Source organism: Oncorhynchus nerka, linkage group LG10 (genome assembly GCF_034236695.1).
Source record: "Oncorhynchus nerka isolate Pitt River linkage group LG10, Oner_Uvic_2.0, whole genome shotgun sequence".
Lineage (NCBI taxonomy): Eukaryota > Metazoa > Chordata > Actinopteri > Salmoniformes > Salmonidae > Oncorhynchus > Oncorhynchus nerka.
Genome location: NC_088405.1, coordinates 76,208,453 through 76,352,631, shown reverse-complemented (window position 1 = coordinate 76,352,631; position 144,179 = coordinate 76,208,453). Strand labels below are relative to the sequence as shown.

At 42.3% G+C, this 144,179-nt stretch overlaps 4 protein-coding genes across 6 annotated transcripts in view; 1 reads left to right on the top strand and 3 right to left on the bottom strand.

Moving 5' to 3' along the window:
• LOC115136010 (fasciculation and elongation protein zeta-1-like) overlaps positions 1–8,432 on the bottom strand; it is a 26,390-nt gene extending 17,958 nt beyond the window's left edge. The window contains exons 1-4 of one of the 2 annotated variants that reach the window (XM_029671329.2): positions 8,076–8,432; positions 3,332–3,682; positions 981–1,080; positions 1–33 (exon numbers count right to left, since the gene is read on the bottom strand). The exon at positions 1–33 is cut by the window's left edge and continues 54 nt beyond it. In XM_029671329.2, coding sequence (XP_029527189.2) covers positions 1–33; positions 981–1,080; positions 3,332–3,639 — 441 coding nt within the window. In that variant the 5' untranslated portion in view covers positions 3,640–3,682; positions 8,076–8,432. The remainder of the gene's footprint in view (positions 34–980; positions 1,081–3,331; positions 3,683–8,075) is intronic. The other variant, XM_029671330.2, reaches the window with a different exon arrangement.
• An 18,501-nt stretch (positions 8,433–26,933) lies between these two features.
• LOC115136009 (vacuolar protein sorting-associated protein 26B-like) lies at positions 26,934–35,352 on the bottom strand. The gene is made up of 6 exons (XM_029671328.2): positions 34,883–35,352; positions 33,177–33,333; positions 32,343–32,507; positions 30,850–31,025; positions 30,438–30,580; positions 26,934–29,404 (listed from the first exon to the last, which is right to left on the bottom strand). The coding sequence occupies exons 1-6, from the start codon at positions 35,103–35,105 to the stop codon at positions 29,264–29,266; spliced, it is 1,005 nt and encodes a 334-aa protein (XP_029527188.1). The 5' UTR covers positions 35,106–35,352; the 3' UTR covers positions 26,934–29,263.
• A 624-nt stretch (positions 35,353–35,976) lies between these two features.
• Positions 35,977–71,566, top strand: ncapd3 (non-SMC condensin II complex, subunit D3). Of its 2 annotated transcripts, XM_029671326.2 has the most exons (35): positions 35,978–36,082; positions 40,494–40,660; positions 41,031–41,193; positions 41,355–41,521; positions 41,717–41,881; positions 41,990–42,051; positions 42,148–42,235; positions 42,353–42,486; positions 49,251–49,323; positions 49,914–50,039; positions 50,116–50,368; positions 50,464–50,502; positions 50,586–50,678; positions 50,788–50,861; positions 53,088–53,222; positions 53,517–53,737; positions 53,990–54,181; positions 54,483–54,580; positions 55,377–55,486; positions 55,596–55,703; positions 55,862–55,976; positions 56,188–56,283; positions 56,546–56,784; positions 57,068–57,147; positions 57,263–57,400; positions 62,871–63,004; positions 63,169–63,374; positions 63,713–63,823; positions 67,121–67,282; positions 67,641–67,744; positions 68,275–68,363; positions 68,489–68,536; positions 70,107–70,169; positions 70,262–70,316; positions 70,403–71,566. In XM_029671326.2, the coding sequence occupies exons 1-35, from the start codon at positions 36,031–36,033 to the stop codon at positions 70,473–70,475; spliced, it is 4,233 nt and encodes a 1,410-aa protein (XP_029527186.2). In that variant the 5' UTR covers positions 35,978–36,030; the 3' UTR covers positions 70,476–71,566. The 2 variants fall into 2 exon arrangements, with proteins under 2 accessions (XP_064879824.1, XP_029527186.2); XM_065023752.1 differs by lacking the exons at positions 68,275–68,363; positions 68,489–68,536; positions 70,107–70,169; positions 70,262–70,316; positions 70,403–71,566 and adding an exon at positions 68,037–68,268 and having other exon boundaries at positions 35,977–36,082.
• Positions 71,456–115,193, bottom strand: LOC115136008 (junctional adhesion molecule 3B-like). Its single transcript, XM_029671327.2, has 9 exons — positions 115,070–115,193; positions 76,398–76,466; positions 76,135–76,248; positions 75,765–75,917; positions 74,832–75,034; positions 73,757–73,856; positions 73,099–73,228; positions 72,825–72,879; positions 71,456–72,746 (listed from the first exon to the last, which is right to left on the bottom strand). Exons 1-9 carry the CDS (start codon positions 115,152–115,154, stop codon positions 72,711–72,713), a joined length of 945 nt encoding a protein of 314 aa, XP_029527187.1. The 5' UTR covers positions 115,155–115,193; the 3' UTR covers positions 71,456–72,710.
• Positions 115,194–144,179: the final 28,986 nt, after the last annotated feature.

The window sequence follows — 144,179 nt, the reverse complement described above, 5'->3', positions numbered from 1 at the left end:
CTCGTTCATCTCCTCCTCCTCTTTTTCATGAATCTGTAGAATACAAGAGAGAACGAATGAAACCATGGAAACCCATTCAGCCACATTAGTGCTAAAGTAGCTTAACTTCTTAGTATTGGAAACAGAAACCATGGAAACAAGGTTTATAAATAAGAGTACAGAAAAGCCATTCACCTATATTGGATTTATCTTTAGATTATTAGCATTGGCATTTAGGGAGCTAGTGAACATGGCCCAAATATGACCCCATTATCCCCCTCTCTGCTCTTCATCTCAAAATACAATTTACTACCCTCGACTTTAGAAGCCAATTTGAAAGTGTTTGGGTTGTGCTTAGTCAGACTCAAATTGCCCCAAATATATCTATTGTCCATTGACTGTCTGTTTTCTACTTGATTGCTTTTGATGCGCATTGTTTTTATGCCATTTGCCTCAATCAGTAATAAACTAAACCGGGGGCATGGAAGGGTAAATGCTGATGGAATGCTTTCTACTGTTTGGAGAGTCGCTTATACAGTAGCTTCCTGCTGGGGACTGTCTGTCTGCGTATTGGCCCTGACCCAGTGCCTGCAGTTGCATGTGAGAGCAGACTAGAGGAGGAGAGGGAGAGAAGGTGTAGGAGGAGGGGGGTTGATTGACAGATACTAAGTAGCATGCAATCAAGGCAGCTCAGCCTTGATTTTTGGTGTCAGGTCAGGTAACGTTAGCACCACAAGCACGACACACTCTAGCTTGCACGTTTGCTAAAACGTTGATCTCTTACAGCATGTTCTCCCACATTGCCTCACTAAAGAACACACTGCAGTCAGTCAAACATATCCATTCAAATAAAAGTCTAAAGATCTAATGAAAAAATGTACTTCCAAGATGTTGGCTCAGAATGTTGTCTTTCCAGTTGAGAAGAAAGGAGGTTGGAAAATGGAGAAACATGATTCTTCCGATGACCTTAAAGTATTTTGGAGTATATTGGAGGGCGTTACCTCCTGATCGGAGAGGTTGCCGTTGAATCCCTCTGAGTTGGGGTTCTCCCAGCTGGAGACAGAGGAAGGGACGTAGTTATCCATCAGCGCATCCCACACACTGAAACATGGACATAAACAAACACACATTCAGTCACCAACACTGCAACACAACAAAAATACACTGTAAAAATGCACACACAAAAAAGGAGATGCAAACACACTTAGCCACCAACATTGCAACAGGGCATCTCATATAATCCGGCACAAGACAAACACTCAGTCACCAATGCTGAAACAGTCAGGACATCCCACACACAACACAGCACAAAACACTATCAGTCCTCAAGGCTGTAATTATCAGGAAACAGACCATTTTTGGGGGGGCATAATAATCCCAAATTCAGTGGTGGTTTGTGATTAAAACAAATTGAGGAGGAGGATGGATTACATCGAAGAGGACCTAGATGACCCTCTACCCAAATCAAATTTGCTAGAAATTGTCAATTGTATATCTGCAGCCATTTTCTTCTATCAGTGTTCCGTTGAACATTTGCAGACAGTGAATGCAGAGGAAGAGATGTTCACATCACATTATTGTGCTCTATTCTCTTTTGTTGCTCTTTTATTTCCCTCTGTTTTGGGCGGTCTCTCAAAAATGATGTCCCTGAACTTGTCAACATAATTAATCAAATCGAAATGCACATCAAAATCCTCCCCATTGCAGTCCAGGCTGCAATGCACACAGTCAACTAACAATAAAATCTAAACTCACAGTTTACACATTTTTTACAGGTGTACAATTTGAATAAGTATAGATAAAAACAGCCCCTTACAGCATTGTGCAAGTTCTCTTCGAACTATAAGATCCTCGGTCCAATCAAGGCTTTAGCCTTGTGAAAATGACCAGAGTAGAACTCTCCCTTTCCGTGTTTTTCACCCAGCTTGGCATGGCATCCATACCCCACACACACACACAAACACCCACACACCAGACATCTCTCCATCTGCCAAACAGGAACTAGCTGGTACAGCACTGTCCCATATGTTTGCAAACCTTTAGCTAATCTGGCCTTTAGATTGAACCGGTCATTCCATCAACTGTGTTGCATAACATAAATAATCTATAAACTATCACATTTGGCTAGATAAAATATTGCTTGGATAAATGTGTGTATATATTCATTGCATCACTACAAGGATAAGGATAGGGGAACCAATTTCAAAACATTCAAATCAGAAACATCGTATGATGCAGTTTCTAACGCTGCAGTGTAATGTAGAATACAGTAGATCATCAAATGCAAAACAAGGTCATTATTCATTCATTACAGTTTAGATAGCTGTGATGACTTGTGGAATTCTATTGAACCATATTCAGAGTACATAGGACCGAAGGACAAAGTATTGATGATATACAATGATATACAAGTTTGTATGTTGGGGATGCTGTTGTTAGCATGTAGGGGTGCTAACAACAGCATCCCCAACATACAAATTTGTATATCATTGTATATCATCAATACTTTGTCCTTCGGTCCTATGTACTCTGAATATGGTTCAATAGGCATACCCAAGGGCACCTACAACCAAGCTATTTTTAGCAAGAGGGTTTATTTCCACCCAATGCGAGAATGTCTGTGTTTCTGCTTCAGAGGCTGTTGGCGAATGGGAGTGCTAGCTGCCTGCTGGTAGAGGCAGCGACAGACCAAAAGAGCGTTCAAAAATACATTTAATAATTCAAGGCCTATACCGGCTGTGGACTGCTGGAGTGGGCAGGGTCACACGGGTGGTTTGTGTTTTTCTGCTGGTGGGTGATTTGGTCGCTGTGAGGTGGGCTGAGTATCAGGATCTGAGTGCTGGGTCATGAGCTATCCAGTGGTATTTTTATAACAGTAGTGGTATATCAGCCAATGCTCTGTTTAGCTGATAGAATACCACAAGTCATCACAGCTATCTAAACTGTAATGAATGAATACGTGTAGTGTTCATAGCTGCTCCTTTCACACCATACCCAGACTTTACATGCTCTGTTTGCAGGAAATAGTGTGCCTTATGAATAGGATTGTACAGTCACAAAAGTATGCAGTATGAAGATAGAAGAGGAAGACATCATCAGACATGATGGACTCCCTAAACAAGTAAGCATTGACCAATGCTTTGTTCAAAAGATTGCTGCAAAGAATGTGCCATATTATCAAAAAGATTACTGGGGTGCATTGTACAACTCAAAAGGTAAGCAGATGAAGTGAAAAATCACTTCCCCTGTGATACACCATTTGTATCTTAAACTCTTATCACAAAAGCACAGACCCTTTATGCTGAGGTCAGACTTAAGCTTAAAAAACACAAAGGTGGTGGCCGACACTTACTCTTCATCCTGCAGCCGCTCCTCGTCCTCCTCGGTGTGAGACTGGTTGCGAACGGGGGCCAGGCCCTCCGTCTTGGTGTTGTAGTTATGGAAACAGACATTCAGCTTCTCGTCAAACTCGTTGACCAGGTCCTCCATGGACTTGAAACTCATCATCTCAGAGAAGTTCTCCAGTTCAGAGAAGTCCTCACGGGTGATGGGGGTCAGGGAGACTGTGCTGTAAGGGGGTCGGCTGAGGGGCATGTCCTCTACCCGGCAGGGCCTGAGGTCCTCGAACTCCTCATCCAGGCACACAAGCGGGGCCTCCATGGTGGGTGTCCCCAATCACAAGTCAATGACAGAGAAAGAAGCCCTAGCATAGGGAAGGAAGAGACCAACATTTGAAAATAACATGGACTTTACAGGGGATTGCTTTTTTCAATTTGAGTCATTAGATCATACTCCAGAAACACTGTCAATACCACTGACCCAGAAAAGACAAAGAATTTCTGGGTCCCAGCACCAGCACCAGTACTTCAGGTCTCAGGAAGACAGTAGTGATAATTCGGACATCTGCTACATCAGCAGTAGCACATCTGATTCAACAAACAAAGGCTTGGTGGTTAGTTGAATCAGGTGTGTTAGTGCTGGGCTGGAGTAAAAATACCTGATTATATGATAAATTCACACATCAGTTATCTAGAGTAATTTCAATTGGATATTTACCAATAAAATACACATAGACATTTTGTAGCACGTCTGAAATGGCAAAGTCACTCCCAGACAAAGAGGAAGGGACTCAGCTGGACCAGGAAAGACCCAGTCCCCCAGGGAACCAAAATGGTTAATTAAGCAATACTGGTGGGATTTCATTGATGAGGAAAGGGATTCAGGGACTGACAGTCATTATAAAGACACTACAGTGTCCACCAGTTATGTTGTCTTAAGAGCGATACTCAACAAAAGAAAGGGCATAGCTAGCCCTAAATTTAGACAATGTGCTAATTATAGATTTTATCGCTGTGGTAAATTAGTTTCACTGCAAGATTGTACTAAGCACCATGACATTTGGGAAACATTGTTCAAGATGGACACTAACCAACTTAAGTGAAAATCCTAAACACTTAAATCATGAGGTCATATAGCTATAATTATCAGACATCCTCAATGATGAATTACTCTGTATGTAATTCTTGTTATTACTATCCTGGTAAGTATGGAGTGATCTGTACAAAATTAACAACAACAGTTGATTCTTGTGGAAGACTGTTTGATGAAAGTTGTGTGTCAGTCCAAGTTCTGATGCAGTACAATTACAGGAGTGAGAGCTAAATGTACTAACGTTTTTCCTGGATCTTTGCATATAGCCAGGGAGTGTCGTGGAAAGGAATCCATTTAAAACAAGATTGTGTAAGCCTCTTCCTTTCTCTCATCACATTATTTAGCAAAGTGCCACTTCATCAAAAGACAGACATTAATCTTTAGTCCTTCCTCTTTCTCTTTGTCTCTTTGTCTCCCATCATACCCACCCTTATTTTCTGCAGGGAAGCCTCTGAGTATAGTGGGGCAAAAAAGTATTTAGTCAGCCACCAATTGTGCAAGTTCTCCCACTTAAAAAGATGAGAGAGGCCTGTAATTTTCATCATAGGTACACTTCAACTATGACAGACAAAATGAGAAAAAAAATCCAGAAGATCACATTGTAGGATTTTTAATGAATTTATTTGCAAATTATGGTGGAAAATAAGTATTTGGTCACCTTCAAACAAGCAAGATTTCTGGCTCTCACAGACCTGTAACTTCTTTTTTAAGGGGCTCCTCTGTCCTCCACTCGTTACCTGTATTAATGGCACCTGTTTGAACTTGTTATCAGTATAAAAGACTCCTGTCCACAACCTCAAACAGTCACACTCCAAACTCCACTATGGCCAAGACCAAAGAGCTGTCAAAGGACACCAGAAACAAAATTGTAGACTTGCACCAGGCTGGGAAGACTGAATCTGCAATAGGTAAGCAGCTTGGTTTGAAGAAATCAACTGTGGGAGCAATTATTAGGAAATGGAAGACATACAAGACCACTGATAATCTCCCTCGATCTGGGGTTCCACGCAAGATCTCACCACGTGGGGTCAAAATGATCACAAGAACGGTTAGCAAAAATCCCAGAACCACACGGGGGGACCTAGTGGATGACCTGCAGAGAGCTGGGACCAAAGCGACAAAGCCTACCATCAGTAACACACTACGCCGCCAGGGACTCAAATCCTGCAGTGCCAGACGTGTCCCCCTGCTTAAGCCAGTACATGTCCAGGCCCGTCTGAAGTTTACTAGAGAGCATTTGGATGATCCAGAAGAAGATTGGGAGAATGTCATATGGTCAGATGAAACCAAAATAGAACTTTTTGGTAAAAACTCAACTCGTCGTGTTTGGAGGACAAAGAATGCTGAGTTGCATCCAAAGAACACCATACCTACTGTGAAGCATGGGGGTGGAAACATCATGCTTTGGGGCTGTTTTTCTGCAAAGGGACCAGGACGACTGATCCGTGTAAAGGAAAGAATGAATGGGGCCATGTATCGTGAGATTTTGAGTGAAAACCTCCTTCCATCAGCAAGGGCATTGAAGATGAAATGTGGCTGGGTCTTTCAGCATGACAATGATCCCAAACACACCGCCCGGGCAACGAAGGAGTGGCTTCGTAAGAAGCATTTCAAGGTCCTGGAGTGGCCTAGCCAGTCTCCAGATCTCAACCCCATAGAAAATCTTTGGAGGGAGTTGAAAGTCCGTGTTGCCCAGCAACAGCCCCAAAACATCACTGCTCTAGAGGAGATCTGCATGGAGGAATGGGCCAAAATACCAGCAACAGTGTGTGAAAACCTTGTGAAGACTTACAGAAAACGTTTGACCTCTGTCATTGCCAACAAAGGGTATATAACAAAGTATTGAGATAAACTTTTGTTATTGACCAAATACTTATTTTCCACCATAATTTGCAAATAAATTCATTAAAAATCCTACAATGTGATTTTCTGGATTTTTTTTCTCATTTTGTCTGTCATAGTTGAAGTGTACCTATGATGATAATTACAGGCCTCTCATCTTTTTAAGTGGGAGAACTTGCACAATTGGTGGCTGACTAAATACTTTTTTGCCCCATTATATGTATTCATATAGCATCTCGAAGTTGGAATGTTTGGCCTTTAGGATAAGTTTGGCCTTTTCATACACGTCGACCTAGATCATTCCAAACATGCTCAGTGGATGACGTCTGGTACGTATGCAGGCTGGAAGAACTGGGACATGTTCAGCTTCCAGGAATTTTGAACATATCCTTGCGACATGGGGCTGTGCATTAACAATGAGCCTAAGGATCTCGTCATGGTATTTATGTGCATTCAAATTGCCATCGATAAAATACAATTGTGTTCGTTGTGCATGCACATACCATAATCCCACTGGTTGAAACCGGGATTCATCCGTCAAGAGCACACTTCTCCAGTGTGCCAGTGGCCATCGAAGGTGAGTGTTTGCCCACTGAAGTCGGTTACATCTCTGACGATGAGCATGCAGATCAGCTTCCCTGAGACGGTTTCTGACAGTTTGTGCAGAAATTCTTTAGTTGTGCAAACCCACAATTGAATTAGCTGTCCGGGTGTCTGGACTCAGACCATCCCGCAGATAAAGAAGCCGGATGTGGGGGTCCAGGCTTGGTGTGGTTACACGTGGTCTGCGGTTGTGTAGGCCAGTTTGGATGTACTACCAAATTCTCTAAAATGACATTGGAGGCGGCTTATGGGAGATATATTAAATATAGTAAGAGATATTTGCAGCTTTTCATGGCTACATGAGAAGCTTTGAACTTTTGTTAGTTCTTAGTCCATGTGCTAATGAACATCTTGCAGGAAGATACAAAGAAAAGACTGAAAATAGCAGAACATTATTTTGTTCTGGTAGACTGCCGTGAAATCATGGCTGAGTGTGACAATATGAGTTTGTTTGCGTGTTTGTTTATGTTTGTATGTGTATGCCCATGTGAATGTATATGCAGTGAGTGTAATGGTGTGCACGCATGTGTGTGTGAATGGGACATTTGACCTTCACCAATGGACCCAGGTTATGGTGGTGTTAACCTACCACTGTTTTGCTCCTTGCCTAGGGCCAAAACACCCACAAACCACCAAGACCAAAAAAAAACAATCGCAGAATCTCATCAGATGTCCTTTAATACAATGTAACCAAATAGCTGTCCCCATTTTACACTGGCAAAAACAAACGCTAGCACACTGACTGGAGAATAAATCAATATTTGTTGTTATGCCAAATCCATTGCCATAATTTCATTCCATAAGATCTTATGGCTATAAAATAACAAATATATAATCATTTTTTGACATATTTGGGACAATTCAATCGATATAGCGATGGGTGGATCATATTTATCTCAGAACAATACAAACACGTCTCCTGCTATTCATATTCATATGGCTGTGTGGCTGCCTGCCGTAGCCTCTCTCTGTGGTAAACATGAATATTAATATGAATATGTTTACATCTATTACTTTCATTGGCTACATGAGAACATGCTTGTCAGTTCCCATAGCCATTATGGAAGAAAATGGAGTTGGGGTAGGAAGAGAAGAGAGAGGATGAGGGGACGAAGAGATGGAAGACAAGACCATGGTTACATAAGAGGGAGGGAGATGATGGAAAACAATGATGGAGGGAGAGGTGGAGGTAGAGAAGGATAGATAGAATGATAGATTACCTGCAGTAACTGTGCCTCCTGTAATATGGCTTAGAAACAGAGAGACGGTCCCTCCTTGTCCTAGGCAAGGCAGATCTGCACTACGGCACCTTCCTCTGCAAATCCCAACACTGACCAACCAACAGCAATTACAGTCATTCCAGAGACTGGAGAGAAAGAGAAAGAAAGAATCATGACAATGTCCGGTGCTGTTCTGTCCGTCCGTTCTACTCCACTAACACACAGCCCCCTCGCTTATCTCTTTCTGCTGCTAGCAGCGTGTTGTTTTCAAATTAGTAAGCAGCCTCAGAGAGAGAAAGAGAGAGCGCCTGTGCATTGCTCGCTAGCTACATCACCTGCCTGCCTAACGGAATCATCATCCCCCTCTCCCCTCCTCCTTCTCTCCCTTTGTCCATAACTCCCTCCTCCCCCTCCCTTCCTCCCTCCTTCCAAGGCTCAAAGCCCTCAATATTAATGAGGAAAAGGGCAGGGGGAAGGTGAGGAGGTGAAGGGAGAAGCAGCTGCACCATGTGTGTACTGTAGAGACCAAGCTAACTGTGTCCGCAATGGCTACATTATTAGGTTGTCCTGGAACCTGCTACTTATCATTCTATGTGTAGAATGGCAGGAAAACTAGCTGTATTGACCAGGGCCTGTGAATACGTTAGCTTGGTTGATTAACATTTTGACAGGGTCAGAATGATGCTGGAACGGAACAGAGCAGAAAGGAGGGACACTGAGATTGGTGGTGGTTAGCTTGCTTGCTAGCCTGTGAAGGAAGAAGGTTATTTTTAACCTTATTGATGTCACTTGTTAAATACACTTTTTAATCAGTGTAGATGAAGGGGAGGAGACAGGTTAAAGAAGGCTTTTTGAGACCATTTTTTAAAAACCTTTATTTAACTAGGCAAGTCAGTTAAGAACAAATTCTTATTTTCAATGACGGCCTAGGAACAGTGGGTTAACTGCCTGTTCGGGTGCAGAACAACAGATTTGTACCTTGTCAGCTGGGGATTTGAACTTGCAACCTTTTGGTTACTAGTCCAATGCTCTAACCACTAGGTTAACCTGCCACCCCAATTGAGACATGGATTGTATGTGTGCCATTCAGAGGGTGAATGGGCAAGACAAAAGATGTGTGTCTTTGAACAGGGTATTTCATTTTTATTTTATTTAACTAGGCAAGTCAGTTAAGAACAAATTCTTATTTTCAATGATGGCCTAGGAACAGTGGGTTAACTGCCTTGTTCAGGGGGAGATCGACAGATTTTTACCTTGTCACCTCGGGGATTCGATCTTGCAACCTTTCGGTTACTAGTCCAACGCTCTAACCACCAGGCTACCTGCCACCCTAATGGTTAAGGTGCTATGGTGGTAGGTGCCAGGCGCACCGGTTTGTGTCAAGAACTGCAACGTTGCTGAGTTTTTCACGCTCAACAGTTTCCCGTGTGTATCAAGAATGGTCTATCACCCAAAGGATATCCAGCCAAATTGACACAACTATGGGAAGCAATTGAATCAACATGGGCCAGCATCCCTGTGTTACGCTTTTGATACCTTGTAGAGTCCATGCCCCGGGGGGAGTGCAACTCAATATTAGGACGGTGTTCTTAATATTTTGTACACTTAGTGTATATCTGTATTTATCATAGGTCCCGTGATAGAAATATTGAGAGAGACAGAGGGAGATAGAGACTGAAAGGCAGTGACAGATTGAGAGAATGCCAAACAGGCAGCAATACACCTCTATTCCACCATGTCAGAAGACGGTTGTAGAGGGATTGCTGCTAACTTGGTTTTTGTCACCCTGTGAGCTACATATGGCTTTACACACACCCACACAACGTAAACCCACTCAGCTCCTCGTCAGTCCCTGGCCTGTTCCCTTTCCCTAATCCCTGACTGGGTTTAATCTGATTCTGTAGTGGAGGTGAAATCCCCTTTGGAAGGCTCATAGCCGACATAGGAATAGAAACACGTGCTCATGTAACGGCTTCACGCACTATTATAACACCATGGCAGCACAGATAGTGATACAGACACAAGTCTATAATTTCAACGTGTTTCAAGCTGATCATCATTGTCTCTGTTCCCATGAACTCTGTGGTAACCTGCCTAAATGACTATCGTCCCAGAGCGTTCATCCACCTCTGGCCTGCTCGCCTCCCTACCACTGAGGAAGTACAGTTCCCGCTCAGCCCAGTCAAAACTGTTCGCTGCTCTGGCCCCCCAATGGTGGAACAAACTCCCTCACGACGCCAGGACAGCGGAGTCAATCACCACCTTCCGGAGACACCTGAAACCCCACCTCTTTAAGGAATACCTAGGATAGGATAAAGTAATCCTTCTCACCCCCCCCCCCCCCCTTAAAAGATTTAGATGCACTATTGTGAAGTGGCTGCTCCACTGGATGTCATAAGGTGAATGCACCAATTTGTAAGTCGCTCTGGATAAGAGCGTCTGCTAAATGACTTAAATATAAATGTAAATGTAGCACTCACATATGTGAACATGAAATGCTTTGAAAGGCTGGTCATGACACACATTTACACCATTATCCCAGAGACCCTGGACCCACTCCAATTTGCATACCGCCCCAACAATTCACAGATGAGACAATCTCACTTGCACTTCACACTGCTCTCTCCCACCTGGACAAGAGGAATACCTATGTGAGAATGATGTTCATTGACTACAGCTAAGCATTCAACACCATAGTCCTGTTGGAAACCCATCTCCCTCTGCAACTGGATGCTGGACTTCCTGACTGGCTTCCCCCAGGTGGTTAGGGCAGGCAACAACACCTCCACCACGCTGACCCTGAATATGGGGGCCCCCTCAGGGGTGTGTACTTAGTCCTCTCCTGTACTCCCCGTTTACCCACGACTGCATGGCCACGGACAACCCCAACACCATCATTAAGTTTGCTGACGACATGAAAGTGATAGGCCTGATCACTGACGGTGATGACACGGCATACAGAGAGGAGGTCAGAGACCTCCCAGCTAGCACATTTGGTTCCTTGGAAGTTGTGGGGAACGTAAGTTTTTGGTTTCCCATTGGTGCTGGGAACAAAGCCAAAGTATCCTGACCGGTAAATCCAAATGTTTTTTAAATGTTTTGAGAAAGGAAGTGAAAATTTGGCCTGTTCTAGAGGTCTCAAGAAGGTTCTGGGAACGTTGTACTATGGTTCCCTGAACGTTTTCCTGGGAAGTTTTATAAAAACAAACCTAGAGTCGATGTCCGTGGCCCCACAAAAAAATTCCCATCAAAAATCCCCATCAAAATCTGTCTGTTTAAGCTAGAGATATGTTCTTTTGCATGGGCAACCAACTGCATCCGCCGATGTCGCCCTTCCGCATCTGCGGTGAAAAGTGGCAGAGCTAGAGCGGTGTTTGTCAGACCATGAGACATCCTGAAAATCGGTCTTCTCACAAAAAGTGTATTGCATCCGAACACTTTATATACTATTATGACCACTCTATGGAAAGATAAGACTCTGAAGTCGTTAGATCCGATCTGCCAACTTCTGTATGCAGCGTCTGAACCGTTTGGGCTACACACTAATACCCGTCTGTGTAAAGATGAGTTTCTCACGAACACGTACATGTTGGTTGTTTTGCACTAGGATGAACACAAGTCCAACAAGACTAGTCTGATGGTAACCGGGTACCATTTTTAAAAATGAATGGAAGTATATATATGGAGTTAGTTTAGTGCCTAAAATAAGGGGTTAAATACATAAAATATATATATAGTTTCCTGATCTTTCTTATATCTCTCAGATATAGGACAGGCACTACAGAACAAACTTCCTTTAGATTTTTGGGGGGGACTATCTATTTATCAATGTATGAAGATGTTATTCAATGCATTTCAATGGGCTAATAGCAATAAGGCCCAATTCAATGTTTCATCAAATAATTTAGTATATATTTTTTGATACCATAAGGGGTCCTAAACTCAAAATCGAATATCTAAATCATTACTGGTATGGCCATCTTAAAATAATACCATAAGGGGTCCTAAACTCAAAATCGAATATCTAAATCATTACTGGTATGGCCATCTTAAAATAATTCCATGTTAGTAGTTTTCTTGTGTTTAAAAAAAAAGTTATCTTAATGTCCTGAGAACATGACATTAAATAGAACCACGAGGAAACGTTATGCTGAAGTACTGAAATTTCCACAGAACAACATTGTTTCATAATGTTCTCTGAACTATTGAGAACATTCCCTATTTCAAATCAGTTGGAGAACGTTACTAGGACATTACCAAAAATGTATTAAGTGTAACCATGTTTGACCTGTTCGGAAACATTCTGTCTAAGTAATGAAATACCAAGAAAATATGTTTTTTTTGTCAAATTCTTTAAATGTGCTGAGAATGTTTCAAACCCATGCAACTATCCTGCACCATTCCCAGAACGTTGTGGGAAGGTTGTATGCAAAATAACCATAGGACAACCACTCTCTCACCAAGCATTAGGAAACATATACAGCAGTTCTCAGATGCAGTGCAATTGACTTTTTCCACATGTTCCTGTGTTAAAGCCTGAATTCAAAATAAATTAAATATTTTTTTCTCACACATCTACACACAATACCCCATAATGACAAAAACAAAAAATATATTTAGATTTTTTTAATACATTTATTGAAAATGAAATACAGAAATATCTCATTTACACCCCTGAGTCAAACCTTTGTAATCAAATAACATTTTATTGGTCACATACACACGGTTAGCAGACATCACCGGATTCCTGCCGTAAGCTCTGGACCTTTGCATCGGATCATTGCAGCTAGCTAGCTGCTACCGAGTGGCTATAGTGGCTAACACCCTTGTCTCGACGCTAGCACCAGTTAGCCTCGAGCCAGGCCCATCTCCCGGCTGGCAAACTAAATTACTCCAGCTATAATATCTCTTTTGCCAATTGGCCTGGACACTTTGTCGACACGGAGCCCCGCCGAACCATCACGACTGGTCTGCCGATGTAATTCCATCCGTTGTGCCCTCAACCGGCCTTTGTCGGACGTAGGTAAAGATGACACCATTCTATATACTTCTGGCCCTTTGGACACTGTTAACAAACCTCCAAACGAGCTTCAATGCCATACAACACTCCTTCCGTGGCCTCCAACTGCTCTTAAATGCAAGTAAAACTAAATGCATGCTCTTCAACCGATCGCTGCCCGCACCTGCCCGCCCGACTAGCATCACTACTCTGGACGGTTCTTAGAATATGTGGACAACTGCAAATATCTAGGTGTCTGGCTAGACTGTAAACTCTCCTTCCAGGCTGATATTAAGCATCTCCAATCCAAAATTAAATCTATTTCGCAACAAAGCCTCCTTCACTCACGCTGCCAACCATACCCTCGTAAAACTGACTATCCTACCGATCCTCGACTTTGGCGATGTCATTTACAATATAGTCTCCAACACTCTACTCAGCAAACTGGATGCAGTCTATCACAGTGCCTTCCATTTTGTCACCAAAGCCCCATATACCACCCACCACTGCGACCTGTATGCTCTCGTCGGCTGGCCCTCGTTACATATTTGTCGCCAGACCCACTGGCTCCAGGTCATCTATAAGTCTTTGCTAGGTAAAGCTCCGTCTTATCTCAGCTCACTGGTCACCATAACAACACCCACCCGTATCAAGCGCTCCAGCAGGTATATCTCACTGGTCAATCCCAAAGCCAACACCTCATTTGGCCACCTTTCCTTCCAGTTCTCTGCTGCCAATGACTGGAACGCATTGCAAAAATTGCTGAAGTTGGAGACTTATATCTCCCTCACTAACTTTAAGCATCAGCTATCTGAGCAGCTAACCGATTGCTGTAGCTGTACACAGCCCATCTGTAAATAGCCCATCCATATACCTGCCTCATCCCCATACTGTTTTTATGAACTCTTTTTGCTTTTTTGCACACCAGTATTTCTACTTGCACATCATCATCTGCACATCTATCACTCCAGTGTTAATTTGATCAATTATAATTACATCGCTACTATTGGCCTATTTATTGCCTTACCTCCTTACTCCATTTGCACACACTGGATATAGATTTTTCTATTGTGTTATTGACTGTACTTTTGTTTATCCAATGTGTAACTCTGTGTTGTTGTTTTTTGTCTTACTGCTTTGCTTTATCTTGGCCAGGTCGCAGTTGTAAATGAGAACTTGTTCTTAACTGGCCTGCCTGGTTAAATAAAGGTGAAATATATATATTTTTTTAAAGGATGACAGAAGTGAGTGCTACGGGGTGATATTCATTTAGTTCAGTTACCTGTCAAATTGGTTGTTGATCATTGCTAGACAACCATTTTCGGGTCTTGCCATTAATTTCCAAGTAGATTTAAGTCAAATCTGTAACTCTGCCAATCAGGAACATTCACTGCTTTCTTGGTAAGCACAGTGTAGATTTGGCCTTGTGGTTTAGGTAATTGTCCTGCTTAAAGATCAATTCATCTCTCAGTGTCTGGTGGAAATCAGACTGAACCAGGTTTTTCTCTTGGATTTTGCCTGTGCTCGATTCTGTTTCTTTTTATCCTAAAAAACTCCCTAGTCCTTGCCGATGACAAGCATATCCAGGATGCAGTCACCATCATGCTTAAAAATATGAGGAGTGGAACTCAGTGATGTGTTGAATTTTCCCCAAACATAACACTTTGTATTCAAGACATAAAGTTAATGTCTTTGCCACATTTTAGTGCAGTTTTACTTTAGTGCCTTATTGCAAACGGGAAGCATGTTTTGGAATATTTTATTCTGTACAGGCTTCCTTCTTTTCACTTTGTAATTTAGGCTAGTATTGTGGAGTAGCTACAATGTTGTTGATCCATCTTCAGTTTTCTCCTATTACAGCCATTGAACTCTGTACCTGTTTTAAAGTCACCATTGGCCTCATGGTGAAATCCCTGAGGTTTCCTTCCTCTCCGGCAACTGAGTTAGGGAAGATGCCTGTATCTTTGTAGTGACTGGGTGTGTTGATACACATCCAAAGTGTAATTAATATCTTCACCATGCTCAAAGGGATATTCAATGTCTGCTTTTATTTATTGTTTACCGATCTACCAACAGATAACTGTAGAGATGAGGTAGTCACTCAAAAATCATGTTAAACAATATTATTGCTGATAGAGAGTCCATGCAATTTATTATGTGACTTGTTAGCCCTTTCCTGCAGTCGAATGACCTAATGGCCTCATGGGTGGAACATTTATTAATATTTTTCATAATTTCATACTAAAAAAACATTACTTATTTCTAAACACCGAAACTTGCGTCAAACAGTTTTGATATTTTTCAGTCTTCTGTGATACAGTTGAAGTCGGAAGTTTACATACACCTTAGCCAAATATATTTCAACTCAGTTTTTCACAATTCCTGACATTTAATCCTAGTAAAACTTCCCTATCTTAGGTCAGTTAGGATCACCAGTTTATTTTAAGAATGTGAAATGTCAGAATAATAGTAGAGAGAATTATTTATTTCAGATTTTATTTCTTGAATCACATTCCCCAGTGGGTCAGAAGATTACATCCACTCAATTAGTGTTTGGTAGCATTGCCTTTAAATAGTTTAACTTGAGTCAAACGTTTCGGGTAGCCATCCACAAGCTTCCCTCAATAAGTTGGGTGAATTTTGGCCCATTCCTCTTGACAGAGCTGGTGTAACTGAGTCAGGTTTGTAGGCCTCCTTGCTTGCACACGCTTTTTCAGTTCTGCCCACACATTTTCTATAAGATTGAGGTCAGGGCTTTGTGATGTCCACTCCAATACCTTGACTTTGTTGTCCTGAAGCCATTTTGTATGCTTGGGGTCATTGTCCATTTGGAAGACCCATTTGCGACCAAGCTTTAACTTCCTGACTGATGTCTTGAGATGTTGGGATGGGTAGTCTGTTATTTTTTCTATGTTGTATTTCTGCGTTTGGCCTGGTATGGTTCTCAATCAGAGGCAGCTGTCGATCATTGTCTCTGATTGAGAATCATACTTAGGTAGCCTGTTTTCCACATTTTGGTTGTGGGTGATTGTTTTCTGTTTAGTGTATGTCACCTTACAGAACTGTTTCGTTTCTTCCATTTCACTTTGTTATTTTGTTTTTGTGCGTTCAGTCAATACATTATGATGAACACTTACCACGCTACATATTGGTCCGATCCTTCTTACTATTCCTCAGATGAAGAAGAGATTCGTTACACCTTCAGGAGTCTGGAAATTGTTCCCAAGGGTGAACCAGACTTGTAGAGGTCTACAATTGTTTGTCTGAGGTCTTGGCTGATTTATTTAGATTTTACCATGATGTCAAGCAAAGAGGCACTGAGTTTGAAGGTAGACCTTGAAATACATCCACAGGTACACCTGCAATTGACTCAAATTATGTAAATTAGCCTATCAGAAGCTTCTAAAGCCATGACCTAATTTTCTGACATTTTCCAAGCTGTTTAAAGGCACAGTCAACTTAAGTTTTTGTAAACTTCTGACCCACTGGATTTGTGATACAGTGAATTATAATTGAAAATATCTGTCTGTCAACAATTGTTGGAAAAATGACTTGTGTCATGCACAACGTAGATGTCCTAACTGACTTGCCAAAACTATAGTTTGTTAACACGAAATTTGTGGATTGGTTGAAAAACAAGTGTATGTAAACTTCCGACTTCAACTGTATTTCTAGAGGTCTCTATTTTCGACTGGTGTTAAGCTGGCGCTAGTGTCAAACACAGGTTAGTTTGCAATTTCATTATGTAAAACTGCCGCACTGGTGTTTTTACCTGTCTTATATCAGCTAATTTCAGGCAGTGCTGATGGGGATTTACAGTAAGATGGTTTTAGTGGTAATGTAGTTGGTTACGGAAACACCCCTATCCAACCGTGACGCACACTGTCCATATGCACATGAAACAAGAGTAGCCCAATGTGCTTTTGGGGCCTGAATACTTCATATTTAGAAACATAAAAAACGTGTTTTTTCCCATTTTATTTTATTAAAGACCAAGCATAGCCTCCCCTCCTCTCAATTAAGGCTTTTTGTGTCTGCCCAATGCTACCGCAAAGTAGTCAGGACTATCGATGAAGGGTTTTGCAAAGCTTTATTCAAATATTACATTTGTAGGCAGGTCCACATTATTTTAGCCATGCAGGTCCTGTTTTGGATTTGCGTAAAACTCCCTCCATGCTCATCATGAAACGAGAGATGCGTACCTCTGTGAATACCGGTGAACCTCGTATTTAAAAGTTATCTGTAACCTGTAAAAATAGCTTGTTTTCTGTTTCATATATTATTCAAAACCCAAGCCCTCCCTTAGGCCTATTATTTTGTATTTCACCTTTATTTAACCAGGTAGGCTAGTTGAAAACAAGTTCTCATTTACAACTGCGACCTGGCCAAGATAAAGCATAGCTGTGTGAACAGACAACACAGAGTTACACATGGAGTAAACAATAAACAAGTCAATAACACAGTAGAAAAAAGAAAAAAAGAGTCGATATACATTATGTGCAAAAGGCATGAGGAGGTAGGTGAATAATTACAATTTTGCAGATTAACACTGGAGTGATAAATGATCAGATGGTCATGTGCAGGTAGAGATGCTGGTGTGCAAAAGAGCAGAAAAGTAAATAAATAAAAACAGTATGGGGATGAGGTAGGTAAATTGGGTGGGTTATTTACCGATGGACTATGTACAGCTGCAGCGATCAGTTAGCTGCTCAGATAGCAGATGTTTAAAGTTGGTGAGGGAGATAAGTCTCCAACTTCAGCGATTTTTGCAATTCGTTTCAGTCACAGGCAGCAGAGAACTGGAAGGAAAGGCGGCCAAATGAGGTGTTGGTTTTAGGGATGATCAGTGAGATACATCTGCTGGAGTGCATGCTACAGGTGGGTGTTGCCATCGTGACCAGTGAACTGAGATAAGGCGGAGCTTTACCTAGCATGGACTTGTAGATGACCTGGAGCCAGTGGGTCTGGCGACAAATATGTAGAGAGGACCAGTCGACTAGAGCATACAGGTCGCAGTGGTGGGTGGTATAAGGTGCTTTAGTAACTAAACGGATGGCACTGTGATAACTGCATCCAGTTTGCTGAGTAGAGTATTGGAAGCGGTTTTGTAGATGACATCACCGAAGTCGAGGATCAGTAGCATAGTCAGTTTTACTAGGGTAAGTTTGACGGCGTGAGTGAAGGAGGCTTTGTCGCGGAATAGAAAGCCTACTCTAGATTTGATTTTAGATTGGAGATGTTTGATATGAGTCTGGAAGGAGAGTTTACAGTCTAGCCAGACACCTAGGTACTTATATATCGAAGGTTTGTTCAAAAGCAAAGTGTGTCTTTTTATCCTGGCGATTGTAAGATATCATTGCATTTTACATGTATTTTTATTTATTTTAAACTGCTTGTTTTTCATTACATTTTATTACAACCAAACTTATTAGAATGTTTCATCCTCCTGGTTTTATGGAGACATCGTCCGCTTGCAATGCAACTTCTGGAAATGCGTGAATACGATCTGATCTGTAAAATTGTTCTGATTATGGTAATAAAACATAGGCCTATTTAGGAGCAGTACATGAGTGGACATTCTCCCATTCTCTTTATATTGGATCTTTGTCTAGCTACTGTGAAAAGTGTGGATGTGCGTAAAACTCCATATTCTGCATTATTTTAATATTATATGCCCACGGGAAGAAATAATGGTGCCTGTAAGTGTGACATATCCTATTTTGTTTAGAATTTGATTAGAATTATTCATTATCTTTTTAGGCCTTATCAATATTGAACTTAATCTTGCTTATTGACAATGTTTGGTGTGTCCATGCACAGCCATAATGCAATTTACAGTAGGCCTAGCGCCTATATCAGTGTGAATACTAGCCATGCAATTACTTACAATGTGGACTGCAAATGGGTTCAAGTTTATGCATTTTGTGAAGATAGCTCTACATTTTGTTATTTCATTTCTGTAAGCCATTTAATAAACTATAACTGACTAACATTGGAATTGGAGTTGATTCCAAGGCAATACATAAAAGACCAAAAATACACAGCATGAAGCAACCACATATTTCGCCATGGAGCACAGCGCCAGCAGGTGTGGCAATAATTGTGATAGTGAAATTAGCAAAAATATTTCTGACAGAACCCCGAACATATTTCCTCATCAATCTACACACAACACCCCATAATGACAAAGCGAAAACAGGTTTTTCGAATTTTTTGCAAATGTATTACAAATACAAAACAGAATTACCTTATTTATATAACTATTCAGACCCTTTGCTATGAGAATCGAAATTGAGCTCAGATGCATCCTGTTTCCATCGATCATCCTTGTGATGTTTCTACAACTTTATTGGAGTCCACCTGTGGTAAATTCAATTTATTGGAAGGCACACACCTGTCTATATAATGTCCCACAGTTGACAGTGCATGTCAGAGCAAAAACCAAGCCAGGAGGTCGAAGGAATTGTCCGTAGAGCGCCGAGACAGGATTGTGTCAAGGCACAGATCTGGGGAAGGGTACCAAAACAATTCTGCAGCATTGAAGGTCCCCAATAACTCAGTGGCCTCCATCTTTCTTAACTGGAAGAAGTTTGGAACCACCAAGACTCTTCCTGGAGCTGGCCGCCCAGCCAAACTGAGCAATTGGGGGAGAAGGGCCTTGATCAGGGAGGTTACCAGGAACCTGATGGTCACTCTGACATGGCTGCAGAGTTCCTCTATGAAGATGGGAGAATCTCCCAGAAGGACAACCATCTCTGCAGCACTCCACCAATTATGCCTTTATGGTAGCGTGGCCAGACGGAAGCCACTCCTCAGTAAAAGGCATGACAGCCCGCTTGGAGTTTGCCAAAAGGCACCTAAAGAATCTCAGACCATGAGAAACTAGATTATCTGGTCTTATGAAACCAAGATTGAACTCTTTGGCCTGAATACCAAGCGTCATGTCTGGCGGAAACATGGCACCATCCCTACGGTGAAGCATGGTGGTAGCAGCATCATGCTATGGGGATGTTTTTCAGCGGCAGGGACTGGGAGACTAGTCAGGATAGAGGGAAAGATGAACGGCGCAAAGTACAGAGAGACCCTTGATGAAAACCTGCTCCAGCGCGCTCATGACCTCAGACTGGGGCGAAGGTTCACCTTCTAACGGGACAACAACCCTAAGCACAGCCAAGACAACGCAGGAGTGGCTTCGGAACAAGTCTCTGAATGTCCTTGAGTGGCCCAATTTGAACCTGATCGAACATCTCTGGAGAGACCTGAAAATAGCTTTGCGGCAACACTCCCCATCCAAACTGACCGAGCTTGAGAGGATCTGCAGAGAAGAATGAGAGAAACTCCACAAATACAGGTGTGCTAAGCTTGTAGCGTCATACCCAAGACTCAAGGTTGTAATCACTTCCAAAGGTGCGTAAAGGGTCTGAATACTTAAGGAAATGTGATATTTTAGTCGTTTTTAAAAAATAAATGTGCAAACATTTATATATATATATAAAAAAAAGTTTTGCTTTGTAATTATGAGTTATTGTGTGTAGATTGATTATTTTAGAATAAGGCTGTAATGTAACAAAATGTGGAAAAGTCAAGGGGTCTGAATACTTTCCGAATGCACTGTAACCCAAACTAAGCTATCAGTGTTATTAAAAGTCTTATTGAAACATTCAGTGAATGTTTTAAGGAAGTTATTAAAAAACTTAACTTATCATTTCTGTCCTCAGAACAATTATAACACCTTCCAGGCAAACTTTCAGAAAGTTCTCAGAACTTCCCTGCAGCCTAAAAAAAATGTACGTTCACAGAACAGACATTTTCACTTCCGTTCTCAGAACGTTTAAAAAGCTCTGTTTACCGGTCAGGATACTTATGGCTTCGTTCCCAGAATCAATGGGAAACCAAACATGTACATTCCCACAACTTCCAAGGAACCAAATGTGTTAGCTGGGTTGCACTAGAGGTGGTTAGAATTGTGAGAGGACAAGCCAATCCCTCAACCCCCCAACCGCCTCACAGTTCCTCTCAAATGTGACAGCTGCACAGTGGCGACCCGTCATTCAGGGCAGGTTTTGAGCCCCACCTGTTTAGCTTAAATGTTGTTTTTTTACATTGTTGTTGCCTGTTTTGCATGTTATTTTGGAATTAATACATGTCACATATCAGTTTGCAAATAATGTTTTAAAAAAAGCTGCATACAAACATGGTCTCTTTTTTGGAAATGTTCTCTAGTTGCGCCGTGATTGGCGTGATCAGTGTTCTGTCACTCATGGGGACACCAAAAATTCAAGCCCTCTGTGGGTGCTGCCATAGATTTACATTAGAAGTGCCCATCCAAGAAGATTAAAGGTCATTGGCCACAGATAAAATTACGTCAAATCACGTTGTATCTACCGTAGCTTTGATTGGACTGATCATGTCAACATCATACTTTCGAAATCTTAGCTAGCAAGCTAGACAAGCAGTCATCATCATGAATCAAGTGGACTATCTACTGGCAAATCCTTTTCAAACCTTGTCATATGAAGAGAAATTATAGATAAAACATATCGGTGCTCACCGGCCATTGGACATAATACACAACCAGTTGGAAATCGCAAATTCAACAATGAGTGGCTTGAAAGGAATCCGTGCCTAACTGCAAGCGTTGCAAAGCAATCACTAGCCTGCTATTCACTGGAGAGGGTGTGTGGTCCAAGTCTGGGTTTAAGGGTATCTTTTCTAAGCTTAAAAGGATAAACATTCACATGTAACACAATAGGCCGGAAAAGGTTGAATACATTTGCCATGCTTTCAATCCAGTATGACTTCTGCCGCATTCAAAACAACTGGAAACTCGGAACTGGGAAAACTCAGACTTCAGTGAGTTCAAGACAACTGGGAACTCTGAAAAAAACTAGCTCCGACTGGGAAAATACGTTTGAACTATTCCAAGTCGGGAACTCTGGCCTCTTTCTAGAGCTCCGACCTGAAGATCACTGTCGTCATGATTCAACCTATTTTTTTTTTAACGAGTTCCCAGTTGTCTTGAAAGCACCATAAAAATGTGCCCACAAGAAGGATCGCCGTGCCACCTTCTGTTCAAGTGAGCACACAAGGCTCTGCTGATAGCCAGGTGTAGCGGTGGTAAGGATTCACTCCCTGGTGCTGAAAAGAAAGCTGTTGTTGGGACAGCTTCATTTTTGTGCTCACTGTTTGTCACCATTATAGTGCAATTCATGTATTGTTTAGTGCTGTGTTGTGTAGTGGCTTTTGTTTGCCACACCAAGAATTTACATGCTAAAATCGCCACTGCTTCTGCATAACATCTAATCAAACAAACCATAAAACTCAAGGATACATTACCCTTAATGTGACCACAATAGGTGATGCAAGGTCACATATGTAAAGGAAATCATGTTTAAACAAATAGGAATAGCTTTGGGCCTTTAAACGGTTCTCTTTTCTAGTAGAGCAAATTATTTTTTTCTACATTATCAGCAACACCTGGATACCAGTTTTGAATGAATAAGGAGAACCCCAACGTGCAATCGGATCCGGGGAAGACCATACACCTCCACTGTTGGTTTTCACGGTTAACAATTTGTTAATATGTCTGCAATTCAAGTTTCTGGGCTGGAGCCTAATACTGTGTGAAAAGGCTTTAGCTCTTCAGGCCCATAAGTGGAATTTGCCTGAAAATAATCAACACTGAAGAACACAGCACACATTTTCCTGATGGCTTCATTCCTCAACTGAAAAAAATACATTGGTCAGCAGCTTCTGCTCAATCAATACCAATAACCTTAGCATGGATGAGTTACTGTAGAAGGTTGCCTCTGACTGACTGCTCTTCCATCAGCAACCTTTTAGACCACATCTACTAAACTGTTCATCTCATCTGGCAACCAGCCTCTGCCAGGACTAAAGACACTCACTTACATTACAATGTAACAATGTGCATGCACTTTAGGGTGCATCTTAATAGTCTACAGTGAAATCCTTTCCTTGTCTCCTTTTCTTACTTTACACTCATTTGGAGTCACAGGATAGGTAGAAATATTTCAGGAATTTCATTTCACTTGATTTTCATTTTACCATTACAGATGATGGAAATGAAAGGGAGCCACTTGCACCCTCAGTGTTTGAATGGTTGAAAATATATTATCCCAGACCCTCACAGAGAGATGGGAATAAGGTCTTCAAAGACATTGAAGGTCTAACCAGGAGTACATGCAAGCCTGCCCCCTAGTGATCATGTTTGTGTGTCACATCATGAGAGGTTCAAGCCAGGCATGGAATAAAAACATATAATTTCAGGCTCTCTTTTAATCAGAGAAATATGATTAAAAACCATTTTCAAAAACACAAAATACAACAATTAAAATGTAAAAGTTAACCGTGTGTACTTGTATCCTGTATGAGCATTTAGCCTACAGTGTCACACCCTGATCTGTTTCACCTGCATTTGTGCTTGTCTCCACCCCCCTCCAGGTGTCGCCCATTTCTCCATTATTAACCAAATCAAATCAAAGTTGATTTGTCACGTGCGTACAGTGAATCGCTTACTTACAGGCTCTTACCAAAAGTGCAAAAAAGGTATTAGGTGAACAATAGGTAAGTAAAGAAATAAAACAACAGTAAAAAGACAGGCTATATACAGTAGAGAGGCTATAAAAGTAGCGAGGCTACATACAGACACCGGTTAATTAAGCAGAATTTACATGTAGATATGGTTAAAGTGACTATGCATATATGATGACAAGAGAGTAGCAGTAGCGTAAAAGAGGGGTTGGTGGGTGGTGGGACACAATGCAGATAGCCCGGTTAGCCAATGTGCGGGAGCACTGGTTGCTCGGTCCAATTGAGGTAGTATGTACATGAATGTATAGTTAAAGTGACTATGCATATATGGTAGAAAGAGAGTAGCAGCAGCGTAAAAAGAGGGGTTGGGGGACACACACAATGCAAATAGTCAGGGTAGCCATTTGATTACCTGTTCAGGAGTCTTATAGCTTGGGGGTAAAAATGTTGAGAAGCCTTTTTGTCCTAGACTTGGCACTCTGTTACCGCTTCCCATGCGGTAGTATAGAGAACAGTCTATGACTGGGGTGGCTGGGGTCTTTGACAATTTTTACTGTCTTCCTCTAACACCGCCTGGTGTAGAGGTCCTGGATGGCAGGCAGCTTAGCCACAGTGATGTACTGGGCCGTACGCACTACCCTCTGTAGTGCCTTGTGGTCAGAGGCCGAGCAATGATGCAACCAGTCAGGATGCTCTCGATGGTGCAGCTGTAGAACCTTTTGAGGAGCTCAGGATCCATGCCAAATCTTTTTAGTTTCCTGAGGGGGAATAGGCTTTGTCGTGCCCTCTTCACGACTGTCTTGGTGTGTTTGGACCATTCTAGTTTGTTGTTGATGTGGACGCTAAGGAACTTGAAGCTCTCAACCTGCTCCACTACAGCCCCGTCGATGAGAATGGGGGCGTGCTCAGTCCTCCTTTTCCTGTACTCCACAATCATCTCCTTAGTCTTGGTTACGTTGAGGGATAGGTTGTTATTCTGGCACCAACTGGCCAGGTCTATGACCTCCCTATAGGCTGTCCCGTCGTTGTCGGTGATCAGGCCTACAACTGTTGTGTCGTCTTCAAATGTATTGATGGTGTTGGAGTCGTGCATGGCCATGCAGTCGTGGGTGAACAGGGAGTACAGGAGGGGGCTGAGCACGCACCCCTGGGGAGCTCCAGTGTTGAGGATCAGCGTGGCAGATGTGTTGCTACCTACCCTCACCACCTGGGGGCGGCCCGTCAGGAAATCCAGGATCCAGTTGCAGAGGGAGGTGTTTAGTCCCAGAATCCTTAGCTTAGTGATGAGCTTTGAGGGTACTATATGGTGTTGAACGCTGAGCTGTAGTCAATGAATAGCATTCTCACATAAGTGTTCCTTTTGTCCAGGTGAGAAAGGGCAGTGTGGAGTGCAATAGAGATTGCATCATCTGTGGATCTGTTTGGGCGGTATGCAAATTGGAGTGGGTCTAGGGTTTCTGGGATAATGGTGTTGATGTGAGCCATTACCAACATTTCAAAGGACTTCATGGCTACGGACGTGAGTGCTACGGGTCTGTAGTGTACTTGTACCTGTGTTCTCTGTTGCCAGTTCATCTTGTTTCGTCAAGCTTACAAGTGGTTTTCCCGTGCTTCTGTCTTGCTCTAGATCCTGTTTTCTAGCTTTCCTGGTTTTTGACCATTCTGCCTGCCCGCCGTTCTGAACCTTTTGGACTCTGCTCTGGACAACTGCCTCTGCCTGCCCTTGACCTTTCATTTGCCTGCTCCCCTGTTTCTGTAATAAACTTTTGCTACTTCGAAACTGTCTGCATCTGGGTCTTCTCCTGAGCCTTGATATACAGCTTTGTCTGAATACTAACATTCCCTTTCACAACTGGGATAGTACCTTATAGCTTGCTATGAAAGATTAATTACATTTATGTTAGGTCAAAATACACATACATTTCTGTGAATACACTTAAGGCTACAGTGTAGGATTGGGACATCCATTTGTCTCTCATAAATATATAGTCATACATTTAAAAAAAAAAAATACAAATCATGAGCTTGTTTTACTCAATTGATTGTAAACAATACCATTGCAAACAATATACAGTCGTGGCCAAAAGTTTTGAGAATGACAAATATACATTTTCACAAAGTCTGCTGCCTCAGTTTGCATGATGGCAATTTGCATATACTCCAGAATGTTATGAAGAGTGATCAGATGAATTGCAATTAATTGCAAAGTCCCTCTTTGCCATACAAATGAACTGAATCGCCAAAAAAACATTTCCACTGCATTTCAGCCCTGTGGGATCGGGGCACCACCAGTACAGAGTTTGCTCAGGAATGGCAGCAGGCAGGTGAGTGCATCTGCACGCACAGTGAGGCAAACACTTTTGGAGGATGGCCTGGTGTCAATAAGGGCAGCAAAGAAGCCACTTCTCTCCAGGAAAAACATCAGGGACAGACTGATATTCTGCAAAAAGGTACAGGGATTGGACTGCTGATGACTGGGGTAAAGTAATTTTCTCTGATGAATCCCCTTTCCGATTGTTTGGGGCATCCGGAAAAAAGTTTGTCCGGGGAAGACAAGGTGAGCGCTACCATCCGTCCTGTGTCATGTCAACAGTAAAGCATCCTGAGACCATTCATGTGTGGGGTTGCTTCTCAGCCAAGGGAGTGGGCTCACTCACAATTTTGCCTAAGAACACAGCCATGAATAAAGAATGGTACATACACATCCTCCGAGAGCAACTTCTCCCAACCATCCAGGAACAGTTTGGCGACGAACAATGCCTTTTCCAGCATGATGGAGCACCTTGCCATAAGGCAAAAGTGATAACTAAGTGGCTTGGGGAACAAAACATTGATATTTTGGGTCCATGGCCAGGAAACTCCCCAGACCTTAATCCCATTGAGAACTTGTGGTCAATCCTCAAGAGGTGGGTAGACAAACAAAAACCCACAAATTCTGACAAACTCCAAGCATTGATTATGCAAGAAAGGGCTGCCATCAGTCAGCATGTGGCCCAGAAGTTAATTGATTGCATGCCAGGGCGGAGTGCAGAGGTCTTGAAAAAGAAAGTTCAACACTGCAAATATTGACTCTTTGCATCAAAAGCTTTTGACACTTATGAAATGCTTGTAATTATACTTCAGTATTCCATAGTAACATCTGACAAAGCAGCAAACTTTGTGGAAATTAATATTTGTGTTATTCTCAAAACTTTTGGCCATGACTGTATAGCTTCAAACCGGTCAGTCCTTGCATCTGGAGCGCTGTCTATGTGGTGTAATATTTTCCCATCCCTCAGCTGTATGTTCAAATAAGTGGCAGAATGGACATTTTTTGCATTTATTTTTATTTGCAGACTGTAGTTTTAAAGGTTTGTATGATATCTTTATGTTGATATATTTATGTTTGATTTATGTACCTTTCTTTTGAGTCATTTTGAATTAAATCAATCATTTTCTAATACGTTTAAGAACCTTTGTTTAGCATTAATAAAGCATAACATGGCTATATGGGCTTTATACTAATGCGACTCTATGCAGCCAATAACAATATACGCGACAGGTATAATGCCAGGAACCTTTTGTGGATTTGACAGCTCTAACCCAGTTCCACCCCCAACACCGTCAAAACAACAGCTATGTGGGAGTCGGCTAGTTCAATCTGAATTAATCTAGCCCAAAGTCTAGTTAAAGGCCATAATACAGTGTCTTCGGCAAGTATTCAGATCCCTTCACTTTTCCAGATTTTGTTACGTTAAAGCCTTATTCTAAAATTGAATAGATAGTTTTTTCCCCTCATCAATCTATACACAATAGTGCATAATGACAAAGCAAAAACTGTTTTTTAGAAATGTTTGCAAAATTTATTTGCTCTGACACAAATGTATTTACTTTTGACACATTCTCTGTTTCTTCATATTATTTCCAATCAAAATTACACTGAGCCCTACAGTGAAGGCACAATTTACGAGGACTTCAGTGCATTCACACCGGAAGTCATGTGCCTGGTGTAAAATGGTTGGAGATGACAGGAAAAACAAGCTGTGAGGTTGTTTCTAGAATTTAACTAGAGCCATTAAGCAATTAACCCTTAGGCAGAAAGTTATCCAATGCTGGCAATGTCTTCTAGGTACTTTTCAAACCAATTACTGACAGAAAACAGACTGATTTCACATAATTTGGATCTAGTGCAAATAAAAATGAATGGTTTAAATTTCTTATTTCTGGTTCATAGGTTGGAAAGTTTACACCAAAATCTTTCACATTAATTAGCAGCAGTGGCAGTGGGTAAGTTAGTTTTGAGTGGGTGGAGACTTCAGTAGGAGCATTGGAATGGTCTAAAATGAGAAGAACCGACATGATATACTGATGGTTTCTCGGAACTGATGGCTTCTACGGTAAGATGGAGTACATTTTATCTCAGCCTAACCCTTTTCCTAACCTTAACCTAATTATCCTAACATGCTACATGAATTATCCTAACCTGCTACTTTAATTCTCCTAACCTGCTACTTTAATTCTCCTAACCTGCTACGTTAATTCTTCTTACCTGCCATGTTAATTATCCTAACCTGCTACATTAATTCTCCATCAAGCCACAACCGTGAAAGCCATTAGTTCCAAAAAACTATCAGTGTCACCACACTTGGGCCATGCAAAACGAACTTGGCCAATGTTAATGGACATAAGCCACCTAGCTTACATTTCTAACAGATAGATGAACCCAGAACATATATAATGCTACTAAAAGATCAAATACATAAAAAAAGATTATGTTAAAAATAAAACATTGCTGTTTACATCTACTGATAATGACACAATGATGGAATGGAATGCAATGCTGATTGTTGATGTCTGACAATTGAAACTTAATTTTCCCAAAATGTTCCCTATTTGCATGACATTTCGTATGATAAAAAAACATTTAGCATATTCTCTGATTCTAAAGTCACATTTATACCTGGCACTAACATGTGTCCAGTGTCCACATACAGTGGACGGATGAGACACACATTTTTGTGTCGACGGAACAGACCTTGATCAGATAGTGATTTGATAATCTTGATCGGATTACAACCACATGTTAATGCAAGGTGTAAACAGGACTTAAGAGGTATTGCATGTCCATTGAGTCCAACTGCCAAAGAAGTATTCATTAAGAGATGCCTAAAGGAAGCTATGTCAACAGCAGCTGTTTTCACCATTGTTTCGAGTTAAGAAATCACTATTTCAAAGAAAATAAAAAAGCATATTATGCTAATCAATATGGCAGAAAAACCTGGCTAAAAGTTAATTAAATATACCATGAGGATGCCTTATTTCTTAAAACATTAAATTTGTCATCCCTTTTCAACTGCAGTTGTTGTAGAAAGTGCCATCAGTGTTTGTGGTGAGATGGCGATGTTGAAATGGGTGAGGGTAGAAATATATGCCTAAGATGGCTGATGTTCACATATTGAACATCAACACACACATGCTCTCATTCAAAGATGCTCTGACAAACACACACACATTCATAGATGCAGTGAAAAAACACATACATTCTTTTTCACATTCATAGATTCACAGACATGTACACTACATCGCACACACAATGTACATGCACACAGACACACACACCTGTACAAAGCGATGGAGTGTAGGCTATTCTGGAGTTTTACTGTTCCTGTTCCTTAGCCTGGGCCTGAGCAAGGGCTTTCTCTGCACTGGATGAGCCCTCGAAGCGTTGTGAGGCGATGGCTGCTTGGTGGGACATGCTCTTTTTCACTATGTCCCCCTTCCTCCACAGAGTGATCTCCTAGAACAAGGCAATAAAACAGAATGAAACAGGGAGAGACTACGGCCTTGTCTCAGGATGGTAAGTTGGTGGTTGAAGATATCCCTCTAGTGGTGTGGGGGCTGTGCTTTGGCAAAGTGGGTGGGGTTATATCCTGCCTGTTTGGCCCTGTCCGGGGGTATCATCGGATGGGGCCACAGTGTCTCCTGACCCCTCCTGTCTCAGCCTCCAGTATTTATGCTGCAGTAGTTTGTGTCGGGGGGCTAGGGTCAGTGTGTTATATCTGGAGAATTTCTCCTGTCTTATCCGGTGTCCTGTGTGAATTTTAGGATGCTCTCTCTAATTCTTTCTTTCTCTCTCTCTCTTGGAGGACCTGAGCCCTAGGACCATGCCTCAGGACTACCTGGCATGATGACTCCTAGTTGTCCCCAGTCCACCTGGCCGTGCTGCTGCTCCAGTTTCAACTGTTCTGCCTGTGGCTATGGAACCCTGACCTGTTCACTGTGATTACTATTATTTGACCATGCTGGTCATTTATGAACATTTGAACATCTTGGCCATGTTGTTATAATCTCCACCCGGCACAGCCAGAAGAGGACTGGCCACCCCTCATAGCCTGGTTCCTCTCTAGGTTCTAGCCTTTCTAGGGAGTTTTTCCTAGCCACCGTGCCACCTTCTACACCTGCATTGCTTGTTGTTTGGGGATTTAGGCTGGGTTTCTGTACAGCACTTTGATATATCAGCTGATGTAAGGGCTATATAAATACATTTGATTTGATGTACACCTCATGTTACAATTTGCTATTGTGTGATACAGGTATGATAGGATCTCTATTTGATGTCCTTTACATCCCAATACAAATAAATGTTTTGTTACAGCCTACTGTTACACAGCACCCATACACAGAGTTGAAATGAACAATGTGCTGACCTTGACCCTTGACATGAACCACCAATTAGTCACCAATCAGATCAAATAGAACAACAGCAGCTACCTGCCTGCCATTCTATCTCTATTGTGTGTTTACTGTTTCTACTGTGTATCTGCATGTACCTGCTGTTTGAAGTAACGCCTCTCCTCCTCGTCTATGAGCACCAGGTTGAGGTAGTACCGCACAGAGTACTTCTTGTTGATGTCCCTCATTGTAGGAGTCATCTCATAGCCAGCCAGAAATAGTCGGATAGGGATGGACTCCCCTGAAAGACAAAGCCATACTATTAAAGTGATAGTTCACTGTAAAATATCTGTTTTTTGTCAGACGTTTTCAATCCAAGTCCCATGCCCAACGTTTGTGTAAATCCAGCATGGAGGCTGGTAAAAGGAGAATCCGCAGGATGTGCTCATTGTAATGGATCTAAAGTTAACGGAAAACTATCAAACATACAGTTCCATTCCAGCCATTAGAATGAGCCCTTCCTCTGGTTTCTCCTTCCACCAGCCTCCACTGGTTGTCGGTGCCACTTACCTCTCACTGGTGCTCCGTCCATAATCTCATACTTGGCTATGGTATCATTCTCATGGTACACATTTGGGCCCGTGCCTGTCGTTTCTCGCTTGATGATGTCAATCTCCATGTGTCTGATCTTGAGCCGTACCAAGAGGAAGTAAATCTTTCCCACGATTACATCTTTTAGGTGGTATCTGCATTAAAGGGACAGTTCACAGTTAAAGGGACTGTTTTAATGGCATATTTAGGTTATGGTTTCCTTACCTTGAAAGCAGTCTATGGACAAGGAGAGACCGAAATCCACACTTTGGTTTTGATTAACTATCCACTTCCATCCAATGCTAATAAATAGTAATGACAGAAGTTGTCATAACAAGTAATTGACAATGTTTCACTCGCCTCAAACTGATCCGTGTTTAATTTGCGACATAAGCTACGTCAAATGGCCTATTACATTCAGATGTTTTTTCCTCAAAAATCATACGATACAGCACTATAGCACTATCAACAAGGCCATAATTTTGTGCCACAAAGAGGGATTCAGTAAAATTGAAATTGGTTCAGAACAGGGAAGCACGGCTGGCCCTTGGATGTACACAGAGAGCTAACATAAATATATATATATTTATATATATTTTATTTAACCTTTATTTAACTAGGCAAGTCAGTTAAGAACAAATTCTTATTTACAATGACAGCCTACCCGGCCAAACCAGGATGACGCTGGGCCAATTGTGCGCCGCCCTATGGGACTCCCAATCACGGCCGGATGTGATACAGCCTGGATTCGAACCAGGGACTGTAGTGACGCTTCTTGCACTGAGATGCAGTGCCTTAGACCACTTGCGAGCCCCCAAAAAATATTTATGTTGAATGCACCGAGCTGTCTGTTTGAACTACTTGCGCACAGCTCGAACACCCATGCATACCCCACAAGACATGCCACAAGAGGTCTCTTCACAGTCCCCAAGTCCAGAACAGACTATGGGAGGCACACAGTACTACATAGAGCCATGACTACATGGAACTCTATTCCACATCAAGTAACTGATGCAAGCAGTAAAATTAGATATAAAAAACATAAAAATACTCCTTATGGAACAGCCGGGACTGTGAAGCAACACAAACATAGGCACAGACACATGCATACACACACACACGTTAACATACGCACACACGTACACTGGGATTTTGTATTGTAGATATGTGGTAGTGGTGGAGTAGGGGCCTGAGGGCACACAGTGTGTTGTGAAATCTGTGAATGTATAGTAATGTTTGTAAAATTGTATAACTGCCTTCATTTTGCTGGACCCCAGGAAGAGTAGCTGCTGCCTTGGTAGCAGCTAATGGGGATCCATAATAAATACAAATATAAACATGCTATTAGCGTAGGAGTTTAGGGAAGTTGAACCAGGGAGACTTAAGTTTGACTTCACTAATGCTCTGCTATCTCATCATTCAAAAACATGATTTTCCCCCAAATATGATAAACCATGGTAACAGAGTCATACTTGGACTTGTTGTACTCAAACTCGATGTGTAGACAGTCTTCGATTCCCACTTCCATCTTGATCGACGAGTTGAGTTCTGGGTATGTGCTGAGCGTGTGCACGACAATGTCCATCTCTTTACTGATGTCGTTCAGTCTCCGGCTTACCGTTGCCCTCAGAAAGTAGCTGAAATATAAAAGAGAAGAGGCAGAAAATCAACTCATCTACTTAATGGGTATAAATGCATGATGCACAAAGAACAATTCAGAAAGTCTCCAATAGGAGTCACATTCTACCCATAAAAACCACAAATAGTTGGTGAGACACAGTAGAAATCAGGTGAAGTCTGTGCTTTGATATAACTGTATTTGCATTTCACTCTACAGACAAATGATACTCTCATGTTAACATATTTGACATATGTACAGAAGTTAAGCTACTGTAGATATACATTGTACTGGAGACATCGGAAATGGCAATTCTCTATTTTCAGATTCTATTATTTCTGTTTCTATTTCCTTGTTTTGCCAAGGCAACAATTCTGTTTTGTTGACTGCAGAACTCTTTAAATGGCACTCTAGAGGTCCATTCTTTTGGACAAAGGCATTTTTATCACAGACAATCAGCTTTACAATGCTTATTACATTTAACTAAATGGCCTAGAATCACATGCAATCCATTGACAATTCCCCATTACCAAAGAGAACAACTAGAATGCACTATTATTAGGTGAATGAAATAACAGTGAAATCGCATTTAGTGATGGAACTCAAATTGTGTGTGAGGGTAATTGATTTTGACCTATAATGTTGTACAAATGGTTCATGCATGGATTGTTGCCAGATACTTGCTTACCGTAATTTGACATTCTGGCCTGTGTAGGACTCGTATGGTTTCTCCACATGTGTAAACTCAAAGTCAAAGGTCTGGGACTGCGTTAGCTCTCCCGGTCTGGCCAAGTCTTTAACCAGAGACACAAACTCATGGTGGTTCCCCCTGTCGTAGTACAGCTCTGACAAGAGAGAAATAGTTGTTAGACTCACCAGTTTTCAATGGTGACAAATAATCTAGAAGAGTTTACAGATTACTTTCTATCCCTTTAAAAGGCATTACATGTAGTGTAAATAGATTAAAGGATAATGCAACAAATGACAACTGGTTACTGCATCTTACAACTGTGTAATAATGTTTATTACAATGTAACTATAAAGGACCTATGCTATAGGCCACATTTATGTTCAAGTGTAACTGACAGGTGAAACAGAGCGCTAAGAACCTTGGCGTGATCCTGGACAACACCCTGTCGTTCTCAACTAACATCAAGGCGGTGGCCCGTTCTTGTAGGTTCATGCTCTACAACATCCGCAGAGTACGACCCTGCCTCACACAGGAAGCAGCGCAGGTCCTAATCCAGGCACTTGTCATCTCCCGTCTGGATTACTGCAACTCGCTGTTGGCTGGGCTCCCTGCCTGTGCCATTAAACCCCTACAACTCATCCAGAACGCCGCAGCCCGTCTGGTGTTCAACCTTCCCAAGTTCTCTCACGTCACCCCGCTCCTCCGCTCTCTCCACTGGCTTCCAGTTGAAGCTCGCATCCGCTACAAGACCATGGTGCTTGCCTACGGAGCTGTGAGGGGAACGGCACCTCAGTACCTCCAGGCTCTGATCAGGCCCTACACCCAAACAAGGGCACTGCGTTCATCCACCTCTGGCCTGCTCGCCTCCCTACCACTGAGGAAGTACAGTTCCTGCGCAGCCCAGTCAAAACTGTTCGCTGCTCTGGCCCCCCAATGGTGGAACAAACTCCCTCACGACGCCAGGACAGCGGAGTCAATCACCACCTTCCGGAGACACCTGAAACCCCACCTCTTTCAGGAATACCTAGGATAGGATAAAGTAATCCTTCTCACCCCCCTTAAAATATTTAGATGCACTATTGTAAAGTGGCTGTTCCACTGGATGTCTTAAGGTGAACGCACCAATTTGTAAGTCGCTCTGGATAAGAGCGTCTGCTAAATGACTTAAATGTAAATGTAAATTAAATTAGTATCATGATTCTCACACATCTCTGAACTTCTGACAGGGCAGATAACTAATCTACTGTAGGAGAGTCTATGTGGCACAATAGTGCTTCTGTTTATCACTTATATCACAGCCAACCACAGGGCACTACGTTTTAACCCGTGCCCATGCAGCGAATAGACTAATGAGCATGGCATGGCTTAATACGTTCACTCATCGACTAAAACGTTGCATATCAATTGTAACATACTCAAAGCAAACTAAAGGCCAGCTGGTGATAACATATTTATCTCTCAACGGGTAACACACGTGGCACATACATGCATGTCATATGACTTGGGTCATCGAGCTACAGTTGCAACATTGATCAATCAATCAACACAGATAGTTAATTTAATCAGCTTGACAATTCATTAGGATGACAACATCACGAATAGAGACTTCTTAATTGAAGAAAATTCATGTTTTGCGCCATGGATAACTGTGTAGCTTATTAAGTTATTTTGGCAGTGACAACCTTGCTGTGTCACAGACTTACCAATCTGCCCAATAAACTCCATTTTGATGCCTTGATGCTCGAGTCTTTTCCCTGGATTCTTAAGTGTTACGTTGACGTTTCCAGATACTGTCTCACCATCATATAACAGAAAATATTTGTCCTTTTTCCCATCCTCAGTCTTATGTTCAACTTTCTTTCTTGTCTCAGCGTCTTTCAAAACTATATCGATTTCTGCACTTTGACCAAAACTAAAGAAACTCATCACTGGACCTTGTTTCGGAGCCTATGCCTTTTTCAACAAGCCTTTGTAGATGTTGCATGTACAACAAAACTCTTACGTTACTGTATTCCAAATGCTTCTTACGCGTGATTTCCTCCGGAATTTAGATTGTGCTGTCTGTCCTATGATACGAAACTAATTGGAGCGATTGTTGAATGTTTCCAATTACAGCAGTATTGCAATGCCCACTGTAGCGTTTCCTTGTTAAATGCGCATGCGTGTAACTGCAGGCTTGGGATCAGTGTAATGTGCATTGAATGCAGATATTCTACAGATAGAAATGGCCAAATCATTTTGGATAGCTATAGCCAACTTCACACTGACACCATATCAGATCACAGAGAAATATTGCAATTTTGAAGTGTTAATTTTTCATTTAAATTATTGTGATTTTCCTGACCCCCTTGCTCAATGAATGCATTTCTTATCCAGTATAGCTAGAAGAAAGGAACCACCTACGTCAAGAAAAATAATTATATTCTAGATGTGGCAAAATAAAACAATATATAAGCAACAAGGCCCTAGGGGCTGTGGTATATGGCCAAAATACCACGGCTAAGGGCTGTTCTTAAGCACGACACAATGCAGAGTGCATGTATACAGCCCTTAGCTGTGGTATATTGCCCATATACCACTAACCCCAGAGGTGCCTTATTGCTATTATGAACTGGTTACCAACATAATTAGAGAAGAAAAAAATATTGTTTTGTTATATCCGTACCACGGCTGTCAGCCAATCAGTATTCAGGGCTCCCAACCACCCGGTTTATAAAAACATATTTGTCAACCAAAGCTGTCGGCGTCAGATTCTGCGCAATTTCGACGCAACATTTCTGGCGTAAATATAACCGACGATTACGTAAATCAAGGGCGCGGCTGTAGAGTTGGCGGGTTTATTCAAAGAAAGATGGAGTTAATACATGCGCTAGATTTTCTAAATTTGAAAGACGTCTCCGGAGGTAAGTCCTAATTTGAAAGGATATGTGTATTTAAGTAGTACGGAAATAACAATTGGCCTGCTTATGTTATTGATATTTTAACGAATTTGTCGTGCCAAGTTGCAAAAGAACCGATGCTATATCTAGCTAGCGTGAACGCCTGACGTGGCGTGTTATGCCTGTTTTGATTTGCTAGTTTTTTGCTAGCCAGCTAGCTACTGTTAGGTACTAATATGTTGTCACCAACTTCAGTGATGTGAACTTATCTAAAACTTTACCAATACTATTGTGGCAGGTTTTTATCGACTTAGCTAGCTAACGTCACATTTTATTGTTATAAAATGTAACTGTGGTCATGCAGTTAAGTTGCCAACTTCACCTGAACATTCTAGAACGTAGGAACAAATGGCAAATTTCGCTGTACTTAACAAAGAAATAGTCAGGGTTTAGCTAATAATTATCTCACATTTACCTACAACAATGACTTGACAAAGTATCATCATGACGTAGGCGTAAGAATCGATGTTTGGAATACAGTAACGTTACAGGCTGACTACACCGCTCGCGTGCGTTGCAAAATAAATGTGGAAATCTATGTTATTCGATTATTGCAAGCGTCGAGTTGCTAAGGGCTAAAATAGAAATCAGTTCTATTTCTGACGCAGATCGTGCTGCAAGTCCTGCCTCCCACCTCCTCGTTGGTTTATAGAAGCAGGTACTCCCGTGCCATCTCCTCATTGGTTATACCCACGTGGGTGACAAAGACAAACAAGGTCAGGTAATGCACCTAATTTTGAGAGTTGCCAATTGTAATATAATGTCGAGAAGAAAAAGCCTGGAAGGAAGAGAGATGACTAGAAACGATTCGGTTGACCGTTTTATGTGTGGATTAATTGGTGGCGTAGAGGACCTTGTGCATTTCATGTAAAATAACAACTCAATATTTTTATCACAGGACAAATTAGTTAGCAACCGCAAGCTAGCTAAATATGACAAATTAGCTAGCAAGTAGAGGTCGACAGATTTCATTGGAATGGCCCATTTTTAATTGGGGACGATTTCAGGTTTTCATAACAATTGGTAACCAGCATTTCTGGACACCAATTATGGCCGATTACATGGCACTCCACGAGGAGACTGCGTGGCAGGCTGACTACCTGTTACGTGAGTGCAGGAAGGAGCCATGGAAAGTTGCTAGTTATGATTAAACGTATCTTATAAAACACAATCAGTCTTCACATAATCACTAGTTAACTACACATGGTTGATGATATTACTAGTTTATCTAGCTTGTCCTGCGTTGCATATAATCGATGCGGTGCCTGTTAATTTATCATTGAATCACAGCCTACTTCGCCAAACAGGTAATGATTTAACAAGCGCATTCGTGAAAAAACCACTGTTGCACCAATGTGTACCTAACCATAAACATCAATGCCTTTCTTAAAATAAATACACAAGTATATATTTTTAAACCTGCATATTTAGTTCATAATGCCTGGTAACATTAATTTATTTTAACTAGGGAAGTTTTTTTAACCTTTATTTTACTAGGCATGTCAGTTAAGAACAAATTCTTATTTTCAATGACTGCCTAGGAACAGTGGGTTAACTGCCTGTTCATTCTGTGCAAGCAGAGTTGGGTATATGCAGCAGTTTGGGCTGCCTGGCTCGTTGCGAACTGAAGACAATTTCTTCCTAACAAAGACCAAAATTAATTTACCAGGATTTTACATAATTATGACATAACATTGAAGGTTGTGCAATGTAACTGCGATATTTAGACTTAGGGATGCCACCCGAACTGTTCCGTATTTCACTGAGAATAAATGTTTTGTTTTCGAAATGATAGTGTCCAGATATGACCATATTAATGACCTAAGGCTTGTCTTTGTGTGTTATTATATTATAATTAAGTCTGATTTGATATAGCAGTCTGACTGAGCGGTGGAAGGCAGCAGCAGGCTCGTAAGCATTCATTCAAACAGCACTTTCCTGCATTTGCCAGCAGCTCTTTGCTGTGCTTCAAGCATTGCGCTGTTTATTTACTTCAAGCCTATCAACTCCCGAAATTAGGCTGGCAATACTATAGTGCCTTTAATTAAGAACATCCAATAGTCAAAGGTATGTGAAATACAAATGGTATAGAGAAATATTCCTATAATAACTAAAACCTAAAACTTCTTACCTGGGAATATTGAAGACTCATGTTGAATGGAACCACCAACTTTCATATGTTCTGAGCAAGGAACTTAAACATTAGCTTTTTAACATGGCAAATATTGCACTTCTACTTTCTTCTCCACCACTTTGTTTTTGCATTATTTAAACCAAATTGAACATGTTTATTTATTTGATACTAAATAGATTGTATTGATGTATTATATTAAGTTAAAATAAGTTAATTCAGTATTGTTGTAATTGTCATTATTACATATATATATATATATTACACACTAAAAAATAAATGGAACACTTAAACAACACAATGTAACTCTAAGTCAATCACACTTCTGTGAAATCAAACTGTCCACTTAGGAAATAACACTGAATGACAATACATTTCACATGCTGTTGTGCAAATGGAATAGACAACAGGTGGAAATGATTAGCAAGACACCCCCAATAAAGGAGTGGTTCTGCAGGTGGTGACTACAGACCACTTCTCAGTTCCTATGCTTCCTGACTGATGAATTAAATATTCTTATTAAATTTTTCTTTACATAGTTGAATGTGCTCACCACAAAATCACACAAAAATGATCGATGGAAATCAAATTTCATGCGGTCATGCTGAAGGATGTTGCAGGCAGCAGAACGTTCTCCACGGCGTCTCCAGACTCTGTCACACGTGCTCAGTGTGAACCTGCTTTCATCTGTGAAGAGCACAGGGCGCCAGTGGCGAATTTGCCAATCTTGGTGTTCTATGCCAAACGTCCTGCACGGTGTTGGGCTGTAAGCACAACCCCCACATGTGGACGTCGGGCCCTCATTCCACCCTCATGGAGTCTGTTTCTGACCGTTTGAGCAGACACATGCACATTTGTGGCCTGCAGGAGGTCATTTTGCAGGGCTCTGGCAGTGCTCCTCCTTGCAGATAGGCGGAGGTAGCGGTCCTGCTGCTGGGTTGTTGCCCTCCTACAGCCTCCTCCACGTCTCCTGATGTACTGGCCTGTCTCCTGGTAGCGCCTCCATGCTCTGGACACTACGCTGACAGACACAGCAAACCTTCTTGCCACAGCTCGCATTGATGTGCCATCCTGGATGAGCTGCACTACCTGAGCCACTTGTGTGGGTTGTAGACTCCGTCTCATGCTACCACTAGAGTGAAAGCACCGCCAGCATTCAAAAGTGACCAAAACATCAGCCAGGAAGCATAGGAACTGAGAAGTGGTCACCACCTGTAGAACCACTCCTTTATTGGGGGTGTCTTGCTAATTGCCTATTTCCACCTGTTGTCTATGCCATTTGCACAACAGCATGTGAAATTTGTCACTCAGTGTTGCTTCCTAAGTGGACAGTTGATTTCACTGAAGTGTGATTGACTTGGAGTTACATTGTGTTGTTTAAGTGTTCCCTTTATTTTTTTGGGCAGTGTATATAAATATTTTTTTAGGGTTTGGGTAATATAATGAATTTGAAATTATTTACACTTTTTATACTTAAGTATATTTAAAACCAAATATTTTATGACTTGCTCAAGTAGTATTTTTACTGTCTGACTTTTACATTTTCTATTAAGGTATCTTTACTTTTACTCAAGTATGACAATTTAGGTACTTTTTCCGCCACTGCATCCTATGATCTATGGACTGTACATGATACAGACCTCTTGGTGTCATCATTACTCATTATTAGAGGTCGACCGATTATGATTTTTCGATACCGATTATTGGAGGACCAAAAAGGCCAATAACGATTAATTGGCCAATTTTTATTTTATTTTTTATACATGTATTTGTAATAATGACAATTACAACAATACTGAAGTTCCTATGTGAGTATTCCTACAATACTGAATACCATTGTTCTGGCAATTCTCACATAGGAACTTCAATCTTCAATCGGGGCGGCAGCGTAGCCTAGTGGTTAGAGCGTTGGACTAGTAACCGGAAGGTTGCGAGTTCAAACCCCCGAGCTGACAAGGTACAAATCTGTCGTTCTGCCCCTGAACAGGCAGTTAACCCACTGTTCCCAGGCCGTCATTGAAAATAAGAATGTGTTCTTAACTGACTTGCCTGGTTAAATAAAGGTAAAATTAAATTAAATTAAAATCTGAGATGCCAAAAATATTTTCTGCTCCAGCTGGCAAGGAATTGACCTATGATAGCTAGCTGATTTATTATCATGTCAAGTCAGTCTTTCATTCATTGTTCAGAGTTTGGGATCAAGTAAGGAGTTGAAACTAATATTCATTGGTGTTTTTTGTGCAGGTTGGGTTGATGCTGTGTGGGATTTTGAATTCACTGAAACTGAACCACTGGATGCTGCCATTGTCATAAAAAATGGATCCAAGGAATTCAAAACGTTGTACAGTCACCTGCTACCCTATATGACTGACACTGAGGTGTCCCCTTTAGATACTGATGGCGCATCACAGGTAAGAACTGTTTTAGTAAAGAGTTTAGCTTGAAAATTGCATGATCTTTTCTGTTTGGCTGTCCTTAACCTCAAGTATTTGTAGCATACCCTTTTTAAAGCTGGAATTGTAATGTTGAAACTGCCAGGTCCGTTTAGGATATTACAATAACAAAGAAGTTAATGCAACCAACACTGACACATCATTGCACATGTGAAAGAACATCAGAATATGTACCACATTTGCGCTACTGCCACATGCATATAGGGGAAACACTGAATAATTTACAGATGGGTTTGACTAGAAAGTTGGGAACCTTTCTGTTACAGAGAAGCAATCCATAGAATGTACTCTGATTTATCATTCCCTTGATTCGTGATTGTATTTTTAGAGTGTCTGGACAGTGTTCGGTGACAATGGGGTCTCTGTCAAGGCACTTGTGGCGGTGCTGTCGTACTTTGTCTTGGGAGGGAAGTCCAAAACAGCCAGCGTTCAGCAAAGGATAAGCGCTCTACAGGCATCCTCCCTCTACTTACTGCTACTGGGAATCCCAGGTATTTTCTGTACTGTACTAAGTAAAATTCTGAAGCATGTTTGATTAGGACTTCTAATGTGGACGGGTGAAAATAATTTCCTTTGGGCTGGAGGTTACCCTGTGAATGTGTGTTTACTCTGGTCTGTCTCTTGGTCTTGCCTTTCTGTCTGTCTTCCACAGGTAGTGTGGTCAACAAAATGTTCCACCAAATCCTCTTCGACACTTGCTTGAACACCGTGAGCAACTGTTGGCCCCAGAGCTTGGTCAAGAAGCGCAAGAAAGACACTTTGAAGAGCTCTCAGGCTGACTGCAAACGGTCCAAACCACACAGGAAAGACAATGACGAGGTTTGTCACAGATATACTGGAAATACTACATTGCCTTTATGTCCAGGCATGTTCCTGTTTTCATACTTGGGGCCGTCTTACTTTACACAATATTGTATAATGACACTGATCAAATCTCAATGATCTTTTAATTTTGCCACGGTTACTCACCTTGTTCATTCTAATAGTGTTTTTGTCTTGTCTCTCACTCAACAGATGGACGTAGATGAGGATGAGGAACAGGACGAGGAGGTCCATTTGTCTCCACAGGACCTCCTAAAAATCAGAGAGGGAGTCGTCCTGCTGGTGAAAAGCCTCCTCCGGCTCCTCCTCAAATTTCCGTTGAAGGATGAGCCACATAGTGCAGACAGCTGTGTACAGGTAATTCTGGATAGTGCCAGTATCTATAGGCTAGGTGGTTTTGACCTCGTCCATTAAAATGTTGAGCAGTTACACCATTAAAAGCTGGATCTTCTTTGTCAACTTTAGATGTTTGCCAAGCTGACTAACTTTGAGCCTGTTATTGGAGAATTGAGCTTTGGTGCTGGACAGTAAGTACACAGACATGCATACACTTCATTATCCTTTGAACTTCAATATTTTCAACAATTATTTATTTTGTAAAAATTGAATTGATCTGTGCCCAGGGATATCGATGACATGAGGACAATGCCTGAGTTGGCCTATTACGGATTGTGGTTGCTCTGCTCTTCAAATCATGGGGATGAGAAAGTGGTATTGAGGAAAATACATATACAACACATCTTCCTTGGTCAAAACATTACTACAGACTTACTACCGCAATGAGTTTAAGCTCTGGTTCTTTTTTGTTGATTTGACTTGTCTCTCCAGTCTCTGCGCCGGGTTTTCCACAGAGTCCTGTATGTGATCCTCATGATGAGCAAAGGGGAAAGTGGCAAGCCCTCCCTCATGATGGCCACCCAAGCTGTCCTCGCTGCCCGGGGTCAGGCCATTGGCTTTGTCAGGTAAGGAATGGCAGTTCACAACGTGAATCAATAAACATGCTTCCTCTCCTTCACTCCATGTCCATCTGCAATGATCAGGAAACAGGAGGATATGTCCAAAAAACAATTTGTCACATGCTTTTTTATTTATTATTTATTTATCTGTTATTTTACCAGGTAAGTTGACTGAGAACACGTTCTCATTTGCAGCAACGACCTGGGGAATAGTTACAGGGGAGAGGAGGTGGATTAATGACCATGATGGTTTGAGGGCCAGATTGGGAATTTAGCCAGGACACCGGGGTTAACACCCCTACTCTTACGATAAGTGCCATGGGATCTTTAATGACCTCAGAGAGTCAGGACACCCGTTTAACGTCCCATCTGAAAGACGGCACCCTACACAGGGCAGTGTCCCTTCATAAACAACAAGTGTAGACTAGTGTTTTGATTTAGTATCACAAAATTCGGAACCATCACAATACCAAAATGATATCTGGGGTCATATTAGCCGTAGTCACAGAATGGCACTTGATCCAGACAGATCTTTTGAGTTCAATATCATTACATTTGATCTTTTTTAATGTATGCATTATAAAATCATACAATCCATTTGACTTTGGGGAAGAAAAAAAAAGAGAAAAAATGTACTACATAACAACATAATAACAATCTAATGGTAATCATCAGGACAGGCTAGAGCTAGCAATGAGTAAGTGGAGCAGGCTGTGAGGAGGCTCAGTTTTCTCGCGCTATAATTATTGGGACATCGGCTGCACTGAGACTTTATCCTCTCTCAAGCGGTAGACGATGACGTAAGACACATTTGACAGAAGTACAGAGTTTGAAAAAAAAAAAATGTAGTACAGACCCATTTTCCCATTTGGCCTTGCAAATGTTAACCTGTTTAAAGGCCTTATTCACATCGGTTAATAAGGCTGATGGAACAGATTGTTCGGAACAGCTGGTGCTATCATGCATGTTTTTTTTTTTTTTTTACGACTTTTTTATATAATAGAACATTCAATTTATTTTGTCTTTCAAAGCATTTCATGGCTATCGATGTGAGTGCTATCATGGAATAGTCATTTATATGTATATATACACGTGTGTCTGTGTATATACATACTAGAGGTTCGACCGATTAATCGGAATGACCGATTTTAATTAGGGCCGATTTCAAGTGTTCATAACAATCGGAAATCTATTTTTGGACACCGATTTTGGACAATTAAAAAAAATATATATATATTTTTTTAAATTACACACCTTTATATTTAATCTTTATTTAACTTGGCAAGTCAGTTAAGAACACATTCTTATTTTCAATGAAAGCCTAGGAACGGTGGGTTAACTGCCTCGTTCAGGGGCAGAACAACAGATTTTCACCGTGTCAGCTCGGGGGATGCAATTTTGCAACCTTACAGTTAACTAGTCCAACGCTCTAACCACCTGATTACATTGCACTGCACGAGGAGCCTGCCTGTTACACGAATGCAGTAAGAAGCCACGGTAAGTTGCTAGCTAGCATTAAACTTATCTTGTAAAAAAAAAACAATCAATCAATCATAAGCACTAGTTAACTACACATGGTTGATGATATTACTAGTTTATCTAGCGTGTCCTGCGTTGCATAGTCGTTGCTCCAATGTGTACCTAACCATGAACACCAATGCCTTTCTTAAAATCAATACACGGAAGTATACAGTGGGGCAAAAAATAAATTATTTAGTCAGCCACCAATTGTGCAAGTTCTCCCACTTAAAAAGTTGAGAAGCCTGTAATTTATCATAAGTACACTTCAACTATGAGAGAAAAAATCCAGAAAATCACATTGTAGAATTTATGAATTTATTTGCAAATTATGGTGGAAAATAAGTATTTGGTCAATAACAAAAGTTATCTCAATACTTTGTTATATACCCTTTGTTGGCAATGACAGAGGTCAAATGTTTTCTGTAAGTCTTCACAAGGTTTTCACACACTGTTGCTGGTGTTTTGGCCCATTCCTCCATGCAGATCTCCTCTAGAGCAGTGATGTTTTGGGGCTGTTGCTGGGCAACATGGACTTTCAACTACCTCTAAAGATTTTCTATGGGGTTGAGATCTGGAGACTGGCTAGGCCACTCCATGACCTTGAAATGATTCTTACGAAGCCACTCCTTCGTTGCCCGGGCGGTGTGTTTGGGATCATTGTCATGCTGAAAGACCCAGCCACATTTCATCTTCAATGCCCTTGCTGATGGAAGGAGGTTTTCACTCAAAATCTCACGATACATGGCCCCATTCATTCTTTCCTTTACATGGATAAGTCGTCCTGGTCCCTTTGCAGAAAAACAGCCCCAATGCATGATGTTTCCACCCCCATGCTTCACAGTAGGTATGGTGTTCTTTGGATGCAACTCAGCATCCTTTGTCCTTCAAACACGACGAGTTGAGTTTTTACCAACAAGTTCTATTTTGGTTTCATCTGACCATATGACATTCTCCCAATCTTCTTCTGGATCATCCAAATGCTCTCTAGCAAACTTCAGACGGGCCTGGACATGTACTGGCTTAAGCAGGGGGACACGTCTGGCACTGCAGGATTTGCGTCCCTGGCGGCGTAGTGTGTTACTGATGGTAGGCTTTGTTACTTTGGTCCCAGCTCTCTGCAGGTCGTTCACTAGGTCCCCCCGTGTGGTTTTGGGATTTTTGCTCACCGTTCTTGTGATCATTTTGACCCCACGGGGTGAGATCTGGCGTGGAGCCCCAGATCGAGGGAGATTATCAGTGGTCTTGTATGTCTTCCATTTCCTAATAATTGCTCCCACAGTTGATTTCTTCAAACCAAGCTGCTTACCTATTGCAGATTCAGTCTTCCCAGCCTGGTGCAGGTCTACAATTTTGTTTCTGGTGTCCTTTGACAGCTCTTTGGTCTTTGCCATAGTGGAGGGAGTTTGGAGTGTAACTGTTTGAGGTTGTGGACAGGTGTCTTTTATACTGATAACAAGTTCAACCAGGTGCCATTAATACAGGTAACGAGTGGAGGACAGAGGAGCCTCTTAAAGAAGTTACAGGTCTGTGAGAGCCAGAAATCTTGCTTGTTTGTAGGTGGCCAAATACTTATTTTCCACCATAATTTGCAAATAAATTCATTAAAAATCCTACAATGTGATTTTTTTGTTCTCTTTTGTCTGTCATAGTTGAAGAGTAAATAAATGAAAATAAAAATGGATAAAGTAATCCTTCTCACCCCCCCCCCCTTAAAAGATTTAGATGCACTATTGTAAAGTGGCTGTTCCACTGGATGTCTTAAGGTGAACGCACCAATTTGTAAGTCGCTCTGGATAAGAGCGTCTGCTAAATGACTTAAATGTAAGAGTACCTATGATGAAAATTACAGGCCTCTTCTTTTTAAGTGGGAGAACTTGCACAATTGGTGGCTGACTAAATACTTTTTTGCCCCACTGTACATGTGTGTGTGTATATATGTTTACATATACGTGTGTGTACATACACACACACAGAGAGAGTTGAAGTTTGAATACACTTTGGTTCGAGCAATTAACTCGTTTTTCAACCACTCCACAAATGTATTACTAAAAAAGTATAGTTTTGGCAAGTCAGTGAGGACATCTACTTCGTGCATGACACAAGTAATTTTTCCAACAATTGTTTAGACCGATTATTTCACTTATAACTCACTGTATCAACAATTCCAGTTGCTCAGAAGTTTACATACACTAAGTTCACTGTGCCTTAAACAGCTTGGAAAATTCCAGACAATTTGAGTTAATTGGAGGTGTACCTGTGGATGTATTTCAAGGCCTACCTTCAAACTCAGTTCCTCTTTGCTTGACATCATAGGAAAATCAAAAGTAATCAGTTAAAACCTCAGAAGAAAAAATTGTAGACCTCCATGTCTGGTTCATCCTTGGGCGCAGGTACCACGTTCATCTGTACAAACAATGGTATGCAAGTATAAACACCATGGGACCACGCAGCCGTCATACCGCTCAGGAAGTAGACGTGTTCTGTCTCCTAGAGATGAACGTACTATGGTGCGAAAAGTTCAAATCAATCCCAGAACAACAACAAAGGACCGTGTGAAGTTGCTGGAGGAAACCGGTACAAAAGTATCTACCGTAATTGCTGGACTATTAATCGCACCTGAATATAAACCGCACCCACTGAATTATTAAAAAATATGTATTTTGTACATAAATACGCCGCACATGTCTATAAGCCGCAGGTGCCTACCGGTACATTGAAACAAATTAACTTGGTCACTATCTTCCTCCTGTGCACTGAAACCACTGAAGTCATCTCCTTCGGTGTCGGAGTTGAATAGCCTCAGAATTGCTTCATCCGATGTTGGATCGTTTTCATTGTCGCTCTCGTCACTTTCATCCGGAGGCAAATACCCCGCTGAGCTCATGCTGCCCCTTCAACACGCAGCAGTCCAGCCTTTCGAAACCCGTTGATGATAGTGGATTTTTTTGACAATGCTCCACGCTGTCAGGACCCACTGGGAGACTTGACCATAAGTTGCTCTTCGCATGCGGCCCGTTTTAGTGAAGGATTTCTCCCCACTTGTCCTCCAAGACTCCCACTGAACAAGGAGCGCCACCTTAAATGCACGATTTACACTGATGTCGAGTGGCTGCAAATACTTTGGGCCATCTGCTTTTCTTCCCTCTGAAAGCCTTTGTCTTTTTGCACTGAGTCAGTTCCTCACACTGCTGTTTCCAACGTCTTATCATCGACTCATTAAGGCCTAGCTCCCGTGCAGCAGCTCTCTCCTTTTCCAACAGCCAGATCGATCACCTTCAACTTGGAGAAATGCATATGATGCAGCTTTCATGTCTTTGCCATGATGAGGGTGACAAAATTACTACCGTAATCAGAATGATGGGAAGTTTGAGCGCGCTCGATTTTACATCACATTATGTGACGGTGCTCAGTTTTTTGGCGGCATGAATCTTGTGAAAGCGGGAAAAATCCATAAATTAGCCGTGTCATTGTATAAACTGCGAGGTTCAAAGCGTGGGAATAAAGTAGCGGCTTATAGTCCAGCCATTACGGTATATCCACAGTATTACAAGTCTTATATTGACATATCCTGAAAGGCCGCTCAGCAAGGAAGAAGCCAATGCTCCAAACTGCCATAAAAAAGCCAGACTACGGGTTTGCAACTGCACATGGGGACAAAGATCTTACTTTTTGGAGAAATGTTCTCTGGCCTGATGAAACAAAAATAGAACTGTTTGGCAATAATGACCATTATGTTTGGAGGAAGAAGGGGAAGAACACCATCCCAAACGTGAAGCACGGGGGTGGCAGTATCATGTTGTGGGGGTGCTTTGCTGCAGGAGAGACTGGTGCATTTCACAAAATAGATGGCATCATGAGGGAAGAAAATTATGTGGATATATTGAAGCAACATCTCAAGACATCAGTCAGGAAGTTAAAGCTTAGTCGCAAATGGGTCTTTCAAATGGACAATGACCCCAAGCATACTTCCCAAGTTGTGGAGAAACGGCTTAACGACAACAAAGTCAAGGTATTGAGTGGCCATCACAAATCCCTGACCTCAATCCTATGGAAAATTTGTGGGCAGAACTGAAAAAGCATGTGTGAGCAAGGAGGCCTACAAACCTGACTCGGTTACACCAGCTCTGTCAGGAGGAATGGGCCAAAATTCACTCAACTTGTGGAAGGCTACCCAAAACATTTGACCCAAGTTAAACAATTTAAAGGCAATGCTACGAAATACTAATTGAGTGCATGTCAACTTTTGACCCACTAGGAATGTGATGAAATAAATAAATGCTGAAATAATTCTCTCCACTATTATTCTGATATTTCACATTCTTAAAATAATGTGGTGATCCTAACTGACTTATTAAGACAGGGAATTATTACTAGGATTAAATGTCAGGAATTGTTAAACAGTTTTTAAATGTATTTGGATAAGGTGTATGTAAACTTCTGACTTCAACTGTGTATGTTATATATAATTTCATCTGATGCAGTAAGGCAGGGGTTCTTAAACTTTTTCACTCGTGGCCCCCCTTCCAGCATAAAACCTATTTCCTGTAATTCTACACTTCATTATTTACATTTTTTATGCAAGTCAATTAATAACAAATTCTTATTTACAATGATGGCCTACTGGGGAACCGTGGGTTAACTGCCTTGTTCAGGGGCAGAAAGAGATTTTTACCTTGTTGCTTGATCGAATCCCCGAGCTGACCTTTCGGTTACTGGCCCAACGCTCTGACCGCTAGCAGTTTTAAAATCTAGCCGTTTTAAAGTTCAAATTCTTGGAATTATATACATTTTGTATTCATGTGATATTTGAGTCACTCAAACATTACAACAATATAGGCTAAAAAACTTCAGCTGACATGGGCTAGTTGATCTAGACATGGCCCTCCTAAGGTATGCAATGACTGACATGCCAAGGAAAACTTATGATGCACTTGTGCATTCTACTTTTACAACTTTCAAGAATTAGTTGAAAGCCGGAAAGAGCCCCTCCCAAAAAATGTATAGAATATTTTACTTTTATTTTTTTGAGGGGGGATGATCCCATAACCCGCTGTTTGGGAACACCTGCGGTAGGGGATAGTTTGTTTTACCCTTTACCTGTTTGTATGTCAAATCTTTAAAAAGCCCCCTCAGTGTTTTAAAAAACTAACTGTATGGACTTGTAAGAACCCTTGAATTATTTTGTTTGCAGTTTGAAATGCATGTCACTAGTTGCTGTAATGGATCTCACCCTGTGTGTCTCATCATAGTCACGTTGTTGATGAACTGAAAGAGCCAGCACTGCCCTTTCTACGGATCCTCCTGCAGCACATATCCTTCCGGGTAAAACTACATTTACTTTAAAATGCAATCCATACATTGTTTTGTCAATTCGGAACTAATCCAACTCTGTCTAAAAGAGAATGTACTCCTAGAAAAGATGTTGGGTGCCTCCTGAGTGGCGCAGTAGTCTAAGGCACTGCATTGCAGTTTTGCGTCGTCACTACAGCCTGGGGTTTAATCCCAGACTGCCGTGACCAAGAGTCCTGTAGGGCGTCGCACAATTGGCCCAGCGTCATCCGGGTTGGGGAGAGTTTGTCCGGGGGGCTTTACTTTGCTCATCGCTCTCTAGTGACTCCTTGTGGTGGGCTGGGCGCCTGCAGGTTGACTTCAGTTGTCAGTTGAACAGTGTTTCCTCCGACACATTGGTGCAGCTGGCTTCCGGGTTAAGCGAGCAGGTGTTAAGAAGCGCGGATTGGCGGTTCATGTTTCACAGGATGCATGACTCGACCTTCGCCTCTCCCTAGCCCATTGGGGAGTTGCAGCGATGAGACAAGATCGTAATCCCAAAAAGGGAGATAAATGTTAGAACAGAAAATAAAGACATTGGATCACATTAGATAATAGCTTTGTCCTGGCATGATTTTTTTCAGATGGTGGACAAGACAGACTACCGTACGCGTGGAGCCCAGGCCGTTGCCAAGCTGCTGGCCAAAATGCCCTGTGGAGACTATGCGTCATTCATAAAGTGGCTGTTTGATTACTCCAGACAATCAAAGGTAAGCGCTGTCACGTATGAATTAGTTTGGATTTGAGCTGTTGGCTTGGAACTGAATCTGAACTTTCTGCCCCTAGGTGGCATACCGGATGTTTGCACTGGACGTGACCATGGCTCTGCTGGAACAGCCAGAGAGGGAAGCAAATGAAAATTTGGACGCAGAACTAGTCTCCTTCCTCTCTCACAGGTTCCTGGTCCACAACATGGTGTTTGGCCGTCGCTCAGACGCTTCGCCTACAGTCCGAGGCCACGCCCTTACCTGCCTGGCCCAGTGCCTGGAGCTGCCCTCCATGAATGCCACACGCAGCATCAAAGAGCTCTTCTCCACCAGTGCGTCTCTCACACACACACATTTACATATGCATGTACACATGCACAAAGCACCAAATACTAGTTGCATACTAAACTAATTTTATCAATTATAGCATCTGCGCAGACTGTCTTGGATGGTGACGGTTCTGATGGTAAGCTCTACAACAGCTTTAAATCCAGTAATATAGTTGTATATTTTTGTTTGTTTAGCCAATGTGCCCTGCTCCTTTTTTAGGCACTTTAAATTCACAGACAACCCAAAAAACTTTCAAGACTTTACCTTTCAAGACTATTGAGATCACAAACAATGACCATGCAAGTTTTGAGTGTAAGTATATATATTTTTTTGCTGGCTTTTTAGGTGTTTATTTAAAACTTTGTTTGGTGGGACATGATTTCAGTATTTGATGGTAATGTGATGCTCGTGTTTTCTTTAGCAAAGGACACAATGGCTTTACTGAAGCGCCGTGTGAGTGACCCAAAGACCAACGTGAGGAAGTGTGCACTGCAGGTACGTACTTCTGTCTTTGTTTAATGTGTGTACTGTACAGTGTGTCAGTAGTTGACATGACTTAAAGAGTTGTAGGCTTCTCTTGCATGGTTGTATGCCATTAACCATCTTGAGTCAATTAGCATAATGTAAAAATCAGCCAGTTTGGCCTGCCCACTTTTTCAGACCCTTTTATGGAAAGGTGAGACTCTCACGAACACACTCTAGGACGCTCACAAGACTCATCTGTAGGGACCCTGGTACCAGGTTTTTAAATATTTTTTGGCTGAAAGGAAGTATACAGTACTGTGCAAAAGTTTTAGGCAGGTGTGAAAAAATGCTGTAAAATAAGAGACTCTATTTATCAATTAACAAAATGCAAAGTGAGTGAGCTGAAAAAGAATCTACATCAAATCAATATTTTGTGTGACCACCCTTTGCCTTCAAAAGAGCATCAATTCTTATAGGTACACTTGCACACGTTTTTTGAAGGAACTCTGCTTGTAGGTTGGCCCAAACGTCTTGGGGAACTAACTACAGTTCTTCTGTGGATTTAGGCAGCCTCGGGTGCTCTCTCTTCATGCAAACCCAGACAGACTCGATGATGTTGATCAGGGCTCTGGGGGCCATACCATCACTTCCAGGACTCCTTGTTCTTCTTTACGCTGAAGATAGTTCTTAATGACTTTAGCTGTATGTTTGGGGTTGTTGTCAAGCTGGAGAATACATTTTGGGCAAATCAGATGCCTCCCTGATGGTATTGTGTGATAAGTATCTACCTGTATTTCTCAGCATTGAGGAGCCCATTAATTCTGACAAAATCCCCAACTCCATTTGCAGAAATGCAGCCCCAAACTTGCATGAAGCCTCCAACATGCTTCAATGTTGCCTTCAGACACTCATTTGTGTACCACTCTCCAGCCCTTCGGTGAAGAAACAGCCTCTGCTACAGCCAAATATTTCACAAGTCCAGAGCACCTGCTGCCCTTTTTCTGCGCCCCAGTTCCTGTGTTTTTGTGCATAGTTGAGTCGCTTGGACTTGTTTCCATGTTGGAGGTATGGCTTTTTGGCCGCAAGTCTTCCATGAAGGCCACATCTGACCAGACTTCTCCGGACAGTAGATGGGTGTACCAGAGTCCCACTGCTGTTTTCTGTCAATTCTGAGCTGATGGCACTGCTGGACATCTTCCGGTTGCGAAAGGAAGTAAGCATGATGTGTCTAATCTGCTGCAGTAAGCTCCTTGGCCGACCACTGCGTCTACGATCCTCAACGTTGTCCGTTTCTTTGTGCTGCTTCAAAAGAGTTTGGACAGCACATCTGGAAGAGACCTTGCTGATGCAGTATAACTACCTTGTGTCTTGTTGCTGTGCTCAGTCTTGCCATGGTGTATGACTTTTGACAGTAAACTGCCTTCAGCAACCTCACCTTGTTAGCTGAGTTTGGCTGTTCCTCACCCAGTTTTATTCCTCCTACACAGCTGTTTCAGTTAATGATTGTTTCAACCTACATATTGAATTTGAATTTGAATTTATACCTGTTTGGTGTAATAGTGTAATCATACACCTGACTATATGCCTACAAAATCCCTGACTTTGCAAGTGTACCTACAATAATTGATGCTGTTTTGAAGGCAAAGGGTGGTCAAACCGAATATGGATATGGATTTGAATTAGATTTTTCTTAGATGTTATGTTCACTCACTTAGCATTTAGTTAATTGATAAATATAATCATTCTTACTTTACAGCATTTTTTTCACACCTGCCTAAAACTTTTGCACAGTACTGTCTGTATATGGAAGTAGTTTAGAACCTAAAAAGAAGTGGTTAAATATGTCAAAAATAAATGCATTTCCTGACCTTTCTTATCTCAGATATAGGACAGGCACCTCAACAAACTTCCTTCTAGATTTTTGGGGGGACAGTTTTTCCATGTGTGACCTTGTTATTCAATGTGTTTCTATGGGCAACTGGCAGTAAGACTAAATTCAATGTTTAATCAAATAATAAATACCTAAAGGGGTCCTAGCATTCAAAATGAAGTATCTAATTGATTCTTTGTATGACCATCCTTACATAATTCCATATGTTAGCTTATTAGGAACCCTGCCCCCCAAAAATGGTTCAAACACTGATTGTGGAATGCACATTTCTGGCTTGTTACTCATTCTACCTGCTGGGGCAATATAAGGTGTGCGAATACGACCAACCCGCTCTTTAAAATCTCACTAACCCTCATTGTGTCCAGGCGATGATGGGCCTGCTGAAGCACAACGTGATCATGCTCAGTGAGGGGAATTTGACTGTGCTGTCGGAACGCACCCGTGACCCCGCCCTGTCTGTCAAGAAGAAGGCCCTGCAGTGCCTCATGGATCTCCTCACTGTGAGTAGCTAGCTCTGTCTGTCTGGGTGGCACTGCTCACTGCCTCTCCTTCTACTACCCTCTAGTCCAGGGTACTGTTGGGGGTACTTGAGGACTGGAGTTGGGAAACACTGCCCTAGTCTAGTTGAGCTTCTGCCATATTGTTCATGAGCAGATCAACACTTCCATCCTATTCACCTATGGAGTTTCCATGGTCCAGGAAACCGGCTCATAAGGTCTAGGAGCCTTGTAGATCTCTTTCTTTCCTCCATATGTTTCTCATATCTCTGTGCCTGGGGCTAACCCTCTATTCAGGCCCACCCAGAGAACAGCCTGGTACAGAAGGCGTGGCTGCGGGGCGTGGTGCCGGCCGTGGTGGACACAGAGAGCTCGGTCCAGGAGAAAGCCCTGGAGTGCCTAGAGCAGACCATCCTCAGCCAGGTGAAGAGCCACGGCTCCTACAGCTACAGGGATGCCCAGCAGACACTGACCTGGGACCTGCTGGGCCTGCTGTGTGACCACTGCCAAGACCTTGGGTAGGTGCACATTCATGCTGCTTTCAGAGACTTCATGTTAATTAAGGGGGGTGCTATTCAGCCAAAAGTGGTCCGCTAAATGTCCAGAAATAATTTAATTGGACAGAAGTGAGGAACACCTCCCAACAGCCAATATTATACTAAATATGTATGAATCGTATTCAAACAAAAATTTGACCGAAACAATTAACTTCCATAGTGTAAGTGGGGACCAAAAATAAATAAATAAACCTTTGCGTTCCTCCTCTACAGCCGGTACTTCAGCAGGGCCTTCACAGTGTGGTCCAAGCAGAACAAGTTCACTGCAGCCTTCATCAACAACCTCATCTCTCACACGGAGGCAGAGCACGCGGCCGGGGCGTGGCTGCTGCTCTCCAAAGTGGCCAGCTCCTGCCCCCGACTCGACTACGGAAAGATCTTGGACGCCTGGGATGACCTGGTCAGGTCAGTGTAGATCAGACTATTGATAAATATCTTACAGTATTTATTTTTTGTAAATAACTGTATCCGGCCCGCTCTCTGGCCTTGTCTTAATACTAAGACAATGCATCCTTTCTTCCTCTGTTCCTTTAAGTGTTTCCTGACCTTAGACAACGTGATTGGTGAAAGCAGAGGTTTCACGTGGCTTTCACCAGTCCAGTCACTATACAGACTGGTCATTACGTCAAGAAAGGGACGCTGCGTATTTTCAAACAGCCCATCTCCTGTGCTTGTCAAATATTTTACTGAATGTTTTATTTTCTAGGTCAAAGAGCGTCACAGTGACAACATCCTGCCATATCCTGTGCGTGATCGGGGACATTGGCGAGCATCTGAACGGAGACACCAAGAGCAGGATTGTCGGTGGGTGTCCAAGTTGCTTTGAAATGGATGACACAGGATGAGCTGTCAAGATGGCTCCTTCCAGGCATAAAATTAACACCTACCAAATGTTTCTAGAGTTAGCTATAGCTAAGAATGTGTATTTCACCAGCCACGTGGTTTCGTATCTGCTAATTGTACAAAGAAATATGCATCCTATATCTTGCCTCAAGCAGCAGAGGAGAGGAGCCGTGCATACTGAGTGAAGTGCTGAATGATTTAGTTTTGGAGGTGCTGCGCACAAGCATAAAAGTTTGTCTAATTTACTCAAGTTTACAAATTGTCCTCGTGTTTCTTGGCTATTTACATTGTTTTGTTCACAAGCTCGGTTGTTTTTCAATGTTAGTTTGAGTCTGCTGCTTCAGTGAAGAGATGCCCTAGTCAGAACCCAAATCTCTCATGACTGGAGTGGCCCTGTTACTATGGTAACAACCTGTTCTTAAAGGGGCAGCTGAATATTTTGTCTCTTGTTATTTTGGTTAAACTGGAATGAAATTTAGCAATATACCACATTAATTCTTACTATTAAATTTTGGCTGGTAAAGAAATCTGAGTGGCTGGTAGATTTATTTTATATAAAATAAAAAAATGTAGGCCCTGCTTCCCTCCCCCTCTATTGTAGGAGTTTTTCTTGATTGGCAGAAATTCTGTGCCATTGAATATAACTCGGGTCCAGATTTATTCCTGGTCGCATCATGTGGTCTGGAAATAGCCCTGACCCTAGCTATCCTTACTTCTTGTTTGTGAATCTAACTTATTTTATATGTTTTAATGGCAGAGGACATTATTACCTGGCTGAAGAGCTTTGAAATGCCTCTGGAGGTGATCAGTGCCAGTGTGGAGACTCTGTGTCGACTGGGCAAGGCAGAGGCAGTCAGTGACACACAGGTAGTTTTTGTGTGCGAGCCTCAAATATTAGAATAAATCCCAGTAACTCACTTCCCAACTTTTAATGTGGACTGTGTTCGCTAACCAGAAGTTAAATTATGCTTTGCAGACATTCCTTAACCAACACTGTGGAGAACTAGTCTCGGTCTGTGAGGCGTATCTTTCCGGTGTCATCCTGAATGAAAACGGAGCACAGAATTTGAATGAGGATTTGGTGGTGAGAGAAATGAACATATTAACAGAATCACTCATGGACAGGTCCTTTGAATACTATTGCAAAGCAAGTGTAAACTGGATCTTTTGTGTATTAATTGGGCTTCATTGAGGTCATCTTGCCCATCCATCTACCTACTCAATTTTTTCCCCCCCGGCCAGGTAAAGCACCTGTACACACTAGGTGTGGCGTCGCTGCATTGTCCCTCCAAAGTGGGCAAGCGCATTGTGCTCCTGGTCCAGTCTGTCCTCACCTCCAGTGTGGAACAACAGTCAGGTATTTTAATACATTATTCAGAAAATATTAGAATGTTATGGAGCTCTTAATTGCTACTGGGGGGGGGGGACCTTTTTATAAAATCAGCTGTTCAGTATCTTTGGTCACGTCAAATTTATCAGTCTTATGCATTGTTCTTCTGGTCCATTCACAGCTATGTAGAATGTTTTTTTTCTACTATACATGTTTTGTGTGTTTCGTGTTCTAACAGAGGGGTCAGAGGAACTGGCCTGCTCCCAGCCTCTGTCTCAGTTTAAGGCTTCCTCCATGCCCAGCAGCGTCCGGGCTCATGCTGTCATCACTCTAGGTATGACCTCACCTCAGACCACCTTCCTGGAAATGAATGTATTTTTGGCTGAGACACTGTCCAGAAACAACCCCTAGCCCCTACACCATTGTGCTATAGATATATGGTAGTGGAGTTGGGGCATGAGTGCACACACACAATGTTGTTAGAATTGTATAACTGCCTTAATTTTGCTGGACCCCAGGAAGAGTAGCATACCATAAGCACTCTGCTCCAAAAATGACTGGATCGCAAACTCTCCACCCCTCCCGTCTCCCTCCAGGTAAGCTGTGCCTGCAGCACGAGGAGCTGACCCGCAAATACCTGCCGGCGTTCGCCCGCGAACTGGAACTGTGCAGTGAGTTGGCGGTGCGCAGCAACGTGGTTGTGGTCATGTGTGACCTGTGCGTGCGCTACACCAACATGGTTGACCGCTACGTTCCCAACGTGTCGGCCTGTCTCCGCGATAAGGAGCCGCTCATCCGCAAGCAGACCCTCACCATGCTCACTAACCTGCTGCAGGTAGGACTCAGAAACGATAGACAGCGCCCTCTGCTGTACCGGTTGTGGCCAGAGGACAATAAACTGACAGAAAATTAAGTGTTACTATGGCTTGATTGATTTAAAATGTATCAATCTTCTTAAATGACTATGCCCTCTTAAGTGTTATTCTCAGTCGCTGTAATCCTGGAATTATATATACTTGTTATTCCTGAATTCAGCTTGCTAAAGCCACAATGTAAATGTTTTTTCCAATAAACCTGTCACTGTCAGGAAGAGGGTAAAGAATTGTTGCTGTTTGTAGGAAGAGTTTGTCAAATGGAAGGGCTCGCTGTTCTTCCGTTTCATTGCAGTGCTGGTGGATTCTGACCCTACCATTGCTAGGTAAGTGGTGATCATTATGTACGCTGTCACCAGTTCCAATGCACTCAGTACAAAAGGCAAAAAATGAACATAACTGAGGGAACTAGTAAATTAATCACAGTTATTTCCATTCCAGTCTGTGTGAGTACTGCCTGGTTCACCTCTTGCTCAAGAAGAACCCAGTGATGTTCTCACAGCACTTCATTGAGTGCATCTTCCACTTCAACTCCTATGAGAAACACAAGACCTACAACAAATTCCCTCAAGCGGCCAGGTACAATTATGCTCCTATTTTTGGCTAAAAGTAGTTTTATATTAGCTACCAATTGCTTTCTGAAACATCCTCTCAATTAACTGTTTATTTTCAGCAAACTTAACGTGTAAATATTTTTAGGAACATAACAGGATTCAACAACTGGGACATAAACTGAACAAGTTCCACAGAAGTGACTAACAGAAATGGAATAATGTGTCCCTCAACAAAGTTGGTCAAAATCAAAAGTAACAGTCAGTATCTGGTGTAGCCACCAGCTGCTTTAAGTACTGCAGTGCATTTCCTCCTCATGGACTGCACCAGATTTGCCAGTTATTGCTGTGAGATGTTACCCAACTCTTCCACCAAGGCACCTGCAAGTTCCCAGACATTTCTGGGGGGAATGGCCCTAGTCCTCACCCTCTGATCCAACAGGTCCCAGGCGTGTTAATGGGATTGAGATCCGTGCTCTTCGCTGGCCATGGCAGAACACTGACATTCCTGTCTTGCAGGAAATCACACATAGAACGAGCAGTATGGTTGGTGGCATTGTCACGCTGGAGGGTCATGTAAGGATGAGCCGGCAGGAAGGATACCACATGAGGGAGGAGGATGTCTTCCCTGTAAAGCACAGCGTTGAGATTGCCTGCAATGACATCAAGCTCAGTCCGATGATTCTGTGACATACCGCCCCAGATCATGACGGACCCTCCACCTCCAAACTGATCCTGTTCCAGAGAACAGGCCTCGGTGTAAACGCTCATTCTTTCGGCGATAAACGCGAATCCGACCATCTCCCCTGGTGAGACAAAACCACGACTCGCCAGTGAAGAGCACTTTTTGCCAGTCCTGTCTGGTCTAGCGGAGGTGGGTTTGTGCCTATAGGCGACGTTGTTGCCAGTGATGTCTGCTGAGGACCTGCCTTACAACAGGCCTACAGGCCCTTAGTCCAGCCTCTGTCCACAATAGGCTGAGAATCTGAGCACTGATGGAGGGTGTAACTCGGGCAGTTGTTGCCATCCTTTTCCTGTCCCGCAGGTGTGATGTACCGATCCTGTGCCAGTGTTACACGTGGTCTGCCACGGCGAGGACGATCAGTTGTCCGTCCTGTCTCCCTGTAGCGCTGTCTTAGGCATCTTTGTACAGACATTGCAATAAAGGCCTCTTTAGTGTCCTTGCCTAATGTCTGTAAGCTGTTAGTGTCTTAATGACCGTTCCACAGGTGCATGTTCATTTAATTGTTTATGGTTCACTGAACAGGCATGGGAAACTGTTTAAACCCTTTACAATGAAGATCTTTTTTTTGCTGAGTTTACAAGGATGATGAGGACTGTTCTAATTTGGTGATTCTGAACTTGCACTCTTGAGATATTGCTGATCACCCACTCCGATGGTGAGATGGTCACAACAAGATATTTTCAAAGTAAAAAATAATTTCTAATCAGTAGATGAGTAGTATGGGATTTGTTATTTGCTGTTGTAGTGTAATTGTGAACTAGCTAGACTTTTGAACTGGCAATTCTATTTGAGCAATTGTGCGAAATGGAAATGTGTGCCATGTGTTACAATGGACTTAACGGTGTCATTCTATTCGATAGCATTTACATTTAAGTCATTTAGCAGACGCTCTTATCCAGAGCGACTTACAAATTGGTGCATTCACCTGACATCCAGTGGAACAGTAGTGCATCTAAATCTTTTAAGGGGGGGTGAGAGGGATTACTTTATCCTATCCTAGGTATTCCTTAAAGAGGTGGGGTTTCAGGTGTCTCCGGAAGGTGGTGATTGACTCCGCTGTCCTGGCGTCGTGAGGGAGTTTGTTCCACCATTGGGGGGCCAGAGCAGCGAACAGTTTTGACTGGGCTGAGCGGGAACTGTACCTCCTCAGTGGTAGGGAGGCGAGCAGGCCAGAGGTGGATGAACGCAGTGCCCTTGTTTGGGTGTAGGGCCTGATCAGAGCCTGGAGGTACTGAGGTGCCGTTCCCCTCACAGCTCCGTAGACAAGCACCATGGTCTTGTAGCGGATGCGAGCTTCAACTGGAAGCCAGTGGAGAGAGCGGAGGAGCGGGGTGACGTGAGAGAACTTGGGAAGGTTGAACACCAGACGGGCTGCGGCGTTCTGGATGAGTTGTAGGGTTTAATGGCACAGGCAGGGAGCCCAGCCAACAGCGAGTTGCAGTAATCCAGACGGGAGATGACGAGTGCCTGGATTAGGACCTGCGCCGCTTCCTGTGTGAGGCAGGGTCGTACTCTGCGGATGTTGTAGAGCATGAACCTACAGGAACGGGCCACCGCCTTGATGTTAGTTGAGAACGACAGGGTGTTGTCCAGGATCACGCCAAGGTTCTTAGCGCTCTGGGAGGAGGACACAATGGAGTTGTCAACCGTGATGGCGAGATCATGGAGCGGGCAGTCCTTCCCCGGGAGGAAGAGCAGCTCCGTCTTGCCGAGGTTCAGCTTGAGGTGGTGATCCGTCATCCACACTGATATGTCTGCCAGACATGCAGAGATGCGATTCGCCACCTGGTCATCAGAAGGGGGAAAGGAGAAGATTAATTGTGTGTCGTCTGCATAGCAATGATAGGAGAGACCATGTGAGGTTATGACAGAGCCACGTGACTTGGTGTATAGCGAGAATAGGAGAGGGCCTAGAACAGAGCCCTGGGGGACACCAGTGGTGAGAGCACGTGGTGTGGAGACGGATTCTCGCCACGCCACCTGGTAGGAGCAACCTGTCAGGTAGGACGCAATCCAAGCGTGGGCCGCGCCGGAGATGCCCAACTCGGAGAGGGTGGAGAGGAGGATCTGATGGTTCACAGTATCGAAGGCAGCCGATAGGTCTAGAAGGATGAGAGCAGAGGAGAGAGAGTTAGCTTTAGCAGTGCGGAGCGCCTCCGTGATACAGAGATGAGCAGTCTCAGTTGAATGACTAGTCTTGAAACCTGACTGATTAGGATCAAGAAGGTCATTCTGAGAGAGATAGCGGGAGAGCTGGCCAAGGACGGCACGTTCAAGAGTTTTGGAGAGAAAAGAAAGGGATACTGGTCTGTAGTTGTTGACATCGGAGGGATCGAGTGTAGGTTTTTTCAGAAGGGGTGCAACTCTCGCTCTCTTGAAGACGGAAGGGACGTAGCCAGCGGTCAGGGATGAGTTGATGAGCGGGGTGAGGTAAGGGAGAAGGTCTCCGGAAATGGTCTGGAGAAGAGAGGAGGGGATAGGGTCAAGCGGGCAGGTTGTTGGGCGGCCGGCCGTCACAAGACGCGAGATTTCATCTGGAGAGAGAGGGGAGAAAGAGGTCAGAGCACAGGGTAGGGCAGTGTGAGCAGAACCAGCAGTGTCGTTTGACTTAGCAAACGAGGATCGGATGTCGTCGACCTTCTTTTCAAAATGGTTGACGAAGTCATCTGCAGAGAGGGAGGAGGAGGATGATTCAGGAGGGAGGAGAAGGTTGCAAAGAGCGTCCTAGGGTTAGAGGCAGATGCTTGGAATTTAGAGTGGTAGAAAGTGGCTTTAGCAGCAGAGAGAGAAGAGGAAAATGTAGAGAGGAGGGAGTGAAAGGATGTCAGGTCCGCAGGGAGGCGAGTTTTCCTCCATTTCCGCTCGGCTGCCCGGAGCCCTGTTCTGTGAGCTCGCAATGAGTCGTCGAGCCACGGAGCGGGAGGGGAGGACCGAGCCGGCCTGGAGGATAGGGGACATAGAGAGTCAAAGGATGCAGAAAGGGAGGAGAGGAGGGTTGAGGAGGCAGAATCAGGAGATAGGTTGGAGAAGGTTTGAGCAGAGGGAAGAGATGATAGGATGGAAGAGGAGAGAGTAGCGGGGGAGAGAGAGCGAAGGTTGGGACGGCGCGATACCATCCGAGTAGGGGCAGTGTGGGAAGTGTTGGATGAGAGCGAGAGGGAAAAGGATACAAGGTAGTGGTCAGAGACTTGGAGGGGAGTTGCAATGAGGTTAGTGGAAGAACAGCATCTAGTAAAGATGAGGTCGAGCGTATTTCCTGCCTTGTGAGTAGGGGGAAGGTGAGAGGGTGAGGTCAAAAGAGGAGAGGAGTGGAAAGAAGGAGGCAGAGAGGAATGAGTCAAAGGTAGGCGTGGGGAGGTTAAAGTCGCCCAGAACTGTGAGAGGTGAGCCGTCCTCAGGAAAGGAGCTTATCAAGGCATCAAGCTCATTGATGAACTCTCCGAGGGAACCTGGAGGGCGATAAATGATAAGGATGTTAAGCTTGAAAGGGCTGGTAACTGTGACAGCATGGAATTCAAAGGAGGCGATAGACAGATGGGTAAGGGAGAAAGAGAGAATGACCACTTGGGAGAGATGAGGATCCCGGTGCCACCACCCCGCTGACCAGAAGCTCTCGGGGTGTGCGAGAACACGTGGGCGGACGAAGAGAGAGCAGTAGGAGTAGCAGTGTTGTCTGTGGTGATCCATGTTTCCGTCAGTGCCAAGAAGTCGAGGGACTGGAGGGAGGCATAGGCTGAGATGAACTCTGCCTTGTTGGCCGCAGATCGGCAGTTCCAGAGGCTACCGGAGACCTGGAACTCCACGTGGGTCGTGCGCGCTGGGACCACCAGATTAGGGTTCCTCATCTCTCCCAAGTGGTCATTCTCTCTTTCTCCCCTTACCCATCTGTCTATCGCCTCCTTTGAATTCCATGCTGTCACTATGTAGCTATGTAGCTAGCTACGATCAAACAAATCAAGCCGTTGTACTGTAATGAAATAAATTAAAAATGTGATACTACCTGTGGAGCGAAGCGAAATGCGACCGGATTGTTGAGTGCGGAAGTTCTGTTCGGAAGACGTTGGCTAGCTGTTGGCTAGCTAGCAGTGTCTCCTACGTTAAGGACGACAAATAGCTGGCTAGCTAACCTCGGTAAATTAAGATAATCACTCTAAAACTACACACTCTAAACTACACAATTATCTTGGATACGAAGACAGCAAAGACAACTATGTAGCTAGCTAACACACAACTATGTAGCTAGCTAACACTACACTAGTCAAGTCGTTCAGTTGAGTGTAATAGTTGTGCTGCTAATCGGTAGACGGTGGACTAGCTAACGGTGGACGTTAGCTAGCTGGCTAGCTGCAGGGCAGTGTAGACTGCGTTAGGACGACGAAATACGATAATTACGCAATTATCTATGATACAAAGACGGCTATGTAGCTAGCTAAGAAGAAATTGCTAAGATTAGACAAATCAAACCGTTGTACTATAATGAAATGTAATGAAATGTAATACCTGCGGACCGAGTGCAGATGCGACCGCTCGCTCCAACCCGGAAGTTCTGTTAGCTACTGGAAAGACGACATAACGCGTTGGCTTAGAGAGTCCAAAGGTTATGCACCTATCTTTTGTAGCTATACTTATAAAAACGTTGAAATACTATAATAACTGACATACTGTGTATTTTTATTCACACAATTATGTAGTTTGCCAGTCCCTAGTCAATGACAGGTTGGGAAACACTAGTAAATGTCTGTTTGTCCCCCAGTGAGAAGGCTAAGTTCTCCCTTAAAGGAGCCCAGAACAAAGAGAGGAGGTTCACGATCTATAGGTTCCTGCTGATGCACTTCACAGACGCCCAGCGCTTTAACATCACCATCAAGATCAGCCAGAACATCCTCGGTAAGCGCTCCAAGAAAACGGCTACATTGAAATTACATGTACTCTTCAAATATGTATTGGTGAGCGCTTATCGAATGTATGCACCTTTGTCTCTCTCACTCATATGCTTTCTTTGCCTCTCCCGCTCTTTCGCTGTGTCTCTGCCTCCACCCCATTCCCTTCAGCGTGCTTCGTGGACCGGGAGCTGCCTCTGGATGGTGACGGGGCGGCAGTGCTGGCTGAGACATTTGGTATCCTCAGCCTCAAGGAGATCAAGCTGTCCGCACTGAGCGGAGCGGCGGGGGCTGGTGGTGACGAGCCGCAGGAGGACGAGCAGATGGCCATGGCCAAGGCCGTAATGCAGGTGGCTCAGAAGAAGGTGGTCTCACAGGTATGTTGAGCTTTGAATAATGGTGGCGGTAGTAGTAATAATTAATTATGACAATTTTAGTATAATGAAAAGGGGGGCCAGGACTCGGATTTGGTTGCAATTTAAGCTTTCTTTAATTATTTTACATGCAACACGTCTTAATAGGACACACAATTTTGTATTCTAAAACAAGTAGTAGTAATGATAATATTACTATTTAGCAGTCATTTATATCCAAAGTGACTTACATGTTTATTGTATTTGTCCAGCACTACTTAAACCAACAAATGTTGTGTTCCAAGCCACTAGAGGGGGCCAACGGCTAACTAACAAACCTCTGTTCATCCATCCACCCACAGGTCCAGAAGAAAGTGTTCATCGAGAGCATGATTCCCATCATCATTAATCTGAAGAGCATGCTGGAACAGAAGCGCTCGCCAGTCCTGAAGGACCTCATGGGCTACCTCCAGGTAAGGGAGAGAGGGAACACGGCCATCATCATGACATCTTCATCCATTGTCAAGTATAATGTATGATAGCGAAATTAGAAAACATTTAAAATATATTAAAACAACCTAGAAATTTTGAAAATACATTAAAAGCAAGAACTTAGGACTGAGCATGGTTTGCAGTTAAAAATGTATCCCATAACAATGTTTCTATCCACCAGGATAGTGAATACAGTGGAGTAGGGCTCTTCTGATTCCAACGCTACATTGGAGTCATTCAATGTTCCTTTTGATTAGCTGAGGTGATTTGGTCAAGTTTGAAACACTCTTATTTGGAAACATTTTCTTTGTTTTTCGAAACAGTTTTGGAAACCTTGAACACTCAACTTAACTGAGCCAATGTTTTGTGTTCTCGATGGAGTTTCCATTAGCTCAGGAAGTGTCATAGTTCAGGTAAATGTGCAACTAGGGATGTTAATCGTTAAGCTACTGAAAAGACACATGACTGGTCATGCTTATTCGTCTAGGTTAATTAGCATAATTTAGTGGAATTAAATCGGTGCGTGTATTTTGGGTAGTCGTCATGCATCTTATTTATCACGCATACAGAGCCTAGTTTGAGGAGCGGAATAGCTTATTGCCGCTGGTCACAGGGCAAGAGCAGCTCCTCAAAAAGCTGGTACTGGAGCGACATGTTCTTTTATAAGCCCAGTCATTACGCAACAAATAACGTGGAATTGCATTTAGAATTGTTAACTGTTTTGATGGCCATGATTTTAAAGAGCTATAATTTTCTTCTTTCAACTCGAAGTTAAAGCACGCCTCCCATTAGAGTGCATAGGCGATAGTCAATGGTAGGCATGCTATCAGTGCGTCACCCATCACTTTGCAATGTGGATTTGAGGCAGTATCATTGTTTGAAACCTGAACATTTTACTTTACTTCAAACAATCAGTATAGGAAAAACATGCCCAACCACTATTGCCTCTGAATGTGATGCTTAGCCCAAAAGTTTGCAGCAAACATTGAAAGGAGCTAACACAGGAGTCTGCCTGTGCTAGCAGTTAGCAAGCATGCAAACACAGGCCACCGAGGAGAGTACCATCTGTAGCTCTTCAACTTCAGAGAGGGACTCTGGTGCAGAACCTAACAATTTGCTCCCGCCTACCATAAAGCCATGGTGAAGCAGAGGCCGGTCACAGGGCTGTTGTAAACTAGAGAAGACAGACATTGGCTTTCATAACAAGTTTCTTTCATTGTTCAGAAGCTAAAGGCACAATCGTAGTTATATTAGCAACCCATCCTAGTTGTTTCTAACGGATTTTCATCTGTCACATATGGAACCGCTCGCATTAAGTGCGCTGTTTAGACCAGTGTTTTTCCGCTAATTGCAGTTGCATGTTCAATAATAGCTTTTTGACTTTAAGATGATAGGCTTTCTATTGTTGCATCTTGATGAAAATCATCCCGCCCGTTTATGTATGCATTCATAGTATTTCCTATTGGTCACGTCATTTTACTGTTTGGAAACAATTTTGTTGACCGGTTAATGAGGGTCTGTTAGTCCTCAGCCAAATTTACTAAAATGTGCATCCTTATGTGCAACGCAAAACACCTCGTGGAAATCTGTGTTAACCTCTAGCGATGAGCAATCCCGTATCCGGGAGCGTAATCATAGCCTCAAAAGCACATTACCATAACGCAACGTTTCCTATTCATGAAAATCGCAAATGAAATGAAATAAATATATTCAAACACAAGCTTAGCCTTTTGTTAACAACACTGTCATCTCAGATTTTCAAAATATGCGTTACAGCCAACGTTAGACAAGCATTTGTGTAAGTTTAGCATGGCATAATGCTATGCTAGGCTGTGCTGGCAGCAGGCAACATTTTCACAAAAATAAGAAAAGCAACCAAATTAAATCATTTACCTTTGAAGAACTTCAGATGCTTTCACTCAGGAGACTCCCAGTTAGATAGCAAATGTTCCTTTTTTCCAAAAATAATATTTTTGTAGGTGAAAAACGTAACGTTTGTTCATCCTGCTTGGCTGAGAAATCAACAGAAAAATACTTCAACTATAACGCATTAGCATAACGGAACTTTTTCTATTCATGAAAATCGCAAATGAAATAAATATTGAAACACAAGCTTAGCCTTTTGTTAACAACACTGTCATCTCAGATTTTCAAAATATGCTTTTCAACCAAAGCTACACAAGCATTTGTGTAAGAGTATTGATAGCATAGCATTAAGCCTAGCATTCAGCAGGCAACATTTTCACAAGAAAAGCATTCAAATAAAATCATTTACCTTTGAAGAACTTCGGATGTTTTCAATGAGACTCTCAGTTAGATAGCAAATGTTCCGTTTTTTTCCAAAAATATTATTTGTGTAGGAGAAATCGCTCCGTTTTGTTCATCACTTTTGGCTAAGAAAAAAAACGAAAATTAATTCACTACAATGCTGAACTTTTTTCAAAATGAACTCCATAATATCGACAAACATGGCAAACGTTGTTTAGAATCATCCTCAAGGTGTTTTTCACATATCTAGTCGATGATAAATCCTTTGTGGCAGTTGGGTTTCTCCTCAGTAGCAAACGGAAAAGTACTTGCAGCTGGAGATTACGCAATAATTACAACGGAGGACACCAAACGACCACCTGGTAAATGTAGTCTCTTAGGGTCAATCTTCCAATGATATGCCTACAAGTACGTCACAATGCTGCAGACACCTTGGGGAAAACGTGGAAAAGGTAAGCTGACTCCTAGCTCCTCCACAGCCATATAAGGAGTCATTGCCATGAGGCGGTTTCAAAAAATGCGGCACTTCCTGATTGTATTTTTATCTGGGTTTTTTCTGTAACATCAGTTCTGTGGCACTCACAGACAATATCTTTGCAGTTTTGGAAACGTCAGTGTTTTCTTTCCAAAGCTGTCAATTATATGCATAGTCGAGCATCTTTTCGTGACAAAATATCTTGTTTAAAACGGGAACGTTTTTCATCCAAAAATTAAAAGAGCGCCCCCTATATCGAAGTTAAAGAAGCCCACAATAAGTGGATCTTCTGTATTTGTAAAATTTATTTTGGGTGTGGATATGAAGTTTCTGAAGTTTCCAAAAGCATATTGCACACTGATTATTAAGGGTTAGACAGGGTGTCGGGGCTGTTGGCACATTGGCTGCGCTGGAGTCAATGGTTCGAATGAAACCCAATGGCTGTATGGCCCTTGGGTTCTCAAGCTAGTCTGATCCTAGATCTGTTCCTAAGGCCAACTCCTAAGGGGATATAACACTTCTCCCTGCTGTCTAGCTGACCATGCAGGACTACCGCAGTGAGGTGAAGGAGTTCTTTGCAGCGGACGAGCAGCTGGCGGTAGAAATGGAGTACAACCTGAAGATGTATGAGAAGGAGATGGAAGCTCAGATGGCCCACTGCTCCCTGGGAGGCGATGCTGCCTCTGGGGGCACACCGGTGAGCACTAGGCCTAGTCATGGAGGGAGGTCTTGTCTTTTTTAGATAGGTGTACTTTCTTACAGCCATTACTCTTTGCTGCGAACAGCCTGAATAGCAATCCATCAGGAGCCCTGCTGGCAATGAAGTAATTGCCCCTTGATGCCTAACTTCCACTTAAGTGGAAATCTCTCTTGCATTGATGTCAGTAGGTGAAAATTCTATTTAAGTGGAAATTCATTTTAAAAGTTACTATATCTGGCTGTAAAATAGAGAAGATAGAAAATGAAGAAATGTCTGACTCGATGTCAATTGTCTAAATGTCTACAGGCTACATCCCATACATACTCCCATAATTGTCCCCCTCCCTGTCTCTCAGATACTGGGCTCCCCTGCCCCTGCTTCTGCCCACAGTCTCCTCCAAACGGCCTTTGCCACGCCCCAGCCCGTCGGCCCCAGCCACCTGCTCACCCAGTCAGACAGGTACAGCTCTTAGCTGCATATAAGCACAATGTTTTCATACCTACCTACTAGGATTTCTGTTAGGAAAATTGTTATTTGTCGAGGATCGAACCCCAGGCTGTAGTGATGACGCAACACTGCGATGCAGTGCCTTAGACCGCTGTGCCACTCGGGAGGCGCATTTGATTATGTTTTTGATGGAATGTTGGGAGTGCTGCAGAGATTCGTCTCTCCAACAGCACCCTTGAGAGGCGCGCTGAGAATAGACTAGCTAAATATTTTGCCATATGGATGACATCTCTCTTTACTATAGGCATACTACAGGGTTTCCGTTAGGAAAATGTGGAGCTGGACATTCATATGCATTGGGTGCGTAACCTGATTAGGGTTTTTTGATCTGGCACTAGAGGCATTACTCCCATTGTCACTTCAGCTACACCTACAACAACATTCTATTACAACCACCACTATGGGCACACCTGGCTGCTATGTGGAATGGGAGAGCGTAATTAAGCTTGTATCTCTGACTGGGTGTTGTGCTCGAACACCAGGCGTCAGCCAGCGAAGCAGAGGAGCGGGCCACACAGGAGCTGGGTCATGGTGACCGGCGACAGAAACTTCACACCTCTGGATGGATCAGGTATGGCCGCCTTTCATGACCACACCGCTGATTAGACTGATCTAGATGGAAATAGCCAACTCCGACTTGATGCGATTCCATTTTTGATAGATTTCTTTCCTTCTTCTTGTGTTCCACTATTATAGTGAAGCCGAAAGGAGGCGTCTGCGATCGAGCTATAAGCACCCCGCAGGGTAAGTTGGACAAACCCGGATCTGAATCCTCTTTCAGGAGTCAGACACCCTCCCGCATGCCAAGTGTATGGGCTGTGTGCATGTCCCAAGAGCAGCTAACATTGAATGAGGAGTATCATGTGGAACTGCATGGATCACACTGCTCTAGACATTCAATCTCTATATGCGGTGGTTACCATCCATTGTGCCCAATAATGCTGATGCTGCTAGAGTTCCCTCATTGGAGAGCTTTGTATTTGGGGTCTTAAGAAACCTTGTGGTTGGGGAAGGAGCCTTCTGAATATCACTGTGGGTAGTGTTTTCAGGTACTGTCAACAATTTACTGACTCAATGAAAGCTTCATGTAGAGCAAAAAGTCGATTTCTGGCAGCCCCATGATAAACCCCAACAAAAAAAAACGTTGTCCCGAGGTGGTCATTTCCCACTCACTGAAGTCATTCATCAATTGGCACTAACTGGCAAAGCTGGACGTTCTACCATCTTCTTAAAATCTGTTTTTAAAACTAACCTTAACCATACTGCTAACCTTAAGCCAAACCCTACACTTAACCCTAACAGGGAACTTTTCAACCTCATTTTCATTGTATCCAATGAAATACCAGTGTCAACTTATGTAAAATGTGATTTTTGATACACTATTAGATTGGCAGTGACGTGGGGAAAAATAAAATACCCTCCTTTGGGCTAGAAACCTGTTGCAGGTTTTGAAAATCATTGTTTCTTTTAACTTTTAATACTACCCTGTGTCACAGGATAATTTTCTTACGACCGTAACTTTTTTTTTCTTTTTTACCACAGATCATTGTAATGTACTGTTTTCAAACACTATATGACCAAAGTATGCCAGATAGTGAAGTGTGATTCTTCACTTCAGGGAACGCATTTCCACTGCTCTAGAGTCCAATGGCAGCTAGCTTTACATGACTTCAGCCGATGCTTGGCATTGCGCATGGTGATATTAGGCTTATGTGCGGCTGCACGGCCATAGAAACCCATTTCATGAAGCTCCCGACAAACAGTTCTTGTGCTGAAGTTGCTTCCAGGGGCAGATTGGAACTATGTAGTGAGCGTTGTAACCGAGGACAGACTATTTTTACACGCTATGTGAATCAGCACTTGGCGGTCTCCTTCTGTGAGCTTGTGTGGCCTGCCACTTCGCGGCTGAGCCGTTGTTGCTCCTAGACATTTCCACTTCACAATATCAGCACTTACAGTTGACTGGGGCAGCTCTAGCAGGGCAGAAATATGACAAACTGACCTGTTGGAAAGGTGGCATCCTATGACTGTGCCACGTTGAAAGTCATTGAGCTCTTCAGTAAGGCCATTCCACTGCCAATGTTTGTCTATGTAGATTGCATGACTGTGTGTTCTATTTTATACACCTGATAGCAACGGGTGTGGCTGAAATAGCCGAATCCACATACACTACATATACAAAAGTATGTAGACACTGGTTTGGTGCTGAAGATGTGGCGGAATTGCCCTTTAACCAAACTACTAACCTTATGCTTTACATTAAATATCAAAAATCTAATTGCCCAACATAATATCCCTATTACATGTTACTCAGGTAATATAAATGAAGTTACATTCGGGGAAGGCGTTAGCGCCATCTTCAGTGACCGGAGAACAGGTATGCAACATTTTGACCTTTTAGACAGATGCAATTTCACCACAAGATGACACTGATGATGTTTGGTCTGACTAGTTCTTTCTTCTTCATAGGGTCAAAGACTGGAGAAGAAGGACGTGTCCTTCAATTGATCTCACCTGATCAGCAGTAATTACTTATTGTTTTGATCAAAGTAAGCTTTAAACCATATAATGGTCGGAATGTTTTACCTAATTCATTTCTTGTGTTTTCAGAACTCCAGTGCCAAGGCAATGGAACGTGCAGTCCCCACTCAATCAAAAAAGAACGAGACAAATACATCAGTAGCTATTTCTTCATGTTCTCTTCTGTCTATACTTGATGTCCCATGTAAAATTGTATTGATATTTTCTTTATTTTTGTAAATGAAAATCCAGCACCCATGTCAGAAATATTAGAAGTGAGTTTTATTAATCATTAACATACGGTTCAAGAATTATCAGAGGATTTGTACCAGGCCCGAGATGGGCGTTACATTAGTTTGAGAACATGATTTTTCTGAACCAATCAAAAAAATGTGTGAACACTTGAACCGCTTGAACCTTCACATGATTTCAACGCCAACCTCAAGTATTGGAGAAATTAGAGGCAGATTATCAATACTGGATAGCTGGAACCTCATCAACCCTGGATTGGAGGAAAAGCGTGATTGGCAGTCAGTATTTGGCTTAGCTAGCCCCAACCATAGAACATGTATTGTAATTTCTTTCACTGTGTATTTAAAACTACATATTGCCGGTTTTGAAGAGGGCTGTTTAATTATAAAAATATCTTATTTTCAATGCCTTGGAAGTTGCCAGTGTTTTCTGGCCTTTATGGTAAATGTAGGCGGCATGCTTTAGTGTTTCTCCATCTATTTAATCCGCTAACAAACTTTGTGTATATTTTCTTATTTGTCTTTACTCTACCAAAAAGAATTCTCACTATTTAGGCACTATTGCATAATAAATCTCTATTTCTACTCCAATGGGAAAAAAAGTGTAATCCTTTAAAACAATGCTAAAAGAAAATAATCTATTTACAGAACAAAGCAGATATGTAAAAATGATTTGGGTGGGAAAATGTTCCATTATTCTTGTTAATGTCATCATTCCTCTCAAACGCCGTTCGTAGAGTATTAAACATGCAATTCAGGTTTTTGTGCATTTTGCAGTATTGTGATTGAGAAATACCTTTTTAAAATAAAATGTTAAAATGTGTTAGATGGCATAAAGCTGATCTACTGTTGTAATGTCAGAAGGCACTTAAGAGGAATGAGCTTTATCAAAGTAAAAAAATGTTTTGCATCTGCATTAATTGGTTTCACCTAGCAATTACTCTATCTTGTAATGTTTTGTAACTCTTGGATATAAATTCATTTGGGAAAATGTCAAATACAACGTCTTGGGTCATTTACTTGAATTTGAAATTCTATGTTTTTTTGCCTGGTGTAGAGAAGATTGTTCAGTGTAAAATGTCCTATGTGCAAACATTAGGCAGATCGTCTCTACCATGACAATGTATTTTTCAAACCATGGGAAGAGTTTCATATTGCCTCCTTGGACACACACACACACAAACAGTTATCTATATACAATTATTAGCCAACATAAACCCTGTATTACAAATACTCAATGTATTCCTGACATACAGCAACAACAAAAAACTGGACAATATATTCAATATATACAAGATAAACTCAAGCATAGAAGGACACTTAAAATCAAGGATATGCAGCACTGATTGTATACAGTATTTCCCAGCTTTTGGCTGGTACTCATTGAAGCCTTTTACTGTTCAAGACACTATCTACAAACATTTGACTTTTAATATTAACATGGAAATCCCAACAGTAAATAAAATATGTAAGACTGTTCTAGAACCAAACCTTTATGGTAAAACAAGTCATTTTGTGATTTGGTGGGGGAGGAGGGTAGGAAAGGTGAAATTTTACAGCTGAATTCTGAGTGGTTGAAATTTATTTTTCCCACAACCAAATAAAAAAGTATGCTAGTATTTTACAAATATTTAAAAAAGTAAACCTTTATCTATAGGCATTTCAAAATATATTCCATCAAAAATAGTCTGACAAATTTTGCTGATAGAAAAAAAAAAGTTATATAAATGACAAAGGTTTGAAGCACATGTTTAAAGTAGAAATATGTCATGTTAGATTTTCTTCAGAACTTAGCTAGATGTTTTTCCCCTCCTGGCAGAACATCTTACATAAATGCTTTTCCCCAGCAGATGGTGTTAACCGTATTGAAACATGCTATAACTTTAACGTAAAAATCTCCATAATTTAGCAAAAATAAGTTGTTTGGTGATAAAAAGGTCAACAAGCGGGTTTCAATACTTATGTGTCTGTAACGATGGTTAATAGTTCTATATAGATTTGTGAAAACTTGTCACCTTTGGCAAACTTGAATTGTTTCAGACGTGCAGAGAGCTCAAGGCACATACTGTGGCAGCTCACTGGTCATCTCACACACTTAGTGAGTTCAGTCCAAAGTATCACACCTTTCCCTTCCATGCCCTTCGTCTTCAGATGACAAATGAAGATTTGTGTCGGAAGTCGCCCTAGAATAAAAAGGGAAGAGCAAGTAAGAAAAAGTTGGACTGCCTTGTTTCAAATATTTTGTTTTTTTCTTTACGCACCTCGTCCTCTGTCCTGACGTAGTCCACTCCGTCTCCTTTCGCTGGGGCTTTGTAACTGTCAGACACAATGGAGACATGATCAGAAGACATTTATGTTTTTGCAAAAACACATTTCTAGTAAGAATTGTTCCATGCATGTTATAAAACCATATGCTGTGAGTTGACCAGGTCAAGTTGTGAAGTCAAGGCTGTTCATAAGGTCTAAATCGGCAAATGTTAAACCTCAATGAGCCATGACCCATTGCCGCGCCGCTCAAGAGGAAGTCTCACTCACTTGTTTCCTGTCTGTTTCTGGCTGACGAAGTAGCCTCGCTTGTACGCACAGCAGATGCCCACTGTTATACACAATAGCACCACCACCACCACCAGCACTCCCAGGATGATCCCGGCAATATTGATGTTATCTGGGGAGAAACAACAGGAAGAATGAAGAATTTATGTTGAGGTATCTTCAACTGGCTCTTTATGAAGGAAATACTGGACTACTGGAATAACATGCTTCAACATGTAGGTTTGGGCGATATACTGTATACTGGGGTATTTAGAAATACCGACTGATTTTCAATACTGTTTTTAACCCATTGTTTATAACTAAGTTAAGTATAACTATATGAAATCTAAGATGTGTCAAATAAATTATATCCAGCTCAGGGCTCCAGCTATGCATTTGGTTTGCTAACTTGCTAGTGGCTAGATGTCAAGATCAAGCTTCTTGGTTACAGCAGAGACATTCAATCCCCTCCTGGATCAAGATCCCTGTTGACTAAATTGTTTTGTGCTTGTTTTTATTTATGTCACCCCCTGTGTGTGCAAATTCATTAATACCGTATGCCCCAGTATGGTACAGAAACGGTATGAAAATCTAGATACCGCCCAACCCTAGTGTGTTGTGTAACTTGTATACAACGGTGTCAGCTGTCAAACAGACTTACAGACTTCCATCGTCTGCGGTCCACATTCTGAGTGACCCGCGTCGTTCTTTGCTCGGCAGAAGTACTCTCCTGAGTCGTCCTTTCTGACAGCACTGAATTTCTGAAGAGGAAAACCCAACAACAGTATAACCGGTGTCCTTTTGTTCTGGTGTATGTACAGAAGCTGTAAAATATATTGGCACCCGTGGCACTTTACAATGCAGTGCAGTGTTCAGAATGTTCAGTTTTTTCTTTTAAAAACTGGTTGACTGGCTATGTTTAACCTGTAGGCACCTGCAAACTCACCACAGTTGAGAAATTACACAGTAAATGCAAATCATTGCCTCCAACCAAATTAATTAGAATTTAGAAAAATGTTGTCCATGCTATTTTTGGACTTTAGTTTAAATTATTAGTTGTTTTGGTCCTATGCAGTTGTAAATCAAACAAATGCACATGTAAAAACATACAGTTTTTCAAATGTCAACTTATTTTCGAAGAAATAGTCAATCCTGCAAGTGTGCCAATATATTTTACTGCATGTGGTAAAGTGCCAGTTTATAACGAGGTCCAATTGGGATTAGGTGGAACTGTCACCAAAATGAGTTGTGATGAGCTTTGATGTTCAACAGATATCCCTTCAGTTTTCGTATGCTGTCTCCCATCACATTTGAACCCAGGCTAATGATGTCTTGTCCTCTAATTCTAGTCCTGTTGATAGTTAGTTGGCTTTTGGTTAGTTGGATACGAAACGCAGATTTGGCAGCGTAAACTGGTGGTCTTCAAGTAAAAGGGGCCGGTGTAGCATGTAATAGGGTGTGACTCCCTGGAAGTATGTCAGTGACAGCCAGGCCAACCTTTAGAGGCTAGTGTGAAGGTTGAGTGGAGAGCCTGGGGGCGAGCCATTGACTGTGTCTGGCTGAGCAGGGGAGAGGGAGTTCAGGAATGTGCCAACGAGGACTGCAAATTCCCCTCATGCCTCAATCCCCTGTGCACCATCAACTGTTTCCCCAAAATATCCACACCTACCCCAACAGCCCTGCCCTGCCCTAGAGTCCCCTTCCCTCCCAGTCCTCACACAAAAACACACACTTACGAGGGTTCCAGTTTCGGCGTTGAGCATGTAGGAGGAGTTGAAGAACTTGGGGCTGGTCTTGGGGTCATCGGGGATCTCCTCCTTGTTGCGGAACCACTGGTATTGAGACTTGGGGAAACCTTCATCCTCCACGCAGCGGAGCTCCGCCGCCTTCCCCACAGGCACCGATTTGGGGACAGCACATTTCGGCACCACTGGCTTCACTGTGGACACAAACACATATTCAGCAATGGTAACATTCAGCATCTGAACGTGTCAAATTAGCACAACCCATGATACACATTTGGTTATAGTTACTAGGCCAATGAATGACCTCTGAGAATGGGTACGCGTCTTTTGCCCCGTGCCAAACCCTGTCAACTAAACACACGGCACTTTCCATCTTTAGCGATGCTATTTAGCGGGGATGCAGTTTCAGAGGTTTCCCTATATAGCCCAGAACACGCCTTTGCGGCAGGGACAGGCCAGTCACAACGCATCCTCATACGTGTGCCAAAGAGTTGGCCTGACCTACAAAAAAGTTTCAGCTTACAGCATTGAAAGTAGTAACCCCTGAGGCTGTTTGTCGGGACAATGAGTGTTCATTGTGTTTTGTATGTTATGAAGCATAACTTCCAAAAGCAACAAGGTTTAAGACTTAAGAGCAAATATTTTGGCAGTGAAATTATGAGATGCATTAAAGAACTGCATCGCAAATGACTTGGAAAACATGCAATTTCAGCTAGGTAGTGGCAATTCTTCCTTCCCCAAACATGCCATTTCAGTCATAGCCACAGGGTGATGTATCTTTGTGTTGGTGTAAAGTCTTAAATTTGTTCTGGCTTCAATATTATACCACAGTTTACTTTGGTAATACAACTAGTACTGTGATTATGGTGCAAAAAGCTAGTGGTGTGTTGAGTAGATGTGAGTTGAAGCGGCTGATATACCTACCTCTTATGACAAGGTTGATCAAAATCTCATCAAAGGTTTTCTGGTCAATTGGGGCGGTGACTTCGCAACGATAACTGGCTGAGTCTGATCTTGTAGCATTGGTTATCACTAATGTTGCAGGCTCTCTGATCCTTGCTCTGCCCTCCAAATCTCCTGCAGGAGAAAAAAAAACACACTTTAAGTTCCCGCTGATTTAACACAGACATAATTAATGAGTATAGAACAGAATGTCATTCCCTTATTAGTCAGAGCTGCTGTTTGTAAAGCAGGAATTATTTGTTTCTGTAAGATGATCAGATATTTTTTTTGTCACTTTGATATTGATATTAGTGAAGATGACATTGACAAAGCACTCAGTTGAGTCTGTTACCTGAGATCTTCTTCTCAAAGTAGACATAACTGGGCTCCCCATCCTTAATTTTCTTCCATTCGATTCTGGGGTCGTTTGTGGAGATGGACTCTATCAAACAGGACAATTCGATAGCTACCAGACGAGAAGAGAGGAAATTAGATGCAAGGCTTTCAAAATGAAGAACCAAAGGATTGATGTTGTTTGGTGGTTCTGGTTCTTTAGTGTCAAGTCAAAGTCAAGCACATCGGTGTATTCATTACGACATCTCTATTGGCTCTTACATTCAAACTCGTTGGCCCATGGCGCATCATTCGTTGTTTTCAGAATCACTGCCAACACGTTGAAGTAACCTGCAAAACAGGAAAGAGGAGGAAGAAACATAAGTCTCACAGTCACACGAACTTTGCCATCACACTGATGATCTCACAAACTACGTGTGAGCTGTGCCTGTTTGCCGGGCTATGGTTGGTGAGCTCGCTGTTACGCCCCCATTAAGGTTGTTTCTAACCAGTTAGCTCATCCAAAATTCCAGAAACTAAATGAACATCAATCCCCTCGCTCCCAGTCTACCACCCCACCCAGACGCATTCTTCATTCTTCCCTGTGTACCATGGCCTGGATCTGTTACCTTCCATTTTTAGTCTGGCGGGGCGAACCGACGTGGACTTAAGGGGGGGCACAGTTTCTACGCACTGTGAGTAATTGTGCAGGGAGGCGCATGCCCTTCTCGGCGCGAGCTCTCCCATGCCAGTGGCAGCCTAGCAGCCTGCCCGGCCCATCTCTCTCTCTCTCTCTCTCTCTCTCTGGGCCTGACGCGAGTGCCCATGTGGCAGTAATGGGCCATGGGAGTGGGTACTGCTGAATCATCCCGACAGGCCATTCCTCCACACATGCATACCAACCCAGTCACACAACCATGAATAGTCTCCCTGAGACTCAGATGATGCTTAGGCTCAAGTAGCTGCTGGTCAGGGTCACAGAGGCTTGGTCAGTTACTTCGAGTGAACTGCATGTCAGTGTGAATGAATGTCCTACTAGGGATAGTTAACCCAAATTACAAATGGACATATTGGTTTCCTTAACCTGTAGGGCCGGGACGATACCAGTATCGCTATATTTTTCCATGGAAAAAAATGCAAACATGAAGCAGACCTTACTCTTTGGTCTGTTAAAAACCTCCTATATGAATAATATTGTGTGCTATAGCTTGGAAAATAAATACATGTGACTCTGGATGACAACATAATGCTTGTTTTCAACATTAGGGCTGTTTTAAAAAAAAAAGTTCAATCTGCTTTGTGTTTTATTTCCTTGCCACGATACTAACGAGTATCGCGATACTGGTATTGTCCCGGCCCTAGTAAGCAGTCTATGGACAAGGTATGCCAGCAATCCATGCTTTGGTTTAGTTTCCCTGGCACTGTTTCCAAATTCCATTCAGGACATGGTACCGATATTAGCATTTTTCACACATCGTATTCAAATCATTTGTAAGTGACTTTGTGGAGCTTTTACTATCAATTTTAGATGCTTTCGGATGATTTGGACATGATGCACCAAATATGCTAATATCGGTACCATGACTTGAATGGGACTTGTGCCACAAAACAGTGCTAGAGAAACTAAACCTAATAATTGATTTCTGTCATACCTTGTCCATAGACTGCTTACAGGGTAAGGAAACCAATGTGTAATCTGTGTGAACTATCCCTTTTTATTTCCTGCATTGTGTGCCACTCCCCACTGCCAACCCCTAACTTTACAGTTCCACTCTATTAGATTGTTTCTCCTGGTGACGCACTTTGACTGAGGCCAGTGGCTACTTCACCTGACTGAAACCAATAACCAACTCCAACTCTGTGGGCGTTTTCATTAAGTGGTTACCTCCAGGAACCTTACTGATCCAGTAACCCGGCTTGGCGCCCCATTGCGTCCCAGCTCCCCATCCCTGTCTAAAGAAAGAGGCCTAAGTGCCCCTGTCCATTAAAAAGACAGGAGCACATTTAGAGCCTTTTACCGGCTGAGTTCACCGGGCCTCTGCTGACACAATGAATTAGCAAGACACCACACAGTTCTTTCACACAATAAGGCGAGTCTGCGACCTGAAGAGACAAGTCTGTCTGAAAGCATAAGGTTACAGATCCTTTGGTAGACCTTTCCCCAGGAAACCCTCCTCACACCCAGGCATTAGTAGGTGTATTTCCTGTCCCCCTCACCCTGGTCCTGCTAAGTCAATGTCAGTCACATCCCAGTTCCCTGCTAACTATCCAAAGCACGCATGGGTGTGGGAGCTGTTGGGGTCGCCCTCTAAAGCAGACTGGGTAAGCTGCTTACCCTAAGGTCTCTGAGATCGTTACTAGACCACAGCTTGTTTACCTTATGTCATCAGTTTAAACAACAGGCTATACATTGTCCCATGGGCTGAAAAAGGCAAATATTCACCCGCTTAACTTAATATAAGATGAAACATTTAATTGAAATGTAAAGTTCAGGAGTGGGAGTGATGGAAAGGAGGGACTATAAGTAACTCTTTAGTGTAGGCCTTCAAAGCTTTAATGTTCCCCCATTGCTAATGTTAATTGCTATGAATCTTTAATAGCAATATTTTGGGTTTTGTCTCTCGAGATGTGATCCATTTCATACAGTTCTAGTTAAACAAAGACAACACAAGTTAGGCCCTGAGAGTAAAAAGTTCTACATTTATATATGTATATACAGTGGCAAGAAAAACTATGTGAACCCTTTGGAATTACCTGGATTTCTGCATAAATTGGTCATCAAATTTGATCTGATCTTCATCAGTCACAACAATAGACACACATAGTGTGCTTAAACTTAATAACACACAAATTATTGTATTTTTCTTGTCTATATTGAATACATCATTTAAACATTCACACTAGGTTGGAAAAAGCATGTGAACCCCTAGGCTAATGACTTCTCCAAAAGCTAATTGGAGTCAGAAGTCAGGCGGCAGGGTAGCCTAGTGGTTAGAGCGTTGGACTAGTAACTGAAAGGTTGCAAGTTCGAATCCCCGAGCTGACAAGGTACAAATCTGTCGTTCTGCTCCTGAACAGGCAGTTAACCCACTGTTCCTAGGCCGTCATTGAAAATAAGAATTTGTTCTTAACTGACTTGCCTAGTAAAATTTTAAATAAATAAAAATAACCTGGAATCCAATCAATGAGACGAGGCTGGAGATGTTGGTTAGAGCTGCCGTGCCCTATAAAAACACAAATTTGAGTTTGCTATTCACAAGAAGCATTGCCTGATGTGAACCATGCCTCGATCAAAAGATATCTCAGAAGATTAAGAATTGTTGACTTGCATAAAGCTGGAAAGGGTTACAAAAGTATCTCTAAAAGCCTTGATGTTCATCAGTCCACTGTAAGACAAATTGTCTATAAATGTAGAAAGTTCAGCACTACTCTCCCTAGGAGTAGCCGTCCAACAAAGATGACTGCAAGAGCACGGTTCAGAATGCTCAATGAGGTTAATAAGAATCCTAGTGTCAGCTAAAGACTTATAGAAATCTCTGGAACATGCTAACATCTCTGTCTACGATACGTAAAACACTAAACAAGAATGGTGTTCATGAGAGGACACCACGGAAGAAGCCACTGCTGTCCAAAAGAAAACTGATGCATGTCTGAAGTTCGCAAAAGTGCACCTTGATGTTCCACAGCGCTACTGGCAAAATATTCTGTGGGCAGATGAAACTACAGTTTAGTTGTTTGGAAGGAACACACAACATTGTGTGGAGAAAAAGGCACAGCACACCAACATCAAAACCTCATCTCAACTGTAAAGTATGGTGGAGGGAGCATCATGGTTTGGGGCTGCTTTGCTGCCTCAGGGCCTGAACAGCTTGCTATCATCTACGGAAAAATTAATTCCCAAGTTTATCGAGAATGTTAGGCTATCTGACCGCCAATTTAAGCTCAACCGAAGTTGGGTGACGCAACAGGAGAACGACCCAAAACACAGAAGAAACACAGAATGGCTTCAACAGAAGAAAATACGCCTTCTGGAGTGGCCCAGTCAGAGTCCTGACCTCAACCCGATTGAGATGCTGTGGCATGACCTCAAGAGAGAACTTCACACCAGACATCCCAAGAATATTGCTGAACTGAAACAGTTTTGTAAAGAGGAATGGTCCAAAATTCCTCCTGACATTTGTGCAGGTCTGAGCCGCAACTACAGAAAACGCTTGGTTGAGGTTATTGCTGCCAAAGGAGGGTCAACCAGTTATTAAATCCAAGGGTTCACATACTTTCTCCACCCTGCATTGTGAACGTATAATTGTTTGTGTGTTATTAGTTTAAGCAGACTGTGTTTGTCTGTTGTTGTGACCTAGATGAAGATCAAATCACATTTTTGACCAATTTATGCAGAAATCCAGGTATTTCCAAATGGTTCACATACTTTTTCTTGACACTATACAAACTCAGGAAAAAAATAAATGTCCCTTTTTCAGGACCCTGTCTTTCAAAGATAATTAGTAAAAATCCAAATAACTTCACAGATCTTCACTGTAAAGGGTTTAAACACTGTTTCCCATGCTTGTTCAATGAACATGCACCTGTGGAATGGTCATTAAGACACTAACAGCTTACAGACGGTAGGCAATTAAGGTCACAGTTATGAAAACTTAGGACACTAAAGAGGCATTTCTACTGACTCTGAAAATCACCAAAAGAAAGATGCCCAGGGTCCCTGCTCATCTGCGTGAACATACCTTATGCATGCTGCAAGGAGGCATGAGGACTGCAGATGTGGCCAGGGCAATAAATTGCCATGTCCATATTGTGAGATGCCTAAGACAGTGTTACAGGGAGACAGGGTGGACAGCTGATCGTCCTTGCAGTGGCAGACCACGTGTAACAACACCTGCACATGATCGGTACATCTGACCATCACACCTGCGGGACAGATACAGGATGTCAACAACAACTGCCCGAGTTACACCAGGAATGCACAATCCCTCAATCAGTGCTCAGACTGTCCACAATAGGCTGAGAGGCTGGACTGAGGGCTTGTAGGCCTGTTGTAAGGCAGGTCCTCACCAGACATCACCAGCAACAACATCGCCTATGGGCACAAACCCACCACCGTCGCTGGACCAAACAGGACTGGCAAAAAGTGCTCTTCACTGACGAGTTGCGGTTTTGTCTCACCAGGGGTGATGGTCGGATTTGCGTTTATCATCGAAGGAATGAGTGTTACACCGAGGCCTGTTCTCTGGAGCGAGATCAATTTGCAGGTGGATGGTCGGTCATGGCCTGGGGCGGTGTGTCACAGTATCATCAGACTGAGCTTGTTGTCATTGCAGGCAATCTCAAAGCTGTGCGTTACAGGGAAGACATCCTACCTCAAGTGGTACCCTTCCTGTCAGCTCATCCTGACATGACCCTCCAGCATGACAATGCCACCAGCCATACTGCTCATTCTGTGCGTGATTTCCTGCAAGACAGGAATGTCAGTGTTCTGCCATGGCCAGCGACGAGCCCGGATCTCAATTCCATTGACACGTCTGGGACCTGTTGGATCAGAGGGTGAGGGCTAGGGCCATTCCCCCCAGAAATGTCCAGGAACTTGCAGGTGCCTTGGTGGAAGAGTGGGGTAACATCTCACAGCAAGAACCGGCAAATCTGGTGCAGTCCATGAGGAGGAAATGCACTGCAGTACTTAATGCAGCTGGTGGCCGCACCAGATACTGACTGTTATTTTGACCCCCCCTTTGTTTAAGGACACATTATTTCATTTCTGTTAGTCACATGTCTGTGGAACTTGTTCAGTTTATGTCTCAGTTGTTGAATCTTGTTATGTTCATACAAATATTTACACATGTTAAGTTTGCTGAAAATAAACACAGTCGATAGTGAGAGGACGTTTCTATAGTTTCTATATATATATAAAGCATTAAAAGTGACATGGCATAAATGCAGTATGAAACAATATTCTCTAACAATACTTCACTGATTAAATGCACTAATTAAAAGACGGAAATATACAAATTGTAGGCACCAGCATTGCACAATTAGCTGTCAAATTAGCTACTGTATTTGTAAACTGAAACATCAAATAGTTTTGTCAAAGCCTGCATGTCATTCACATATTCCACAATATTGAGGGAAAAGTTGAAAGTGTTTTGGCGAAAATAATAGAATAGCTCCACGTAGAAAAAACGCATTTGCTTGTTTGGTAACTCGCTAATTCCTCTGACAAGCCCTTGCAGCCATGGTTATGTGGCAAAATGTATTTTTGAAATGTCAACTCCTTGATTGGAATAGTCACAGAGGGAGAGATTCTCAACTGAGAAAATCAATTCTATAGTAGAATTGGTGCAGAATAAAGATGAATATCAATCACCACTTTCCTATATATTTCTAGCTATATGCAATCGTATTTGCACAACTGCAGACATTTCTTCCCCCCTCAGAGTTCAATTATGCATGTATGTAGGAGTGTATGTTAATGAGAGAATTATATAGGCCAAGTATCTCATGGTACAGCATGATAAAATAAAACAAACCTGTTGATTGTGTGCTCATTCAAACAAAGCCACAAAAGCTTACCTAAATATATCACTTTGCACAATAGTATTTTGTCTTTGATTTCACCAAACAGCTTTCTTTTTGTTTTGACCAGCTAATGGACTAGCTTAGGCAAGCCCCTGTTCCATCTTCCTTGGTAACTCAAGACAGTATTAGGTGCAGGTTTGGTGCTTAAGTGAGCTTGATACTCCGATAAAAGGTTGTGAGGTTTACCTTAGAAGCAGCTGTCCAGGAAAAAGGGTGCAAAATCCCTAGTCAAAATGAATAACTTTAAAGTCCCTACATCCAGACCGCAATATTAAAGTCAAAACTCTCTTGGTGAGTGCAGAAGGCAGCTTTTTAAACAACACACTAAATAATAGTGTGAAAATATACTGTCCCTGACAGGTCCCGATGTTTGGTCATTTACGCACAGTCTTGTATGCAAGCAGGATGGCTGAATTCTTAATCATTTCCCAGGGTTGGCAGGTGAGGCTAGATGAACAAAACAAGAAATGGAGCAGATCCAGCAGGCCGGGACCTTGGTTGAACATACATCCTCTTAACAATTATATCCTCCTGAGCATTTGCACGGCAACAGATGGAGCTTTCCTGATGGGGGCATTAGCGGAGAGGCGGAAGTGGCCAGGAAAGTGTTTGAGGACTAAGCGGCAATAAGGAAGTGATGACTGTGCACTGTGGGACAGGTGTCTCCTGTCTCTCTTCCCTTCCCCTGTCTGCCTCATTATGACCTATGACCCCTCTGTCATCCTGTCTGTTCTCTCTCTCTCTCTGCCCTCCCCTGAGAAAGATTCTAAGGTCTTGACCGCTTCCCAGTGCCATGATGCATCCCCTAACACCTGCGTCTGAGAGGCTGCTGTAGTGTTTCCCACTGTCTTCATATACAGTAGATGGCCAGGTATTTGCGGTATGTGTGTGCCTGTGTGTGTAGTTTAAGCCCTCAAACCATGCAGGTGCTCCTTGACCTACATTACCCTGTCTTTCCTTCTCTCTTTCTCGTCTTCCTGGCAGAGCACAGCTGTGTGCGATCTGGCAATCTGCATGGAAGTATTTTAATCTCCCTCGCCCTTCTCAAGAGGGACGGCTGGTTCTTCTTGGTAATCTTAGTGTAATGCCCTGATAAAACCCCAGGCTTTGCGATGCTGAATAAAACAATAGATGAGGGACTGGAGACAAAAGCTATCCCTTGGCTTCGTTTAGAATTATACACAGATGACATGGAGCGATGGTAATTGAAGGAAGAGAGAATGGATGCCTGCATGTGAATTGGCTCCTAGCTTTCTGTGGTGTTACTATTGGAAAAATCAACAAGATTTCCCCTTCTGCTAGTAAAAGAAAGTTATAGAGGAGTGTGACGTCATAAATGGAGGGGTTCATTAAGCTTCCCAGTGAAATCCCCAAAGTAACAATTCTGCCTAGCACCTCTGCGAGATACACCCACGTCCCTTTAAAAAACCCAGACATCAAAGTACCTCGTTTTGCAAATTATCTGCTAGTTGCTGTTTTTCGAAGCTTTGTTCATGTGAGGCTACACCCCTTTGGAACACACACGTGATTAGCGATCACATGGGACTTGGAAAATGGGCAGAATCTGCTTTGACACGTCTCGTCAGTGAACATTGAGCACATCCCGTTCATTCAGCAGCGCATGAAGCAGATAATATTCCTTGTTATTTTTTGAACTGCTGCATTGATTTAATTCCCCCAAGAGGAGGGCTGTTTGTCCGCTGAGCAAGTGGTGCCCACGGAACAATGCATTATCCTCCTCAGTCAGCGACGGCAATTGGATGGGATGTGTTTTTGTGCGCTGCAACTTCCACTCCGTATGTGGATTGTGTTAAACTAGGCTCTATCCCAGTGCTAAGACATATACAGTCCAGTATAACACTCCGCAAGACTTAAGAACTCTTCTCCCTCCGCTGCCCTAAAAGGCTCTGCAATGCTGCATGTCGGCCATGGTGTGTAGTGGGTCACACATTCTCCAATTCAACCACCCGGGTAACTGCCCTCCTGTACCTCCACAGTATCTTGGCCTGGAGGGTGTTTTACTTGTAGCTGAGGGAGTCTATGTGAACACTTGGAATTCCTTCAAAGAGAGTAAATATTTATCTTTGCAAGCAAAACTAGGTTACAGTTTTTGTCACCACATACTTGAACACAGAGTTTTCTTTGGTCGGTGCTACAAGAAATGAACTGGCAGGCCCCTCATGAAATGTGCATGCTAAACCAGATTGTGGTTTGAGTTACGTTTATCCCAGAAAATCCTAATGCTTTCACAAGACTGTCAGACAGGATAGTTTTCAAAAACTTTTTTTTTTTACATTTTACCCCTGGGCGATGCCAATTCTCACTTAGCTTAGTTGCTAATCTCTATCTGGATGCAAAGCCAGACTAATGAATTAATAAATTGACATTTACATTCCATACAGCATAAGCTCCTTGCTAAGAAAAGATTTTGCACTGATTCCAAACAAATCATGCTCCAGTTTCCACAGTTTCTGTACCTAAACATCCAAATTCCTAGACTTTCTTCCCTTACCCCACCAGTAACCAGAAGCTCTGGTGGTGACCCACCTGTTTGTGTGAGCTGGGGAGAAAGTGGCTGAACTGACCTCAAGTCCTCTGTGAAAATAACAACCTCTAACAACAACAATAGGAGGGACTGGTTTTAGGGCTAAGCTCGCAGACCAAGTGACCGCAGGTTGTGTGGTCACAGCTGTGGTCATCCGGCAGTGGCGGTCACTCTCGCCAGCTGACTTGTCTGGTCAACTTTCTTGTCCCCCTCACCCCTATTTTTACCCTTCCACCCACAGTTTAACATTATGGGATGGGGGGATACATAGTGGCGAGGGCACACTGAAGCCTCTTTACATAAGCACTGAAGATTACCACTGTGGGCCCACTATTACCATACCAGAAGTCTTACGTTGAATTTTCATCTCTTTTCTTTGGCCTATCGAAAAGTGCCACTTCTGTTCTTATTGAATGACACTAATAACCTCTGGTTTCAATAAAACACTGAATCCATCTGTTCATCCACCAAGCTTGAGCTCTGACCAGATATTCTGAAATGAAAGGTTTGTCTGCTGTCACAGACAGTCACAGATATGAAACCCAAGGAGCAGTAACAGCATCTGAGTAGGCGGCAATCAAATAAGTAACCCTAGGCAACTAAAACAATTTGACTATTGCAGTGATATGCTGTGATAGCACAATATGCTGTGATAGTGCCCTAAGATTCTCATATCTTTGTGCCTTATTATCCCGAATCACAGTTTGATGCTAGACTTGCCTTGCCGTTGCTGTTTTTCTCTCTCTTATCATATAATTGCATAATAGCTGAACAGGCTACAGATGGCACCGGCAGAAAGTCATTTTGTATCCAGAAGGCCGGTGTTGCTAGTGGATACCAGAGCTTGGAATTCCGTCACATTGGCTGCATCTATATGATGATTGAAACAGTCTCTGGATGATTGTCAACTGTTGTGAAAGGATGACAGATCTGCTGAAAATGCGTATAGGCAATCAAATTCAAGTTTGGAAATGTACAGGAGGAGCTTTGTAGTCTTCCCCCATTCCAGTGTGACTAAATATAGTGCAGTTCAAACAAAGATAACGCAAGCCTCAAAGAAAATGCCTCAGATACTCCTTCAGCTGCCGAGCAAATGTCACCAGGCTTGATCTTAGAGAGGAGGGCTGAGTGTAGTGACAGTGCAAGAGAGCAGCAAACTTCAATTGTATGTCAAATATCATGCGAAATCAAACGATATCAAATCAAATCAAATGTATTTGTCACATACACATGGTTAGCAGATGTTAATGCGAGTGTAGCGAAATGCTTGTGTAAGAGACCTACTGCTGAGAAACTGCACTGTGTATGTGTCTAATGGTACCTGATTAGAAGTTGTGGCTGTGTATCTGGAGAGAGCTCATTTGCATTCCATCTTTTCCACGTCGACTCTGACACAGTTCAGTGTTACCGGGAAGGGCTCTTTGTGTATTCATTTATTCTTCATTTGTGTGGCTGCAATAGGCCCCACTCTGTGATGCCTGCTATTCCAGGGCAGCCCCCTGTCCCTTTATGGCAGGGATGGAGCCCTCTTGATCTACACAGGTCAAAGACTAGGCCTGACTAGAACCACTGAGAGAGTGAAGGGGGTAGTGGGGGTGACGGTGTCACTGAATGCCTTGGAAGCTGTCACTTTGTTTCAGCATTAACGTCTGCATCTGGTCCGCTCTCACTTTGTCCTCCAGCGGAGTATTTACTAACTCACAAGACTGGTCCACGGAGTGGTGGATGGAACTTTCGCTCTGCCAGCTTTGGACGGGATCTAATCTTGCTTAACTTTAGAATAAGATGTGTCAAGTGCTCTAAAATGTGCTATTCAATTGAGTGCAAACATTTTCTGAATGGTCTTTGAGGAGAATATTGCCACCCACATTCGAGTCATGCGCCCTTTCCTGTTTCAGTATGACAATGCCCCCTTTGCACAAAGCAATGTCCATACAGAAATGGTTTGTCGAGATCGGTGTGGAAGAACTTGACTGGCCTGTACAGACCCCTAACCTCAATCCCATTGAACATCTTTGGGATGAATTGGAACACCTAATCGTGCAACATCAGTGCCCAACTTCACTAATGCTTGTGGCTGAATGGAAGCAATTCCCGGCAGCAATGTTCCAACATCTAGTGGAAAGCCTTCCCAGAAGAGTGGAGGCTGTTATAGCATCAAAGGTGGGACCAACTCCATATTAATTACTTTTGGTAGTGTATCTTCACTCAACAGACCCTCTGTATACATAGACTTGACAGTTAGACATCTCTCCTCACAATTTCAAGCATTTATTGTTACTTTCTCCATAAACTATTCTGCTGAGCTAAACTCAAAAACACAGGCTTACATTTCCAGTATGTAGGCTATTGCCTGTCCGGTATTAAATGGCAAGCATACTGTTTATATAACTGCCTCTTAGGTAATCTCTCCGTATTCGGTCTAAGTAAGCACCTACCTAATCATTGCCAAGGGCAACGTGAAATTCAGGGAATCCTGATAACATCAAATTAAAATCAAATCAAACTTTATTTGTCACATACGCTGAATACAACAAGTGTAGACCTTACCGTGAAATGATTACTTACAAGCCCTTAACCAACAGTGCAGTTCAAGAAAGAGTTAAGAAAATATTATAAAAAGTAACACAATAAAATAACAATAACGAGGCTATATACAGGGGGTACTGGTACCAAATCAATATGCGGGGGTACAGGTTAGTCGAGGTAATTTGTACATCAATAAAACTATGAGAGGGTGATCTGATGACAGGTAAAATAATCTAAGCATGGAGCTGCTAATACAAATATTTATATCCAGGCACAATATTTACACAGGAAGCATTATAAGGGGGTATGAAAGTGAGAGTGGAGATGAGTGGTGCGCCAGTTCAACATGCTGCTGTGCATAAAGTGAAGCTGCCCTGCTATGGGTTGTGTTTAGCCCGTTTTTGAGTCAATTCTGTAATATGAGCCAGTGTCAGTGCATGTTAGTGATGATGTAGTGGATAATCGGAGGCAGCAGGTCTGTGAGTTATTCCTCAGTAAGTAAGAATAGGTTAGCGTTTGAGAAGCCTTGCGGCTATTTATAGTGGCTGTCAACGCCAGGCTGGGCCCCCACAGTTTTCTAATTGGTTGCAGGTAAGTGTAGCAGCACTACATCTCCTACCATTTCACAGGCAGCTGGGGAAGCCTTGGCCATCATCCCTTAATAACATCAATTGGTGGCTCATTTTTCAACTCCAGACTGGCCCCAGTGAGATGCTGTAAACGCCTCCTGTCAAGGCAAATCGAGGCATAAAGCAGAGGGGATGGTGCCCCTGACATGGCACTCCAGTGCAAACATGCCACACATTTCAGACGACAAAATAAATTGGGGAGCTCTCCGAGACCGTGGTGGGGGCTTAAGAGATCCAGGGGCCTAATTCAGCCCAACACAGCGTTTTTGGGGCAGGGGACAGAGTCAATCCTATGCTCGTAGCGAAGCTCCTACCACGAAAATCTACCACGAAAAATGGGTGCCAGAATTAGCTGCTCTCTGCACAGATGGCATTGGCTCTTCTCGCTGCAAATACCTCGCATTCTAGTCCAGGCAGACTGACCTCTTCCTTAATCCTAATTAGGAATGTAATTTCCACCCCAGCCTTACCAAGTGCAATTAAAATAAATATCTTTGTGTTGTGTCGAGAAAGGGAAAATATCCTTTTGTGGGTTTTAATTGGTTTCTGTGTGAAATATTATGGTCAAGAGATGGGAAGAAATTCTGATTGTGATGACATTTTGAAATATAAACTCAAGCAATGGGGTTTAAACATGGGCATTGCTTGTGCACTCCATAACTCTTGCCAGTGTGTTCATAACAATACACAGATACAGTTGAAGTCGTAAGTTTACATACACTTAGGTTGGAGTCATTGAAACTTGTTTTTCAACCACTCCACAAATTTCTTGTTGGCAAACTATAGTTTTGGCAAGTCGGTTAGGACATCTACTTTGTGCATGACACAAGTAATTTTTCCAACAATTGTTTACAGACAGATAATTTCACTTATGTATCACAATTCCAGTGGGTCAGAAGTTTACATACACTAAGATGACTGTGCCTTGAACAGCTTGGAAAATTCCAGAAAATAATTTCATGGCTTTAAAAGATTCTGATAGGCTAATAGACATAATTTGAGTCAATTGGAGGTGTACCTGTGGATGTATTTCAAGGCCTACCTTCAAACTCAGTGCCTCTTTGCTTGACATCATGGGAAAATCAAAAGTAATCAGTAAAGACCTCAGGAAAAAAATTGTAGACCTTCACAAGTCTGGTTCATCCTTGGGAGCAATTTCCAAACACCTGAAGGTACCACGTTCATCTGTACAAACAATAGTATGCAAGTGTAAACACCATGGGACCACGCAGCCGTCACACCGCTCTGGAAGGAGACACATTCTGTCTCCTAGAGATGAACGTACTTTGGTGCGAAAAGTGCAAATCAATCACAGAACAACAGCAAAGGACCTTGTGAAGATGCTGGAGGGAACAGGTACAAAAGTATCTATATCCACAGTAAAACAAGTCCTATATCGACATTGTGGGTGTGCTTTGCTGCAGGAGAGACTGGTGCACTTCACAAAATAGATGGCATCATGAGGGAAGAAAATTATGTGGATATATTGAAGCAACATCTCAAGACAATGGACAATGACCCCAAGCATACTTCCAAAGTTGTGTCAAAATGGCTTAAGGACAACAAATTTAAGGTATTGGAGTGGTCATTACAAAGCCCTGACCTCAATCCTATAGAAACTCTGTGGGCAGAACTGAAAAAGCATGTGCAAGCAAGGTCGTCTACAAACCTGACTCAGTTACACCAGCTCTGTCAGGAGGAATGGGCCAAAATTCACCCAACTTATTGTGGGAAGCTTGTGGAAGGCTACCTGAAACATTTGACCCAAGTTAAACAATTTAAAGGCAATGCTACCAAATACTAATTGAGTGTATGTAAACTAATGACCCACTGGGAATGTGAATGTAACGGATTTCCTCCTCTTCGTCTGAGGAGGAGTAAGGATCGGACCAAAGCGCAGCGTGGTAAGTGTTCATGATGATTTTAATTAAAGAAAGCACTGAATCAAAACAATGACGGGAATTTACAAAACCGAAACAGTACCGTGTGGCCCAAACACTCACACGGAAACAAACACCCACCAACCAAAAGTGAAACCCAGGCTACCTAAGTATGATTCTCAATCAGAGACAACTAATGACACCTGTCTCTGATTGAGAACCATACTAGGCCGAACACAAAAACCAACATAGAAAAACAAACAGACTGCCCACCCCAACTCACGCCCTGACCATACTAAAATAAAGAATAAAATAACAGCACTATGGTCAGAACGTGACAGTTGAAATAAGTCATTCTGAAATAAGTCATTCTATCTACTATTATTCTGACATTTCACATTCTTAAAACAAAGTGGTAATCCTAACTGACCTAAAACAGGGAATTTTTACTATGATTAAATGTCAGGAATTGTGAAAAACTGAGTTTAAATGTATTTGGCTAAGGTTTACGTAAACTTCCGACTTAAACTGTATATAATACATGGAGGTATTGGGGTTAAATCCCTGGACAGTTTAAAGAGTTGGCAACGCGTGTTTTTTTATTTGTCTATTAACTAAATTACCGCCTGGTGATTCACCTCAGAGCTCTATCCCATCAAACACCATTTACACTTAAAGGGCTTTATAATTATTTTCACAATTTCAAAGTATTATTACAACCTGTGGAAAGGTGTATATATACAGGTAAATCACTTTTTTGACTGCACTGGGCCTTTAACACAGACCTTTTTTTTCAGCACCCCAGCGATTACCTCAGCTTGTAATGCCTTATCTTGGCCCGATACACTAGGCTTGGCCACGTTGGCCCAAAACACTAGACTAGACTCAGCCACATTGGCCCAATACACTAGGCTAGAATTCATAGAATGACGCCGGAGGGGATGGCTGCCATTTTATGGGCTCCTATGTATTGTTTGTAACTTATTTGGAACATAATTTTGCTCCTACCATCTCTTATGACCGATAAGAGCTTCTGGATATCAGAACAGCAATTACTCACCTCGAACTGGACGAAGATTTCTTCTTTAATGAGTCCGACGTGAAGGATATACTGCTTCCTCGAGACCAGGCCCAAATCCCCGTCATTCGCATGAAGAAAAAGATCAGGGTTCCTTGTGAGAATTTGTCGGCGAGTTGGTAACCCGCTTCTACCATCCGTTCTATTGGCCAACGTGCAATCACTGGAAAATAAACTGGATGATCTCTGCTCGAGACTATCCTGCCAATGGGACATTAATAACTGTAATAGCTTATGTTTCACCGAATCGTGGCTGAATGACGACACGGATAATATACAGTTTTCTGGGTTTTCCCATGCATCGGCAGGACAGAACAGCTACGTCTGGTAAGACTAGGGGTGGTGGTGTGTGTCTATTTGTCAATAACAGCTTGTGCTCGATGTCTAATATTAAAGAGGTCTCGAGATATTGCTTGCCTGAGGTAGAGTACCTCATGATAAACTGTAGACCACACTATCTACCAAGTGTGGTAGATATAGCCGTCTATTTACCACCACAAACCGATGCTGACACTAAAACCGCACTCAATGAGCTGTATAAGGCCATAAGCAAACAAGTAAATGCTCATCCAGAAGTGGCACTCCTAGTGGCCAGAGCCTTTAATGCAGGCAAACTTAAATCGGTTTTACCTTATTTCTACCAGCATGTCGTATGTGCAACCAGAGGAAAACATAACTCTAGACCACATTTATCCACACACAGAGACACATACAAAGCTCTCCCTCATCCTCCATTTGGCAAATCTGACCATACTTCTATCCTCTAAATTCCTGCTTACAAGTAAAAACTAAAGCAGGAAGTACTAGTGACTCGCTCAATACAGAAGTGGTCAGATGATTTGGATGCTACCCTACAGAACTGTTTTGCTAGCACAGACTGGAATTTGTTCCGGGTTTCATCCAATGACATTGAGGAGTATACCACCTCAGTCACGGGCTTCATCAATAAGTGCATTGACGACGTCGTTCCCACAGTGACCGTACGTATATATCCCAACCAGTAGCCATAGATTACATGCAACATCCGCACCGAGCTAAAGGCTAGAGCTGACACTTTCAAGGAGCGGGACACTAATCCAGACGCTTATAACAAATCCCGCAATGCCCTCAGACAAACCATCAAACAGGCAAGAACTAAAATCACACAGTCATGCATGCTTCAGTGTTGCTTGCCTCAAAGCAAGCATAAAAGGCATTTAGCTCGTCTGGTAGGGTTGCGTCACTGGGCAGCTCGCGTTTGGGTTTCCCTTTGTAGTCCCTTTGTAATAGTTTGCAAGTAGGACTACACCAGCTCTGACTTTTATGCTTGCTTTGAGGCAAGCAACACTGAAGCATGCATGACTGTGTGATCACGCTCGCCACAGCCGATGTGACCAAGACCTTTAAACAGGTCAACATTCACAAGGCTGCAGAGCCAGGCGGATTACCAGGACGTGTACTCAGTGCTTCTCGGACAAACTGGCAAGTGTCTTCACTGACATTTTCAACCTCTCCCTGACCGAGTCTGTAATACCTGCATGTTTCAAGCAGACCGCCATAGTTCCTGTGCCCAGGAAAGCGAAGGTAACCTTCCTAAATCAAAACCGCCACGTAGCACTCACGTTGGTAGCCATGAAGTGCTTTGAAAGGCTGGTCATGGCTCACATCAACACCATCATCCCGGAAACCCAAGACCCAATCCAATTCGCATACCGCTCCAACAAATCCACAGATGATGCAATCTCATTCGCACTCCACACTGCCCTTTCACACCTGGACAAAAGGAACACTTATGTGAGAATGCTGTTCATTGACCACAGCTCAGCGTTCAACACCATAGTGCCAACAAAGCTCATCACTGAGCTAAGGACACTGGGACTAAACACCTCTGTCGGCACCTGGATCCTGGACTTCCTGACGGGCCGCCCCCAGGTGGTAAGGATAGGCAACAACACATCTGCCACGCTGATCCTCAACACGGGGGCCCTTCAGGGGTGGTTGCTTAGTCCCCTCCTGTACTCCCTGTTCACCCACGACTGAGTGGCCAAGCACAACTCCAACATCCATCATTAAGTTTTAAACAACCATCATTAAGTTTGCTGACGACACAACAGTGGTAGGCCTGATCACCGACAACGATGAGACAGCCTATAGGGAGGAGGTCAGTATGGTGACAGGACAACAACCTCTTCCTCAATGTGAGCAAGACAAAGGAGATGATCATGGACTACAGTCCAAAGGAGGGGAGAACACGGCCCCGTTCACATCGACGGAGCTGTAGTGGAGTGGGTAGAGAGTTTCAAGTTCCTTGGTGTCCACAGCACCAACCATTATGGTCCAAATACACCAAGACCGTCGCGAAGAGGGCACGACTATACCTTTTCCCCCTCAGGAGACTGAAAAGATTTGGCATTGGTCCCTAGATCCTCAAAAAGTTCTAAAACTGCACCATCGAGAGCATCCAACCGGTTGCATCACCGCCTGGTATGGCAACTGCTCGGCATCCGACCTTAACATGCTGACCAGACCAAAGCCGTATGTACGTGTGCACCATCGTGCACATGTTGATTTTGTACACCCACAGTAGAACAATCAGAAAACGCAGGTTGAAATATCAAAATGAACTCTGAACAAACAATATTAATTTGGTGACAGGTCGAAACCATTAAACATTTATGGCAATTTAGCTAGCTAGCTAGCTTGCTGTTGCTAGCTAAAAAACATTGGGTTGTTATTTTACCTGAAATGCAAAAGGTAAACTCCAACAATTCATCCACAGATAAAAGGGTAAACCGAGTTTGTTTCTAGTAATCTCTCCTCCTTCAGGCTTCTTCTTCTTAAGACTTTATATGGCAGTTGGCAACCAACATTAATTTGCATTACCACTATCAACTGGACTGGATTGTGTTCCTCAGTTTATCTTTCAATCACCCACGTGGGTATATGCTCCTAAAAACCAATGAGGAGATGGCACGTGGGTATATGCTACTAAAAATCAATGAGGAGATGGGAGAGGTGGGAACCAAGTTCTAGGCGCTCTTCGACGCGCGCGAGCAGTGTGGGTGCAATGATTGAATAACATGTATGTGTACATTTATTTTGGTCAGCATGTAAGGCGCTACAGAGGGTACTGCATACGGCCCAGTACATCACTGGGGTCAAGTTTCCTGCCATCCAGGACCTATTTAGATGTCAGCAGAAGGCCCAAAACATTGTCAAGGACTCCAGTCACCCAAGTCATAGACTGTTCTCTCTGCTATCACACAGCAAGCGGTACCGTAGCGTCAAGTCTAGGTCCAAAAGGCTCCTTAACACCTTCTATCCCCAAGCCATAAGACTGCTGAACAATTAATCAAATGGCCACACTATTTACATTGAACCCCCCCCCCCCCCCCCCTTTGTTTTTACACTGCTGCTATTTGCTGTTTATTATCTTTGCATAGTCACTTTATCCCTACCTACATGTACAAATGACCTTGACTAACCTGTACCCCGTACATTGACTCGGTACCAGTAACCCCTGTGTACAACCTCTGTACTTTTTATTGTATTCTTTACTTTAGTTTATTTAGTAAATATTTTCTTAACTCTTTTTCTTGAACTGCATTGTTGGTTAAGGGATTGTAAGTACCGGTAAGCATTTCACCTGTTGTACTCGGCGCATGTGACAAATACAACTCTATTTGAAATTTGATTCGATTAGACTCGTTGAACCGATACACTAGGCTCAGCCACGTTGGCCTGGGCTACATTGATAAGCAGCCATTGTTGTTAGTGCCGGCCAATGTGTGTAGCAGATACCGGTGAGCTAAGGCTTGCCTGACAGCTGAATAATAATGTCACACTGATAGCAGAGACGTGTTGACTTAGTGAGGCCAAAAGCCTTAATCCGCCTCACCTCCTGGTCCAAAGGATGCTCGCTGTGCGCTGAAAAGAGCTGAGTTGAAAGGGAGTCCCCTGTGACACTGCCTCTGGAGACGAGGCCATTGGCCAGACTTCATTGGCCCACTTGAGCTTTCCCTCACTAGTATTTCACAAAACTGAGCCTTTTCACAACCTATATATCTAAATCTTAACAAAGTGATTTGGCTTTATCTTTTCATGTCTGTGTTTCCCAATGGGAGTCATCTACTACATAGCCTTAGATCCTGTTGGAACTGATTGGAACATGCCAATTTTCTATTGGGCAATGTGATAATGGCTGAAACGCATTGTAGCACAGCCAGAGACGGTCACTTACTCTTTAGCAACACAATTGTGGTGTTCACAGGGCAGAGTGTGTGAGACGGCAGCAGGGAGCTCATAAAGTCTCCATCATGGGCCTCCCAGCAGCATTCAGACCACTCATTGAGATCCTATCGGCCATAGAACAGCAGGCCAAGCACAAATCCCAGTGCTCCCATTGTTTTCCTCTCCACACAGTGGCCCCCCATAGCCGATCTCATTAATTGCCTTTTGTTTGCACTCCTGAACAAAGGCATCTTGTGCAGTGGGGCAGCAACTCCGAATGCCTGGACAGTTAGCCCAGTTGAATGCATAAATAGCCTATACATCCCCATATTCATCTCTCTATTCTGGACACTTAGCTCTGTGAAGCTGGTTATTTTTACATAAAATACTCTGGTTTCATACTGTGGTTTCATGACGTCCTGGTTGTTAACAGGCATATGATTTGATGCATTTTTTATCACCCATGATTCTGTTGCAAGGTATTCCTTTAATAATGTAATTCTTACTGGCATTAACAGAAACTGTAGGCAGAATTAACTAGCATCTTTGCTGACTCAAAGAGGAAGGTTCACACCTCTAGACATCTATATATTTGTAGGTAAAATTAACCTCAGTTATGTCTTTCTTTCCATAAAAGTCATTATTTTGCATATACTGGCCATGCAGGAAGTGCACTATGGCAACCCAATGAAAAATGTGTCCTCTCTCCACTTTTTTTCACTGTGATTCGGTAGCAATGATGAATGTCAACGGGGTAGGGCCTTTAAATCAAGGCCGCCATTACTCCATGAATAGACTCTTGAAAATGATAGGCAGTTACGCAAGACTGGATTCAGAAAACAAATAACATGGGGTGAGGTTTGAACATGTAGACTAACTAAACATGGTGTGCGGCATTCATACAGACTATTCAAACTAGACTTGTTTTATTTTGTACTTATTTACTGACAAAATAGTAGTGTCTACATTTTATTCCGGTGTAGAGCTGTCCACAATCATTACTATCGAATGAGGGAGTCTGGGTTCAGACCATATCCTGCTCCACCTAAAAGATCCATACTTGAACAAAATATTTATTTTGACCAGATTTGAAGTAAATATGGCTCTATATTTTGTTAAATGCTGTGGGCAGCAGTTCTGGCCTGTTTAATTGTTAGTTAGTAAGCAGTTAGTGTGGAGTGAGTGCGGGGGAGTGTAGAATGTGAGGTCACCCAAAGCTTTTGACATAGTGGGGACAACCAACCGGTAGTGCTGAGCGATTAGTGCTTTTTGAGGTTGGTTCAGTTTCTGTTTAATAATCCGAATAAAACAATTGATAAAAGTCCCATGATAGTAGTGACTGCCTATTACTTCACTTATTAACCAACATTTATTCACATTATTTTAATCAAATATTTCAGTTGTTGTGTATATTACATTAGTTTTATTTGATTACTTTATTTTCATTCCAAGTCATCATCTCATCTCTATAGAGCTGCTGCCTATGCTTTGACAATTATTTTAGTAGAGCTTCTAAGTAAATAAGACATACTTTTATGACTGCTGAATACCAACTATCAATCACTTAGATCATGTATTTTCAGGTAGAGCGATACCACCTGAAGCAACTGCTCTCTATCCCTCTCAATAACGCATTCTTCAGTCTTCTCTCTTTTAAGGAGCATGCTAAAAGAAACACAGACTGGACAAGTAGGCACGCAATGGATTGTAGGCATGTATGGTCATTGTAGCTAATTACCACGTTTTCTGCGCTAAACTATGTAGAATATTGGCCTGTTGGAAACTACAATTGCTACTACATAGCACAGTTCGCGATTGAACTGATTTATCTCTAGAGAAAACGTGCAATGTGCGCACTGAGCTCACAGCACAGAAAAAGCTGAACTAAATGGAATTCAAATCGGTCAATTAGTTGTTTAAAAATGAAAAATAACTGATATTTCTGTTAATCACTCAGCACTAACCAACTGGTCACAGGTGATGCAGAGGTTTGATAAGCGTGGACAGGGAAAAATTTGAAGTCAACTAACGACAACAGTCATAACGTTCCCTGTTCATTTATTTACTGTCCATTTTGATAATCCTTGCTTGTTAGTGTGAATACCCTTGTCCAAATTATATTTTAAAAAGCGCCGTGCTCAGAGGCAATTATATTGTTCTGCTAAGATATAGTCTATGTAGTAAATGTCAATTAAAGTGTTTACTACAGTATGGTTTGTATTTTAATGTTTGGCATCACAAAATGACTGTGTTCTGACTTTTCTGATGGAAGACTCATTCTTACCACCCACTATCCCAACTCTAAAGACTGCTAAATTCCACAACCTAGGATATATAATGGAATAAATCAGGACTATTTCATAACCATTTCCAGACTAGATTCTAACACAATGCTCTCCTATACCGAAAAGGATTGCTCTCCTATACCGAAAAGGATTGCTCTCCTATACCGAAAAGGATTGCTCTCCTATACCAAAAAGGATTGCTCTCCTATATCAAAAATTGTGTACTTTGAAGGATTGCGACATCAAAGTGTGCAGTTCCCTGGTGAGCGATCCCAGCGACTGACCCAGTGAGCAGGCCTTTAGAACAACATGTGTACAAAAGCATATTCCAGACTCAAATAGTTAGCATAGGCAGTCTGAGGAGCAGGGCAAAGAATGTTGCTGAGCAACAGGTGGGAGAAAAGGGGATAACCATCTGAGCCTCATGCTACCACTGACAACCCCAAAGGACCCCTGCTTCCATCACCTGCTCGGGAGGAATCCCCCACGGGTTTCCATGGGAAATGCCGAACAAACGCACCGCATAGCAAAACTGCTGAGCGCTCCATGCAGCCCATTCCGTGGCCGGATTTAACGCTAGCAATGTAGTCACACTCATGCCATCACAGGAAGTAAGACATAATGTTCAATGTTACAATGCAACCTGGTGGTTCGACACAATGGTGAGTCACAGAAGTGAGTTCATGGCAAAAAATAGAGGACAGCTGTTGACCTTTGTCACCTGCCTGTTTTTCCTTAAGTCAAACCTAAGTGCTCTGTGGTGTTCTGTTTGATAAAGCAAAAGTGCTCCACCTTCGATTGCCCTCCATTTTTTTGCCTCAAACTTAAAATTGGAAAAAGGGGGGACACATCAAGATTTAAGGGTGGAAAAAGTTGCATACAAACATGACATTGGCAGGGACTTTTTTCAATATACCGTTTGCCTTTCTCTGAAGCTCTGAAAGACAATGATTTACATGGCAGATTACACACTGTTTACATGTCAAGACGGACTCACAAAAAAGAAACATGTTCGCATCTGGATCTTGATCCAGAGAGAGAATTCCAGATCCGGGTGTAATCCTTGTGCTTTTTTCACTAGACAGAAGTGTAGTGCACCGCTGAGGTGTGTTCATAACCCCATCTCCAAACCAGAGAGAACGATCACCAGTCTCTGTCTTATGGTCTCTTGCTATGCTTGTTCTCATCTTCTGTATATCATGCAATGGAGAATTCCTTGGAAGATGCACTTTAATGATACAGGTTAACAGTATTATTACAGTCCTAGCTGAGTAATTCTAGCATAACTCAGCTAACCAAGATTTTTTTTTAAATGGCCCTTTAAATGGGAAATAATTATGGCCAAACTCATTAGTCACACTAAGGAGAATATCCCGTCAATTACTGGGGAGTGTCACTGGTCTGCATATTGCTCCCAGTATGGAATGTCCAGACTCCGATGGAATCTTTGCAGCTGCACATAGCAATTATAGTGACCCCACCCCTGATAAGTGATGTCTCCAACCGATTGGCCAACTGCTGTTTGATGTCTAAACAAGCATCCAGCTAAACTCTTGGGGGGAAACCGTCAAATTGAGTGGACATCGGTAGGTTTAACCTACATACAGTACTCTACGCTACCTTCATTGCTCACATCTGGGGCCACTTGTAGATCTGTTCGTTTGATCACGAGACCTTCTGAGTCCCTTCATTCCCAGGTCTGTCTCGTTACATTGGGCTAACCTATGCCCTGAAACCACAGGATGCTGCCCAAAGTCAAATGCAGGATGATCCTGAGTGTTGATGATCTGAAATAAAACTGCATGGTTGGCCAGTTCCGCATGAATGACCCTCAGAGCGGGGAATTAATTACACTGAGAATCGGCGGAGGCTATTTAGAGGGACTCATCAGCCCAGAGATATAGATTCCCTCTGAAAGTGTGGTGAAAATGCACAAACCCATAAGATCATTGTTCTGGCTCAAACCGGATACAACCGGAATGGATGGGTCTGAGGAAGCTGGGGGTAAACGTTTGTGTTTTTCCTCTCCTCATCCAAAGGAGAGTGTGTGAGCACCGTAAAATAACCTGTCCTGCCTACTAAAAGGCTTTTGTTCTTATGTTTTCTACCATTCTTATTTATTTTCTCAATAAATTATTTGTTGGCTTTATTCTGTCACTCCGCTGTTTTATGCGTTCAATATTTCAAGAGCCGCACATCTGTGCTCTCATTGTTCTTTCAGAAAGACTATAAGACATGTCTTCATCGTACCAGCAGTGCATACTGGAAATGAAGAACACAGGTCAAGCGTAGCAAATCTTCTTATGGTGCCGCCTGACCAGATTGTTCCACCAGGGTCATTGTACTTTCATCTAAAATGTGCGGGGCTGTCTGGATATATCTCTCAAAACAATTTATTTTCATGGTTTGTATTCAACATTCTACATGGGTATGCAAGCAGCCTATGTTTTAAGATCTGGGTTTTTACAGTGAGGGCCTTAAAATGTAAATGGGGGAGGGGGGATATGAAAGGATGAGGCTGTACAGCTTTCTGTTAATTGTGACTGTGTGTGTGTGAAACGTATATGCATAGAGGGTCCTATCAATCAATGACAGAGCACTGTTTTTAGAAAGGAATGTTAGTCCAGGGGAGACGCCACAAATTCTGCATCTAGGCCTAGTGCTTCATATTCATCCTTTGAGCTTCTGCCATGACAAAATGGATGAATAACAAAGAAAACATGTCATTTTCTATCACAATCTATTATAATCCTGACTTCAAACGTATTATTGTTGCTTCTATTGGGATTAAATAGGTTTTAAAATGACAAGTTTAATCTGTCTTTTTCTCATCTCCCATGTTGCCACGATACATTTGCTTTGTTCACAAGGCGTAATTTCTATATCTCTATACCATCTAGAGTGGTCTTGAATTCATTCCAGCGTTACAATGAATCTCTTCTATATGGCTATGGTGAATGTACTAGTATCTTTGTTGTGATGTCTTTCCACATTGTGAGAATCTCTTTTAAGCCTCACACAATCATCCCCAATAATAATGTCTGATTATTCTGCCTGTGTAAAACCTCTCCAAGGTCTTGTTGGCTCCTTTTAAGGTTATCTTGTAAGACCTGATAATGACCATTGTGTAAACATGTTCAACTCGGGAAGTCGGACTATCTAGGAGGAAATGGCAGATGAGATAGTGTGGTCATTTTGGGATGTCTCTGCTGCATTTCACATTAGAATAGGACTAGAATGTTGAGAAACTGACCATTTAGTTTAATTGCAACCTTCCTGCCTTAGAAATGAGAGAGATGTGACAAATTTGATGAGTTGTTCCACATCTTTTTTTCTGTCCTATTCGCTTTTTCTTTCCAATGGCTGACACGGCAGTGTTTAAGAAAATCTATTCAAAGTTCTGTGACCTTCCACGCGTTGGCTTTTTCTTTTTTACCTGCTAACATCACCAGTTCAGGCAAGCACCCTTATCAGCCCCGATAGGCTCTGCTACTAAAATGGACTCTTAAGCACACGGATGTCTAAACTCTCTACAGCTCTGAGTCTGCGGCCTTGTCTAGCGTCCGGTTACAGTGATGACAAATGCCCGCCAAACCTCTGAGTCACAATAAAAATGACTCAAATTGTTTTTCTTTTTCTACAGCTTGCTGTAACATGGTTGACAAGCAAGTACTACAGGCAGTACACCCTCTTATGAAGCTCAGTCTAGGGCCACCATGTTACAAACTCGCCACCAATGTCTGGCATGCCGACAAATATCTCAGGCACTTACCCAGGGTATGCACTCACACACGTGTGGCAACTGTACTGTGTACATGCTGTATCTGGGCTTCTACCGTGTTCTCAAGCACGACTCATGGCAAACCAAAAACCTAGGGTTGCCCACGTCCCTGTGATACATTCTGACAGGATTAGGAAATGCCATTAATGTCGCTCGATATCAAACATTTCAGCGCTCACTGAGTATTTTATACATGCTTGGTCCGACACTTTCTCAGGCTTAACTGATGATGAAGTTTTAATGGAAGTGCTCCAGACTAGGTCAGCTGAAAGCTATCATGAAGATATGTTCTTATGTCTAGCTATACTTAGTCTTGTCTCTGCTTATAATTACTTAGTATGAACTAGTCAAATTATGTGATAACAATTGATATTTTTTGGTCCTTCAAATATAGCAACACTAATGCTGCTTCTTGTTTCAATGAATCCCAAATAAACTAAACAAATAGTTAAGTTAAGTAATTATTGAGTGATTACCATTTCACCATGTCATTTCTAAGTAAGTGCCAGGGAAATAACATACTGTAAAATAAAGAGTATCCTTATTAAGAGCATTAATGGGACAAATGAATTACTGAGGTTATACTTGCTCAGTTAATGTTACACTGTCGCATCTCTGCTGCATCAAATCATCCTTTTTACCAGTTAGGCCTAATACTGTAGCCCAAGTGTTAACCCCAATACCAGGTCACCAGATGGTCTGGTTACAATCTACCAACACTATCTGACCAGTCAGCTAAATGTACATTACAAGTCGGATGCTAATGGTGGCTTTTCAAAAGTAAACAGGATATTTATTCTACTAAGGCCTTCCTTTGTTTGACACAAATCAATAATAATTTATTGTAGCTCTGTCTGTTCTCTATCGCCTAGTCACCATAATTCTGACGTTCAGTGAACTTGCTAACTCCTACATACCTCGTTTGAAGAGAGAGGCTTTATTGTGAAATACATTCAATTTGAAACTGTAGTTGTAGGTTGTAGGCATACCAATCAGCTACCCAAATAAGAAGCTCTGGACAAAATTACTGAAACTGTATTACCAAACATGTCATACTTTGATGGATTATTTGGGATGGCATGGCAGTCTTGAATGGACTACATTTCCTGAGCTTGAGATGGTCATAAGAATGATTTAGCATGATTTGATGCCTAGTTTCTGCCTGATGATGAATCATTTGTGGCATTTGTGTCACTGGGCTGATAAAGCATCTGGGCCTATTACCTCGGGTAGAAACGTGAGAGACACTGCAGTGAGAAGTCACAGAGAACTCCCAAACACCCCTACTCCACCCCCCTTACTCACCGCAATGCTACTCAACAAAAACTCCCTTTGTCTGACTGCCAACATTTTTGTCAGGCCTTAGCACAAGACGCGCACATCCCTTCACAGAGGCCAACTACATTTCCTGAGCTTGAGATAGTTATAAGAATGATTTAGCTTGTTTTGATGCTGAGATTCTGCCTGATGATGAATCATTTCTGGCATATGGGCACTGGGCTGATAAAGCATCTGGGACGATTACCTTGGGTAGAAACGTGAGAAACACTACAGTGAGAAGTCACGATGAACTCCAGATTTTCATACCTTCATAATATTCCTGTGCCATACAGTATTACCGGCAGTGCACACAAGGGCCACTATTTCTTTCTGAATGGAAAAAAATGTTGGCAGCAGGGATCTTGATCCAGGAGGGGATTGATTCTCTGCTGTAACCAAGAAGCTTGATCGAGCAAGCTAGCCACTTAACTAGCAAGTTAGCAAACCAAATGCATAACTAGAGCCCTGAGCTGGTGATTATTTATTTGGCACATAGATAGTCAGATAGTTAATTTTAGGGTGCACCAAACCCCTACTCCACCCCCATTACTCACTGGTCACTGCTGACTTCTAAACTAGAAATAAATCAAATCAAAATGAAATTAAATTTGATTGGTCACACACATGGTGAGTAGATTAATGTGAGTGTCGCAAAATGCTTGTGCTTTTAGTTCCGACAGTGCAGTAATATCTAACAAGTAATCTAACAATTTCCCAACAACTACCTAATACACACAAATCTAAAGGAGTGAATGAGAATAAGTACATATAAATATATGGATGAGCGATGGCCGAGCGGCATAGGCAAGGTGCAATAGATGGTATAAAATACAGTATTTACATATGGTATGAGTAATGTAAGATATGTAAACATTATTAAAGTGTCATTATTTAAAGTGGCATTGTTTACATTTACATTTACATTTAAGTCATTTAGCAGACGCTCTTATCCAGAGCGACTTACAAATTGGTGCATTCACCTTATGACATCCAGTGGAACAGTAGTGCATCTAAATCTTTTAAGGGGGGGGGGAGAGGGATTACTTTATCCTATCCTATCTTCATATCGGGGCATTTAACTTCACAGAACCACCCTCCTTGGGGGCCTAGATCCAGTGCCTCTGTCTCTCTCAGTCTCGCAAAGGTCCATTCAGTTTAGAAGAGATGCTAATATTTCATATCTTAGGCTTCCATGGTATTTCACTGTACTGGGAAAGCTAATCAGACGTTTTACAATGATAAGTATTTCATCTAATCAGTTGTGAGATTTTGGATTACTAGTGAAAATGACATTTTCTTCAAACTGTTTTCCTTTACTGTAATTTATCAATATCATTGGCTTTTTATATGGTAATTAACTTAGCGAAATTGGAATATCTTTGATTTGTCCTGGGAATGCCAAATCTAAACATCTAACAGACGGAATGCCATTCAGACAGCAGCATCATTCTGCTCAGCTTTGAAAGGAGCTACGGTACATTTTTGATTCTCGATACCAAATAAATTCAAACAATAATGAAGCACTTAACTAAATGAATGGGAACATGTTCTTCACTCCTTTGATGGTACACAGAATCATGTTAGATGAAATGGTATCCTATGAGTCACCCAGTTAACATGTAATTCATTAAATACGATTACCAAACCGTATTCTTCCTTTGATTTAGACAATTTACTGTAATTTATTTCACCAACAAACAAGCATGATCTTACTCTTCAAGACAGTTAACACATATGACAGTGTTATTTGTGTGGGCCATTGTATCAAAATGAATGAATTCCTCAGCAGTTCAGTGCATTTATTAATCTGAAGCCTAACTCTGACAGAGGTGAGTTGAGCATATGTATTAACACCTCAGTGGCACTCAAACCCTCTTGGAAGATCCTTTTTCTTCACTTTGATGACAGAAGCAATGACATGTTTGGTGTACATGAATAAGTAATTGGTTTGATAGCATATTTACCCAGACCATGACTCAGTTATGCTCTAGCTATCTAATTGGAAAGTCCTTTACTTTGTCATGGTAAGTTATGCATTCATTAAAGATGATCATAGAGGTGGGCTAGAAGTGTTCTTGTCTTCCCTGGTGAGAGTTGGTAAAAGGGTTCCATGTTGAAAGGAACATTCCATGTGATCCTTTCAGATATCAGTCATTTTTCAGTGAACGCACATGTTTCCATCTCTGATAACAACTCATAACGACTGATGGCTAATGAATTAATAGTTACACACAAAGGTAGAATATGCTAATTCAAAGCCAGGAAAGAAAAACACACTGTGTCCTTTTTAAGTGGCTATATTTGAATATCGAGGCTGGAGATAAACTCTCTCTACAACACCCAGTAGGTTAGCAGACAGCTTGGAAATGCAATTAAACACACAATGAGGATGCACAATAGAATGTGTCGAAGAGACATGGCTCTGTGACGTACTGTACAATTAACTCTAATCATTACTGATTTGTCATGACTAACACTGGATTTGTGGCTTCCTGTGGTTGTCTAGAAGTCACTCAGACAAGCCCAATAATAAATGGTCTCTTTGTAGTGGAATGTAATGTCGCTGCCTACATGGTCTTATAAACATAGCAAGCCCTTACTGAACTAAACTTCATCGGCCAAGTCAGCACAGTCTTTCTGTCCATATTAATACAATGGATTTGTGGCTTCAATAGCTGTCTTTAAGTCATTCAGACAAGCTGTCTTAGAAACTCTTTGTAATGTAATGGACCATCAACATAGCAAAGCCTTACTTTAAGGCTTTGTTTAAAGTGACTAGTTATCCAAAATTGGGAGATAATATGGCCGGCATTTCATTGTAAGGGATTCTAGGTTGGGTGAGCAGAAGGACTTAAATTCCTGTATGTTGTTATGATTACACCATGAGTCATTAATCATGAAGCATACACCCCCGCCCTTCCTCTTCCCAGAGAGGAGTTTATCTCTATCGGCGCGATGCATGGAGAAGCCCGGTGGCTGAACCGATTCCGACAACATATCCCGAGAGATAACATGTTTCTGTGAAACAGAGGATGTTACAATCTCTGATGTCTCTCTGGAAGGCAACCCTTGCTCAAAGTTCATCTACCTTGTTGTCAAGAGACCAGGAGGCCGCTCCATCTGCCCCTTCTGCTGCGCCATTGTTTTGGGTCAGCTTCTGGGATTAGGTCCATTGTCCTGGGTGGTGGTCCAAACAGAGGATCCTCTTCGGGAAAGTCGTATTCCTGGTCGTAATGTTGGTAAATTGACTTCACTCTTATTTCTAATAGTTCTTCCCGGCTGTATGTAATAAGACTTAAGATTTCCTGGGGTAACAATGTAAGAAATAATCCATAAAAAAACTAAATACTGCATAGTTTCCTAAGGACTCGAAGCGAGGCGACCATCTCTGTCGGCGCCATCTTGCAAATATTGTTAATCATCAGGTATCCTATGAAAATGAGGAATGCCACAGTCTGGTTCCTACACCAAAAGATAATTGTTATCTGTAGGAGGAATGTATATGGTGGAGTCAATTAAGCTTGGAATGTACTGAGTAAAGGAAAGGCGATCACAATGTTGCAGTCACTGATAAGGGTGGAGAGCTGTGGATTAGTGAGGAATGGGGGCCGAGGTCAGGTCACATTAAGGAACAGTTAATTACCTGCATCACTTAACTTCTTGCCTAGCAATAAAGACGTAATGTTTAGAGGGAAGGAGGAGACTTCATCCAAATTGGGGTATATATACTTGTGCTGGTGGAAACATGTCTTTGTCTCTTCAGCTGTCTGACCCTTTGGGTGAATAAACTTGGTTTGAGCTTTACAAATCGTCCGTGAGTTTTTACACTGTTCATTTAGAACCTAACACCGCAATGCTACTCAATGGGTTCTGAGTGGCGCAGCGGCCTAAGGCACTGCATCTCAGTGCTACAGGCGTCACTATAGACCCTGGTTCGATTCCAGGCTGTATCACAACCGGCCGTGATTGGGAGTCCCATAGGGCGGAGCACAATTGGCCCAGCGTTGTTCGTGTTAGGGTTTTGCCGGGGTAGGCCGTCATTGTAAATAAGAATTTGTTCTTACCTGACTTGCCTAGTTAAATAAAGGTTAAATAAAAAAATATAAATAAATAAAAACTTCCTTTGGATGACCACCAACATTTTTGTCAGGTCTTACCGCAAGAATCGCACAACACTACCCGGAGGCCGTACAACCACATACATGGCTCTTGCATACCGGTCTCTTTCGCAAGGCCCTACATCAAGAGATTAGTTATGGTCAACAAAATGATTGGGATGTCTTTTTTTATCACAAGGCTGGTGTCATCTGCCCTTCATACTGTAGAAGACACTTAAGAACTCAGCTGGCTGCTACGAGGGATTGGAGTCATTGTCAGTTCTGCAGATCACAGGAAGGAGAGTATTTTGACTGTCAGTTGGGCTGTTGGTGATAGACGTGTTTTAGGAACTAAAAGTGTTTTTGCTGAAAATGCCAAATTGCCTTTTCAGAAGGGTAGAAAAGCGGTGATGATGGTGCTGGAACTAGCCAGTTGTCGTCAATGTGTATTTGATATTTAAAAATTGGAGAGAAGATTTAAGATGAACAAATGCATTTTCAGATAATGCCAATAGCTTCTATTTTACTATGCTTTAGATATGAATATGTTTAATCTCGAATCATATATTTAGAGTTGCTTGAATACAAGCCCAATGCTTTGGAATGAACAGCGTTCAAACACCTGAGGCTGTCATATGATTCTGCCATCTGACTATTTATAGAGAGAGTAATTGCCTTTGTGACAGTATGGTAAACAGAGGAAGAATCCAAAGCGATTATCTGGCTATGACTCCTAGCATGTAGCCCAGACTTCCCTTGCCTTTTCAGACAGGCAGTGCTTCAGCAGCATTCACTCTATTATCTGTGCCCTGCCATTAATGAATCTAATTATTTCCCTATATTGACAGCATCCCAATGTGTGATTGATGGCGGTTCCTCCTGACCTATTGATGTGCTGGCTCTGTCTGAATCTATTGAATGAACACAGGGAGGAAAACCACTCCGGCGTTCTTCCCCTAGGGATCACGTGACTACAGATAAAGATCGGCAAACAGGAAATCACCCAAACACTGCCCTAAACTCAGACAGCCAATTGATGAGCATTTCAAAGATGATCCCGCAGACACAGAAAAAACATCTTATGATAATGTCTTGGCATTACAAACAGCAGATTTCAACTGCTACTGACAAGGTGAAATATCACTTCCAGACTTATTATGCCATATCTCACAACAGAAAAAAGTGAGATCTGTAAGAAATATAAATAATTGTTGTCCTCGATCAAAATTCCACCAAGGCCTACAGATGGGCAACAACAACAACAAATCTGAGACGACCCAAAGCTGATGTTATATTTTCATGGGGGGTTTTGGCCAACTACCTTCAGCCTAGCAGCCAGGCTCTAGACCTATTTTTATTTTTTTATCAATGCCTCTTCCACACGATAGTCTTATTACCATTTGAAGAATGCACGTGCTTTCCATTCCTGGAACATAAGCATGTCCATTTTCAACTTTCCCCTCAGCATCTGCTACTGCTTACCAAAAGGATAACAAATATATAAAAGCAGGGTAGTGCCTACTTCAATAACCTTTCAAGTTCTTGCTGCGAAGTTCAAGTGGATTTCTATGTCATGAAAGACCATTCAAATCCAGCTTTTCTGTTATGCTTTATTTCTTAGTCAACTACCCTTTCATTCTCTTTAAGACCAACTTAAAACAGGTGAGTGGGAGGGGTGAAGTAATTCACAGTACATTAGAAGTTTTTTTCCTCCGTATGCTTTTTATTCACAATGCCGCATTTGCTGCTAACAAACAGTGTCTGGGGTTTGGGAGGGACACCATAGATATTTCTGGTCACTCGTGCCTTCTCCCCAAACCCATCCACCCACTCCTGCTCAGCTGTTTCGGGCCATTCCATTGTTGGAATCATGTGCTTCGCTGCCTTTATCCCATGCATGGTCCTTTGTGGAGCGGTTATCCAAGGTACAGTGCATTTGGAAAGTATTCAGACCCCTTTTTCCATATGTTGTTACACTATAGTCTTATTATGTTGCGTTACAGCCTTGAAATGTATTAAATATGTTTTTTTCCTCATCAATTTACACACAATACCACATAATGACAAAGGAAAAACTGATTTTTAGAATTTTTTGCAAATGTATTACAGATACAAAACAGAAATAGCTTATTTATATAAGTATTCAGACCCTTTGCTATGAGACTCGAAATTGAGCTCAGGTGCATCCTGTTTCCATTGATCAACCTTCGAGATGTTTCTACAACTTGATTGGAGTCGACCTGTGGTAAATTCAATTGATTGGACATGATTTGGAAAGGCACACACCTGTCTATATAAGGTCCCACAGTTGACAGTGCATGTCAGAGCAAAAAACAAGCCATGAGGTCAAAGGAATTGTCTGTACAGTTCAGAGACAATATTGTGTCAACACACAGATCTGGTGGAAGGGTACCAAAACATTTCTGCAGCATTGAAGGTCCCCAAGAACACAGTGGCCTCCATCATTCTTAAATGGGAGAGGTTTGGAACCACCAAGACTCTTCCTAGAGCTGGCTGCCTGGCCAAACTGAGCAATCGTGGGAGAAGGGCCTTAGTCAGGGAGGTGACCAAAAACCTGATGGTCACTCTAACAGAGCTCTACAGTTCTTCTGTGGAGATGGTAGAACCTTCCAGAAAGACAACCATCTCTGAAGCACTCCACCAATTACGCCGTTATGGTAGAGTGACCAGGCGGAAGGCACTCCTCAGTAAAAGGCACATGACAGCCCGGTTGGAGTTTGCCAGAAGGCACCTAAAGACTCTCAAACCATGAGAAACAAGATTCTCTGGTCTAATAAAACCAAGATTGAACTCTTTGTCCAGAATGCCAATCGTCAAGTCTGGAGTAAACCTGGAACCATCCTGTGGGGATGTTTTTCAGTGGCAGAGACTGGGAAACTAGTCAGGATCAAGGGAAAGATGAACGGAGCAATGTACAAAGAGATCCTTGATGAAAACCTGCTCCAGACTGGGGTGAAGGACAACGACCCAATAGGACAACGACCCTAAGCACACAGCCAAGACAGCGCATGAGGGGCTTCGGGACAAGTCTCTGAATTTCCTTGAGTGGCCCAGCCAGAGCCCGGACTTGAACCCGATCTCTGGAGAGACCTGAAAATAGCTGTGCAGCAACGCTCCCCATCCAACCTGACAGAGCTTGAGAGGATCTGCAGAGAAGAATGAGAGAAACTCCCCAAATACAAGTGTGCCAAGCTTGTAGCATCATACCCAAGAAGACTCAAGGCTGTAATCTCTGCCAAAGGTGCTTCAACAAAGTACTTAGTAAAGATATGAATACTTATGTAAATGTGATATTTCCATTTGTCATTTTTTATAAATTTACTTTGTTATTATGGGGTATTGTGTGTGTAGATTGATGAGGGGAAAAAACTATTTAATCAATTTTAGAATAAGGCTGTAACCTAACAAAATGTGGAAAAGGTCAAGGTGTCTGAATACTTTCAGAAGGTACTGTAGATAACTAGTATTGTGGGCTTGTTGTTGGTCAATGATTAGCTCTAACTTCAGTGTAACTTCTAAATGCTGAGATGAATCTGCATTAATCGTGCATAATACATTATTCAAAATGTCAATTCAAATTGTTGTCAAAACCTAACCTCAGGATAGATTAACTGCAAGCCTAATTACAGGACATGGGCTACCGTGCTAGTTTAAACGGACAGTGGGTCTACCATTCTCACACAACTGCTTTGTCTGTTGGGAATAACTCTTAACTCTCTGTGCTTGCTGGGCAGCCACTCCTCTCTGCTTGCTATTCGTTTTTCTCTTTTTCCCTGCCATTTACTCTCTCTACACTAAAATGTCAAGCTGTATGTGACTCGCCCGGGGGTTCCAGCATGCCATTCAGGGAGTGCTCCAAACATTTGCTCACAAGCTGTGGATGGGAAGGGAAGCATCTGACAACAAGCACCTCCTGGGGGGAAGCGCTATCAGCACTTTCCCTGGGACTAACCAACTCCTGTCGTCCCCACCAGCAATGCCACACATTTTAGACAATGAAAAAACACCTGTCATCTGGCTCTTGTTTAAATTAAGTCAGCAAAGACCGGTGTCTTATCCTCCATCGTGTGTGTGTGTGTGTGTGTGTGTGTGTGTGTGTGTGTGTGTGTGTGTGTGTGTGTGTGTGTGTGTGTGTGTGTGTGTGTGTGTGTGTGTGTGTGTGTGTGTGTGTGTGTGTGAGACCAAACATTTAGCCATGATGGAGAGACTTATCATGTGAAAATACTCCAACATTAGCTAAGCAAAGGCGTTAGCATATTCCCTGGCTTGCACAACACTCGGCAGCTAACATAGGCAGCTGTTTCATTGAAACTAGCTAATCCATTGTGATTTAATTATAACGTCAATACTAGCTACAGTGGTAGCTAGCTTGGAATAAGTATTTAGTGTTGTGTGCATTGCATCTGAGCTAGCTACCATCCCATAGCCTACATTGCATATGAAGTGTGACTGGCTCATCCGTGGATGGATGGAGAAAATGCCCCCCTTTTGGGGGGGATTCATGCTCTCTGGTTGTCTCAAAGTCGTTGTTGGCCGCTGACGAGCATTGTGATTCTACAAGTAGAATCGATAGGTTTGTTGCTAACAGGTCGGTATGAAGCAGGTGCCGCTTTTGTTCTGGTAAGAGAAGGAACGGCCTCCCACTGTGAAAAGTACCTATAGGCTGTCTATCGGCAATGGGATACTCGATGTGTTTCATGCTTAAGGAGGCAGCTTGCTTTTCTCTCCCATATCTCCTCAGATAAGGGACTTCTCTTCTCACCCAAAGAGGTATGAGTTTTAAGCAGACTTACTGTGAGCTGCCATAGGGCAAAAAAACTAGACCAGGTTCTCACATTTCAGTTGGTCATGTCTCCGTGAGTAGCCTAATCAATTTCCCACTCATTTCCTAAAGGGTAATTTATCAAGTCTGAAATGACATTTGCCACATCCATTGTAATTGATCTTTCTTTCACTTTTATTCAGACTGGAAACCAGTTTTACTGCCACTGAATAAATGTGCATTTCTTGAGGTCAAAGAAGCCAATAATTCTCAAACTTCAAATAGAGGTGACTGGACCTGAAGGGTTAAGATTTGTGAAGGTGCTTCTTCTAAAACTATTAAGGAAATATCTTAATATTAATCAAATCAAATTTGATTGATTGCATACACATATTTTGCAGATGTTGTCATGGGTGTAGCTAAATTCTGATGTTCCTAGCTCCAACGGTGCAGTAATACCTAACAATACAAAACAATACACGCAAGTCCAAATAAAAATGAAAGAATATTGGCTTGGTTTATATTGGCTTGGTACTGTTCCACTTTGAGCACTGTCAAGCTCCCACATATCTTGGCACTTCTAAGTCTTGACAGGATCTCAAACCAATTGAACACTTATTCTGGAGCGGCGCCTGAGACAGCGTTTCCGGCCACCATCGACAAATCACCAGAAGATGGAATTCCTTGTGGAAGAATGGCGTCACATCCCTCCAATAGAGCTCCAGATACACTACATGACCAAATGTATGTGGACACCTGCTCGTTGAACATATCATTCCAAATTCATGGGCATTAATATGGAGTTGGTCCCCCCTATGCGCTTCAGCACTTGGTGGTCCCGTTCTGTGAGCTTGTGTGGCCTACCACTTTGCGGCTGAGCCATTGTTGCTCCTAGACATTTCCACTTCACAATAACAGCACTTACAGTTGACTGGGGCAGCACTAGCAGGGCAGAATTTTGACGAACTGACTTGTTGGAAAAGTGGCATCCTATGACGGTGCCAAGTTGAAAGTCACTGAACTCTTCAGTAAGGCCATTCTATTGCAATGTTTGTCTATGGAGATTGCATGGCTGTGTCCTTAGTTTTATACACATGTCAGCAACGGTGTGGCTGAAATAGCTGAATCCACTAATTTGAAGGGGTGTCCACATACTTTTGTATATATAGTGTACTTGTAGAATCTATGCCAAGTCGCACTGAAGCTGTTCTGGCGGCTCGTGGTGGCCCAACGTCTTATTAAAAAACCTGTACATCTCTCTCATACCTATTTAAAATACATTCAAACTATGACAAAAAACAAGCCAATGATGAATTAGCCTAAAACCAACAAAAGAATGTGCATAACAAAAGAGGTCAAATAGATTTGTACATTTAAGCAATAAAATCAAATTACATAGTAACAGGTGTTTAAATGTACAAAGCTGATTCAAGTTATTGTCCTCAAATTGTGAATTATGTTTTTCTTTCAGAACTGTAATTGAGTGGTAACAATCTTTCCAACAACAATCAAGGTTAACCAGCTCTAACTATAGTATATAGCCTTCAGACAATAACAACTGGCTAAACTGTCAAATAATAGGCAACATGACTTCAAACACACTAAATCAGATTCTCAGTAGGTCTAATTCCAGGGCGACATTGAAAGACCAGCACCATCTTTGGAAGCAGCCTTCTTGCTATCCATATTTAAATAGACAGATAATTAAGCCAGTCCACACACTTGGATGACCAGAGGGGCTGAAGGCACAGACAGGTCTGTGCCTCCTTTTGTTCTGTGTCTCTCTCTTCAAGAAGGATTCAATACATGCTTAGCACTTCAGGAAAAACTGTTAAACCCTAAAGCAAATGACCACCACAAGTCCATCATGTGGTGCTGTTTAAGATCCTGCTATAATCTAGCCTTATTTGTTGTGTATATCAGTAGCCTTAACTTATTGATTCAAATTCTCATTACAGTTTTAATATGAGGTAAGCTATAGCACCTGCTATGGGCTATTAGGAAACATTTGGGAACAATTCAAAATGTTTTTATTTAATTATTCTTATTCAGAGTTCTATTTCGTTTAATTTAGCATGTCAATGGCATCAGCAATTGTGGAAGTTGATATAAATGTATCTCTGAAATGTCAACATAATGATTAAACATTCTGTCTGAGAAGGATCTGAGTATGCATGAGTTAAACACGAGGGAGCGCTTCATGGGAACAAATTGCATCATACTCTTCCAGCAACATAGCTTAATGATTTGTCTCTGCATCTGGCCAAATTGTAAACAGTTCTAATAGTTATTTCATGTTTTAATTAGGGTCAAACCAAAACAATAACTGTTTACATGCCGAGACAAATCGCTTAATCTGAAATGGCTAATAAAAAGTTACAAAATCTACATTTTAGAACCGCTCTTCAAAGAGTTCTCAACGCTGACAAAGCGAGCTGCCTGCTGCTTTCAGATAGGCTCCTCCCGCGGACTGTGTCTTTATTCCCCAATGGAAAAAACCGTTATCTCGCATCACTGAATACTGCGAGTCTGAACTTTTATCAACCACAATTCAAACACGTTAAAAACGTTTAAGCAAACGTATATTTATATCAAATACTTATTTCTTAGACAATAACACATTTATAGATGTATTTACAGTCGAACACTTTTGAAAGTAAGGAGACAGACTAAAGGGGGACTCGACTCATCCACTTTTAAAAAACAAGCCTCGAAATTAACGGATACATTGTATCTCTTCTTGTTATTTCATAATGTAAAGTTTGTATCCAGTTAAAACATGCTAACTGTATGTAGAGCAGTTTACGAAAGGTTTCTATCTCTGAAGAGTTCGATAAACTAGACATACTTCCAAATGCCAAACTGCACTGTCCGGCTTTGGGTAGATCAAACATTCCAACGAGCCAACACAACAGGGCTTGAGGCTCTAGTGTTACCAAACCATTTCTTAATTCTGATCTTCGATTGCCTACTTTATAATTGAATATATCTCCATTTAAATCAGAACATCATCTATTAATAACAAAATAGCTGTCTGGCTATAGCTAGCTTACTGAGAGAGTTGGGTCAGAAATGATCACTTATATCCTTACGCAGATCACGTCTCGCAAATAACAAAGTAGCTCATTTCAAATGACACAAGCGAGTGTCACGTCCAGAATGTCTCGTCCAGAATGTCTCAGCAACGGCAATAGGCTAGGGAAATAAAGCGCAGTCCTCATGTATTTACTTACAGTGAGTTGAGAGGAGGACCAGAATGCAAGCCAGACGTGTTAACGCCATCTTGGAGTCGATGCAATGTTCAGTTTGGCCGTACATGCGCAAAGTCAAGAGCTTTTCAATGGATGGAGAGGACTGGCCAGGGAGAGAGGCAGGGGGAATGAATCTATTGTATCGGGTTTCCATGGCTACCGATAGCATCACTCACACAGTCAAGAATGTATGGTTGACAAGATGTGGGAGGACCAGACGTTTTACAACCGTGGACCAGGCAGCTCGAATCTCTGATCGGGGACTACTGTATTAGGCTACCCATTTTACCCATTCTATTCTATCAGACAACATTCTGTGCTGTGCAATTATGATAACATTTACAAATCTATTTTTTTTTTTAAAAATTGATTTTCAGAGTAGGCTTTGTATGTCAGATATCCAGACAAATTCCATTCTTAAAAATAGAACACTCAATTGGCATCCTTCCTAAAACAAATGGCCTTTGGAATGTTTTGTTGACTATTCAAATTGTGTAGAGTAAACAAGGGATTAATTAGCATTGATTGGAGGCTCTTTTTACTGGCCTAATCCTGTCCGTTGTAACTGCATTTAAAGATAACCCCACATCTGTGTCATCAGGCAGATCAGGTGTCATCTCAGTCAATCTCAATTGATTATGCACGCAATCGTTATTGCTTTTATATAGCTAAGACAACCATTGGAATCGTGTCTGCTAGAAAGTCCACACTAATGTGTGTGGCCCAAATATGTTGCTTGCAATTTTATGACAATTACATATTATTAAATGTGCGTTGCATTGATAACTGGAGGGGGGGGGGAATACTATTCATTGCATTACGCTTTTCGCGTTGTCATGGTGTCTTCTCCCTAATGAATTTACAGTTCTTATGGTTTTTCAATATCAGACAACTATGTAAGTACTAAGTATTAATGCATAAAAGGGGACAATGGTCGTTTTACTAGTAGTTTAAATGTGTTCTATGTTATCAAGGTCCACAGACAGTGAATAGAGCTCAAATGTAAAACGCATTCCCAATATGCACCTGATGCACCAGGCTTTATAGTTTGACATACAGTGGAGGAAAGTAACCCAGCCCCTTCCCCCTTACATGCACAAACAATATGTAACAGCCTCTTTTGTTTCCATTGTTTTTCTCTTGTCCTTTGAATGATAGAGGCGCTTTAGAGACATCCTGAATTCTCAGATTTACTTTCAGCACTTAAGATAACAGATTTTCTCCTTGGCCATCAAATCAAATGTATTTATATAGCCCTTCGTACATCAGCTGATATTTCAAAGTGCTGTACAGAATCCCAGCCTAAATCCCCAAACAGCAAGCAATGCAGGTGTAGAAGCACGGTGGCTAGGAAAAACTCTCTAGAAAGGCCAAAACCTAGGAAGAAACCTAGAGAGGAACCAGGGGGGTGAGGGGTGACCAGTCCTCTTCTGGCTGTGCCGGGTGGAGATTATAACAGAACGTGGCCAAGATGTTCAAATGTTCATAAATGACCAGCATGGTCAAATAACAATAATCACAGTAGTTGTCGAGGGTGCAGAAAGTCAGCACCTCAGGAGTAAATGTCAGTTGGCTTTTCATAGCCGATCATTAAGAGTATCTCTACCACTCCTGCTGTCTCTAGAGAGTTGAAAACAGCAGGTCTGGGACAGGTAGCACATCCGGTGAACAGGTCAGGATTCCATAGAGAACAGTTGAAACTGGAGCAGCAGCACGGCCAGGTGGATTGGGGACAGCAAGGAGTCATCATGCCAGGTAGTCCTGAGGCATGGTCCTAGGGCTCAGGTCCTCCGAGAGAAAGAGAGAATTAGAGAGAGCATACTTAAATTCACACAGGACACCGGATAAGACAGGAGAAGTACTCCAGATATAACAAACTGACCCTAGCCCCCCGACACATAAACTACTGCAGCATAAATACTGGAGGCTGAGACAAGAGGGGTCAGGAGACACTGTGGCCCCATCCGATGATACCCCCGGACAGGGCCAAACAGGAGGAATATAACCACACCCACTTTGCCAAAGCACAGCCCCCACACCACTAGAGGGATATCTTCAACCACCAACTTTAAGTCCAAGCTTTTGGCTCTGAGCCCACATTGTATTCACGGTCATCATTCTTATTCCCAGCTTGCTCTTTCAGGGTATGTTTTAGCAGAACGGACGTATAGAAACGGAGTGAGGAAGAGCGAAATGTTGACTTTCATGTTTGAATAATTTTTTCCTCAAGATTTTGCCTTGAAACCCATCTTGCCTTGAAGCCCATCTGTCGCATCCTTCCCTAAACATACAGATGTATTGTATTTTTTATATACCCGAGGATGTTGCTCTGCGTCACTTATGTGGCCGTCAGCAAGGTCAGGGGAAAGTGGAACGGCAATTTACAAAGTTTCAAAATGAATGTCCTCCCATGAAGGTGTACACAATTGCTATTTAGTTTGATTATATCTTCTCCATTGATGTTGCGATGTGTATTGCGTCAGGTTAGATGCTACTGTTCGACATTGTAACAACCATCATGAGGGATGGTTACATGTATCTACAGTGCCTTGCGAAAGTATTCGGCCCCCTTGCACTTTGCGACCTTTTGCCACATTTCAGGCTTCAAACATAAAGATATAAAACTGTATTTTTTTGTGAAGAATCAACAACAAGTGGGACACAATCATGAAGTGGAACGACATTTATTGGATATTTCAAACTTTTTTAACAAATCAAAATCTGAAAAATTGGGCGTGCAAAATTATTCAGCCCCTTTACTTTCAGTGCAGAAAACTCTCTCCAGAAGTTCAGTGAGGATCTCTGAATGATCCAATGTTGACCTAAATGACTAATGATGATAAATACAATCCACCTGTGTGTAATCAAGTCTCCGTATAAATGCACCTGCACTGTGATAGTCTCAGAGGTCCGTTAAAAGCGCAGAGAGCATCATGAAGAACAAGGAACACACCAGGCAGGTCCGAGATACTGTTGTGAAGAAGTTTAAAGCCGGATTTGGATACAAAAAGATTTCCCAAGCTTTAAACATCCCAAGGAGCACTGTGCAAGCGATAATATTGAAATGGAAGGAGTATCAGACCACTGCAAATCTACCAAGACCTGGCCGTCCCTCTAAACTTTCAGCTCATACAAGGAGAAGACTGATCAGAGATGCAGCCAAGAGGCCCATGATCACTCTGGATGAACTGCAGAGATCTACAGCTGAGGTGGGAGACTCTGTCTATAGGACAACAATCAGTCGTATATTGCACAAATCTGGCCTTTATGGAAGAGTGGCAAGAAGAAAGCCATTTCTTGAAGATATCCATAAAAAGTGTCATTTAAAGTTTGCCACAAGCCACCTGGGAGACACACCAAACATGTGGAAGAATGTGCTCTGGTCAGATGAAACCAAAATTGAACTTTTTGACAACAATGCAAAACGTTATGTTTGGCGTAAAAGCAACACAGCTCATCACCCTGAACACACCATCCCCACTGTCAAACATGGTGGTGGCAGCATCATGGTTTGGGCCTGCTTTTCTTCAGCAGGGACAGGGAAGATGGTTAAAATTGATGGGAAGATGGATGGAGCCAAATACAGGACCATTCTGGAAGAAAACCTGATGGAGTCTGCAAAAGACCTGAGACTGGGACGGAGATTTGTCTTCCAACAAGACAATGATCCAAAACATAAAGCAAAATCTACAATGGAATGGTTAAAAAATAAACATATCCAGGTGTTAGAATGGCCAAGTCAAAGTCCAGACCTGAATCCAATCGAGAATCTGTGGAAAGAACTGAAAACTGCTGTTCACAAATGCTCTCCATCCAACCTCACTGAGCTCGAGCTGTTTTGCAAGGAGGAATGGGAAAAAAATTCAGTCTCTCAATGTGCAAAACTGATAGAGACATACACCAAGCGACTTACAGCTGTAATCGCAGCAAAAGGTGACGCTACAAAGTATTAACTTAAGGGTGCTGATTAATTTTGCACGCCCAATTTTTCTGTTTTTGATTTGTTAAAAAAGTTTGAAATATCCAATAAATGTCGTTCCACTTCATGATTGTGTCCCACTTGTTGTTGATTCTTCACAAAATCTATATCTTTATGTTTGAAGCCTGAAATGTGGCAAAAGGTTGCAAAGTTCAAGGGGGTCGAATACTTTCGCAAGGCACTGTATGTATCTTCCTTTCCAACTCCATCTAAGTAATAATAATAAAAAATGATATGGCCATTAGCAGATGCTTATCTGGAGCGATTTACAGTTGTGCTCAACGGTAGAGGATTGTTAGGATCTGAATCCTACAGCCCTCCAGTTGCCAGATCGATTCTCCCCCATTTTTACTGCCGCCACAACCAAACCCACAACCCTGGTGTTGTAAGCACCATGTTCCAACTAACTGAGCCATCTGAACCACCATTTTGGTTCGGTCCTCTGGCTTACGTAGCTAAGTAAATATAACTCTGACATCATGTCTATGCTCTCTTCGCATTTTGTAGAGAAATGTAAAGAGGCAATTTGAAGGATTAATATGCAAATTTATCTGATTTCAATCTTAATCACATTTTGCAGAGTGTGCGCTGCTGTTTTCATATATCACAAGACTCTTAGTTTACATTTAAGTGATAGTGCCTGAGAAGCAGGTGTTTGGAGGATATATTGGCAAGGGTGTTGTTAGGCCCCAGGGCTGGCAAACCATGCCAATATATCCTCCAAACACCGGCTTCGAGGGCATTATCACTTTTATACAACGGGTTACCAAGATATTCAAATAATGATTGACATGTTTTCATTAAAAACATAATTTTTTATTAATTTGTTCATACTATTTAATTGTTCCACAAGATATAGTCCGGACACAAATGTAGGGTTGCTAGAGACACGACCCAGTCGTTCAATCTTTTTTTTCTTATTTATGGACACAACCCAGTCGTTCTGTCTTTTTGTTCTGTATGTATGGACACAACCCAATAATTCATTCTAAATGTTCTATTACCATACTGGCTGGCAACGTTCTTATCCCTTGCTTGCTAGCTAGCCAGCTACGGCTAACTTACGCAGTCACGTCAAACAGTGCAGCCAGAATAACAACAGTAGCTGCATTTCCATTTGTTTAAGCTGTTTTCTAGTTAAGTGATAATGCCAAAGAAGCCAGTGTTTGGAGCTGATATTCGTTGAGGGCCTGCAAACCTTGCCAGTATATCCTCCAAACACCGGCTTCGAGAGCATTATCACTTTTATACAACGGGTTACCAACATATTCCAATAATGATTGACATATTTTCATTAAAACCGTTATATTGATTCATTTATTCATATTATTTCATCCTTCTACAAGATATAGTCCCGACACAAATCTAGGGTTGCTAGAGACGCGACCCAGTCGTTCAGTCTTTATGTTCTGTCGTTCGTTCGAAATGTTCCATTGCCATACTGGCTAGCAGCGTTCTTATTACTTGCTTGCTAGCTAGCCAACTACCGCTAACTTACAGTTACGGCAAAAAGTGTGCCCAGAATAACAGCAAAGTAGCTACATTTGCATTTGTTTAAGCTGTTTTCTAGTGACATTTATTTAGATACATCCATAACAATGAGCTAATGAGGCGCGATTTCGCCTGGAATAGAACATTTGCTCACTCATCAGGACACTGTTGTTCAGAGGAGCTAGCCAAAAACACAGCTACAGTAACACAATCACTTCAAAATGAAGCTGGAAAGACTGCAAATCTTAGTTTGACCTTTTTTTCAATTGACTTGTTTTTGTATATATCCATAAAAATGATGCCAGCTGATTCATGATTTCGACTGGCTGAGTCTGTCTCGTCCTGACAAGTTCATTACTATGGGACAACTGGAGATCAAATTTGAATATTGAAACAACGTTGCAAATGTAGGAGAGACAGACAGCAAGGTTTATACATATCTCCACTTTTGAAAATGAAATGTTAGTCTAAAATAGATGTGAGATAATGTCTAGATGCTTTTTATAGTGGAGATCAAGTTTATAAATTGCCTGGCTGGATTGATGAGACACTGGATTACGCAGTCAAATGGAACAGTAAATAGGCATTTTAATGTCATAGATTTAGCCAGTGGCAACTTGTTGAATAGACACCAGCTGGAATGTGGTTTTGACCAATCAGCATTCAGGATTAAACCCACCTGTTGTATAAGTAAGCAATAAGGCTGGAGGGGGTGTGGTAAATGGCCTATATGCCATGGATACGCAAAGTGGAGTGCCTGGACACAGTCCTTAGCCGTGGTATATTGGCCATATATCACAAACCCACGAGGTGCGTTATTGCTATTATAAACTGGTTACCAATGTAATGAGAGCAATAAAAATACATGTTTTGTCATACCCATGGTATATGGTCTGATATACCATGGCTGTCAGCCAATCAGCATTCAGGTCTCGAACCACCCAGTTTATAATGACATTTATTTGGATACATCCATAATAATGAGCTAATGATCCGTGATTTCCCTTGCGATTGAAAATGTGCTCTCTTGTCAGGACACTGTTGTTCAGAGGAGCTAGCCAACAACAACACAGCTAACACAATCCCTTCAAACTGAAGCTGGAAAGACTGCAAACTAGTTGCATTTTGTTTCGCTTTACCTTTTTTCAATTTACATTTCTTTGTATACAGTATATCCAGAAAAATGATTCATGATTTCGACTGGCTGAGAAACGCATTTTAACGTCATAGATTTAGCTAAAACGGCTGGAATGCGGTTTTAACCAATCAGCATTCATGATTAGACCCACCCATTGTATAATTCCCCTAGACTCTGAGCGGCATTGGCTCGATTGCTGCTACGATGACATTCTCATGTTGTAAAACGCTGCGGACAGAAGACAAACTATCTCCCGTGGTCTGTTTTACACGGCCGCTCTGGGTTCACTGAGTCTGTCAGTGATATTTATTTGGGTCCGGTGCCGCGACCTTGAGATGTTTTCATCCGTTAGCACTATAAACTGTGAATCTCACTGTCCTCTTTATTGCAAGGAAAATCAAATTAAATTTGATTTGTCACATGCTTCGTAAACAACAGGTGTAGACTAACAGTGAAATATGCCACCAGATGGTACATAAGCAAAGTCTTCTGGTTCTCTGTCACCTTGGGCAAGCAATTTATATTACACTGTAGACTAAATCTCTTTTTAAGAGGGCCTCCCTGATATTTCACTGCTGTGCAGTATTTGATTTGGATTCATGCTTTTGACTCAAGGACTTGTAGGAGAGTATATATCAGGTTTAAGTGGATCGATGGGTAGGTAGGTAGGTAGGTACCCATCCAGGTATGTACAGTACATACTGTAAGTAGATGGATAATGTGTCTTGTATCATGGTTTCTAAAATCCCTCAAGGCACATAGCAAATAAACAAATAATGATATACTGCACATAGTCAATTCAACAGTGCCAGTGTAGAGGTGGTTTTGTGAATAACCTTGCCCGAGACCTGAATAATTGCATTAGCTCCCAGAGATGACACCTCATCTTAGTAGTTTCATAAGGTCATTTTTGAATAACAAATCCTCCGAGACAGTAGAAGAAGAAAGTAGAGAGGAAATGTCTAATCAAATAAAAAAGGGCCATATCTGTTCCCTAGGTCTTGTCCTTTCAAAACAAGGTTCAGCAGCAAAGCCATTACATTACAATGTGTGAATGTTACAGGCTTTAGTCATTTGGAGCCCTTATTAGAGTCAAGGACGCCCAAAAGAGAAATCTGAAAACCCACAGCCCTCACAGCACTCAGACTGATCCTCAGTCTCCACAAGGGGCCGGGGAAGCAGGCAGGCACGCAATCAGGGCCCAATGTGAGAGTTGATTGGTGAAGGGTGAAGACAAGGGTATCAAGTCAGTCAATGTATTTATATCCTTGATCTTTCATGTCTTATATTTAGAATGTGATGGACAGGACAACTGAAAGCTTTTGTCACCCAAATTCTCTGCAAAGGCATCTTGCATAGAAATAAAACTACTTGTGAAAAAACACTCGTTTCCAGTAAAGGATGATTTGGCTGACATGGTCTGTAATATTTTCCTCCTTTCGTGCTCATTTATAATTCCCACTTGGACCTGGCTTAAGCGGGTAAAAGGATTGAGGGAAAAAATAGGAAGCAAATGAGAATTCAGATCAAATAAATAGGGCATTTTTTCCCAAGGGGACACGATGTGTCTCAAGTAATCACTTCTTGTGCTCGACAAATCTGTCATGGGCATATCAAGGATGCTTCTACCATACTGTTATCATTACAGTTTAACTTGGAATGACCCTCAACTCCCAGACACATATTGCTTAATGTAGCACTGTAGACATTCTCCTTCCTATCACTAAATACCCACAGCAAACCCATATAGCATAAACCTTAGAGGAAACAAAGCACGAGTCAATGCTAAAATTAGATGAACAAAAAACATCTTAAGTACTAGGAATTCCCAAATGCCTTTTTTTATACTTTGTTTTATTTCCAATCAAATCAAATTTCGTCCTGCTGCTGGGACTTGAAAAACAAGAACTCTAAAAGTTGTAGCTGTGCAAATTGTGTAATAAAAACCAACATGTATTTATTCATTCATTCTATTTAACCTATAGATAACCAGGCAATTACTTTAAAAAATAGGGCAAACGCTTAATAGAATACCTTGCATAGCTACAGGAGAATACACATTCCACTGCTTTAAAACATCCCAGCATGATTTGATCATACAGTAACAGAAAAGCTGTTATAGAATCCATCACTTAGTTGTTTGCTTGTCTGTTTGTGCATATGATGAAAAGAAAACAGACCAAATATGAAACTATTTGCACTTTTGAAGATGTAGAGATGGAGAAATTATTTATTTAATAAATCATAAATACACGGCGCAATGTGCTCATGAGGTGAATAGCGGGCAAGCGTTTTTCAGTTCTTTGCACATAAACAAACAACAGACCTCTCTCTTCTGAGATGTGTGCCAGATGGCACTCTGGGTAGGTGGTCAGTGAGGTGGGCCTGGGGGATAACGGATGGGTCAACCCCCACCCCCTAAGAGCTGACATGAGATCAGCCAAGCAGACATCCACAAACCCTTACTTACGAGAACCTCAGTGCAGCAAAAGCAGGGCATCTTTATATCAATAGGTACAATAATATATAACTTGTGAAACACAAAGCATAAGGATAAAGATGTCATTTGAACGGGGGGATGTGAGTGGTGGGTTTTTAAAAAAGGCAGAAAAGAAGAGAAGTTGTCTGCAATACGGTTGCCCTTACAGGATATGTAGAGTTTAGTGTACTTAGTCATAAAGAATGTAGCTCAAACACAATTCTACAATTATTCATGTGTACCTACAATGTGGTTACACTGAACCTGTCTACAGGCTTTGTAACTACCATGTACTGACAATATTATATTGGCCATTAACCTTGATGTACTTGGAGCTCTCCATTACTCCTAGATTTAGTGAAAAACCTGAGGCATGTGACAAATTTGCTAGTGGTGATGAAAAATAGGTCTTCCTCCATTTATAAGTAAACAGAAAGGACCTTACATAAATGTTGTGTTCATGAACATAACATATTCCAATGTCTTGAAAAAAGGCAGAGTATCTTAAAAGCTGATATTGATTCGGGAGATAATCTGTTCGTGAATTTTTTTTTTATCAGTCAGATTTTTTATAACGTTTCTCAACAATGTCAAGTTAATTCAGTAGGCTATAAATCCAACGTTACCAAAACATTATGCTAACATGCTAATATGCTATCATTGGCTAAACTATAATATGAAATACCCTAATGACTCCTTACTGGTACATACTAGCAGTGCCATGTTGCTAATTTTAGCTGAATGTCTTTTTAAAGGAATTCTGCTGTCGTAATGGTAGTCCTGACAGTGGTCCCTAATTGGTTGATGAAAATATTAATTGAATAATGGCAACAGATGCATGGTTAAAACACAAGTGATTAATTTCTCTCTGCTGATGTGAGCGCTTTGCACATATTCAGCCATTGGATTCTGTCTCAAACTATGTTTTTATTGCTCAGCTAAGGCTGTGTCACGTTCGTTGTAATGAGGAGACCAAGGCGCAGCGTGATATGCATACATTCTTCTTTTAATGAAGAACACTGAACAAACTAACAAAATGACTAAATGACTAAATGACAAGACGAACATACTACACATAAACAAGAACCCACGAAATCAAAAGGGAAAATGGCAACCTAAATAGGATCCCCAATCAGAGACAACGATAAACAGCTGCCTCTGATTGGGAACCAATTCAGGCCACCATAGACCTACAATTACCTACACTTACAAAAAAGTCTAGATCTACAAAAACCCTAGACATGACAAAACAAGCATACCCACCCTCGTCACACCCTGACCTAACCAAAATAATTTTGAAAACATAGATAACTAAGATCAGGGCGTGACACTCTGTTTTTCGGTACCTTGCATCCTGTAACCCACCAGGGGTTTGTTTGCACAGTTCGGGAGGTCACTCATTTTGGCATGCCCTCTCTCATGCCGTCTTTCCTGCTATTCAGAAGGGACACCTATCCAAGAAGGCTAACAACATTCACTTCCTCACCATAACTCAGTTTCCAATCCAAGTGCCAATGCCGTTTATCAAACTCCAGGTAGTGCTATGGTCAGATGACATGGAAATAGAGCTCTTTGGACACACATACCAGTCGTGGGTTTGGCGTTGGAAAACAGAAGCATATGCAGAAAAGTATCTCATACTTATGGTAAAATATGGTGGTGGATCTTTGATTTTATGGGGCTATTTTGCTTCCACTTGTCCTGGGGACCTTGTTCAGGTCTACTGCATCATTAGCTTTACCAAGTACCAGGACATTTTAGCCAAAAACCTGATACTCGAGAATCTGTCCTGAGTGCAGCCAGACGGAGCTGACTCGATACTGCAGGGCACGGATTTGTTTTAAAATTTTTAAATAACAAACACCTTAGCTAGATATACCTTAGCCAAACACCTTAGGTAGATATAAAATTGTGTGACTAAGACCTCTGCAAAAATGTCAAAATAAATTCACAATGTCTTGATTATCTTGACTATTGACTATTTTGAGGAAGTGATAATGGCTGTTGTTGTTGCTACTATGCTTTAAGAGGGAAAACAACAGTAACTGCCAGGGTACGATAAAGCGGACATGACACACCCACATCAACCCCCATAGACTCAAATAAAATAAAAATATCTTAATGAGCAACAAAAAAACACATGCAGAATTGGTCATTTCAGCCACTCTTTAAGAAAACTTTTTATAAAACCACAAGAAAATGTTTGGAACATTCTGTTCTCTGCGCCTCAACAAAACGCTGTCTATCCTCTTTATAAGTTCCTCTCCATGCAAACAAAAAACGAGACATGACTTTCTAATAGACTAAATGAACAGCTTTGTATACGTAAAAAAACATGGTATGCTATCTCCATCGTGGTGGCGCAGTGGACTAATTCCATCGTTAGAGACAGGTTTGAATCTCACTGATGTGGTGTCACAATGAATAAGTCAAAGTAATTGTTAGCACGATTAATGCAAATCAATTTCATTTCAATGTTTATCTGTGCTTGGAAAAAAGAAAAAACTAAAATAAGCAAGCAGTGTTATTAAAATTCTTCTTGAAACATTCACTGAAATGTCTCAAAATGTTATTTAATTATCTTAAAATAACCTATAATTTCCATTCTCAGAGCGTTAATGACATTTTAACGGAAATCTTTCAGGGAACTCAGGGCGGTGAGGTCTGAAGCCGGGTAGGCATTTTCTATTGAGCCCCCCCCAGTCCTCGTCTCTCAGTCCCACGCACACACACAAACACTCGGTATGACACGATCACAAAGATGACCATCAAACAACCACAACCAGCCATCAGCAGTAGGTAGGCGGCGCAACAATTAGACAAAAATTCACAAGCCCTACTAGCTTGTTGCCCTACGCAACTAACAGGCTACATTAAGCACCACAGACAGCGACCCAAATGCCAGTGAGCAGTAAATGAACACTTGTACTTACTTGTAAACGAAGTCCACCCATCAGTGACTGAACTATAAAACTCCTCCCTGTTGGCCATCAGTTTTAAAAGTCTCTCCATGCGATAGAGATGATGCCAAGGGATGAGAGTGGACCTTGATCAGTCCGGGTTTGACTGTATTTCTTCATTTGTCTGTATGTATTTTACCTCTCAACGGATGCTGTTTTGGCTGGTATTGTGAGGACTTAGTCACCTCGGGAACAGCCTGTGTCAAGTCATGCTGGAACAAAAAGCTGAGGAGCTGTCCAGGTGATTTGTCTCTTACCATTTGTGACTGTACAATCCGATAAGATCAGCTTTAACTCTAACAAAATCAAACAAGTTTCACTTTCTGCCAGGCCCAGTTCATTGCATTTCTGCTCAAATCGCTCAAAGAAACTATCAAAGTCTTGTCCCTGCAGTTCCAGGGGTTTCATTTGTTGCTGATACGAGTACGGCAGAAACCAATATCCATCACTTTGTTCTGCAGAACACGGAAGAGCGCGTCAGTTTAATTGAAAATTACATCATAGGCCATGAGCAAAAAGTACACACGGTGCTGGTCTCTAAGTGGGTTTCCACATAATTGATGGGGCTGGGATTTGCCAGGGACCTCACAACATGATATCATCATACTTACAGTGCATTCAGAAAGTATTCAGTATTTTTCCACATTGTTATGCTACAACCTTATTCTAAAATGTTTTAAATTGTTTTTTTCCCCCTCATCAATCGACACACAATATCCCATAATGACAAAGCAAAAGGAGTAGGAGTATTTGTATTTATTATGGATCCCCATTAGATGCTGCCAAAGCAGTAGCTACTCTTCCTGGGGTCCAGCAAAATTAAGACAGTTTATACAATTTTAAAAACATTACAATACATTCACAGATTTCACAACACACTGTGTGCCCTCAGGCCCCTACTCCATTACTACCACATATCTACAGTACTAAATTCATGTGTATGTATAGTGCGTATGTTATTGTGTGTGTGTGTGCCAATGTTTGTGTTGCTTCACACTCCCGCTGTTCCATAAGGTGTTTTTTAATCTGTTTTTTAAATCTAATTTTACCTCTTGCGTCAGTTACTTGATGTGGAATAGAGTTCCATGTAGTCATGGCTCCATGTAGTACTGTGCGCCTCTCATAGTCTGTTCTGGACTTGGGGACTGTGAAGAGACCTCTTGTGGCATGTTTTTTGGGGTATGCATGGGTGTCCAAGCTGTGTGCCAGTAGTTTCGACAGACAGCTTGGTGCATTCAACATGTCAATACCTCTCATGAATAAAAGTAGTGATGAAGTCAATCTCTCCTCCACTTTCAGTCAGGAGAGATTGGCTTTCATATTATTCATATTAGCTCTCTGTGTATATCCAAGGGCCAGCCATGCTGCCCTGTTCTGAGCCAATTGCAATTTTCCTAAGTCCTTTTTTTTGTGGCACCTGACCGCAAGACGAAACAATAATCAAGGAGTGACAAAACTAGGGCCTGTAGGACCTGCCTTGTTGATAGTGCTGTTAAGAAGGCATAGCATCGCTTTATTATAGACAGGGAAAAGTCTGTCTTAGCTACTACTGCATCAATATATTTTGACCATGACAGTTTACAATCTAGTATTACTCCAAGCAGTTTAGTCATCTCAATTTGCTCAATTTCCACATGATTTATTACAAGATTTAGTTGAGGTTTAGGGTTTAGTGAGTGTTTTGTTCCAAATATAATGCTTATAGTTTAGGGCTAACTTATTCCTTGCCACCCACTCTGAAACTACATGCAGCTATTTGTTGAGTGTTGCAGTCATTTCAGTCACTGTAGCAGCTGACGTGTATAGTGTTGAGTCATCCGCAGACATAGACACTCTAGCTTTACTCAAAGTCAGTGGCATGTCGTTAGTAAAAAAATTAAAAAGCAAGGGGTCTGAACAGCTACCCTGGGGCATTCCTGATTCTAACTGGATTATATTTCAGAGGCTTCCATTAAAGAACACAATCTGTGTTCTGTTAGACAAGTAACTCTTTATCCTCATGATAGCAGGGGGTGTAAAGCCATAACATATACGTTTTTTTCCAGCAGCAGACTATGATCGATAATGTCAAAAGCGGCACTGAAGTCTAACAAGACAGCACCCACAATAATTGTATCATTAATTTCTCTCAGCCAATCATCAGTCATTTGTGTAAGTGCTGTGCTTATTGAGTGTCCATCCCTATAAGCATGCTGAAAATCTGTTTCCAGAAGTTTACTACGGGTTGGTAACAGGCTGATTGGTCAGCTATTTGAGCCAGTAAAGGGGGCTTTACTATTCTTGGTTAACGGAAAGACTTTAGCTTCCCTCCAGGCCTGAGGGCACACACTTTCAAGTAGGCTTAAATTGAAGATGTAGCAAATACGAGTGGCAATATCATCTGCTATTATCCTCAGTAATTTTACATCCAGATTGTCAGACCCCGGTGGCTTGTCATTGATGATAGACAACAATAATTCTTTCACCTCTTCCACACTGACTTTACGTAATTCAAAAGTACAATTCTTGTCTTTCATAATTTGGTCCGATATACTTGGATGTGTAGTGTCAGTGTTTGTTGTTGGCATGTCATCCCTAAGTTTGCTTATCTTGCCAATGAAAAAGTAATTAAAGTAGTTTGCAATATCAGTGGACTTTGTGATGAATGAGCCATCATATTCAATGAATGAAGGAGCCGAGTTGGCTTTTTTCCCCAAAACGTTTTACTATCATTCATTACATTATTTATCTTTGTTTCATAGTGTAGTTTTTTTTTCAGTACTTTTGGGCTGCCAGACTTAATCAGTTGGGCTGCCAGAATTAATTGCTATACCTTGTGCCTCATCCCTTTCAACCATACAATTTTTCAATTCCTCATCAATCCAAGGGAATTTTACAGTTTTTAAAGTAAATCTCTTAATGGATGTGTGATTATTAGTAACTGGAATAATTTGTTTCATAAATGGAGTGGCTTCTGTCTGTCCACTCTACAATAAAGGCCTGATTGGTGGATTGCTGCAGAGATGCTGTCCTTCTGGAAGTTTGTCCCATCTACACAGAGGTACTCTGGACCTCTGTCAGAGTGACCATCAGGTTCTTGGTCACCTCCCTGACCTAGGCCCTACTCCCCCGATTGCTCAGTTTGTCCGGGTGGCCAGCTCTAGGAAGTCTCTTGGTGGCTCCAAACGTCTATTTAAGCATGATGGAGACCATTGTCTACTCGGGGACCTTCAATGCTGCAGATTTTTTGGGTAACCTTCCCTAGATCTGTGCCTCGACACAATCCTGTCTCGGAGCTCTATGGACAATTCCTTTGACCTCATGGCTTGATTTTTGCTCTGACATGCACTGTCAACTGTGGGACCTTATATAGACAGGTGTGTGCCTTTCCAAATCATGTCCAATCAATTGAATTTACCACAAGTAGACTCCAATCAAGTTGTAGAAATAGCTCAAGGATGATCAATGGAAACAGGATGCACCTGAGCTCAATTTCGAGTCTCATAGCAAATGGTCTGCATACTTACTGTATGTAAATAAGGTATTTCTGATTTTTATTTTGTGTAAATGTGTAAAAAAAATCTAAAAAACTGTTTTTGCTTTGTCATTATGAGGTATTGTGTGTAGATTGATGATGAAGATGAGTGAAAAAGGAAACCGCACACTGCTCTTGATAGCATCATTGATCTTTAATAAGCTTACGTATCGGCTCTGACGAAGGCCGTGAGAGCCGATACGTAAGCTTGTTAAAGATCAGTGATACTGTCAAGAGCAGTGTGCGGTTTCCTTTTTCATTGATCTTGTTCAACTGTTGCCATGCACCTACAAAAAGTTTGCTCAGATGTGCGAGTGCTTTTTGAATTTTAGATTAAAGTAATTTTATAAATTTTAGAATAAGGCTGTAACGGAACAAAATTTAAAAAGTCAACTTTTTCTATAAGCTAGTTTCTAGAGTTCACTCTCAAACATTGAAGCAAAAATCAGTGCGCATGACTTTACTACGACATTGTTTTCTCAAATCATGTAAACAGACGCTGAACAACATTGGCAGGCGATACATTGCAATTCTCACGGTTCTATATGTATTGCGATTCCATACTGTGATTTTATTGCGATTTGATGTCCTGAACATGTTGCACACCATATGTCTGCAGCAGAGGGACAAGAGAGCCATGAGAACTAGTTTTGACCATTCATGGAAATAAAAGTGCTGAAAACAAACTGGCTCCCTATTTAAAAAGAAGATGGAGAATAAGCTAAGATGAACAAATACTTTTTGGTGCAGATATAGCAAACTAGTGCAAAAATAATATTGCAATATTGTGAAAACAATACGATATCACTAATATGTGCCCCTGGGCCTGGTTGTTGAGCTGGAACTCTCATTGTTGCCATGAAATGCCAACTCCTGTTTACCTAGGTAGCATGATGTAGCATTAACTAGCTACAATGTAGGTCTTTCAAAATCTCACAGTTTTCTTTTATATTTGCATTGTGCATGCTGATGTTCATTCTCCATTGTTCATTCAATGTCAGATCGATCCGTGAGCTGCCAAATGTTTTAAGAGCTATCTGGCTTTGGATGTGAGACACATATTTGTCATGCTTGTTGAGTAATATAGGCAAGTTGTTCTAGGCGCAGTCACAGAATCTTGTCCACACGCTGTCGCTGGTGGAGAACAACAAGCAGGGGAAGCAGTAGAGTCGGCTGCTAGCAGCACAGCCACAGAGCCACTCAGATTGAAATGATTATGTTATTTTATGTCCCTTCCTTTGGTGTAGGTCCCTAAGCTCAGGTGTTGGTCTTCCATCCCTTATTACCACGTTTCGCTAGAAAATCAAACTTTGAAAACAGTTTCAGATGCAGTATGTTAGCCATCCTGATCAGCTTACTTTAGCTAACAATAAAACAAAGGTAATCACCAAAAGGGGGCAGATAATGTGTGACGTCCACAGGCAGGAGTGAGCTCTGTCTATCCTCCTGCCTATCCCATTACTTTTTTCAAGCCAATACATTTTTAAAGCCAAGTCATGTCAATGCCTTGCATTCAGTTTGGAGTTTGAAGGGTGGGAAAAAGAGACACAGTGAGGTTGCCTTTCCCCTTGCACATCTTGTACATGATCAAAGCAAAATTTGGGAAATGTATGAATTATGTCATGCAGAAAAACATAAAACGTATATATATATTTATTTATTTCATTCAGGGCACTGCCTACCCTGACCGAAGATTGCTGCTGCAACCGAACAACAAACATTCACAGAACAGTCATAGTAAAAAAAAAGTTTGGTTTTACTGGTCTGGAAATTTGAGGACTTTGTGACCAATCTGAGCCCAAAAACACATTCCCACAACTTCTAAGAAACCAAATGTGCTAGCTAGGCGGCAGGTAGCCTAGCGGTTAGAGTGTTGGGCCAGTAACCGAAAGGTCGCTGGTTTGACTACCTATTTAGGAAACCCAAGACAGCAGCTACTTTTCCTGGGGTCCAACCAAATTAAGGCAAAAACACCACTATTAAACCACTACATATCTAAAATACAACATTTCTAATCCCACCAGTGATCATTGCTAAACAACCATTTTCAGGTCTTGCCATACATTTTCAAAACAAATTTAAGTTAAAACTGTAACTCAGCCACTCAGGAACATTCACTGCCTTCTTGGTAAGCAACTCTAGTGTAGATTTGGCTTTGTATATTAGGTTGTTGTTCTGATAAAAGGTTAATTCAACCTGAAGGATCTGGAGGTCTGTATGGAGGAGTGGGCCAAAATCCCTGCTGCAGTGTTTGCAAACCTGGTCAAGAACTACAGGAAATGTATGATCTCTGTAATTGCAAACAAAGGTTTCTGTACCAAATATTAAGTTCTCCTTTTCTGATGTATCAAATACTTATGTCATGCAATAAAATGCAAATTAATTACTTAAAAATCATACAATGTGATTTTCTGGATTTTTGTTTTAGATTCCGTCTCTTACAGAAGTGTACCTATGATAAAAATGACAGACCTCTACATGCTTTGTAAGTAGGCAGTGTATCAAATACTTGTTCTCCCCACTGTATTTCTCAGATAGAGTTCAGTGTGTCAAATCGGAGGGCCTGTTGTCCGGACCTCTGGCACTCTCTATGGGGGTGCCACAGGGTTCAATTTTCAGGCCGACTCTTTTCTCTCTATACATCAATGATGTCGCTCTTGCTGCTGTTAATTCTCTGATCCACCTCTACGCAGACGACACCATTCTGTATTCTTCTGGCCCTTCTTTGGACACTGTGTTAACAAACATCCAGACAAGCTTCAATGCCATACAACTCTCCTTCCTTGGCCTCCAACTGCTCTTGAATGTAAGTAAAACTAAATGCATGCTCTTCAACCGATCGCTGCCCGCACCTGCCAGCCCGTCTAGCCTCACTACTTTGGACGGTTCTGACTTAGAATATATGAACAACTACAAATACCTAGGTGTCTGGTTAGACTGTAAACTCTCCTTCCAGACTCACAATTAAGCATCTCCAATCCAAAATTAAATTGAGAATCGGCTTCCTATTTCGCAACAAAGCATCCTTCACTCATACTGCCAAACATACCCTCGTAAAACCTACCGATCCTTGATTTCGGCGATGTCGTTTACAAAATAGCCTCCAACACTCTAAATTGGATGTAGTCTATCAGTGCCATCCACTTTGTCACCAAAGCCCCATGTACTACCCACCACTGCGACCTGTATGCTCTCGTTGGCTGGCCCTCGCTTCATATTCGTCACCAAACCCACTGGCACTAGGTCATCTATATGTCTTTGCTAGGTAAAGCCCTGCCTTATCTCAGCTCGCTGGTCACCATAGCAGCACCCACCCGTAGCTCGCGCTTCAGCAGGTATATTTCACTGGTCACCCCCAAAGCCAACTGCTTCTTTCCTTCCAGTTCTCTGCTGCCAATGACTGGAACGAATTTCAAAAATCACTGAAGCTGGAGTCTTATATCTCCCTCACTAACTTTAAGCATCAGCTGTCAGAGCAGCTTACTGATCATTGCACCTGTACATAGAACATCTGTAAATAGCCCACCTGTCACGACTTCCGCCGAAGTCAGACCCTCTCCTTGTTCGGGCGGCGTTCGGCGGTCGACGTCACCGGTTTTCTAGCCGCCACCGATCCACTTTTAATTTTCCATTTGTTTTGTCTTCATTGTACACACCTGGTTTCCATTCCCATAATTATGTTCCTTATTTAACCCTCTGGTTCCCCCCATGGTTTTGTGCGTGTTTGTTCTGTGTTAAGCTGTCGCTACATTGTGTGAGCTGGATGGTTTTCCCTGCGTGGAAATGATTTTTGTTGTCGTATTGAGTAAAATCCGTTTTTACTCATCCTCTGTGTCCTGCGCCCGACTCCGTCCCACCTGCTGCACATCAACCCTTGACACCACCCAACTACCTCATCCCCATATTGTTAATAATTTTTTTGCTTCTTTGCACCCCAGTATCTCTACTTGCACATTCATCTTCTGCTCATCTATCACTCCAGTGTTTAATTGCTAAATTGTAATTATTTTGCCACTATGGCCTATTTATTGCCTTACCTCCCTAATCTTACTTCATTTGCACACTCTGTAAATATACTTTTCTATTGTGTTATTGACTGTACGTTTGTTTATTCCATGTGTAACTCTGTGTTGTGGGTGTCGCACTGCTTTGCTTTATCTTGGCCAGGTCACAGTTGTAAATGAGAACTTGTTTTCAACTGGCCTACCTGGTTAAATAAAGGTGAAATAATAAAAAATATAAAAAATACCCACAACATTATTCAGCCACCTCTATGCTTGAAAATATGGAGTGTGGTACTCAGTAAATTGTTGTATTGGATTTGCCCCAAACATAATACTTTGTAATCAGGACAAAATGTAAATTGCTTTGCCACATTTGTTACAGTATTACTTCGGTACCTTGTAGCAAATAGGATGCACATTTTGTAATATTTTATCCTGTACAGGTTTCCTTCTTTTTGATCTGTCAATTAGGTTAGTATTGTGGAGTAACTACTATGTTGTTGATCAATCGTCAGTTTTTTTCTACCACAGCCATTAAACTCTGTAATTGTTTTAGTCACCTTTGGTGAAATCCAGAGTTAGGAATATAACTTCACCATGCTCAAAGGGATATTTAATGCATGCTTTTTAAACATTTACCCATCTACCTGTCACATCCTGATCTGTTTCACCTGTCTTTGTGATTGTCTCCAACCCCCTCCAGGTGTTGCCCATCTTCCCAATTATCCCCTGTGTATTTAAACCTGTGTTCTCTGTTTGTCTGTTGCCAGTTTGTCTTGTTTGTCAAGTCAACCAGCGTTTTTGTGTCTCAGCTCCTGCTTTTCCCAGTCTGTCTTTTTCTCACCTCCTGGCTTTGATACCTTGCCTGTCTTGACTCTGAGCCTGCCTTCCCTTGACCCTGAGCCTGCACTTGCCTGCCGACCTGTACCGTTGTCCAACCTCTGGATATTGACCTCTGCCTACACTGACCCTGAGCCTGCCTGCCGTCCAGTACCGTTGCCCCACCTCTGGTTTACCATGCCTGCCTTGACCTGTCTATTGCCTGCCCCTGTTGGATTATTAAACCATTGTTAATTCGACCGTGTCTGCATCTGGGTCTTAACTTCATACCTGATAGTACAAACTGGCCATTACTGACCCAGCAGACCCGGGCCAGCAGCGCAACACCATATCCTTCCAAGAAGCCTCCATTGGTAGGCACGAGGAATCGCTTTGTGGTCTTATGGAGGGGGTCCAAATGTTGGCTGTGCGCCATGACCGGGCGTTAGACATGCTGCTGGAGCAATTACACGGGTTGTCTGGGCTACCACCTGGGCTACCGCCGTATGGGAACAACAGCCGGCCATGTGCATGAGTCTGAGGGGTGCGTGGGAGAGATGAGGAAGGTCTTTGATGCCCTGTTCTCTGAGAGAGAAGCTGCCTGGAAACTAATCCAGCTCTGGCAGGAAGCCAGCAGAGTGGCCGACTATGCGGTGGATTTCCGCACGTTGGCAGCAGAGAGTGCGTGGAACCAGGAAGCACTGTTCGATATGGTCCTGCACGGCGTCTTAGAGGAGGCTAAGGACAAGCTTGTTGCTTGGGAGTTACCCACGGATCTTGAATCCCTCATCGCTTTGACCATCCGCATCGATGGGCGATTGCAGGAACAACAGATGGAGTGGAAATTCGATTTCGCTCGCACGTCCAGGGATTCCACCTCGCCTCCGAGTCATCCTGGAAGTCCTTGACGGTCCTGTTTCCGAGAGCTCCCAAGGTTTCCCGACCTTCCTCGAGACTCACCGAAGATGGCCGAGGCACTGTTTCCTGAGCCTATGCAAATAGGCAGAGCTGGGCTGTCGCCAGCGGAACGGCAACACAGGATCAATTTTGTGTCCACTTGCCCGGTAAAAGACTCGGCTCACCGGTTGGACCGAGTACCCTTGTGGGCCATATGGAGAACTTCTCTGCTTCCCTTACACACACCCCTTTTCATGTCCTTCTGCTGTGGGTAACCAATCCAAATCTGTCCGATGAGAGCTTTTTGGACGCCGCACTGGCTTCCGAGCCGAACATCTCCACTCAGCCCCTCTCCATTCCCATGGATGTGAGAGCGCTCTATAGGTCGGGTCACCTATAACACCACTCCCATCAACCTACATGTGTCAGGGAATCACAGCGAGACCATTCAATTCCTGCTCATCAAATCTCCTGTGGTTTTGACCTTCTCCCTAGCACCACGCCGCCTCTGGGACGTCTGTACTCTCTGCCGGGACCAGAAACCAAGGCTATGAAGACCTACATTGGGGACTTCCTGGCTACAGGATTTATCCGTCCCTCTTCCTCTCCCGCTGGCGCAGGTTTCTTATTTTTGGAGAAAAGGACAAGACCCGTGCATTTGCCCATGCATTGCCTACCGGGGAATCAATGACATTTCTGTGAAGAAATGTTATCCGCTACCACTCATTTCCTCAGCCTTCGAACCGCTCCAGGGGGCCATTGTGTTCTCCATCCTTGATCTATCAAATGCCTACCACCTGGTGCGGATATGAGAGGGGGATGAGTGGAAGACTGCCTTCAACACGGCCAGCAGCCACTATGAATATCTGGTCATGCCCTTTGGCCTCACCATACCCCTGCCGTGTTCCAGGCTCTGGTGAACAATGTTCTCTGCAACATGCTGAACCGGTTCATCTTCATCTACATTGATGACATCCTCGTCTTCTCCCACTCCCCACAAGAACACGTGCTCCACGTCTTCTGGAGAAGCAGTTGTTTGTTAAGGTGGAAAAGTGTGAGTTTCATCGCTCCAACATTGCCTTTCTGGGCAACATCATCTCTGCTGAGAGTGTCCAGATGGATCCCGAGAAGGTGAGAGCGGTGGTGGATTTGCCTCAGCCTACATCCTCCCCAGTCTGCACTCACCTCAGGTGGTCCTCTGCCGCTGACCGGGCGTTCCGGAACTTTAAACACCGCTTCACCACTGCTGCTATCCTGGTTCATCCTGACCCTTCCTGTCAGTTTGTAGTGGAGGCCGATGCCTGGGATGATGTCGGAGTGGGGGCTGTTCTACCCTGGCACTTAAGCTGCATCCCTGTGCCTTCTTCTCCCACCGCCTTAACGCCATGGAGAGGAACTATGATGTGGGGAATCGGGAGCTTCTCGCGGTGAAGATGGCATTAGAGGAATTGAGGCACTGGCTAGAAAGGGTGATTACATCCATTCATTGTGTGGACTGACCACAAAAATAAATTCTGCCAGTGCACCGTGACCAAGCATATCAATTAAACAGTGCTGACCTTCTTAGATATAGCTAGCTGGTGGTCTGAACTCTCTCCCTCCATCTACTGGCCTTGGCTGATTTTCAACCACACAGCCCAGGGGATGCACCCCTGACTCCCCCCCCCCATGTGTGAGGTGAATCTGAGGCAAAGTGGGCGCTGGAGCCCTGAGCTTCTCCGCCAGGAGTGCAGTGCAGGCAGAAACCCTGGCCAGCTGCATCTCAATTCCAATTAGGTAATGGGAGCTGACAGCATGCCTCCACACCCAGGCCGAGACCCAGCCAGAGGAAGAAAGAGGCAGCTGCGGCTGGCTCTCACCCCCGTACCTCAAAACCCCTCAGGGAGGATAGGGGAGGTAAGATGTGGATCAAAAATAAAATACAGAGAGGGCTATCGAGAAAAGGAAGCACAGTGAGAAAGAAGTTAATATCAGAGTGAGGTGGCTATTGTGACAGATATGGAGGCAAAGTGAGAAAGGGGAGGAGGGAGAAATTTAAAGAGTGACTGAGAAAGGGAGAAATTGATGAGAAGGGAGGGGACCTTATGAGCGTAATATTATGACTTCCTTCATCTAATATTCAAGAGCGAAGTGTCTCAATGTAGTCTTAGCTGAATCTAGTTGAAGGCCAACAAGGAGAGAATCAATTCCTTAATTCATTTGGGTGGCAGGGTCATAGGAATGTTAAACCCTTGTGGTTTACGTACCTAAATTAAGCAGGATTAAAGGGACCTGATTCAATCGGATGCTCTGTGCTTTGTGACATGGAGGAGACACCAAGGCTCTTAGGTAGTAATATCCAAGGACATAAGAGGAGCTTTCTCCAGGGAATTAAAGGCCTAAACCTCTTACACCTTTCATCTTAAAGCTCTTATGGTGAAGCAGGGATTGATAGGGATTTTATTTTCAATAAAAGAAGGAAAGGCAAATGTCTCAGTAGTCTGGCCTCATGTGTTCTTCTTGAAGGAGACGGAGCAGTAGAAAAATGATTCTTTGGCACATGGAAATGTAGAACTCTTTTTATTTTTGGCAGTTGTTTAATCCCAGTTTACCTTTATTTTCCCCCAATTTCACAGGATCATTTGAAACAAACATTCAGACACTGTCATGCAGGATTATATTTTTTCTGTCGAAGGGGGACTTCCTGCAAATTCCTTTATCTATAAGCCCCAAGTGCCTATCTTCCAACCATCTGACTTTACTCGCTTTCAGGCATTAGTTACAAGTAGATTATCAAGTAGCCAGAGCTGCTGCCATGCCTGGGATTTCTGGCAGGTGATGTAAGAGCGAGGCTCTGACCAGGGTGATCCGCTCAACCCCTCACACATGCGAGTGATCGTTCGGATGAGCACAGCCCACCTGTCCCTCCCGGCCTGCCAGGACTGAGCGACTGTCTCTCCCACCGCCCACAGCTGTTGTCCCCCTCTCCACCACCCCAGCATGCCAGGCGTGCACTTGGCCAGTCTGGCCGAGGAGGGAAGGCTGCCATTGGTCAGGAGGGAGTGTCCTGTATCAGAACGATGGTGTGTAGTCAGTGTACCCTTTCCACTCCCCTGGTGGCGCAGAGACAGATTTCGGGCAGCCCTCCTCCCTCCCTCGCCTCCTCTCATATCCAGGGCATGTGACGTGCTGACATCTGCACGGAGAGGCGAGTCGGCTTGAGCGAGAGAGATAGGCACTGGCCCCCTGCCATGCTTGCAGATGCTCCAGTACAGTATGTTAGGCTACAGTACCACTTGGGTCTGCTCCATTGCATTATCCCTTTCCCCATCCCCCCTCTGCTTATCCATGGCGAGAGACCTGCTGAGCTAATGCTAATTATCATGGATATATTTTAGATCGCCTCGATCTCATGTGGATTAGGATTGTGAGTGGCTCACTCAATCATCCCATCCACTGTAAATGACACATTGTCCAAGACTATCGTTTCATAGACATTTCAGGACATAAATTGTCTGGTTTCTCATGCTGATGAGAATATAGCATGGGTATGTTGTTTTCAATCATTGTCTTGTAGGAGGTGTACTGTAGCATAGATAGCAGAGGCCTTGGATGACAAATATAGCTAATAAAGTGCAAGGTTTTATTCTCTTCTTTTTTAAGACACTCTAGCTGAGACCATAGTTAAGAAGCGTTTGCCATGCTTTGCCCTGGCACATTATCATAAAGCTTTTCCATGAAATAGCACTCTTATCCAATGAAAATGTAAAAGCATTTGAAAAGAATATATTTAAACAGCATTTCACATTACATTTCACTAATTCATTTGTTGTGTTTTGCTGTAAGTTGAATGTGTACCATGACCCACCACAATTTATGAAAATGGATTCACCTCTTTGTAAATAAACCCCAAACGTGCAAAACCACTGAGATCGTCTGCTTGTTAGCTAGGTATGCTCCTCTGGTTCTTGGAAAGCAATTTTTTGTCATAAATTCAGCCTGTCTGGTTATAAATGTATGCGTAACATTTGGGAGGAAACGTGTACGCTATAGGGCTAGTAAGAGCATGTAAGAGACTGAGGAATGGTGTGCTTTCTGGTCGACACAACTTTAGTATCCATACCCTAGTTGTTTGTTGCAAAGTAATCATATTTTAAATCATTGTGGATTAGGTAAGACAGTCTATGGCACTGATGTAAGTTCATTGTCCTGAATAGTTTGACTATACTTTGAAGATAAATGAACCCTCTATTTGTTGTGCAGGTGTATGACATTGTGGCCGATATTGCAGTTTGTCATTATATTTACTATGCAGACAAAGTATATAGTTACTATTCATTCTGAAAAAGTGGGATTGAGATAAAAATGTACTGTGTATTTCAATACATGTGAAACTGTATTTTTCTAGGGCTGAGCCCACCACCTCCTATTTGGTTGTGTAGTATCCAGTTTTACAAAGCCTCCAATTTTATGGAGACAACTCTTTATCCTGGCACAATTCAAAGTAGTATGAAAACATCACAGACCAATAAAAACAGATAGGGTGTAAACCACTCCCACATGTCTTCCACCCGCATTCCAATTGTAAGTACAAAGGATATCGGAATAAAGTTAGATAATACATGTTGTGTGAGAACTCAAATTATAATTTGAAGAATACAAATTCATACCATTTAGCTAATGCCACTCCAGTTAAAGTATTTGAGTTCATTAAAATACTGTGACTATTGTCCGTGCCTATTTTTCAGGTAAATGAAGTAGTCGTCATTCTATTTGATAAAACATTGACATATTTTATTTGACTCACAACACTGTGAAAGAAAAGGGATGAGATGAGGAATGGAATGAGAAAGATTGAGCAAATGTGGATCGAGGAGTGTGAGATTTGTGAGGAATGCTGACAGTCCAGGCTAGACCCATAACAGCTCTGGAGCCATTGTGGACTACTAGAGGATTTTCCACACAATTTTTAGCTCCATGACACAAGTGTCTGTGCTAAGCAAGCAACCCCACATTCCTTTCTGGCTGTCTCTGTCTCTCCCCACTTGGCACAGACATCAATTCAACGTCTAGTTTTAATTTACATTTTGTTTGAGTTGTCAACTAATGCAAATTCAACATGAAAACATTGGATTTAGGTTCAAAGTTGAGTAAAAATGGACAAAAATTCCCTAACTCAACCAGTTTGTTTCCAGTCAGTCTCTCTTTCTCCATCACACCCATCTATCCCTCAATCATCCCATTCTATTTTACAAAGTTCTTCACAATGACGCCACCCTGTCAGAAGCACTAATTATCTCATGTCTATTTGTCACATACACGTGTTTAGCAGATGTTATTGCAGGTGAGCGAAATGATTGTGTTTCTAGGTCTAACAGTGCAGTAACATCTAACAAGTAATATCTAACAATTTCACAACAATACACACAAATCTAAGTGAAGAAATGGAATTAAGAATATAAAAATATTTGGGCGAGCAATGTCAGAGCGGCATAGACTAAGATACAGTAGAATAGGATATAATACAGTATAATGAGATGAGTAATGCAAAATATGTAAACATTATTAAAGTGGCCAGAGATTTCAAGTCTATGTATGTAGAACAGCAGCCTCTAATGTGCTAGTGATGGCTATGTGACAGTCTGATGGCCTTGAGATAGACTGAAAAAGAGCTTCTATCGGTCCCAGCTTTGATGCACCTGTACTGACCTCGCCTTCTGGATGATAGCGGGGTGAACAGGCAGTGACTCGGGTGGTTGTTGTCCTTGATGATCTCTTTGGCCTTCCTGTGACATCGGGTGGTGACAGAAGAGTGAGATAAATTCCATTAGATGCCCCCCGCTACCAAAGTCAAACTGCCCGGTGGCACAGAAAGGTGGCACGTTGCCTTAAACTGAGGGCACGGTTGAGGATTTTCCTTTAGTCTACTGTGGCATGTCATATTCATTGTAGTCAGAGGTACTGTGAACATTCATAAATGACAGAGGTAGAATGAGTCAAGTCAAGGCCATTCACCACACACAATGACTTAATCAGGCATATGCATGCATGATCTATATCTCCTTCTGCCTTTAAATGAACTGTTTTTAAAGTAATTAAGTTATGGCTTTGCCAGTCTGCCTCCTGCCATGACAATGTGTGGGAGTGCAGCGTGAAACACTTCACTCACCTGCTGCTGAGGACAACTGCAACATAGGTCAAAACATTCCCTTCCCTATATATTTTCGGCACTTGTTGATGTCGATTTGTTGGGAGTGTGTCGCGTGCAAAATCACAGGCATTTCAGGAATGATGGAGAAAATCATCTGGAGTGTCATGCTAATGCGGAGTATCTAAACTCAGCAAAAAATGAAACTTCCCTTTTTCAGGACCCTGTCTTTCAAAGATAATTCGTAAAAATCCAAATAACTTCACAGATCTTCATTGTAAAGGGTTTAAACACTGTTTTCCATGCTTGTTCAATGAACCATAAACAATTGATGAACATGCACCTGTGGAACGGTCGTTAAGACACTAACAGCTTACAGACAGTTGGCAATTAAGGTCACAGTTATGAAAATTTAGGACACTAAAGAGACATTTCTACTGACTCTGAAAAACACCAAAAGAAAGATGCCAGGGTCCCAGCTCATCTGCATGAATGTGCCTTAGGCAAGCTGCAAGGAGGCATGAGGACTGCAGATGTGGCCAGGGTAATAAATTGCAATGTCCGTACTGTGAGACTCCTAAGACAGCACTACAGGGAGGCAGGATGGACAGCTGACCGTCCTCGTAGTGGCAGACCACGTGTAACACCTGCACATTATTGGTACATCCGACATTACACCTGCGGGACAGGTACAGGATGGCAACAACAACTGCCCGAGTTACACCAGGAATGTACAATCCCTCCATCAGTGCTCAGACTGTCTGCAATAAGCTGAGAGAGGCTGGACTGAGAGCTTGTAGGCCTGTTGTAAGGCAGGTCCTCACCAGACATCACCGACAACACCATTGCCTATGGGCACAAACCCACCATCGCTGGACCAGACAGGACTGGCAAAAAGTGCTCTTCACTGGCGAGTCGCGGTTTTGTCTCATCAGGGGTGATGGTCGGAATGAGCGTTACACCGAGGCCTGTACTCTGGAGTGGGATCGATTTGGAGGTGGAGGGTCTGTCATGGTCTGGGGCGGTGTGTCACAGCATCATCGGACTGAGCTTGTTGTCATTTCAGGCAATCTCAACACTGTGTGTTACAGGGAAGATATCCTACTCTCTCATGTGGTACCCTTCCTGTAGGCTCATCCTGACATGACCCTCCAGCATGACAATGCCACCAGCCATACTGCTCGTTCTGTGCCTGATTTCCTGCAAGACAGGAATGTCAGTGTTCTGTCATGACCAGCGAAGAGCCCAGATCTCAATCCCATTGAGCACGTCTGGGACCTGTTGGATCGGAGGCTGAGGGATAGGGCCATTCCCCCCAGAAATGTCCAGGAACTTACAGGTGCCTTGGTGGTTGAGTGGGGTAACATCTCACAGCAAGAACCGGCAAATCTGGTGCAGTCCATGAGGAGGAGATGCACTGCAGTACTTAATGCAGCTGTTGGCCACACCAGATACTGTCTGTTACTTTTGATTTTGACTCCCCCTTTGTTCAAGGACACATTATTTCATTTCTGTAAGTCACATGTCTGTGGAACTTGTTCAGTTTGTCTCAGTTGTTGAATCTTGTTATGTTCATACAAATATTTACACATGTTAAGTGTGTTGAAAATAAACGCAGTTGACAGTGAGAGGACGTTTATTTTTTTGCTGAGTTTATTTCATAAAAATCATTGTCATCACCATC

What these genes read in the sequence shown, in the direction of transcription:
- LOC115136009 (XM_029671328.2), bottom strand. Translation starts at nt 35,105, where the DNA reads ATGAGTTTCTTTAGTTTTGGTCAAAGTGCAGAAATCGATATAGTTTTG. An exon ending in GGACGGAGCACCAGTGAGAG is followed by an intron (nt 30,581 to 30,849) that starts GTAAGTGGCACC and finishes TTTGTCTTTCAG; the next exon opens with GGGAGTCCATCCCTATCCGA. An exon ending in GGCGTTACTTCAAACAGCAG is followed by an intron (nt 29,405 to 30,437) that starts GTACATGCAGAT and finishes GCCTTGTTCTAG; the next exon opens with GAGATCACTCTGTGGAGGAA.
- ncapd3 (XM_029671326.2), top strand. Translation starts at nt 36,031, where the DNA reads ATGGAGTTAATACATGCGCTAGATTTTCTAAATTTGAAAGACGTCTCC. An exon ending in CAGGCCATTGGCTTTGTCAG is followed by an intron (nt 42,487 to 49,250) that starts GTAAGGAATGGC and finishes GTCTCATCATAG; the next exon opens with TCACGTTGTTGATGAACTGA. An exon ending in TGAGGAAGTGTGCACTGCAG is followed by an intron (nt 50,862 to 53,087) that starts GTACGTACTTCT and finishes CATTGTGTCCAG; the next exon opens with GCGATGATGGGCCTGCTGAA.
- LOC115136008 (XM_029671327.2), bottom strand. Translation starts at nt 115,154, where the DNA reads ATGTACGGCCAAACTGAACATTGCATCGACTCCAAGATGGCGTTAACA. An exon ending in GGTCCTCCTCTCAACTCACT is followed by an intron (nt 76,467 to 115,069) that starts GTAAGTAAATAC and finishes CCTGTTTTGCAG; the next exon opens with GTTACTTCAACGTGTTGGCA. An exon ending in CTTTGAGAAGAAGATCTCAG is followed by an intron (nt 75,918 to 76,134) that starts GTAACAGACTCA and finishes TTTCTCCTGCAG; the next exon opens with GAGATTTGGAGGGCAGAGCA.